The sequence below is a fragment of the Mastigoproctus giganteus genome, chromosome 8 (genome assembly GCF_048544385.1).
Source record: "Mastigoproctus giganteus isolate SK-2022 chromosome 8, ASM4854438v1, whole genome shotgun sequence".
In the NCBI taxonomy this organism is placed as follows: Eukaryota; Metazoa; Arthropoda; class Arachnida; order Uropygi; family Thelyphonidae; genus Mastigoproctus; species Mastigoproctus giganteus.
The window spans coordinates 1,302,344-1,446,522 of NC_143582.1; the positions used below are offsets into that span (position 1 = coordinate 1,302,344).

Here is a 144,179-nt window from a genome sequence, read left to right on the forward strand (position 1 = left end):
TCAGTAATGATATGCAGAAATTTGCTTTCAACCACAGAGGAACTGGTTACTCATTAAAATAAAATTCCAGGTTTTTCAAGAATCAAACAACCAGATTACTATATCAGGTATTAGCAATAAAATTTAACAGATTCAAAAATATTTAATTTAATTGAAAACCACAGTTTCTTGGATATAAACTTTTAATGAGAATAAAATTAAATCCAATATCACTGTTTATTGGGGTGTTCTTTGGTTAGAGGAATACAAAACGATAAACAGAACCTATACTGATTTGATACCTAAAAGGGAAAAAGCAAACAAAAGTGAGTAGCCCTTAATGGAAATGCAAAAAAAATGTGGAAAATAGCAAGTTAGATTCTAAAGACAAAATTCCCAGCCCAGAGGTTTTAAATTTCTTTATTTCCAAACCCTTCTAAATATCTAAATCTGCAGTAGCACCCATTTTCAGTTGCTATGTGATGCACCTTGGTTTCGGTCTTACATTCAGCACTAGAAATAACAAACAGTATAACAAAAAGTCGTTGTTTATGAAATATTACGATCATTGTTTATTGAACAGCCCTTGAACATAAACTGTAAGTACGATGGCATGTTTGTCTATAGGCGATTTCTTTCCTAGCCAATAAAATTAAGTTGTTTAATGTTAAAGCAAACATTAAACATTTAGTTGTACAGAATGGACTGGTCTTAATGTACTAGCTGAAAACAGTAAAACAAAAAAAAAGAAGTCTAAAAACTACAAGGAGTACTTCTTTTTTTTTTTTTTTTTTTTTTGAAAGGTGATAATCAGAGAGGGAAAAAAAACACTGCTATACATAGTTCTGAATTTTCGATATTCCTTAATTCGTATTAAAATGTCTCAAAAATGCTCATCCGAGTTTTTTTTTTTTTTTACTTCGTTATTTGTTTCCCTTACATTAAAAAAAAAGTAAATAAAAAACTTAATTTCTCTCATTAAAAATTTAAATGGTACCCCAAACACTGGAGTTCCATGTAACCAATATTCGACGCCTATGCCCCCAGGCCAACAAATATGGAACAATGTATAGCAGCCGTGGCAACTGTGACACAATTCTTGGAATTCGAAATAAATGTTTAATTTGAAAAAATTAAATCAAATAAAAAAAGCAATTTTGACGCCATGGTAAACAAAACATGGGACGTACTTTTTAAACATATAAAAAAAAATAAACTCACTTTAAGAATGTTACACTTGCAAAATCATAAATCCAGAAATAACAACATTCTTGATTAAAACATATCAAATTAAAAGTACTGTGCAGTATCCACGAGATGCTTTTACTACCTCTGCTGATGGAATATCACAATTATCCATTTTATCCCCTTCTGTGCCTTTCTGCACAGCTTCGACCATTTTCCTACATAGTACAGACAAGTGTGCTTGCCCCTACTGCCAATTCAGTCTGTAGTCATACTGAAATTTGTTAAGTATAAAATTAATCCCATTTATTTTCATTCATATCATCGATGTCTGTGCTATAATATTTAACTTTATAAAAACGACACTCTCAACTTAACAACTGAAATATTAAATTATTTTATAAACCTCACATTATAACACAAGCAGAAAATACGCGCGTAACTATTTACTTCGTAACTGTTTTATAATAAAAGTGAGATGAAAAGTGTTCCGTGACTAAAAAAAAGTTTGGGAAACGTTGCCCTAATCAGTTCCACATGCTGTGGATAAACTGAAATATTTTGAATGGGCTTGGCATAATTCCTTTCTTGAAATGGAGCCTTTTCTAAATTGATGAAGGCAAAGAAGATATCGTTATTCTTTGCTTTTCTCCACTAGCCCAGGAAAAAACAGCATTACGTTAATTCAAACGTTTAATATAGGCAGGCCAAAAGAAAGGGGGATTCGGTATATAAGCTAGGGAGCAGTGATGAATCATAACTAAACACTTGGGAAGAGAAACTTACCAAACAGCCGATCTGAAGTCGTTATATTCTCTTCTTGTATTCAAGGCTCAGTGATAACTTAGAAAGCTTTAAGCGCATATTTAAAGATTCACGTTTTACAATGTTAACGTTAGTTAATACTCTTTCCCGATAGCATATCGTACATTAGAAAAGGGGGGTTCGGCCTGAGGCTCCTTACGGCGCACTGAGAATAGAACAAAACTTTTAGGAGAACGCTCAAAAACCAATAAACGACGGGCGCACTCATATTTATGCTTTTTCTTGTGGCAATCAAAATAAAATCGGAATTTTCCTATTCGTCGGAAAAAGCTGTTGACTACCCTCTCTAGATAAGTAAAAGCATCTCCATCGTCCTGGGCGAGTTCCTTGAGAACTCGTCCAGGACGATGGACCTCTTATCGATGGACGAAAATCCCCGGCATTGTAAGCACCTGATTATAATGGACGAGCAGCGCTACCTGCCTTTACCGAGTTTGCGCAGTCTGTCTTCACTGCTAGACGGGTTAGGCACCCAAATACCCATTGAAGATCAAAGTAAGAAACTTCCTGGATATGTTAGTCCTCTCAGGAGAAGGGAAAAAAAAAAAAAAAAAAAAACCTCCTTCCTTCCTTCGTCACAGAAGTGACAGAACCCACACTAGCATGACTCAGCTGCTGCCTTTAGGCCTCCCTAGCCACTCTCCTTTGCGTGGTCTTTGCCTGCACTCCCCGTCAGGAAGGGGAGTTCATCCCTGGTGCCCTCCCTCCTCGCCACCCCTCTTTTTCACTCTGGTGGGGCATGAGCCTGCTCCACTGACTTGGGGTCATCTTCCCTATGGACCCCGTATCTCTATCTTTTCTCCCCAGTCTTCAGTCTCCCTCCCCTTCTCTAACTTACAACTAGCGTCCGAATCAACTCCAAATTGCTTGAGCCCTACACCCAAAAACTTAACAACATCAAATCGCCCAACTAGTACTCCTTTTGTATTGGCTGACCCCTATCTATAGAGTTTTTTTTTTTTTAGGTCCTTGCCACTGAAATCTCAGTAAATTAGGTGGCAGGACCTGCCAGAGTAAATAACTATAATAGTGGTGTACCTGGTCTGCCTCCACGGGGCGCAGTGGGGCAACGTTGAGTCCCATTAGCGTCCCAGCGGCTAAATGACCAGATGAACAACGGTACACGACACTACACAAATACAAAATCCATACACTTTTAAACCTCTGGCATTGACAGTGTTCTGTTTCACACCCACCATGTATAGCACGCGGAGATGGGGGAAACCCCTGGTGCCGTTTGACACTAAACACACTCTACACTCTAGATAAGATAACCACTCTGTCTAGACACGATAAGATCTGTCTAGACGTCACTTATCCAACGTTTCAAGGCGTTTCCCCTTCCTACGCATTTCTAGTATAGTCGTGTGTAGAAGAAGTAGAGTATTTCTCTCTGCTCCTTGACAGAACATCTGCTCGTGGCGTACGGGTAGTGGGCATAACTACTTCGAGTCTATAGAAACTGTTTAAGTTATTTACGGTTTTGATAATTCGGCATCCGGTTCATGTAGATGAAGAATAATTATTAAACTAATTATCTAATAACCTTCCATTGTTTTAGAGTTTTCATAACGTTAGAATAAACGAGAACAATTAAGTCTTTTAGAAAGTTCTAAATTAACTTCATAATTACTGATAAAATAAAAGGTTTTCGTAAGCGAACTCACAATTATTATATTTATGCGTTCAGAATAGCTAAGAGATCATGACGATAGAATAACCGCTTATAATTATACGTAATTATTGGATATAGCCGAAAAGTTTTTAAATTTTCAGCACTCACCTCATAGTAATCCGCTTAGTCGGTTGAACGTTTTACCACGTACATACTGGTTATGAGATTCTAATAACTTAAGGAAATTATAAATTTAAAAATTACTAAGTTATGGCTTTAAAACTTTTTCTAAGAAAGGAAAGTGCACCTTCCATTCTATGGTTATTTAAATTAAATAAAGTGAGATAAACGTTAATAGCCGCGCATGAGCGACTTACTTCACTAGCTATAGTAAGGAGCGGGCGAGTGTGTTATATATATAGGTTGGGTTCCCGAAATGCATTTCAGTGCACGTGGAAACAATGCGTGCTAAATTCCAATTGGGGGAGAAGTTGGTGGGAATCTTTTTGTTAAGTGATGTGTGGCGCTTAAACCACTCAATGACGAGGGTTCGTTTTGAAGGATTTTATAGCTGGAATTTAGTTTAACTTCTGTAATGGCTGAATCAATGAGTGGGTTATGATTATGAGATTGGACTTGATGTGTTAGTTCTGTGCTTGCTAAATTAGATTTGAAGCTATTAAAGCGGTAGTATGCGCGCGTGTTGGAAATTTTTGATGTCCCGAATTTTGCTGTTGTACTGCCTACGTCAGTGTTTCTCAAAGGGTGTGCCGCGTCACATTAGTGTGCCGCAAAATTTTCCAAGTGTGCCGCGAAATTTAGAAATTTCTTCTTCTATGACTACGTAGGTGTGCCGCGAAATTTTTATTCTTTGGAAAATGTGCCACGAGAGTAAAAAGATTGAGAAACACTGGCCTACGTAACATGCTTGGCAGTCTGATTGGCATATACGGTATAATGTTATTATGATCTTGAGTCCCATACTCGTGTGTTGTCTTGTATGCAGTGAATTTAGAACTTAATTTGTTAAGAGATGTGAATATTAATTTGATATCTGTATTCTTAAAAATCTGTTGAAGTCGTCTAGCATATTGTTGATGATATGGGAGGGCGATAAGGGGTTTATGTATCTTATTCTTATTCACGTGGTTATTAATTTGGCTTGGATTATTGGTGTTATTTGGTAATGGTTTCTTTTATTAGTTGTAATGGGTATTTTCTGTCGATGAATTTTTTAGTGAGGTATTTCAGTTCTACAGATAAGTCTGTTTGTATGTGGCTATATTTGATAGCATTGTATTTCTGATTGTATAGAACTGCTGTTTTGATGTATAGAGGGTGGTGTGATGTAAGAATTTTCCTGTATGTGTGTTCTTTCTGCATATTTTGGTGCCTAAAGATGTACCTATTTTGTAGGTAGCGAGGTTTAGAAAATTAATTTTATTATCGGTTTCTTGTCAGGGGCTCTCTCTTTGTCTTTGTCTTTCTCTCTTTCTGCGTTTATTCCCCTCGACTTATGGCCGTATTACGTTCTAAATGAGATGATCGTCGGGTTAGGACAAAATCCGTGCTCTCGGCTATTAAATGCTGTTTTAGCACTCGATCGCTGCAGCATCGAATTCGCGTTTTGTTTAAAAGATCAAGTAAGCACAGGATGTCAACTCGATCCCCCGCAATGACCCCCTCCTGGGTTCGAATTGGTTTGCACTGGTGTATTTGATTACCGGCAGAGAGAATGAGACATTGTGTAACACATAACAATATTTATTATCACAAAAGAAAACATGCATACAGATTTACACTCCATCTAGTGAGTTAGTGTAGAAGTTAAAATTATGTATATATATTGCTTCAAGATCTCTGTTTATAACAACGACGTTGTATTGGCAAAAAGACATCTTTACAACATACTGGATTGTGGTATCAATGGGACTATTTCTTCATTAGACTTATTGTTTGGTTCTAGATTTACAAGCTACGACATTCACAAAACAATTCGATTCACAAAACACTTCGACATAGAATGAGAAAGGTTGGAACACGAGAACCTTAGGCAAAGTGCTTTGGTGTTCATCACTTTAGACCATCTTACATCCGTTCTAATGTGAACAGGCTCGCTCCCTCCCGGTTCTAATTCCCGCAGCACCCTGCTTTAAGATTCTGTGTACCAACTACCCTGGGAGAAATTCCCATTTTATTATCAAATTAACAAAGTTTAAATATTTAGGAAGAAAGCATTGAAATGGTATCTGTTTGTGTTGTATTCTAGGCTTACATTCGCACAAATGAGATAAGGGCTTACCAGTTCAATCTCTTGCTTCAGGACAGATTGAGAGAGTCTTCCTACCCTCTGGTTGGAACCAGGGCGTGGACCTCTGAGCCATGCTTCCTTTGTCTTGATTTCTCCTCGGCCATTCTTAAGGCTGGAGCGATACACGATTGCAGAACCTTCCATTCACATCGTTTTGGACCCTGGACTTTCGACGGCGAGACGGTCCACTCTCCTGCCAGTCTCTCTGTTGGAAAAGCTACAAGGTCTCACCTTTCTTGGTGCCTCTCGTCTCTTATATACTAACATTATCTAATTTACGTCATGGTGATAGAATCATCGTGGAATGTCCATTTAAATAAATAAATAAATTCTTTATTATTGCTTATAAGTACAGAACATGTACTAGAAACAATAATAATACTCATCATGGCAACATGGCCAGGAGTTTTACATTATAAATGAGATTAATTGGCAAAAAATTTTACCGTTACATGGAAATTATTAGTTACACAAAATTAAACATGTAAAAATGAAATTATAATAATGAAAATATGAGGACTGAACGTCAAATGGAGGAAGTTATCCCAGTTCCACCGATGTAATCCACTCGAGGAGCATGTGACGGTATTTGTAGTCGGTAGCCATTTTTTGTAGGTCGACCCCAAGACGGAGTGCCTGAATTTTGGGGAGTGGCTGGGCAGGTAGGAACCCACTACACAGTTTCAACCGGTTGTGTTTGAGGATTAGTGTGGGCTCTGACCTCAAGGATGGCGTAGGATTGTGCCACTGACAGAAATCCCAGATGTTTGGGGCGTTTATCACTCCTGTGTACATTTTTACTGAGGTCATTAAACGCCGGCTGTCAATTAACCTCGGAAGCCTGGGTACATTTAGCTGCTCAGCCATGTCAGTTGTTCTCCGTTGAGGGGGTCGGCGATGCTTATTTGTGGCCCATTTCAGGGTCCAGTATTCACACGAGAACACCGGTTTTTGAAGTGAGGGCGACGCAGATGCCCAAATTTCAGCAGCGTATAAAATAGCCGGATAAACAGTGGCTTGAAGATATCTGGTAGTGGTTGCGACATCGTTGGAATAAAGTAAGTGTTGTTTCGCTCTCCAGCGTAGGGTGTTAAAACGCTTCCGGAGGTATTCTGTGTGAACATTAAAATTCACCTGTCATAAGGATCTCGGTGTCAAAATAGACACCGAGATCCTTATGGCAAGTAACTACTGGGATGGGAGTACCTAAAACTGAAGGTTGGATTATTGTTGGTTGCTGTTCAATGAGTAAATCATTATTGCAGATTTTGAAGGGTTAAGGTTTAATCCAAACATTTTCAAGTAAGTTGAAAGGGCGGTCAAGTTCTCTGTGATGGAAGACGTAATGGTCATTGGGTTTGCAGACAGTGGGATTAAGGTAAGGAACTTTATATCGTCGGCATATATTATAGCATCATCACGAGTACTCACGAAAGGAATCAGAATAGCTGAGAAGAGAAGGCCAGACAGGGCACCACCTTGTGGGACACCTGCATTGATTTTTCTTGTAAAGTGGGTCTTCTTCAAAGTGAGGTGGACACTTCTATTCTTCAATAAGGCGGTGAGGAAAGCTAGTAGATCTCCATTAATCCTGAAGAAGAATTGCAGAAGACTGAGAAGGGCTGTGACGACTAGACTGTCAAAAGCAGCTTCAATATCGGCGTACACTATAGCTAATTCAGATTTAATTTCGAAGGCTTGAAGAATTGATATCTGTGCGGCCATGAGGTTTGTTATGGTGGATCTATTTTCGACTGCGAAATGGAACTGTTTCGGCTTCTGTGGCATCAGCTGTTTGTTTAATGCTGGAAGAAGTACCTTTTCTAGAAGTTTGAGGAGGGTGGAAGAAGTTGAGATTGGTTTGAAATCTTTTAAGCTTGTTGGTGCTTTAACCTTAGGTAGTGGCCTCACAGAGTATTCATTCCATTGAGCAGGGAAAACTCGTGTGGAAAGAACTGAGTTGTAGATTGAGAGTAATGCATCTGGGATATAGGGGCTAAGGCATTTAATTATGAAATGAGGTATCTTATCACAGCCTGCAGTACTAGATGGACGCAGGGAGTTAATAGCATATATCAGTTGCTGTCTTGTGATGGATATTATGGAGAGGTCATCAGTAGAAGTAAATTGAGAGTTTTGGAGAGGGATTTCAGCAGAAGTGGAATTGGTTTTGAATCTTGAAATGTAGTCCATCCAGTTATCTAGATCAAGATTTGAATTAATGCAACTGTGTCTTGATGAGTATGGCGCTTTTCCTTTAGACAAGGTAGTATCGGTGTATCTCTTTATTGCTAATGCCTTGAGTCTGTTGAACATAGCTCTTACTCTGGAGTATAGGATTCGATCTTGGGTTGTGCCAGAGATTTTCCACTGCCGGTGAAGGAACTGCTTGGGACACCTGAACGTCCCCCCACGCTGTAGTAATAAAGCCCCTTCTAGTAACATCGTGGGCGTTAAAGTGGAGATGTTCTGGCTTCGTTGGCGAGAGGTCAACGACGGCGAACTAGGGCCATGGGGAAAAGCATTATTGGACCATACACTCACTCTCCTTTGAAAATAAGTTTCTCCTCCGTTATTGTATTAAAACATAGGTTTCGAATGAATACAGTTTTATAATCTTATCCCAAAGATTCCCGAGATATAATATTAACGATAAAATAGTTGATTTTGAGTAGACCGAAGAGTTTTAAAGAAGCGTCGTTTTTAATAAAGTTTAAAATATCCCAAGACACTGCATTAGCTATCTATCAGTGAATAGATTCCGCCTGATTACTGAGAGATCCCGAAACTCTCGGTCTAACATTCTACTTCCAGGGTAAATTTCAGTCTTTCACTTGTTGAATTAAACGTGTTCAGTAAAGTATCGATGGTGGTTCTGTTGCCTATTAAGAGGACGTCGTCCGCATATCTCATATATACTTTAATCCCTAGGAAAAAGGGTTTGAGTATTTTTCCTTCAATAGAAGCGAGGTAGATTTCGGATAAAGGGGCAGAGATACCGAGGCCCATGGGAAGGCCTAAAATTTGTTCGTAGATGTTATTTTGGAATTTAAATTGTTTGGCGTCAAGTAACAGTGACGTGAGTTCTAAAATGGCATTAATGTTTAAGTCGGTACGTTTTGTCAAAGTGTCGTCTTTAATTAATAGTTCTTTAAGAAATATTGTTCAAGGTTTAGGCCTAAATGGTTATCAAATGAACTAATGAGCAGAGGCGGATTACCCATTAAGGCACATGCCTAGGGGTCCCAAGCCAAGACATTTTCCTATAGTGTTGTAAAATAGATTAATGTTTTCAGTAAACATCATAAAAATCTTGATTAATTTAGGCGAAAATTTAAGCAAAAAATTCAAAAGAACAAAATTTCATTTATTTGCCACCTAACTTTTATTTATTTTTTATTATTATTTTGGGGAGGGGAGCGTCAAATATAATTTGCCTAGGGGTCCCAACTATTCTTAATCCGCCACTGTTAATGAGACTCCTAACAGAGAAGGAAAAATGCATGCGATGCATATAAATTATCAAGCGACTCGGAAGCCTATGGCAGATATAAGCTAGTCTGTAATCAGGTCACAAAGGAGGCGAAGGCAGATTACGAGAATCCTTGGCAAAAGATGCTAAGAAAAACAGCAAGGATTTCTTTACTTATATAAACTCTAAAAGGAAGGGATGAATCTGATTGGTCCACTTGACATCGATGGTTCGACTGTTGATGATCCTGCTCAGATAGCAAACAAACTGAATGAGTATTTTGCATCTACATTCCCACGTGAGGAATTACTAAGGTTTGAAAATGCAACAAGGTTACGAAATTGTAGCAGGGTGCTTAATGATTTTGTAATAACTGAGAGCAAAGTGGAGGAGAAATTGTTGAAGTTAAACTTAAGAAAAGCACCTGGGGCGGATGGGATCTATCCAGTTATATTAAAGGAAGACGCAAAGGAAATAAGAAAACCCTTAGCCATAATTATGAGAGCATCCTTGGACTCAGGAGAGGTCCCAGCGGACTGAAGATGTGCAAATGTGTCCCCAATTCACAAAGGTGGATCGAAGGGGAACACGAGTAATTACAGACCAGTTAGTTTAACTTCTGTTCCGGGTAAAATAATGGAGTCACTGGTTAAAGATGCATTGCAGGATCATCTAGACAAGACTGCAGCAATAATTCAGACAGAGCATGGGTTTGTTAAGGGAAAGTGTTGTCTGACAAATTTGATAGAATATTATGATGTGGTTACAAAGGAACTGGATGCAAAAAATAATTTTGATATCATATATTTGGATTTCAGGAAAGTTTTTGACACTGTTGCGCATGGAAGACTATTGTACAAATTGGAGCAGAATGGAATTAAGGGTAAGTTGCTACAATGGATAAAAGGATGGTTAAGTGGGAGAAACAGAGGGTGGTAATCAATTGTTGCTGCTCTTCGTGGACTAATGTTATTAGTGGAGTCCCACAGGGTTCGGTTTTGGGTCCACTGTCGTTTTGTATATTTATCAATGATATTGATGAACGTATATCAGGCTTCATGTCAAAGTCTGCAGATGATACAAAAGTTGGCAGGGTTGTTAATGACAGTAATGGCAGTGTGTTACTGCAACAGGATCTAGATAATTTGGGCAGATGGGCTAAGAAGTGGCAACTGAAGTTCAACCTTGACAAATGCAAAGTACTGCATATGGGTAGAAGTATCCCCAGAGAAACGTACCAACTGTGTGGTATTACACTTAAGGTGGTAGAAAATGAAAAAGATCTGGGAGTAATTGTGCAGTCAGATATGAAGTTTTCTGAGCAATGCAGCCAGGCTGCTAGGGCAGGTCATGGGGTTTTGTCAATGATATATAGGAATTTTGCTAGCAGGGAAAAGGAGGTGATTGTCCCTCTGTATAAGGCAATGGTCAGGCCACGCCTTGAGTACTGCGTACAGGTCTGGAGGCCTCATTTTAGGAAGGATGTAGATTTGCTTGAGCGTATACAGAGAAGAGCAACACGATTGGTGAGGGGAATGAAGGGATCCTCTTACCAAGAGAGGCTTAAGTTCTGCAAATTGCAGTGGCTGGAGACTAGGCACCTGCGCGGTGATCTGATTGAGGTTTATAAGGCCTTGAATGGGTTGAGCACGCTGAATTCTGATGGGATCCTTCCACTTGTTCAGATTACGAACCTAAATTGAAATTAAGAAAGGACAGATGTAGAATAGATGTGCGGAAATTTGCCTTTAGCCAGCGGGTGGTTAATTGCTGGAATAAACTTCCATCTGTCGTTGTGGAAGTTGATAGGTTGAATAAATTTAAGGAGGAACTGGACAGGCATTTGGAGGGAATGGAGTGATTTTTTTTTTTTTTTTTTTTTGGCTGATGCTGCATAAGCTCATACACTGCTTTCTTGCATCACATGCCACTACTACTACTGCTAATACTCTGTGATTCTAACTGCACACTAAGTATGCAAGCGCCCTCTATATATTTCATAATGTACGCCGAAAAAAATTATAATATAAATAAATAACATGAACTGATACTGGCAACCAGTTAGAATTCTTTTAAATCCATCACATTTTTTATTAAAAAAATAAATTGAATTAAGAAATATAAAGAAAGTAATAATCCACCACTCATATTAATGATCATATTCCTTTTTAGTATTTCATGATAAAAAGGGTAACATTTCTCTTTTCATAAGATCTTGCTTTTCAATCTGTTTTTCGACCTGCAGGATTTAACTACTCAAATAATGCAATGGTCTCCTTTTCTCTCAGCAGAATAAACCTACCACTACAACAAGTTGCCTTCGTATTTTTTTTTTAAACAGATTACCTACTGAAAACGTTAATTGTCTGTTTTTTAAAAGATGAGACCACTGTCACAGCCCACAAGCGGTCTGTCATAGTGGTCCCTTCTAGCTGGTCCTTTATTAGATAGTAAGTTGTCGCTAGTTGTAATTTATTACACCTGCAAATCACCTTAAAATACAGCTACAATTTTTTTATAGATTTAATTTGCTTCTTGAAGTGTCCAGTGCGTTTAAGGAAATCCAAATTTGCTTTATTCATTAATTTTGCATTCTGTTATAGTGCAGTAGTTGTAATACCCATAATTTGTTTCTTGCATAGAATGGCATTAAGAGTAAACAGTTTCTTAAACCTCTGATCGGAGCGTTGAAGTTTATTTTTGACACTAATTTGGGGCAATTGATAGTGCCCTTTAACAGCTTATTATATAGGAATAAATGGTCTTTATCTCTTTCCAAGCATTCAGGCGCAAATAATCACACGACTCTTCATATGAGATCTCATTATACTGTAATTGCATTATAAAAACAGAGTGGATTAGCATTAGCATTAGCATTAGTAGAGGCATATGATGCAAGAAAGCAAGCTTATTCAGCATCAGCCAAAAAAAAAAAAAAAAAAAACCCACTTCCACTTCACCCCTCTGTTCGTTCAAAATACCTGTCCAGCTGAGCCTTAAACTTATTTAGGCTATCAACCTCCACCACAAGGGATGGAAGTCTGTTCCACCAACCAACCACCCGCTGGCTAAAAGGCAAATTTCCGCACGTCTATCCTACATCTGTCTTTCCTCAATTTGAATTTATGCCCTCTCAGGTGATTACTCTGAGCAAGAGGAAGAATCCCATCAGCATTGAGCATGCTCAAACCATTCAAGGCTTTATACACCTCTATCAGATCACCTCGCCGGTGCCTAGTCTTCAAGCACTGTAATTTGCAAAACTTAAGCCTTTCTTCGTAAGAGCACCCCTTTGTTCCGTTCACTAATCTTGTTGCCCTTCTCTGTACTCGTTCCAGCAGCTCTACATCCTTCTTGAAATGAGGCCTCCAGACCTGTATACAGTACTCTAGATGTGGCCTGACCATTGCCTTTTACAAGGGAATAATCACCTCCTTATCCCTGCTGGAAAAATTCCTGTATATCATTGACAATACTCCATGAGCTACTCTTGCAGCCCGTCTCACTGCTCAGAGAACTTCATATCTGCCTGCACAACCACCCCCAAGTCCCTTTCATTCTCTACCACTGTCAGTGTAGTACCACAGAGTTGATACGTTGCTCTGGGGTTGCTGTTTCCCATGTGTAGTACTTTACATTTGTCAATGTTAAACTTCATTTGCCACCTCTCAGCCCATCTGTTCAATCTTTCCAGATCCTGTTGCAGCAGCATAGCATCAGTAGTGTCCTTAACAACCCTGCCAACCTTTGTATCATCTGCAAACTTGGACATTAGATAAAGAGTTTTTGTGGATTTTACTTACGATAGGTAAAACCGTTATTTCGTTCCATTTTTGTAGCCATTGTTTTTGGATATAGTGGTAGGGAATTCAAATTTTTTAATTGAGGTAGCTAGGTAGCTCTAACGCATAATTATACAGTAATACGCTTCACTGTTTCTATTTAATAGTTTCTATTCAAATACTATTGACATTTAATTTATTGATTTTATTAATTTAAACTACCATGCCCCAAACTAGAGCAGCAAAGCAACGGGCACAAAGTGGCAGGAGTGCTGTGACTCGGGGGAGAACTGAGGGGGGCAATTCTCCAACGAATCACAGCCTAAAAAAATGTGCAACTTGTGAAATGTTTGCCCAACTCTCTGGAACGGAACATGATATTGCCATGGGGGATGTCTTTGTGTGTGCGCGATGTAAGGAGTGTAAGGAAATCAGGCGACAACTCAGCGTTGTTATGGGCCTATATGAGAGTTTGAGGGACAGGGTGGATGCCCTCGAAAGATCTAAATTGAGGGGCCCATCAGGCTCTCAGCTGCCCACATCAACGCCAGAGCTTGCACTTGGTCATCACGCAACACAGCGGCAACCCCTAAGGCAGAATGCGCTGCTCCCTCAGGAACTAGTATTTGGTGCTGACTCTATTGTCAGGGAAACGGGGGAACATGCTTTGTAAAAAGGATAGGTGGAACAGGACCAGGGTATGTCTGCCAGGGGCAAAGGTTGATGACGTTGTAGAGCGGATATCATCTTTCAAGGGCACAAAAGGTGATATAGTTGTACACGTTGGCACTAATGATATTAAGAGTAGGAGACCGGCGGAATTACTCAACAAGTACAGGTCACTGTTGAAAAAAAGCCGTGAATTAGGGTTGAACTTGAAAGTGTCTGCAATTCTGCCCAGACACGATAGGAGGGAGTACATGATGAGAGCCTTGTCGATCAATTCGGCCCTGGAAAGATTGTGCAAGGCTCAAGGGGTAGAATTTTTTTCAGCCTGGACTGTACTTGTTAACAGGAGAGATTGCTTCTACAGGGATGGGATACACTTAAATAGAAAGGGTGCAAGAATATTTGCTGATGCTATCGAGGCAGTGTTAGGTGGGTCGAAAAACTGCTAGTTTGGGGGGATACAAAGACTAATAGTTTAACAGTAACCGCAGGCAGAGGGGAAGGTGATTCTTGCACAACTTCTATTAGAATAAGAAGCGACCTGGAGCGAGGGGTGTTGGGGGTTTCAGGGATGGATGGCAGTCATCATGGAATAGTTGGGTATATGGGATGTGTTAGGGTAACAAGGAATAGGCATAGGAGCATGTATGCTTGCATGTATACCAATGCTAGAAGTATAGTAAATAAATTTGATGAATTTGAAGTGTTGGTCAAGACATCAAAGACGGATATTGTTGGGATATCAGAGACAGGGTGTCACACAGATATAAGGAATGCCAAACTGGAATTTGGGGAGTACAATGTGTACAGAAAGGATAGACAGGATAGGCAGGGAGGAGGTGTTATGCTGTTAATTGAGAAAAACATAAAATCAAAAGAAGTGCACCCAGTTAATACAGATGAACAGTGCTCTGTTGAGTCAGTTTGGTGTGAGATAAGCACTGCGAAAGGAAAAATAAGAGTAGGAGTGTGTTATAGGCCTAATGACTTGAATGAGTACAATGAACAATTGTACCGAGAAATAGAGTGGGCCAGTAAATCAGAATGTCTTATAATGGGGGATTTTAACTTCCCAGATATTGACTGGAACTTGTGGTTCGTCACTCACACACAAGTCAGACTTTTGTGGATTTATTGGATGATTGTTTTCTGCAGCAGCATGTTCGAGAGGCAACCAAAGAGGAAATACTCTTGATCTGGTTATCAGCAGTGATCATTCGTGTATTAAGAATTTGCAGATAAAGGAACCACTAGGTGGCAGTGATCACAGTGTGCTGAAGTGGGATTTACTCAAAGAGGTAACTACCATTAGGGGTAAAGGGAAGGGTTTTTGCTTCCGTAAAGGGGTCTCAGACAGTTTTTAAATTCTGTACAGTGGGAGCAACTGACGACGTTACAAACAGTAAATTCTAAGTGGGAAGCATTCAAGGAATTAATCGTGGATGCTACTAGACTTTATATACCGATTAAGAAATATCGTTCAAGGTTTAGGCCTAAATGGTTATCTAATGAACTAATGAGACTCGTAACAGAGAAGAAAAATGCATGGGATGCATATAAATTATCAGGCGACGCAGAAGCCTGTGGCAGATATAAGCTAGTCTGTAATCAGGTCACAAAGGAGGTTCGGCAGGCCAAGGCAGATTACGAGAAATCTTTGGCAAAGGATGCTAAGAAAAACAGCAAGGATTTCTTTACTTATATAAACTCTAAAAGGAAGGGGATGAATCTGATTGGTCCACTTGACATCGATGGTTCGACTGTTGATGATCCTGCTCAGATAGCAAACAAACTGAATGAGTATTTTGCATCTACATTCACACGTGAGGAATTATTACAGTTTGAAAATGGAAGAAGGTTATCAAATTGTAGCAGTGTGCTTAATGATTTTGTAATAACTGAGAGCAAAGTGGAGGAGAAATTGTTGAAGATAAACATAAGAAAGGCACCTGGGGTGTATGGGATCTATCCAGTTATATTAAAGAAGGCGGGAAAGCAACTAAGCAAACCTTGAGCCATAATTATGAGAGCATCCTTGGACTCAGGGGAGGTTGCCATGGACTGGAGATATGCAAATGTATCCCCAATTCACAAAGGGAGATCGAAGGGTGACATGAGTAATTACAGACCAGTTAGTTTAACTTCTGTTCCGGGTAATATAATGGAGTGTCAAGTTAAAGATGCATTGCAGGATCATCTAGACAAGACTGCAGCAATAATTCAGACACAGCATGGGTTTGTTAAGGGAAACTCTTGTCTGACAAATTTGATAGAATATTATGATGTGGTTCCATAGGAATTTGACGCAAAAAATAATTTTGATATCATATATTTGGATTTCAGGAAAGCTTTTGACACTGTTTCCCATGGAAGACTATGGTACATATTGGAGAAGTGTGGTATTAAGGGTAAGTTGCTACATTGGATAAAAGGATGGTTAAGTGCGAGAAGACAGAGGGTGGTAATCAATGGGTGCTACTCTTCGTGGACTAATGTTATTAGTGGAGTCCCACAGGGTTCGGTGTTGGGTCCACTGTTGTTTTGTATATTTATCAATGATATTGATGAAGGTATATCGGGCTTAATGTCGAAGTTTGCAGATGACACAAAGGTTGGCAGGGTTGTTAATGACAGTAATGGCAGTGTGCTACTGCAACAGGATCTAGATAATTTGGGCAGATGGGCTAAGAAGTAGCAACCGAAGTTTAACCTTGACAAATGCACAGTACTGCGTATGGGTAGAAGTAACCCCAGAGAAACGTACCAACTGTGTGGTACTACACTTAAGGTGGTAGAAAATGAAAAAGACCTGGGAGTAATTGTGCAGTCAGATATGATGTTTTCTGAGCAATGCAGACAGGCCGCTAGAGCAGGTCATGGGGTTTTGTCAATGATATATAGGAATTTTGCTAGCAGGGAAAAGGAGGTGATTGTCCCTCTGTATAAGGCAATGGTCAGGCCACGCCTTGAGTACTGCGTACAGGTCTGGAGGCCTCATTTTAGGAAGGATGCAGATTTGCTTGAGCGTGTACAGAGAAGAGCAACACGATTGGTGAGGGGAATGAAGGGATTCTCTTACCAAGAGAGGCTTAAGTTCTGCAAATTGCAGTGGCTGGAAACTAGGCACCTGCGCGGTGATCTGATTGAGGTCTATAAGGCCTTGAATGGGTTGAGCACGCTGAATTCTGAAGGGATCCTTCCACTTGTTCAGATTACGAACCTACGGGGACATAAGTTCAAATTAAGAAAGGACAGATGTAGAATATATGTGCCGAAATTTTCCTTTAGAGAGCGGGTGGTTAATTGCTGGAACAAACTTCCATCTGTCGTTGTGGAAGTTGATAGGTTAAATAAATTTAAGGAGGAACTGGACAGGCATTTGGAGGGAATGGTGTGATTTTTTTTTTTTTTTTTTTTTTTTTTTTGGCTGATGCTGCATAAGCTCCTACACTTGCTTTCTTGCATCATGTGCCACTACTACTACTACTACTACTACTACTATTAAACTTGATATACCATCATCAATATCATTCATAAACACCCAAAACAACAACGGATCCAACACTGAACCTTGAGGAACTACACTAATAACATTAGTCCACGTTGAGCAGTGTCCATTGATTACCACTCTCTGTCTTCTGCCACTCAACCATCCCCTTATCCATAGCAGCAATTTGCCTCCAATGCCACACTGCTCCAATTTGTGCAGCAGTCTTCCATGTGCAACAGTATCAAAAGCCTTTCTAAGATCCAAATATATATTATCAAAGTTATTCCCTGCATCCAGTTCTTTTGTGACTACATCATAGTATCCAATCAAATTGGTCAGGCAAGACCTGCCCTTAACAAAACCATGCTGCGTCTGAGCTATAACTGAAGTCTTGTCTAGATGATCCTGCAGTGCTTCTTTAACCAGTGCCTCCATTAATTTACCCAGAACAGAAGTTAAACTAGCAGGTCTATAATTACTTGTGTCAGCCTTTGATCCTCCTTTGTGAATTGGGGTTACATTTGCACATCTCCAGTCTATGGGTACCTCCCCTGAGTCCAAACAAGCTCTCATAATTATGGCTAGGGGTTTGCATACTTCCTTTGCTGCCTCCTTTAATATAACTGGATAGATCCCATCCACCCCAGGTGCCTTTTTTATGTTTATCCTCAACAATCTTTCCTCCACTTTCCTCTCAGTTATTACAAAATCATCCAGCTCACTGCCAATGTTTACTTTACCTACATCATTTCCTTCCTGAATAACTCCTCATGCGTGAATGTAGATGCAAAATACTCGTTTAGATTGTTAGCCACCTGAGCAGGATCCTCAACTGTTGAACCATCAATATCCAGTGGACCAATCTGATTCATCCCTTTCCTTCTTGATTTTAAATATGTAAAGAACTCTTTTCTTTTTCTTTTTTGCCTCCTTTGCCAAGGATTTTTCGTAGTCTGCCTTTGCCTGCCTAATCTCCTTTGTGACTTGGTTACAGACCAACTTACATCTATCATAGGCTTCCATGTCACCCATTAATTTGTATGTATCCCGTGCATTTTTCTTCTCTGCCACATGTCTCATTAGTTCATCTGACAACCATTTAGGCCTAAACCTTGAACAATATTTCTTAGTTGGTATGTAAAGCCTAGTAGCTTCCAAGATTAGTTCCTTGAATGCTTCCCATTTTGAATTTGCTGTTGGTAACACTATCAGTTGGTCCCACTGTATAGAAATTAAATAGTTTCTCAGTCCGTCGTAGTCGCCTTTACGAAAGCAATACCCCTTCCCTTTACCCCTAATGGTAGTAACCTCTTTGAGTAAAACCCACTTCAGCACACTGTGATCACTGCCACCTAGTGGTTCACTTATCTGCAGGTTCTTAATGCATGAAGAATCACTGCTGATAATCAGATCAAGAGTATTGCTCCCTCTAGTTGCCTCCCGAACATGCTAATGTAGAAAACTGATGTAGTGTCTGCAATTCTGCCCAGACACGATAGGAGGGAGTATATGATGAGAGCCTTGTCGATCAATTCGGCCCTGGAAAGATTGTGCAAGGCTCAAGGGGTAGAATTGTTTTCAGCCTGGACTGTACTTGTTAACAGGAGAGATTGCTTCTACAGGGATGGGATACACTTAAATAGAAAGGGTGCAAGAATATTTGCTGATGCTATCGAGGCAGTGTTAGGTGGGTCGGAAAACTGCTAGCTTGGGGGGAGACAAAGACCAATAGATTGACAGTAGCCACTGGCAGAGGTGAAAGAGATTCTTGCATTGCTTCTATTAGAATGAGCAGAAGCCTGAAAAACAAGATGCATGGTATTTCAGAGACTGCTGGGAGCCATTGCGGTACAAGTAAACACATGGGTTGTGTTAGGGTAGCTAAGAATAGAAACAGGTGCAGGTATACTTGCGTGTACACCAATGATAGGAGTTTAGTAAATAAATTTGATGAATTTGAGGTATTGCTCAAAACATCGAAGGCAGATATTGTTAGGATATCAGAGACGTGGTGTCACACAGATATAAGGGATGCGGAACTGCAATTTGGGGAGTACAGAAAGGATAGACAGGATAGGAAGGGGGGGGGGGGGTTATGCTATTAGTTAAGAAACACATAAAAACCAAGGAAGTGAACCCAGTCGACATCGCTGGACAGTGCAGTGTTGAGTCAGTTTGGTGTGACATAAGCATTAGGAGATCAAAATTATAATGGGAGATTTTAATTTCCCAGATATTGACTGGAATTTGGGCGCTGGTTACTCACACACTAGCAGGGCTTTTGTGGATTTATTGGATGATTGTTTTCTACATCAGCATGTTCGGGAGGCAACTAGAGGGAACAATACTCTTGATTTGATTATCAGCAGTGATTCTTCATGCATTAAGAATCTGCAAATAAACGAACCACTAGGTGGCAGTGATCACAGTGTGCTGAAGTGGGATTTACTGAAAGAGGTAACTACCATTAGGGGTAAAGGGAAGGGTTATTGCTTCCGTAAAGGCGACTACGATGGACTGAGACAGTATTTAAATTCTATACAGTGGGACCAACTGATGATGTTACCAACAGCAAATTCAAAATGGGAAGCATTCAAAGAACTTATCTTGGAAGCTACTACGATTTACATACCAACTAAGAAATATTGTTCAAGGTTTAGGCCTAAGTGGATGTCAGATGAACTAATGAGGCATATGGCAGAGAAGAAAAATGCATGGGATACATACAAATTAACATGTGACACAGAAGCCTATGATAGATACAAGTTGATATGCAACCAAGTTACAAAGGAGGTTAGGCAGGCAAAGGCAGATTACGAGAAATCCTTGGCAAGGGATGCAAAGAAAAACAGCAAAGAGTTCTTTACTTATGTTAACTCTAGAAGGAAGGGGATGAATCAGATTGGTCCACTTGATATTGATGGGTCAACTGTTGATGATCCTGCTCAGGTAGCTAACAAACTAAATGAATATTTTGCATCGACATTCACACATGAGGAGTTATTCAGCAAGGGGAATGCCAGAGGTGTATTCAACTCTAGCAGTAAGCTACAGAATCTTGAAATAACTGGGAGTAAAGTGGAGGAGAAACTGTTGAAGATAAACACAAGAAAGGCACCCGGGGTGGATGAGATCTATCCAGTTATATTAAAGGAGGCAGCAAAGGAAGTAAGCAAACCCTTAGCCATAATTATGAGAGCTTCCTTGGACTCAGGGGAGGTACCCATAGACTGGAAATGTGCAAATGTGACCCCAATTCACAAAGGAGGATCAAAGGCTGACACAAGTAATTATGGACCTGTGAGCTTAACTTCTGTTCCAGGAAAATTAATGGAGGCACTGGTGAAAGAAGCACTGCGGGATCATTTAGACAAGACTTCAGTTATAGCTCAGACACAGAATGGTTTTGTTAAGGGGAAGTCTTGCCTGACCAGCTTGATTGGATATTATGATGCAGTCACAAAAGAACTGGATGCAGGGAATAACTTTGATATTATATACTTGGATCTTAGAAAGGCTTTTGATACTGTTGCACATGGAAGACTGCTACACAAATTGGAGCAGTGTGACATTGGAGGCAAATTGCTGCTATGGATAAAGGGGTAGTTGAGGGGGAGAAGACAGAGAGTGGTAATCAATGGACACTGCTCATCGTGGACTAATGTTATTAGTGGAGTCCCTCAGGGCTCAGTGTTGGGTCCATTATTGTTTTCTGTATTTATAAATGATATTGATGATGGTATATCAAGCCTAATGTCCAAGTTTGCAGATGATACAAAGGTTGGCAGGGTTGTCAAGGACACTACTGACACTATGCTGCTGCAACAGGATCTGGAAAGGTTGAGCAGATGGGCTGAGAGGTGGCAAATGAAGTTTAACATTGACAAATGTAAAGTACTACACATGGGAAACAGCAACCCCAGAGCAACGTATCAACTCTGTGGTACTACACTGACAGTGGTAGAGAATGAAAGGGACTTGGGGGTGGTTGTGCAGGCAGATATGAAGTTCTCTGAGCAGTGCAGACGGGCTGCAAGAGTAGCTCATGGAGTATTGTCAATGATATACAGGAATTTTTCCAGCAGGGATAAGGAGGTGATTATTCCATTGTATAAGGCAATGGTCAGGCCACACCTAGAGTACTGTATACAGGTCTGGAGGCCTCATTTCAAGAAGGATGTAGAGCTGCTGGAACGAGTACAGAGAAGGGCAACAAGATTAGTGAATGGAACAAAGGGGTGCTCTTACGAAGAAAGGCTTAAGTTTTGCAAATTACAGTGTCTGGAGACTAGGCACCAGCGGGGTGATCTGATAGAGGTGTATAAAGCCTTGAATGGTTTGAGCATGCTCAAAGCTAATGGGATTCTTCCTCTCGCTCAGAAGAATCACCTGAGAGGGCATAAATTCAAATTGAGGAAAGACAGATGTAGGATAGACGTGCGGAAATTTGCCTTTAGCCAGCGGGTGGTTGGTTGGTGGAACAGACTGCCATCCCTTGTGGTGGAGGTTGATAGCCTAAATAAGTTTAAGGCTCAGCTGGACAGGTATTTGGAACGAACAGAGGGGTGAAGTGGAAGTGGGTTTTTATTTATTTATTTTTTTGGCTGATGCTGCATAAGCTTGCTTTCTTGCATCAAATGCCTCTACTAATGCTAATGCTAATGCTAATCATCAGAAAATTACTAAAAGACTGTTGCATAATAAAGACAATCGAAATGAAAGGAAAGCAAAATGCTTTTGTGAATCTCATATTTATTATTAAAAAATAAAAAATTTTTACCTTTGTGAGATTTTTTCGCCCCGTGACAGGTACTATTATTAAGTGCATGGTAGTTGGTTGTGTCCGGTTACTATCATTATTGTTATTATTTTGTTTGGTCGAGAAACTTACTATCGTACAGATGTTCAGGATCGCAGTTTTCTGCAGGTCCTATGTAAGTGTTCTCTGGAAGGCCTATTGCTGCAGATTCTTATGGAGGCTCTTTTCCACCATGCCAGTGGTTGACGCAGTGATAGGAATGGTAATTACTTGTTCCATACGTCAAACATCTTTGACTTCCTCTCTTAGGTCTGAATACTTCTTTTTTTCGTATTTTTCAAGAAGTTGCTGGTGTTTGGCACCCCAATGTCTATCAGGTTTGTAGCCATTTTGTTCTTGTCATTATGGCACTGTCCCAGTATAGTCTGGGACTAGAGGTGTCTAGTACCATCCGAGGCTCATGCTTACAATACAGTACACTTTCTTTGATCAACTGGTATTTTTGTGCTGGCTTCTCATGTATTTTCCAGGCCACCTGGTAATATCTGTGAGTGAAATCCATCTGGGTGACCATCCTGCAATGATGTGCTGGGTTGTTTCTGGGGCCAGGTGGCATCGTCGACATGTGTCAACTGTTAATCCGGACCCCTTGGTGATGTATTTCTTGTAGTTCCTGGTGTAAGGTGTAAGGTGTAAGGTGTATTTAGTGTCAGACGGCACCAGGGGTTTCCCCCATCTCCGTGTTGCTTTCATTGTGGGTGTACCAGTTCACTGGGAAATGCCAGAGATTTAAAAGTGTGTGGGCTTTGTATCTGTGTGATGTCGTGTACCGTTGTTCATCTGGTCGTTTAGCCGCTGGACCCCTGCTGAGGCCCAACGTTGCCCCACCTTCGCCCCGTGGAGGCAGACCAGGAACCCAGTAGTTTTAGTTTCACTCTGGCAGGTCCTGCCACCTAATTTCCTGAGATTTCAGAGGCTAGGACCTAAAAAAAAAAAAAAAAAAAAAGCGCGCGCGCGCTCTTTTATATGCATGTATGTACAGACAGAGACATATATCCATCATCGTCGGTTTGATGATCGTTAGGTGAGGGGGATAATGCTTGCATAATAAAGGCCGAAAGAATGGGCGAACGGGAATTTTGACATAATTAAGTTTTTGTGTGTGGGACATTCACTAGCATAAAGATAGAGTGGGTGGGAGACTGAAGGCTGGGGGGGTTAAGGCAGAAATATGGGGATGATAGAGTAGGCAACCCCAGAAGTCAGTGAGGCATGCCCATGCCTCACCAGGAGAAAGTAGGGGGCGCCGGGGGGACCGTCCCACCACCGGCGCAGGGGAGGGGGTGGAAAGGCACCAGGCAAGGGAGCCCGGTGAGCTGAAGAACAGATGTTCTTTGGTTATAATGGTAGTGGGTTGTGGGCTGCGGCCATTTGGTTTCTCCTCGTCGTCCTCCTCGTGAACAGTGCCTGTGCATAATCCGAGAAGGCTTGATACTCCTCCTTCGTGTCTAGGAGGTGATGTTCTTGTCCCTGTGGTAAGTAGTGGATTCTGGTGATGAAAACACCACGTAGGTCTTCATAGAGCCTGCAGTCATACATTAGGTGCTGCCAGCTCTCCAGCCCCCCGCAAGTGCAAGTTGGATCAACCTGAATCCCAAGTAGAGACAGTTTGGCATTTATAGCTCCGTGTCCAGTTAAGAGGTACAGTCTGTCCTCGTATAGCACGATAGTTGCGTTCCTAGAAATCCTCGTGCAATGCAAAATCGTGCAATATAAACAACAGGCCCTATGGGAAAAGTGGGGTTAGGTGCCGACCACCCAAGATTGAACACACATTTGGAACCAAATCATTACCAAACACAATAAATAATCGGGTAATTTTAAAATACATAAGTATTTTATAACGATTAAAATACGTAATAAAAATAATATATTATATTATAATAAAGTATTTTTAGTATTTTTTAATACTAAAAAAGTATTTTTTACGAATAAAATACGTATTTTATTCGTAAAAAATTTATTATATTAAATAAAATAGTCGTAATAAAATACTTACGTATTTTATAATACGTAAGTATAAATTATAATACGTAAGTCGTAATAAAATACTGCTAATGCTTTTGCTTCTATCGTAAGCAAACTTGTTTTTTGTTTCATTTTCTATCCAAACAGATGACAGCCGTTCCATCTCTTCCTATTCTTTGTGTGTTAATCTAATGGATTTTAATTACACTTTGAGTTGTTCCCGCTATGAAAGTTGTTTTTATTTTCTCTGCATTCTTTGTAATTCTCGGCGTTTCCTCATTTAGGTCTGTAGCACGTGCAATATCACACGGTCTTTCATTTCGCTCAAAGCGTTTCACAATTTCATATTTTTTCTCTATTGACAGAAGCGGACTGGCCTTACGGGGGAAACCACGGTGGGCCGGAGGTCGGTGTGATTTTGGCCATAAACCGTAGTATGAGGCCACTACAAATTTTCCCGGGTAAGAATTTTTGACCCAGTCCGCCTCTGTTTATCGATAATTGCTTCTTTTTTTTTTCTCTCTGAATCTGCAGTGTCTTAGCCAGGACGCTTCCTTTTCACACCTTTTAAGTATTTTACTAATTTTTAGGGAATAAAGCACAATTACAAAACGAGGAGGCACGCTTGATACACATAAACAAAGCTGCGCGCGTGTAGCAACTGAATAAATAACACCGTAAAGGCCGAGATACACTATTAATTAACACCTCGCATTTTACTAAAGCACATTTCTGGAGGCTACTACCATAAAACAATAAAAACAATTTCCAGTTGCGTTTCTGCTAATGGAATCTGTTATAAACTGGTAGTAAACTCCATCTAATTGCATTTGCGATTATACCGACAGCTGGAATTGTGTTGGTTTTTACGTTATTATGGTGAAATGTGTTTTCCCTTCACTGATATAAAACACATAAATACATTTTCAGAATCTTCTTCGTTCCTATCGTGTTGCGTTCCGTTGGGGTGATTCCGCGTTCGACTGCCATTTCTTGTAAACACAAAGGCGAATCGTGTATAAGCGAATTCGGTTCGTGTTATATAAGATAACGTTCCCCTATTTATAAATCGTGTATGATCGAATTCGTGTAATGCAAACACGTGTTATACGAGGACCGACTGTACGTTGCTTGTAGACCTGGGGAGAACCAGTTGGGTGAGGTTGGGTAGTTTTGTTCAATATTGGGTAGAAATTTCTTTGTGATCTCTCCCTTTTGAGAGTTGCTCCACCTTTCCTGCCATGCCTGCTGCAGGTGAGTTTGTATCCTCTTCTTTTCCACATTTCTGTTGCTGGCTAGGTCAATAGTGAACCCCAGAAAAGTCTGTGGGGTGCCTTTGTCTAGGTAGTATAGTAGGCCGCGTTGTATGATTTCTAGGTCCAGCGGGAGAGTGCCTGCGAGCACTTGCAGGGCGTGGGTGCTCACCGTGCGGCAAGCGCGAGTGATGGTTAGGAGGATGGATCTGTGAATTTGGTCCGTGATACGTCTGTTTACTGCTGTTGTAGTTTTTTGAAACCATGCACCGGATGCGTAGGTGACGATCGGAGTGAAGATAGCTTTGTAGAACAGTTTGAGCACTCGCTTTTTCAAGCCCCATTCTTTACGCGTGACCCTGGCAACCATGGCTGCGTAGCGTCTTATTTTTTTACGGAGATATTTCAGATGGTCCTGAAATGACAGGTTTTGGTCCAATATCACGCCTAGGTATTTCAGTTGGTTAGAGAATTTGATTGTTTCCTGCCCAATTTTTATTTGCGGAGGCCGCCTAAGATCAAGGCGTCCCTTTAGTAGGATGGAGTTTGTTTTTGTGGAGGATATTTTGAGTTGATTTCGGTTTGCCCATTCTTGGAGAGTGGTCAGGGCCCGATTTGCGAGGACCTCTAACGCAGCTCTTGAGTTTGCCTGTATCGTAAGAATGAGGTCGTCCGCAAATGCCTGAGATTGTACTTCATTGAGATCGTTAAGAAAGGTGTCCAAGACAATATTCCACAGTAGTGGGCCAAGGACCGAACCTTGAGGGCAGCCCCGATGGACATGCCTGGAGAGTGTGCCATAGGGGGCGGTGACTTTGATGGTTCTGTTGCTTAGGTAACTTTTGATGGTGTTATAGAGGTTTTCCGGCATGTTGGCTTCGCGCAACCTCGCCAGGACGCTCGGCCACCAAAGTGAGTCGAACGCCCCAGCGAAGTCGACGGCTATCACTAGGAAGTACTTTGTATTACATCTGTTTACCTTGGTCAGGAGGTGAGTTAAGGCATCCACGGCGGAGGTTCCCCGTCTGAAGCCGAATTGGTTTGTTGAGGCCAGGCCTGCCTCATCATAGTAATGTTGGATCCGTGTGTAAAGTAGTCGTTCAAATAGCTTACTGATAACTGTCAAAAGTGCAATGGGCCGATAGGAGTCTGGAAGGTGTGGTGGCTTTGTTGGATTCTTTAGGATGAGTTTAACGTTTGCCATCTTCCAGGAATTCGGGAAGATACCTTCTCTGAGACAGAGGTTATATAGGTTTAGTAGTAAGTTCGGAGCGTACTCTACCGTTTTTTTGATAATTTCGGGTTCCAGAAGGTCCGGTCCAGGGCATCTATTTCCCTTTATTAGGTCTGCTGCATTGCTGATCTCTTCCATGGTGAAAGGGTGCTCTTTTGTTGCCGTTTGATGAGTCTCGTTGGCTTGGCAAACTCGGCTCTGTTCTGTTGTCATTGTTTGTATCTCTGGATGAAAGGCAGCGTCAAGGATATTGTTGATGGTGTGTTCCCAAGTGATAGTCAAGTTTCCTTCAGGTGTTTTAGTGGCTTCAACTACTTCCCCTCTGGGAAGTTTGTTGGTGACGATCTTGTATACAAGTCCCCAAGGGTCCTTGTTTCCAGTGGTGGAGACCAGGCGCTCCCAGGATTGGTTTTTGCTTTCTCTAATTTGTGCTGTATAGGCGTTTCTTGCCTCTTTGTAGCTCTGTCGTAGGGTTTCAATTTCCGCCATCGGCCAGGAGCGTCTGGCTCGCTGGAAGGCCTTTCTTCTTTCCTGTGCCTCCTTCCTGAGTCGCTGGAGGGTTTGATTCCACCAGGGCACTTTCCCTGGTGTTGGATTTTTCTTCCTGATGGCTGTGTCGCTGGCTTCTTTTATGATTTCAGTCGTTTTAATTTGGAGGATTCTTGGGTCCTCGATACGTTGGAGTTCTCTCTGTCGTTGTTGTATGCTATTCCGTAGGGTGGTCTGGAAGAGTTCCCAGTCTGCCTTTGCTATGGCATATCTATGGGCAGTTTGTCTGTTCACAGGTACTGTGGCCAGTGATTTGTTTAGACTGAACGTAATGGCGCGATGATCAGACGTTGTCCAAGCCTCACGGACGGTCCATTTGGAAATGTTGTTGGCAGCATTCCTCGTTGCCATGGTAACGAGTTCCTGGTGTCTGTGCATGTAGCACAGTGGTATTGTCATTGCCTCCCCCCCACACTGGGTGGAAAAGGCCAGGGTTTGAATCCTGTCGATAACGCCAGGAACTTTAATGGGCTTTTTTCACTCCGTGCCTGAGTTAGTCAGTCTCGGGCATAGATAGCAAGGTTTGTTTTATGTGAAAACAGATCGATTGATAATGAAATTTTCTTGTAATGGAAGTGACGCAAATGACATCACTTCCTATTAGGTGGCTGTTAGATTTTAAATGATGCAAATGACGTCACTTCTTAAATGGCACTAACGATGCTAACTCAGTCACTAACGTTGATTCGGTAGGATAAGTAGTTGACTCAGTACAGTAAGTTCATAATAAGATACGGTAATTATGTCACTTTTAAAGGCCGCTAACTCAGCCACTAACATTGATTTAGTAGAGTAAGCAGAGGTAGTAATATTATTCAAGAATAATAGCTTCAAAGCCACTGACAGATCTTTGTTCAGCATACAGATTACAATCTAATAATACATGTTTCCAATCTGCTTCAATCCCACAAATACAAAAACTGTCTGTTGCTATACCCAACTGAAACAGTTTTGCATTTAATGATCCATTACCTGTCAATATAAAAGAAGCCAAAAAAACAATCTAATTTTTTGTTTAAAGACAAAAACGCAAACATCTGGAAAAAAGTATTTGGTGACTAGACCAGCCGTTCCACCTACATTTTCATATACAGTATTAAATAATTCATTTAAAATTATTTTTGTCCAATTTTTACATTAACAGATATATTAGAAGTTTTCCCATAAAGCTAACTTCCCAACCCTTCTTTAAATGATACACCATCCCTCTATATATCACATCCAAATACAGGGGTAACACCCCAGCTATTATCTGAAGGACACTTGTTGAAACTGTCCTACACTTGACTGATTGCTAATAACATCACCCTCTGTATGGAATTTAATTTGTTTTTTTTTATTCTAACAATATTTGTCCTCCTATATCAAATACCAGCAGCATATGAAATAACTGGCAGGAAAACGGCTTTATAATACAATTCAAGGGGTTTCTTTTTTTTTTTTTAACCCCCATTCTGTTCTCATTGTGCTAATTATAGCAGCACTAAAAGTTTACTTTATTAGCTAAATTCTCTATGTTCTGTACAACTTAACGTTTAAAAACCATCAGCTTAGTTTGTTATTGTGGTAATCAACTTACGTAATGTAACCCATTGGGTAAAATCCTCTATTTTCTGATTCCTTGTCTCCAAGACCAATCTTGAAGACCCTGGAACAACAAATTACCAAATCATCGGCGTATGCTATAGAATGACAGTGTTCAAGACTCCGAGAGAGCCACTGATCTAATACAAGATTCCAAGACGCAGACCCCAGTACTGAGCCTTGGGGACATCCGTGGTATACCAATGTGTCATAAAGTAAATGGATGTGGCCTCACTGATATTTTCCTATTTGTAAAATAATTTCTTATTACTTTATATAATTGATACGAACAATTCAACGGTATTAACACACTCTTCCACCACAGCGAATCAAACGCCCCCTCAAAGTCTATGAACACTGCAATAAACACATTTATCAGTAGCAGTATCACAAAAATGAATTAAGTCATATATAGGGTCTTCGGCAGAGTTTCCATGTTTAAATCCATATTGATTAGTTTCAACTGCACAATTAACTTTTAATAATTCATTTAATCTTATGGCTAAAAGTCTCTCATATATCTTCCCTAAGTTGGCCAATAAAGATATCAGCCAGTATGCTCTAGGCTCCGGAGGATTCTTCCCTGGTTTCAGGATCATCTTTAAAATTGCAAACTTCCATATTTCTGGAAAAACTGAATTCTAAAAGGCTCTAATTTGTTTAACATATTTTGGGAACTCTGATTAACGAACTTCTTTACAGAGAAATTTCAGAATTGCCGAAACCTTGGAAATGAAACTACAGAGAAATTTTGTATTTAGCAATTTTTTTAAAATTCCCCTGGGTAATTGCATTTATAATAGTTTCAGTAGAACTGAATAAAATTTCCAAATAACAATGGATTACGAGAGACTTTATTGGGAATGCATTGTTCCCAATAAACCTCTGGCCTTCAGGTAATTGAGTCAATTAGTGCACGAATTAAGAGCCAAAAGGATTACCATTCCACAACTTAGTGTTACTCTTAAAATCTGACCAACTGCCTGTCCCACATACTCAGAAATCGCTGTGGTCATCTGATTGGTTTTATAAAATCAGATGCTCAACACGACTTCCATCGTGTTGAGCATCTGGTAATAATTTACCAGGTATATAACGATGAGCAAATAATTCATTTGAAATAAATACAGTACATGAAATTGCAGACATGTTAAAAGTTGCTTATCTAGATCTGTGTTTTATATATATATTTCAGTAGGGAAAGGAGGTGATTATTCCTTTGTATAAGGCAGCAGTCAGCCATGCCTTGAGTACTGTGTACAGGTCTGGAGGCCTCAATTTAGGAAGGATGTAGAGATGCTAGAACACGTACAGAGATGGGCAACAAGATTGGTGAGTGGAACGAAAGAGTAGTCTTACGAAGAATGGCTTAAGTTCTGCAAATTGGAGAATAGGCACCTTCATGGTGATCTGATTGAGGTGTACAAGGCCTTGAATGGGTTGAGCAGGCTCATTTCTGATGGAATTCTTCCACTTGCTGAAATTACGAACCTGAGGGGGCATAAATTCAAATTGAGGACAGTTATAGAATAGATGTGCAGAATTTGCCTTTAGCCCGTGGGTAGTTGATTGCTGGAACAAACTTCCATCTGTCATTGTGGAAGTTGATAGCTTAAATACTGGATAAACATTTAGAGGGAATGGATGTACGAATTTTTTTTTTGGTTGATGCTATACAGCTTGTTTTCTTGCATCACATACCTTGATTTCTACTACTACTAGTGCCTGTTTTAAAAAATTGGAAAAATATACCAATACTTATAAGCATGTTTTTCTAAAATTTGGGAAAACACTTCTAATTTAAAATTTATAAATCAGCAAAATAAAATTTTTGCTTTCACAACATTAGCAAGTTATAAAACAGCAATAGCTCCAAAAGGTTTGGTTTGGGTTTTATTGGCGCATCAGCAACTGAGGCTATAATGCGCCAAATACCGGTCATATGTAAAAAGGCTCCAAAAGGAGATCAATCTTTAAATTGCTGGCATAGTATTACCTCACTAGCATTTGAAAATATTCTTGCACTGCCTCTATTTAAGTGTACCTTGCCTTTGTAAATACAGGCTCCTGTTAACAAGCACAGACGACACTGAAAGAAATTCTTCCTCCAAGCAGTCTTGCACAATTCCTCCAGGGTTGAATTAATTAACAAGGCTCTCATCATGTACTCGTACTATCATACCTGTGCCGAATTTGACATTTTAAAAAATAATTCAGATCATGACTTTTTCTCAACACCACGTGTATTCATCAAGTCCTTGGATCTCCAACTCTAATATCATTAGTAATATGCACAACAATAGCACCTTTTTTTTCCTTTAAAATAGTTCTCTAGGTCATCATCATTCTACCTATTCTTTTCAAAAAATATATTTCCTACTGGATTAATTTTGAGATGAACCAGTTTTACCACATGGATAACACCTCTGTATTATACAGATAGTAAAAGTGGTTCCTTTCAAATTCATCCATATAATTTCCAAATTATATATTTCCCATCTGCCTGATGTCACTGACAAACCTGTTTTTACTCTCGCTAACCCTGACATAGCCCATGGATATTTGTTCTGTGAGGAATGCTAGCTGTCCTTTTAATCCATGGCACCCTGCCAGAGGTGGATTTACTGTGAAGCTAACAAAGTTTAAGCTTTAGGACACCTTCACTTGCACAGGCCGGTTCCAAGGCTGTGATGGGCCTTAGCAATATGTTCACGTTTTTGTGAAATTTGAAAGCATAAGATATTTTAAACTGTCAGTTAAGACTGCTGTTTCTTTCCACTTTGACTTTCCGTAATGTTGGAGTGGCATGGCCGCAGGCACTTTTGGGATTCGGCTAGCAGGGGATCTTAACCTTTTTTGCACCCTGGACCCCCTTTGGCAGTCTTGTGAAGCTTATGGAACCCTTGTCAGAATAATGTTTTTAAGTGCATAAAGTAAAATACATACAATTAATTACAAAGGAAACCAATTATAATTGAAATACATTTATCACAATATTAGAAAAACAATTTGGGACATAGTAATATATGTGCTTCTTTATTAACACATTAAATAACAAGACAATACATTTAAAATATAGGCAAGTTAAAGTTAAATTTTATTTTTTAAAGACAAGTGTGAAGGCTGTTGTTGCATAGCTTGAATAAGAACATTAAGCTGTGGGGTGGTCTTTGACAAGGCAAAGATGTCCAACTGGATATCCAGTCTATTTCATTTTTTTTGTTTTGGTGACAAGTATTGAAATCTCATGCAACCCAGCGGAGGGTCTAATAATTACCGTAATTTCAAAGTAGTGATGAGTGCAAAAGATATTTGGAGATATCTGCAACAACTGTAATGTGATTTCTATCGATGACAAAGTCACAGGTACTGCTAATACCATTGTGGTTTGTTGCCTACATTCATAATTGAAGGAAATGCTAAATACCAGTTAGAGGGTAGCGAAAATAAAGATGTAATTTTTTCCCATCCAATTTCTGGAATTTGTGATATTCACAAATTCCAGATTGCACACAGATTGCACATCTGTGTTAAAAGCAGTTTAGAAAGTATTCACTGACATTGGACTATTCTCACATATCGTGTGTCTCTTTGGAATTATATTTGTTCTTACCATCGTTTAATCCATTTTGCAAGTGATCAATGCTCCAGTAAAGATGCTGTAACATACTACTGAGCAATAAACAATTTTATCATGGTGTATAAAGTATAAGTTATTAGAAATAATTTTGATATGTACATTGTTTAAATGCATATTTTTTTTTAATATGCAGTGCACCTTTGCATCATTTATCAAGGTATTCACCTTCAAACAAACCTCTGCATAAAGAACAAAATAAAAAACAAAAAGAAAAACAGCCAAAGTTGATATCAGTCAAAACATTACAATTACTTTTTTTTTTTGCTAATAAATGCACTGTAAAAATCATAATTTTTAGAGTATTGTATCATCTGTTTCCTTTTCGTCCAATTATGGTAAAATTGCAACTGGAATTTAAGTATATAATGCAAATAACTAATACTAAAAGAAAAATTTTATTTAACAAACTGTTTTTAATAAGCAAATTTCATTTTTTTTAAAAATAGGTTATGAACATTTCTTCACAGGCACTGCAAAAGTGAGGGTGGTGTTTTATTGGTGCTGCCAACTTCATAAATGTTTTCAGATTGGCATCTAGCCAACAATGCTTAATTACAATAACAAAAATGCATTATTACCAATGCAAATGAAAAATCTCTAGCCTTGAGAGGTATTAAATTTTGATTACATAATTTTTTTTTTTTTTTTTAACTATTCTGATTTCACAGCACAGTTTACATAACATGCCAGTTCAACAAAGTTCTTGCATATAGACTTCTCAGCATCCAAATTAACTTGAAAATGCATACACAGCTAAACAAGTCCTAATTACAATAATTGGCCTCTTCTTTTTATGCCTCCCCACAAGGGAAGTTATGTCTTCAACTGTGCTAACTGCCTTTCAATTTCTTCATCAGTAGGAATTTTTGACCTTGAACTCTCTCCAAGTGCCCCTCCATGAACTGAAGGAGCTTCAGCCATCTAAAAAAAAAAGTTTTAATTTTATTCATCTTCCTTTAACAACACAAACAACCTATTATACAAATGCAACTATAGCAAACTATCTAAAATTAAAAAAAAAATTGCACAATTTTTGAAACATCCAGTGATCAACAAGTCTGTTGCAATGCAAATGCATTCATTTCAATTTCAGCAACTTCCTCTTCCACCTCCTCATGATTAGATGTGCCCCACTTAATATATTAAATTTCTCAATAAATAGTTTAATAGTCCTAGTCACATTTGTTAGCTTATTTTTTAATTTAGCTGGAGATTTTGTACAACACACCTTAATATTCGGAGAACTTTGTAAAGTGTGTTCAATGTCAAACGGCACCAGGGGTTCCCCCATCTACGCATAGTATACATTGTCATGTGAAATAGAACACTGTTGAGGCCAGAAATTTAAAAGTGTACGTATTTAGCTGTTTGATTCCTACTGAGGCTCAACACTGCCCACACTTAGTCCTGTGGAGGCAGACCAGATACCCAGTAGCTTTATTTTAGTTCACTCTGGCAGGCCCAGCCACCTAGTTTACTGAGATTTCAGTGGCTAGGACCTAAAAAAAAAAAAAGAACGCTAAAATTAGTAAGGCCAAAAAGTTTGTATACATGATTTAATTTGGACATGATTAGATTTTGAAGTGTGGGGAGTATGTTGGCATATAGGTAGAGTGGGGGAAGGCTGAAGAGGAGGTTGAAAGGCAGAAGTATGAGGACAATAGAGAAGATGACCACAGGTCAAGACAGTGGGGCAGTCCCATGCCTCACCAGGAGAAGAAATAGGGGTGATGGGGAGGGGGTACAGGAGCACCACTGTCCCCTGCCAGGGAAGGGGAGGAAAGTGTGCTGAGCTAGCACCTAGCACAGATCACTAATGAGGCAGATGGCAGCAGAGCTGCGCTGTTTGTGCAGGGCCTACTCATGGTTAGCGGTCACAGGGAGATTCCTGCCGACTTCAGTGTGGAGTCATAGCAGAGACATGGTCCCTATTCTGAGTTTAAGTCAATATTCAGTGTCCTATCAGTTGGTAGTCAATCTTGGGACAGGATCCCATTTGTGATTGGTTTTATGTTGCCAAGTAGTGGGTGAGGTCAGTTTCAGTAGCATTAACGCTGGCTGAGGAGTCAAGTCCAGGTCACAAGTCTTTCATGGGACAGGATCCCTTCCCTGTTGGTTGGTATTTATTCTTTAAGATTCCCTGTTCCTACCATTGTTCTTCTGTCCTAGTTGTTGTTTGGCTCCCTCATTGAGTGTCATTGAGATGTTTTTTGCGACTGCTGGTTCTGCTCTCAGAGCCTTTGGCCATGATTTAGTTGGTGTTACCTTACAGCATCTCCTGTGTTGTAGGCACTGACTTACTATTGTATTATTGTTGATTGGTGGTTTACGTTTGTTGTTTGTTATTTGGTTTTTAGGAGCATTAGCAACTAAGGCCATATTGCTCTGGGATATGCGGTGGTCATTCCCTGACCTTTCTGCATCCTCCGTATTTGGTGGTGATGGGCTCGAACCCCGGTCTAATCAAGAAGCGTATGCTACGCACTGCTGCTCCTTCCCACCTGACTTGTCAATCACTGTGTGTTGTAGTTAGTTAGTATTCTCCTTCTTGCAAAGCATCTTTGCGCAAAGTCTGTTAGGGCTCTGTATCCATCTTCATTATTGAGGAGGTGGTATTCCTGTCTTTTTGGGTTATATCTTACCCATGTAATTAGTGTGCACCTGAGGTCCTCATACTGAGGGCAGTTGTACATTATATGGTCCCAGCATTCGATTTCTTCACACAAGCAGTGTGGATTCTCCGTGAGGCTGAAATCCAGTAAATTTGCATTGAAAAGGCCATGGCATCATTCCCTCGCTCCTTGTATAATTCTCTATAGTAGCCTTCTGCTATTTGAATTATGCCTTCTCTGCTATTTATAAGTATATCATCACTATTCTTCAGTTGCAGTATCATTTGTCTTTCTGTATTACTGCTCATGGCTGCTGATTTAAGTCCTTTGTTTTCGCTTAATGCTTGTTCTACTTTTCTTGTGTTAAATCTTCTTATGTCCTCTCTGAGTCTCTTTCTAATAGCTTTGCATAACTCAGTATACTCAATTTTCTCCTTGTCAGTGTTTATCTTCTAGAAGTACCTAAACCATTTACAGATGACATTGTGGTCATAAGCCACGATCCCAAAGAATTAGAGGAAAATCTTAATCAGTTATGCACAGCTAGTAAGGATTTTGGACTAAAGATGAATATGGCTAAAACAAAAGTAATGATGAACAAGTATGCCATAGAAAGGGAAATAATGATTAAAGGAGCAGTAATTGAAAAGGTGGAGTCATATACTTATCTGGGACAAGTTATTAGCTGTAATAATGATAAATGGCTGTAAGTCAAGAGAAGAATAAATTTTGGATGGATAGCATTCAGGAAATATAGTCACATACTGAAGAGCAATATCCCAGTTTGTCTGAAACGTAAAATAATGAACCAATGTATACTCCCCACCATGACTTATGGAAGTGAAACTTGGGCACTCACCAAAAGAATGGAAGAGAAGCTGAGAACTACACTGCGAAGAATGGAACGAATTATATTGGGAATCAGACTGTTAGATAAGAAGAGAAAGACATGGATTAGGCAGCAAACTCAAGTAAAGGACATTCTTATCAAAACTAAAGAACTAAAATGGTCTTGGGCAGGACACATAGCTCGAAGACATGATGACAGATGGACTAAGAAAATAACAGAATGGTATTCAAGAGGAGCTAGAAGAAAACCTAGAAGACAAAGCAGAGATGGATAGATGAAATTCATGAGTTTGTAGGTAGTAAATGGATGGCCAGTGCTCAAAACAGAAGGAACTGGAAAGTTGCTGGAGAGGCCTTCATCCTGCAGTGGATTGAAAATGGCTGATGATGATGATGACACTTGGTCATTGTCAGAGAGTATCTGACTGAGTGAATCAGGCTGTCAAATGGCAAAAATCAGTAAAACATATACATCATTCATGTCTAAAATGGGGGCTAAAATATGTTAATAGTTAAAATGGCATCGTAGCCCTCACACAAAGAAGGGTCTCTGCTCTCAGCTGAAAAGAGTGCAAGATGACTATGTCCCGTGCAGAGGCAAGCAAGACCAACTTCCTCTAAGGTTCCTGCACAAACCAGACTGGCATGTTTGGATTACAGGCTTAATTTGTGGCCTGTCAGTGCCATGGCTGTTGCTGTTGGGAGTGTAATACATCTCTTATCACTTATCTGCAGTCCGTATAGGAGACTAGCAGGCTGTGATTGTGCTGATCTGGCCGCAGCATCAGCCAGATCATTTCCACTGATCACAATGTGGCTCATGAACCAGCAGAACTGAATGTCAAACGTAGATTCATAAAGAGAATATAAGCTTCTGTTGGACCCTGGATGGGACGCGATGTAGATTATATCCAAACTGATAAAACCCTAATATTGATGATCCTGCTCAGATAGCAAACAAACTGAATGAGTATTTTGCATCTACATTCACATGTGAGGAATTATTAAGGTTTGAAAATGACAGAAGGTTATCAAATTGTAGCAGGATACTTAATGATTTTGTAATAACTGAGAGCAAAGTGGAGGAGAAATTGTTGACGTTAAACATAAGAAAAGCACCTGGGGTGGATGGGATCTATCCAGTTATATTAAAAGAGGCAGCGAAGCAACTAAGCAAACCCTTAGCCATAATAATGAGAGCATCCTTGGACTCAGGGGAGGTTCCCACAGACTGGAGACGTGCAATGTATCCCCAATTCACAAAGGGGGATCGAAGGGTGACACAAGTAATTACAGACCAGTTTAACTTCTGTTCCGGGTAAAATAATGGAGTCATTGGTTAAAGATGCATTGCAGGATCATCTACACAAGACTGCAGCAATAATTCAGACAGCATGGGTTTGTTAAGGGAAAGTCTTGTCTGACAAATTTGATTGGTTATTAAGATGTGGTTAGCATTAGTAGAGGCATGTGATGCAAGAAAGCAAGCTTATTCAGCATCAGCCAAAAAAAAAAAAAAAACACACCACCCCCTTTTCACCCCTCCGTACGCTCGAAATACCTGTCCAGCTGAGCCTTAAATTTGTTTAGGCTATCAACTTCAACAACAAGTGATGGAAGTCTGTTCCACCAACCAACCACCCGCTGGCTAAAGGCAAATTTCCGCACATCTATCCGACATCTGTCTTTCCTCAATTTGAATTTATGCCCTCTCAGGTGATTATTCTGAGCAAGAGGAAGAATCCCATCGGCATTGAGCATGCTCAAGCCATTCAAGGCCTTATACACCTCTATCAGATCACCTCGCCAGTGCCTAGTCTCCAGACTCTGTAATTTGCAAAATTTAAGCCTTTCTTTGTAAGAGCAACCCTTTGTTCCATTCACTAATCTTGTTGCCCTTCTCTGTACTCTTTCCAGCAGCTCTACATCCTTCTTGAAATGAGGCCTCCAGACCTGTATACAGTACTCAAGGTGTGGCCTGACCATTGCCTTATACAAGGGAATAATCACCTCCTTATCCTTGCTAGAAAAATTTCTGTACATCAATGACAAGACACCATGAGCTACTCTTGCAGCTCGTCTGCACTGCTCGGAGAACTTCATATCTGCCTGCACAAATACCTCCAGGTCCTTTTCATTCTCTACCACTGTCAGTGTAGTACCGCAGATTTGATACTTTGCTCTGGGGTTACTGTTTCCCATATGTAGTACTTTACATTTGTAATGTTAAACTTCATTTGCCACCTCTCAGCCCATCTGCTCAACCTTTCCAGATCCTTTTGCAGCAGCATAGCATCAGTAGTGTCCTTAACAACCCTGCCAACCTTTGTATCATCTGCAAACTTGGACATTGAGCTTGATATACCATCATCAATATCATTTATAAATACAGAAAACAACAACGGGCCCAAGACTAAACCCTGAGGAACTCCACTAATAACATTAGTCCACGTTGAGCAGTGTCCATTGATTACCACTCTCTGTCTTCTGCCACTCAACCATCCCTTTATTCATAGCAGCAATTTGCCTCCAATGCCACACTGCTCCAATTTGTGCAGCAGTCTTCCATGTGCAACAGTATCAAAAGCCTTTCTAAGATCCAAGGATATAATATCGAAGTTATTCCCTGCATCCAGTTCTTTTGTGACTACATCATAGTATCCAATCAAATTGGTCAGGCAAGACCTGCCCTTAACAAAACCATGCTGTGTCTGAGCTATAACTGAATTCTTGTCTAGATGATCCTGCAGTGCTTCTTTAACCAGTGCCTCCATTAATTTTCCTGGAACAGTAGTTAAACTAACAGGTCTATAATTACTTGTGTCAGCCTTTGATCCTCCTTTGTGAATTGGGGTTACATTTGCACATCTCCAGTCTATGGGTACCTCCCCTGAGTCCAAAGAAGCTCTCATAATTATGGCTAGGGGTCTGCTTACTTCCTTTGCTGCCTCCTTTAATATAACTGGATAGATCCCATCCACCCAGGGTGCCTTTTTTATGTTTATCCTCAACAATTTCTCCTCCACTTTCCTCTCAGTTATTACAAAATCATCTAGCTCACTGCCAATGTTTACTTCACCTACGACATTCCCCTTCCTCAATAACTCCTCATGTGTGAATGTAGATGCAAAATACTCGTTTAGATTGTTAGCCACCTGAGCAGGATCCTCAACTGTTGAACCATCAATATCCAGTGGACCAATCTGATTCATCCCTTTCCTTCTTGAGTTTAAATAGGTAAAGAACTCTTTTCTGTTTTTCTTTGCATCCTTTTCCAAGGATTTCTCATAATCTGCCTTTGCCTGCCTAATCTCCTTTGTGACTTGGTTACAGACCAACTTGTATCTATCATAGGCTTCCATGTCGCCCATTAATTTGTATGTATCCCATGCATTTTTCTTCTCTGCCATATGTCTCATTAGTTCATCTGACAACCACTTAGGTTGTCAGATGAACAATATGTAAAGCCTGGTAGCTTCCAAGATAAGTTCCTTGAATGCTTCCCATTTTGAATTTGCTGTTGGTAACATCATCAGTTGGTCCCACTGTACAGAATTTAAGTACTGTCTCAGAACATCATAGTCGCCTTTACGAAAGCAAAAACCCTTCCCTTTACCTCTGATGGTAGTTACCTCCTTGAGTAAATCCCACTTCAGCACACTGTGATCACTGCCACCTAGTGGTTCCTTTATCTGCAGATTCTTAATGCATGAAGAATCACTACTGATAATCAGATCAAGAGTATTGTTCCCTCTAGTTGCCTCCCGAACATGCTGGTGTAGAAAACAATCATCCAATAAATCCACAAAAGCCTTGCTAGTGTGCGAGTGACCAACCCACAAATTCCAGTCATTATCTTGGAAATTAAAATCCCCCATTATAAGACTCTCTGATTTACTGGCCCACTATTTCCCTGTATAGTATCTTATTATACTCATCAGAGTCATTAGGCCTATAGCACACTCCTACTCTCAATTTTGATTTCCCTATGCTTATGTCACACCGAACTGACTCGACACTGCCCTATCCATCGATGCCAACTGGCTTCATTTCCTTGGATTTTATGCGTTTCTTAACTAATAGCATAATCTCTCCTCTCCTCCTGTCCTGTCTATCCTTTCTATACACATTGTATTCCCCAAATTCCAGTTCTGCATTCCTTATATCTGTCTGACACCACGTCTCTGATATCCCAACAATATCTGCCTTTGATGTTTTGAGCAATATCTCAAATTCATCAAATTTATTAACAAACTCCTAGCATTGGAACTGTATGCAAACTGGTTACAAAGGAACTGGATGCAAAAAATAATTTTGATATCATATATTTGGATTTTAGGAAAGCTTTTGACACTGTTGCACATGGAAGACTATTGTACAAATTGCAGCAGAATGGAATTAAGGGTAAGTTGCTACAATGGATAAAAGGATGGTTAAGTGGGAGAAGACAGAGGGTAGTAATCAATGGGTGCTGCTCTTCGTGGACTAATGTTATTAGTGGAGTCCCACAGGGTTCGGCGTTGGGTCCACTGTTGTTTTTTATATTTATCAATGATATTGATGAAGGTATATCAGGCTTAATGTCAAAGTTTGCAGATGATACAAAGTTTGGCAGGGTTGTTAATGACAGTAATGGTAGGGTGCTACTGCAGCAGATCTTGATAACTTGGGCAGATGGGCTAAGAAGTGGCAACTGAAGTTTAACCTACAAATGCAAGGTACTGCATATGGGTAGCAGTAACCCCAGAGAAATGTACCAACTGTGTGGTACTACACTTAAGGTGGTACAAAATGAAAAAGACCTAGGAGTAATTGTGCAGTCAGATATGAGTTTTCTGAGCAATGCAGACAGGCTGCCAGGGCAGGTCATGGGGTTTTGTCAATGATATATAGGAATTTTGCTAGCAAGGAAAAGGAGGTGATTGTCCCTCTGTATAAGGCAATGGTCAGGCCACGCCTTGAGTACTGTGTACGGGTCTGGAGGCCTCATTTTAGGAAGGATGTAGATTTGCTTGAATGTGTACAGAGAAGGGCAACAAGATTGGTGAGGGGAATGAAGGGATCCTCTTACCAAGAGAGGCTTAAGTTCTGCAAATCGCAGTGGCTGGAGACTAGGCACCTGTGCGGTGATCTGATTGAGGTGTATAAGGCCTTGAATGGGTTGAGCACGCTGAATTCTGATGGGATCCTTCCACTTGTTCAGATTACGAACCTAAGGGGACATAAATTCAAATGAAGAAAGGACACATGTAGAATAGATGTGCGGAAATTTGCCTTTAGCCAGCGGGTGGTTAATTGCTGGAAAAAACTTCCATCTGTCGTTGTGGAAGTTGATAGGTTAAATAAATTTAAGGAGGAACTGGACAGGCATTTGGAGGGAATGGTGTGATTTTTTTTTTTTTTTTTGGCTGATGCTGCATAAGCTCATACACTTGCTTTCTTGCATCACATGCCACTACTACTACTATATGCTTAAAGAATCTGTGTAAAGTATACCTCAATTATTTATTAATTTTAATGTGATCCAAAGCTAGCTCTACAGCATACAACTCTGCAGTGTATATACTGCACTCCTTAGGAATCTTCTCAGAAACTGTGCTAACTGGGAAGACAGTAAAAGATCCCACAGATAACTCTGATTAATTTCGTGTCATCAGTAAATACGGGCCAGGAAATCAGAGTAAGGAAGTTGATGAACAGTATAAAGTTATAGGTGGACAGATGGTGAAGTGCTGGCCTTTCCCTGATGTTAAGGAAGAAGTTGCATGGCAGAAAGTAGACATGCCAAGGTAAAAGGGATTGTTTTGGTGACCGGGCAATGTTGTCTACTGTGACATAAAGCTCTCTGACTAGCTTGTGGACATAAACACGAAAGGGACGGTTGGCAGTCTGATGGACGTTAAACATATTTTCCCATCGTGGCTCAAAAACAGATGTTCATGTAGGATTGTCTGCAGGAATTTCAGTTTAAAAGTACATTTTAATGAGAATTGTTTTTGTTGGAGGGACAGTGATGGTTTCACCTGCTTCAACATATAAACTCTGGAGAGGGGATGTTCAAAATGCTCCAGTAGCAATGCAGATGGTGAATTGGGTCTGGCCATCATGTATGCTATTTCTGGCAGATGCGTACACTTGCGACTCATAGTCTAGTTTAGGTCAGACTAGTGCACGATAGAGGTAGAGTAAAGTGTACTGGTCTGCTCCACAATAATTAGATGAGATAGCAGGAAGGAAGTTCAGTATGTGCACAGTTGACGGATATGTGGAAGGAATGTAAACTTACTATCGAATACGAGCCTGAAGAATTTTGTCTCAGGTGATACTGGAATGATTTTTTTCTCTGAGCTTGAGTCTGGTTTGTGGTGACGGTTCTGTTTGCAACAAAAGTGTATGCAGATGACTTTCTGAGGCAAGAACCTGAAACCATTAGCCATTGCCCAAGAATTGAGATGGTCAATGGCATGCTGCAATTGTCTTTTGATAACCTTCATATTGCATGACTGCAAAAAGATGCTGAAGTCACCAACGAACAGGGCACCGTTTACAGCTGGAGGAAGTTTTCAGTAATAAAATTTCCCTCGATAGCAAAAAATGTAACACTTAGAACTGACCCTTGGGGCTCCCTCCTCTTGGCAGAAAGATCAAGAGAAAATAGATCCCACAGGAACCTGGAATGAGTGATTTAGTAAAAAATTTTTAATAAAGAGGGATGAATGGCCCTAACACCAAGCACATATCTTTTAAAATTCCAAATTACCAAGCCATGTCATATGCTTTTTCCATATCAAAGAAAAGCAACACCGGGTGACTGCGTTTGAGGAAAGCATCTCAAATAGATCTTTCCAGTCTTATTAAATGGTCAAGTGTTGACCTGTTCCTTCAGAAGCCAAATTGTATTGTGGTCATTTGCTTCCAAATGTCACATGAGGCATTTGAAAGGGTGCTGACCAACCCTTCAAGGGCTTTGCACAAGGAGCTTGTCAGAGCAACTGGGTGATAATTATTCGCAAATTTTGGATCCTTTCCTCGCTTTGGAAAGGCAAGCACAATTGCCTTAAACCAGGAGTTCAGAAACTGGTCTTCTTCACTACAACAGAATCATCAAGAAAGATTCTGTTGTATACACACACACACAGCAGCCGATCCATAGATTCAGGTGAAAGATATTTAATCATCTCATAATGGATGTCATCTGGCCCAATGGCTCTTGCATGGGATAGAGATAGTGCCATTTTCATTTTGCATTCTTTGAAAGGCTGATTGTATATCCCCTCACAGTTATTTGAAGATAATGCTGCCCTTCAGTTTTTTGTTTGAGAGCCAGAAACTCAGCGAAGTAATTGGGCAGTTGGATATGAAGTTCTCTAAACAGTACACACAGGGTGCCAGGACAGCTCATGGGGTTTTGTCAATGATATATAAGAACTTCACCAGCAGGGATAAAGAGATGATTATCACATTGTATAAGGCAATGGTTAAGCCACATCTTGAACACTGCCTAGAGGTCTGGAGGTGTAATTTTAGGGAGGATGTAGATCTGCTGGTATGGATACAGAGAATGTTAATGAGATTAGCAATTGGAGCAAAAGGATCATCTTACCAAGAAAGGCTTCAGTTCTGGAAATTTCAGAGTCTGGATGTGTTCATGGCTTTGAATGGAATGAGATTGTTCAGGAATTCGTCCTCTTGCTCAAACTATACATGTGAGAAGGGCATAAATTCAAACTGAGGAAGGATGGTTGCAGGATAGATGTACGTAAGTTTGCCTTCAGCTAATGTTGTCACTTGTTGGAACAAACTTTTATCTGTTGTAATAGATGTGGGTAGTTTAGCATTAGTAGAGGCATATGATGCAAAAAAGCAAACTTATACAGCAGCAGCCAAAAAAAAAAAAAAAAAAAACCTTCCCATTTCACCCATCCATTCACTCCAAATGTTTGTCTAGTTCTGTCTTGAATTTATTTAAGCTGATAACATTAGTTCACGAAGGCAGTGTCCACTGATTACCACCCTCTGTCTTCTACTACTCACCCATCCCTTTATCCATAGCAGCAACTTACCCTTAATGCCAAACTGCTCAAAAGCAATAACCGTGTGGTACTAAAGTGATCAGGATGCAGGCATCCTGATCACTTTAGTACCACATGGTCTGGAGGCCTCCTTTTAAGAAGGATGTAGAGTTCTTAGAATGAGTACAGAGAAGGGCAACAAGATTGGCGAGGGGAACAAAGGAGTCCTCTTACCAAGAAAGGATTAAGTTCTGTAAAATGCATTTGGAGACTAGGCACCTGTGAAGTGATCTGACTGAGGTGATGAGGCTTTGAATGGGTTGAGCAGGCTCAATGCTGATGGGATTCTTCCTCTTGCTCAGATCACGAACCTGAGGCGGCATAAATTCAAATTGAGAAAACAGTTGTAGAATAGATGTGCAGAAATTTGTCTTTAGCCAGCATGTAGTTAATTGCTGGAACAAACTTACATCTGTCCTTATGGAAATTGATAGCTTAAATATATTCAAGGAAGAACTGGACGAAGTTTTAGAGAAAATGGATGTGTGAAATGGGATTTTTTTTTGCCTGATGTTGTATAAGCTTGCTTTTTTGCATCATATGCCTCTACTAATGCTCCAATTTGTACAGCATTCTTTTATGTGCAAACAGTATTAAAGCTTTCTTGAAATCCGAGTAAATGATATCTAAATTATTTTTTTCATTCGGTTCCTTTGTGACCACATTACAGTAAATGGATGGTCTCTACTTCTGGACTCTTACATTCATTGATATTGCTTCAGAGAGTGTGACAGACCTCAATCAGATTCCATCTAAGGTGCCTGGTTGCTGAGCTCTGTAGCCCATGAATTCACAAAGTTTTTCCTCATGTGGATGCCTGCCCTTTTGCAGATCACACAAAGCAGGTTGCTTATGTTTAAGCCTGAAGGTTTTTTTTTTTTTTTAGGTGCAACTCCATACTTGGTGACAGTATTTCAAGTACAGCCTTACACAGCGGAATTATAACCACCCTATCTCTAGAGCAAATGTACAATAAATCATTATTAGGACACCATAGACCTCCCTTGTCACCTATCTATACTATTCAGAGAATGTGTGACTGTATTATCACACTCAAATCCTTTTCTTCCTCTACTGTTTTTAACTCAACCCTACCAAGTGTCTAAATTATTTTGAGGTGCTTTTTGCAAATTGTAAGACCTTACACTTTGGCATTAAAACACAGCCCCTACTTTCCTGATCATCCTTAAAGCCTGTTCAAATCATCCTGAAGGAGTGCTGCTTAGCACTGTTCATTAACAACTCTCCCAATCTTTACATTTTCTGGAAATTTTGATATCACAACCTCTATCCCTTTGTTGATGTAATTTATGAAAAATCAGAAACAGTAGTCTCAGAACCAATCCTTATGGATCTCCACTTCTAATGTTAGACAAATGTGAAGGGTAACCGTTAATCACAACACTCTGTCTCCTGCCCAGCAGCCACCCTGCACTCCAACTTAGAATCTCACCTGAAAATCCAACATTTTCCAGCAACCTTTCATGTATGTGGGACTGAATTAAATACTTTGCTAAAATCCAAATAAGCAATGTCAAAATTATTTCCTACATACTTCTTAATACCAGATAAAATTCTGTTCTATGCAATTTATGCAGCCATGAATCCACAGAAGATGACCACTGCTCAGAAAATTGAATAAATTAACCCCAGCCTGTGTATTTAATAAGTCTTTAATGAAGAGAAACAATTGGGACCGGGAAATAAACAATAGAATAAGTAAAGCAGGAAGTATAAATAGAAACAGAGTAGAAACTCTGCATCGATCTTACACTGCATGCAAAATAAAAATATATATATATTTTACTGATAAGAGAATGTCTTTGGATATGTATCTGATCTACTAACAATAACAAATATTATCTACTGAGCACAAAAAATTGGGATGGTTGGTTAGCTTGGAATTTAATGGCACGGGCAATTGAGGGTATAGTGCACCAGTACCCAGGGTTTAAAAAGAAAATGGGATTATTACCTATTGATACTCCCAATACAAAGTGCTAAAAACTAGCCTTGAACAGAAAAAAAAAAAACTGCAATCATTTACACTGTGTGCAAAGGAAAAAATAAAAAAGGGCGCACACTATCACAAGTCTTTTGAACAAGGATATCATTATAAGCATTACACAACAGATGTGTATTTGATCTGTGAACAAAATTTCAGAGAAAATTCTACTCACAATCACAATGTGAACTTCCAAAATTGTATCAAATAGAAAACTTTTTATCAATCCTACATCAAAGTGAAAGAGTATGAAAGAGTGTGTGCTACTCGTAAGAAAATGTTTTTCAAAATCCAGTGTTACATCATCTTTCTTGATATGCACTTGAACTAATAACAAAATTGCAAAGAAAATTATCTACTGGCAGCTGCATTACAGATTGATAAAAACTGATGTCAAAATTAAAAAAAACTGCATGCTACTTGAACAAAAAATTATTTTTTATAAACTATATCATTACAGACATTTCTTGAAGGTATATCTGAAGTAATAGCAAAATTCAAAGAAAAATACCTATTGGTAATTGCATTATGAACTTCCAAAAACTGACATCAAACTGAAATAAAACAGAATAAATGTAACTCTAAAAAAGAAAAAACTATTGAAATAAAATATTTTAGCATTACAGGGAGAAGATTAAAAGGAAATTTTCATGATTGAAGGCACTTTTAAGTTTTCAAATTTTCAGTCTCGTCAACCTGGACACCTTGATATGCAACAACTGGTGCAAATGCACACATATTATGAAATCCATCCAGTTATTGACTAGATAGATATGAACGCACGAAATTCCAAATGAAATTAAGAACATCGAAGCTGCTACAGAGGACATATAATTTTTTTTAGGGTAAAATTTTGCAAAGTGAAAGCAAAATGTGGATAAAGTTTTAATAAACTTAAACTTGATAAAAGTTGGTAACACTTGAAATAATTATAGCTACATATTTGTGGATGACATTTTTACTACTCATTAGCAAAAGGCAATTATGTTTGTTGCACAGTGTATCTACTATATATGCACTTTTCATATTTTTGTAACCGACTTTTGCTGAACAAAGGAGAAAGAATCATTTAAACACACTATGCATACAGTTTTTATTCCTGCAGCCATACCAACTTTTAATGTATTTAATTTTATCAAAACATTTATCACATACTCACAAACTCAATATTCAAGTATAGTTACTATTATGCTACTTTTATGTGATTTGGCATTTTTGCCATCATCCTCTTGTCTCACTATTTCTTCATATTAATAACTGGCTTTCATAACCATTTAGTCTTCATGTTTATTTTTCTCATTTGCCATTATAAACTGCTATACACCTAATTCTGTTTTTACATGATAGATACGTTCCTGAAAAATACGTGTAAAAAAAATTCGTGTAAAAAAAGACATTGTATTTATGGAAGAAAAGAAGATTGGTTCCGGATCTAAAAAAAATCAGTAAAAATAATTAAAAAAAAAAACACATAAAAATATTCGTTTTAAGCTTATTATTTTATTTAAACAAAATACACATGTAATAATATGTAATTAAAATGTATTAAAATAAATTTGTATGCATATGAAATGAAAAAAAATTCTTCATGAACAAAAAAAATCTGTTTTACACATAAGATTTTATTCATTTTCACTTTCTGATAATAAACGGCGCATATGTTTGCGTACGACTGGAATATCACTGCCATCACTAGAAATGTTGTGGACATCGTCTTCTTCCTCTATTAATGAAATTCTTTCTGTGATCTCTTGAGCAAAATCAGCACAAGTCTCCTCTGGTGCTGATGTTTCACCGGTTTTACGAACGAATTCAGTTATTAATCGTTGTGTTCGTGTTTTGGTTAGGCCGTTATATAATTCTCTGTAAGAGGCTGTCAACAACTTCAGTTCACGTTGAAACTTCCCAGCGCGTTCCTCATTAGGGTCATTTTTGACAAAATGATTACCTAATTTTCTGGCCAGTTCCAGACCTTCTTTTATTAAATCTGCATTTAGAACAGGATCATTTTCTTCATTATCACTACGTTCTGTGGGATAAGGAGTCCCAAGGACAACCTCTAATATTTCATCTTCGCTTAGGGCTTTGTCGGTTAACAATTCATCAATATCTTCAAACGACAGATCATCGAATCCTTCTCCACCAATTTTGTGTGCCATTGTAATGATGTTGGGAAATTCGGTCGTATTAGGGATGATGGGATCTTTGCTTTTTACACATTGTGGCCAAACCGCTTTCCAACACGCATTTAAAGTTGCTGGTTTTAATTCAGTTAACGCTAATCCAACTTGATTGATACAATCCATAATTGAGAATTTCTTCCACACATCAATGATTATTAGTGTTTCATCATTCAGTTTGTCCAAAACGTGTTGGAATGTTCGTTTTACGTAGTATGTTTTAATTGTCGCAATTATACCTTGGTCTAGCGGTTGTATCAAAGATGTAGTATTAGGTGGCAGAAATAAAATTTGTACGTTTGGGTGTTCCAAGACAGGATGGCCGGGTGCATTGTCAAGAATCAGAAGAACTTTAAATTCGAGACCTTTCAAATTCATATAACGTCTAACTTCTGGGATAAAACATTTGTTGAACCATTCTGTAAAAATAGTAGTGGTCACCCAGGCCTTCTTGTTTGCCATCCAGTGAACAGGCAGTTTATTGATATCTACACCTTTCATTGAACGTGGGTTTAGGGCTCGATTTACCAGCAGTGGTTTCAACATACAATCTCCTGAAGCATTGGAGGAAAATAATAAGGTCACGCGATCCTTAGCTACCTTAAAACCACCAGCAGTTTTCTGCGATTTGGCTACATACGTTCTGTTGCATTCGTTTCCAGAAGAAACCAGTTTCATCTGCATTCCACACTTGATCAGGAGTGTATCCTCCATCTTCAATAATTTTTGCAAGTTCCTGCTGGAATACTTTAGCAGCCGATTCATCTGCAGATGCAGTTTCACCTTTAATTTTTATATTATGAAGAGCATTCCTTTTAAGAAACCCTGTCATCCAACCTGTACTCGCAGAAAATTCATACTTTCTGTTTAACTGAGATGAAATGCTTGGCTCCTTTTCTTTAATCTGTCTGTAAATTCTTAGTGCTGTTTGCTTGATGGCATTTCCATCTACTGGTACTCTTTTTTGTGACTGATCTTCTATCCATATTACCAGAGCCTTTTCCATTTTTTCCTTGACAATATCTCTTGTATATGATGATGAATTAACACTTACTTTTGTTCCAGAACATACCGACTTCCTAATTGCAGCTTCATTTTTCTTAATAGTTCTTACGGTAGCTTCATGTACACCAAAATGCTTTCCTAGAGACGTAGCCACTTGTCCAGTTGCAAGATGATCTAAAATTTGAATTTTAAGTTCCAAAGAAATCCAAAGAATTTTAAGTTCCAAAGGTTGTGGACAGGTCCCACCATTACCTGAGGCGTACCTGGCTGGAATCGCTAAATATAAAATGCTCGGACACCGCTTTGAACAGGAACAGTGGTTGTCAAGTTAACCCCATCACAGAGTCAGTAATTCTATCCATAGACAAACGCTGGCCACGTCACCACCATACGTCACAGCCACAAACATCAACAAACAATTAACCACGTGCCTCACGCACCATACTAGTAGGCAGTGCATCTCTATTCCAACTGCCATTCAAGTATTTTAATCCGATGAAGGCTGCCACCCAGCCGAAAGCTAATTTATTTATTTATTGTAGTCTTATTAATGCTCTGTGTAACAAAATAAAAATAAATTTTCGCATTATGAATCCAGAGCACGTAGGCCTGTTTTATTATGTCCAAAGAAATCGTTTTCCTTTTCATTTTGGTAATAGGCGAATTATTCGACATTATATAAGGGCTACCGAAAAATATCTCAGTTATAATTAATAAAAAAAGGTATAAAAAAATTTGTAAACTTACAATTTATTGACTATTGGCAAAATTAATAAATTTATATGTGCACAAATTTCACTAAAGATTCTTTCACGTTGAAATAGAGCTTACTACTACATGTCTTCCGAAGGTACAATGCACGAATACCGTAAATGTGCATCAAATTCAATAAAAACGTTGATGATTCATAGATACCTAGACGTACACATTGGTAAGCAAAAGTACGCGTTTCAAAACACACACACTAGCTGTTATCCAATCTATTGGTGCGTGTAATATAGAAATGATACTAATATGCCACAAATAAAAAAATTCTTACAATTTAGGCAAAAAAAAATTCATAGAAATCGTGGTAAATCAAAATGACTCGTGTAAAAAGAGAATGAAATATTTATTTTGAATTCGTGTTAAATCAAATTCGTGTAAAAAAAGTTCGTGCAAAAACAGAATTAGGTGTATTTTCTCTCTCATTATTTTTACATACCTTTCCTGAGATTTCAATACCAATTTCATCAAGGACTTTGGTAACAACAGCTTCTTGTTCCTCTTCATCACCAGATTCATCTAGCACTGAATTTAAGGTATCTTCAACTAAAAAAAAATACAGTGAAATGAAATTTTTATATCAAACATTAAAAATAAAACCAAAAATCCAAAATAAAAGTTACAAATTTATTCAATAAATAATTCAAAACTTGTGTAGGGTATTACATATGCTCAGAAACTGATGGAGAAATAAAGGAAAATTATTTGTCCAATGCAATGATTACTTCATATTGTCATTAAACTGTTATTAAGAGATCATTGTATTAATTCATTTCACATAACAATTTTATGAAACTGATGAAACACTAGTAACTCTTTCATGTAGTCTCCCTAAAAAAAATTCCAACAGGGTGAGTTGGAATTTTTTTAGGGAGTCTCTACAGAGTGAGTTTCTTCATTAAGTTTTGTAAAAATGAAACTTTGTACATAAAAATGTTTTTAAATATTAATTTGTTCTTATTTCAAAAAAATTACAAAATAATTCAATTACAAAAATCAAACAAGAATTTTTTTAAAAGAAAAAAATGTAAAAAAAATAAAATTGTCATTACCTTTTTTAAAAAATAATATTCTCCACAATTATTTATATATCACCTAATTTAATTTCATCAACTCGTGAATCTGAATTACGAGGAATTTCTTCAATATCAGCTTTTGTAAGCCAAAATAGGAACATCAGCTAGGTGCATTGTCATCTTCCGATTCCAAACCTATTTTTGTACTTGATCTATCAAAACTGCAAAGTATTAGCTTGAAACACAGATAAGAGATGGCAGCAATCCACTGGACAAATTTCAAAACAATCCATGATAAATGCACATTACACTAACTCCTCACTTTATGAACATTCAAAACCCCTTTCTTGTTAAATGCAACAATTTTTGATAAAACAAAAACACATCAAGGCATGCACATGTGGCCAACCTTGCCTATAGTGGTGCACTGAATTATTGTGCACACTACGGCCTCTCAAAGAAATGAAGGATAATGAGAATCTACAGAGTTGTGAAACTAGAAGTATAATACAGTTCTGCAGGTATAATAATAAACAGGTAAAAAATAAGATCAGTGTCACTGATTTTGTAACAGTGACATTTAACAGTATAAGAGAATTCATCAGTGAGAGTAATAATGCTCTCATTGATGAATTCTCTCATATCAACTAGATAGAATTTTGGTTTGATATGTTCACTTTTCATGACCTCCCCCCACTGCTTCTACTTTTCTATTCCTTCCATGCAGGACCATAAATTATGAATTCTTTTGAATGAGTTTAAAACTACTACATTTTACAACTTCTAACAGTTTACAACTACTATCATAATTCTTTTGATGGTCAACCTACAGCAAGCACAAGGACTGCATGCCTATATATACCATCCCTCGCAGGGTCAGTCTTTGTGCTGTATTGTTTGCTGAATATGTACTGTGTACAGCATTAGCCATTTTTGCGAGTTATCCAAAAATATTGTCCTCCATCATGACTTCCAAACATTCTTCAACATCACCATCTAGCACTACAGGTAAGAAGTCTAGTGGTGATCTTGATATGGAGCATCAAGACAGACTTGATATGTATACTATATATTTTCTTTTGTTTCCTATTACCATATGTACATTGTACACACTGCCTTAGGTCTCCATTCCTTAATTTTGGTAAGCAATGGCAAAACATAGTTTCGCACGTGGAAACTTTAAAATTTTATTCTTAATTCTGAAATATGGAGTATAATAAGATAAGAAAACATCATTAGAAACAACTGTCTTATTATCCAAAGAAAAATAATTTCCAGTAACCTGTAACAGTCAAAATTCAAAATTGCAAGTGGCTAAAAAAAGAAGGAAATCAAAATTCCATGTTAAGTTTCAACAGCAACAGTGTTCTTTGATGTATGTGGCATCATAAAAAAATTTTTATGGCTAAACTTTTCTGATTAAAAAATAATTAATGAAGGAGATTGAAAGTGAATATCATATCATATCATATTGGAGGAATGCTGAAATTCCCACCAATGTAATTATAACAGATATTTAAATATTAAGTTTTTTGTTTTTGGTGTGCAGAATACACCAGGATAACAGCTAATGGAAAATTCATTTTACTTTAACAAATTTGTTTAATGAATAACATTCAAGGGACACAATGTTTTGTAAAAGACTTATTAATGTATTTGAAATTACTTGAAATCACCCTTGAAAAAAATGTAATCTACATATGTACTCATTAAAATTAATTTTTATGAGTGTGTATATATATATACAAATATATATATATATACAAATATATATATATATATATATATATATATATACAGATATAATTTTTCGTGTAATTTAAGTATTTTTTTTATTTAAGGTTACACTATATTCCCATTTATAAAAAGAATATAAAGCAACCACCACAATACTAATACTTGCAACGTTTCAAGATTCCATAGAAACCCATTGTCACAGATGGAGAAAAATGGGAATATAACTGGTTTACTTAATAGAGAATCACAAATGAATGACTGTTCCCCAGGCCTGATGAAATGAAATTTCAGAATCTCCTTATATTCATAAGTTCTGTATCTATTTCAATTTAAAAAAATTTACTTAATAATGTGGTTTAGCATTTTTAACCTAGTTCATAATAAATAAGAGCCTACTTCTCTTTCCAGAAATTTATGAAATAATTTTAATAAATTGCTCCACATTAAAAATAATGTAATTCCTTATAAACATCATCATTAAGTCATCTGTCATTAAGAGCATATAAAAGTCTAGTGCCATCTTTCTGGGTTGTAACATACATGGTCACAAATGAATACGGAAGAAGACGCGCAAAACAAAATATGAGTTAAAGAAATGGTATTCAACTAAAAAAAAACAAAACATAATATCAAATGAAAAACATCAAGAAAATAAAATGTATTTATTATTAATAATATCTGTTCTATTTAATCTATATAATATTGGTGTAAACACACCATAGACAACTCTTAAATAAAAAATTACGTTAGTAGTGTGAAGGGCACAATTTTATCTGTATCTCATATTGTGCTTTTCCTTCACGAGTTGCCATGTATTGCACTACTTCAAATAAGTAACGTTTCACTAAAAGAGAAGATTATTGTTACTTATTCTCAGTGGGCATCACCACCCAGATAGCACCGTTTCAAGGCTTGTTGACCTTTCATTGGTGGGTGAGCAGGTACCCTAGTATTGCAGACATGACAATCCATGCCCACCCAACGATGAAAGGCCAACAAGCCTTGAAACAGTGCCATCTGGATGGTGGTGGTGCCCACTGAGAAAAGTAACAATATTTTTCTCTTTTAGTGAAGCATTACTTATTCGAGGTAGTGCAATACATGGCAACTCATTGTGAAGGAAGAGCACAATATGAGATACAGATAAAATTGTTGTTGTTGTTATTTGGTTTTTAGGAGCATTAGTAACTAAGGCCATATTGCTCCGGGGATATGCGGTGGTCATTCCCTGACCTTTCCGCACCCTCCATATTTGGTGGTCACAGGCTCGAACCCAGGTCTAATCAAGAAGCATGTGCTACGCACTGCTGCTCCTGTCCACCTGGCTACGGAGGCGCAGATAAAATTGTGCCCTTCACACTACTAACGTAGTTTTTTTTTTTAAGAGTTGTCTATGGTGTGTTTACACCAATATTATATAGATTATTATACTCTTAAAGATATGATGCCTTGTTGCACTTAATTTTACTTAAGTTCTATTTAATAAACCACAGGAATCAACTTACCCACTTCATCTGCCATGTTCATTTTAGTATTTTCTTTCTCAAATTCATGCATAGTCTTCATAATATCCTGTGGTTTCATTTCTTTATTTACAGCTGCCATTGTCTAAACAAAAAAAAAAAAAATTTCAAATAACAAAAGTAAAAAAAAAAAAAAAAAAAAATGAATTGACATACACTCAATCAGAGGATGAAATTATTTAACATATTTATTTTGTAATTTACCTTTGTTGTTGAAGCCATTGCACCTGCCAACTTAACATTAGAATGCACAGCCTGTAAAAGAAAAAACTGCTTTCAAACAATGATCACATACTGACAACTTCACCACAAAAGAATAATTGCAAATTTTCAAAATCAGTCTTTCCTAAATGACAAAAAATTAAGTGGAGGAGAAAATTAATATCTTAGAAAATTACAGTACTTGCCATTATGATGTGAGAGAGAGAAAGAAACTCAAGTAAAGGAAATCCATTCTAGTACCTTAATATCCTCTCATATTTACAAATTAGAACATAGAAAGAAATGTTTTTAAATATTAAACTAATATCTTCCGATACCACAAAAACAAGTCACATCAGCACTAGATAAGTAATAGCTCAAAATGTTATTGACTCTGCATCCTGATGCAGAGTCAAGCTCATTAGTTTTATCAATAATCTCTACAAATCACTATACCTCTGACTAATTATTAACTGTAGGATTGTTTGGAAGTCATGCAAATATGAGGTTAGGAGGGAGTACATGATGAGCATTGTCAATCTAAGCCCTGAAGAAACTGTGAAAGGCTTGCAGGAAAAAATTTTTCCCAGCACAGCTGTGCTTGTTAACACAACAGACTATATTTACAGTGATAAGAAGAGGGTGCATAAATATTTGGTATTAGCAAATTATGCAAGAAAGCAAGCTTATACAGTATCAGTAAAAAAAAAAAAAAACTTCCCCCACATCATATCTGTCCAACCGATCTAATAATTTGTCTAGTTCTTCCTTAAATGATCCTTTTTACAACATCAAATGGAACCGTCATTAACAATAAACTATTTGCTGGTTGAAAGCAGATTTCTGCATATCTATTCTGAAATCATCCTTCCTAAATTTAAATTTAGTTCACTTGTGTGTGTGTGTGCGCGTGCGCACGTGTATACATGCTCTCTTGGCAAGAAGAAGGATGCCATCAGTAATTAGCTTATTTGATCCATTCAAAGCCTTAAACACCTCAATCAGATCTCCTCACAGGAGCCTAGTTTCTAGACTACAATTTGTTGCAGAATTGAAGCCTTTCTTGGAAATAGAAGTGCTCTTTCTAAGAGTCTTTTATTTCCAAGAAAAGCCCTTATACTTTCCTCACTTTGCCCTTTCTGCACACATTGCAACAGATTTCAATATTCTTCCTAAAACGAGGCCTTCCAGACCTGTATGCAATATCAAGAGGTAGCCTTACTGTTGTCTCATATTTCCCACAGTGAATAATTACCTCCTTATCCCTGCTGGCAAAATTCCTGTATATCATTTGACAAACTCCATGAGCTTCCTAGCAGCCCATCTGCACTTTGATCCATTTGAATGCACAATTACCCCAGGTCTTTTTTCATTCTTTACTACAGCATAATACCACATATAGCAGTAGCTTGCATTTGTCAAAGTTCAACTGCCATGACCTTGTTGCAGTAGCATATATTAATTACCACCATTGGCCATTAATTACCCTGCTAGCCTTTGTATTCTCTGTAAACTGACATCAACTTGTTATGCCTTCATCAATATCATTGATAAATATTTCTGCATATCTATTCTGAGGTCAGCAATGAATCCTAGAGAACTCCACTAATAACGGTATTCCAAGAACAGCACTACCATTAATAACTGCTCTCTTCCAGTCAATATCCATTTATTCATAGCCGTAACTTGTTCCTAATGCCACATTTCTCCAATGTATAGCAGTCTGTCATGGGAACAACATCAAAAGCTTTACTGAGATCTATGTATAAGATTTCAAAATTTTTTTTTTTTTTTTTAGCAACCAGTTCCTTTGTGACTACATCAAAGTTAGTAGCTAATCAGAGTGGTCAAGCCAGCCAATCCGTCAGAAAAGATAACACCGTCATCTTTTCTGATGATTCGAAATTCAATCTGCATAGCTTGGATGGGAAGCGATATGTCAGAAGACAAAAATCGGAGCCATACCATCCTGACTGCATAACACTGACTGTAAAGTTCTCCACTGATCAGATGGTCTGGGGATGCATAACAAGCAAAGGGGTGGAGTGAATTAAGTTTATTAATGGAACGGTGAATGCAGAAACCTACACTGCTATCTTGGAGGAGTGCCCGAAACCCGTTAGGGTTCACCATACAGATGTCCAAAACTGCATTTTTCAACAGGACTCAGTACCTTGCCACACAGCAAAACTGTTAAGTTTTATGCTCTTTAGATTTAATGATGAGTTTGTCTTCTTGTCTCACAAGACTTAACACAAACACCAATGTTTTTCCTAATTTTTCTCCCTTAAGGTGCAGTCATACCTCAGAAATGCTGGCATTACAGTGTTGGACTGGCTCGGCAACAGTCCCCATTTGAAACCTATTGAAAATTGCTGGTACATAATGTCATCTAAAAATAAGCCAACAAATAAGATTCAGCTGCAGGAGAGCATTGTAAAGGTGTGGTACCACGAAATTGGGCAACCGTATATCCAGAAGTGGATTAACTCTATGCCAGATTGTTGTAAGGCTGTAATTGCAGCTCGAGGAGGAACAACAAAATATTGAGGACTCGTTTTTATAATTTATGGTACATAATACAGTGGATTCCGGTTATTTGGGCCACCGGTTAATCGGGGCAGAAACCAATCGAGAAAATAGAAACCTAACTTAAAAAACAGAAACCAATCGAGAAAATAGCCAGGATTTACTTCGCTTAATTGGGACAGCATGCTGTTTAATCGGGGCAGGAGACCGCAGCACTGGAGACTACCCTACGATTGCCTCCGACGGTACCACGTGGTTTGATTGAAATTCTGGAGGTCACAACCATAACACAGGGTGTCATCCAAACTTCTTTCTGGTGCATTTTACAGTAATTTTATTGTCTTCTTCATCATCATCATCTCTGCTAGATAATAATACATGATATAGAGACACAGCTTATTGCCGCTCCTGGAACAGAGAAGTTTTTTCTGATTTATTTTCTGTTTATTAGCTTAAATTGGCAAATTAACTTATTTTCTAGAGTAGCTGTATATTCCTAGTTACGATACATAGTTTAAAGTTTAACTTGGATAGAGATTTTGTAGGTATTACTTAGTACCAGTAAGGGTATCAAATCCACGTGTTACAAGTTGTTACGTGAAAATTAATCAGTAAAAATCTATTAATCTTGTCGAACATCATTGGCAATTAAATTGTACCTTTAACTATACATATAAGCACTTAGGTTACGGAACATAAATAATTAATACATAACTTGATACGGAAGTTATATAAAGGAATTTCGTAGATAACACTCGTTACTGAAAGTTGCAGCTCCATTGAACAAGAGGTTTTTTAACCATATTTAGCCGTTTATTAACCAATTGTTATATCAAATTATTTTCTATAAGTAGCTTATAGACCTAGTCAGGATCCTTAGTTTATTCTGAATTGAGACAGCGAGATTTGGAAGTTAATCAATACTTAAGTGTCCGTAGATTTGCCGTTCGTAAATTACCGCATTGTTACACGATACAAAATATCCCGAACTAGATAGCATAAGCTTAGTATAGCATAGTGCGTAATATAATATTGTCAGTTAATCAGTAAATCTATTAATCTTGTTAAACTTCATTGTCAATTAAATTGTACTTTTAACTATATACATATAACGACTTAGATTACAAACGTAACACAAATAATTAATACATAACTTGATACGGAAGTTATATAAAGGGAACTCATAGATAACACTCGATACTGAAAAATAAATATAGCGTTATAACTGTGTTGGAATACAAGTTTAGGGTTTTAATTTTGTACTGAAATTGAAATTTTATTGAAATTAAATCTAAATCATGACTCAGACCAGAGCAGCAAAGCAAAAGGCTCAAGCTAATGGGAGTGCTGTGGCTCAGGAGAGAACTGAGGGCGGGGCAGTTGCACTGCTTGCTTGATGTTTGTGAATCGGGTAAGGGACATGATACTGCCATGGGGGATGTCTTTGTGTGTGCACGATATAAGGAGTGTAAGGAAATCAGGCGACAACTCAGTGTTGTTATGGGCCTATATGAGAGCTTGAAGGACAGGATGGATGCCCTCGAAGGATATAAATTGAGGGGCCCATCAAGCTCTCAGCTGCCCACATCAACACCAGAGCTTGCACTTGGTCATCACGCAACACAGCGGCAACCCCCAAGGCAGAATGCGCTGGTCCCACAGGAACTAGTAGTTGTTGGTGACTCTATTGTCAGGGAAACGGGGAACATATTGGGTAAAAATGATAGGTGGAACAGGACCAGGGTATGTCTGCCAGGGGCAAAGGTTGATGACGTTGTAGAGCGGATATCATCTTTTAAGGGCACAAAAGGTGATATAGTTGTACACGTTGGCACTAATGATATTAAGAGTAGAAGACCGGTGAAATTACTTAACAAGTACAGGTCATTGTTGAAAAAAATCCATGAATTAGGGTTGAATTTGAAAGTGTCTGCAATTCTGCCCAGACACAATAGGAGGGAGTATATGATAAGAGCCTTGCCGATCAATTCAGCCCTGGAAAGATTGTGCAAGGCTCAAGGGGTAGAATTTTTGTCAGCCTTGTCTGTACTTGTCAACAGGAGAGACTGCTTCTACAGGGATGGGATATACTTAAATAGAAAGGGTGCAAGAATATTTGATGATGGTGTCGAGGCAGTGTTAGGTGGGTCGGAAAACTGCCAGTTTGGGGGGATAAGGACTAATAGATTAATAGTAGCCACTGGCAGAGGTAAAAGTGATTCTTGCACTGTTTCTATTGAAATGAGCAGCAGCCTGGAAAACAAGATGCAGGATATTTCAGAGACTGCTGGGAGTCATCGCGGAACAAGTAAACACATGGGTTGTGTTGGGGCAGCTAAGAATAAGAACAGATGCATGTATAATGTATACTTGCACATACAATGCTAGGAGATTGGTAAATAAATTTGATGAATTTGAGGTATTGCTCAAAACATCAAAGGTAGATATTGTTGGGATATCAGAGACGTGGTGTCACACAGATATAAGGAATGCAGAACTGGAATTTGGGGAAAACAATGTGTACAGAAAAGATAGAGAAGGGAGAAGGGGGTTATGCTATTAGTTAAGAAACACATAAAATCCAAGGAAGTGAAGCCAGTCGACATTGATGGACAGGGCAGTGTCCAGTCACTTTGGTGTGACATAAGCATAGGGAAATCAAAATTGAGAGTAGGAGTGTGCTATAGGCCTAATGACTCTGATGAGTATAATAAGATACTGTACAGTGAAATAGAGTGGGCCAGTAAATCAGACAGTCTTATAATGGGGAATTTTAATTTCCCAGATATTGACTGGAATTTGTGGGTTGGTCACTCACACACTAGTAAGGCTTTTGTGGATTTATTGGATGACTGTTTTCTACATCAGCATGTTCGGGAGGCAACTAGAGGGAACAATACTCTTGTTCTGATTATCAGTAGTGATTTCTCATGCATTAAGAATCTGCAGATAAAGGAACCACTAGGTGGCAGTGATCACAGTGTGCTGAAGTGGGATTTACTCAAGGAGGTAACTACCATCAGAGATAAAGGGAAGGGTTTTTGCTTTCGTAAAGGCAACTACGATGGTCTGAGACAGTATTTAAATTCTATTCAATGGGACCAACTGATAATGTTACCAACAGCAAATTCAAAATGGGAAGCATTCAAAGAACTTATCTTGGAAGCTACCAGGCTTTACATAGCAACTAAGAAATATTGTTCAAGGTTCAGGCCTAAATGGATGTCAGATGAACTAATGAGACATATGGCAGAGAAGAAAAATGCATGGGATACATACATACAAATTAATGGGTGACATGGAAGCCTATGATAGATATAAGCTGGTCTGTACCCAAGTCACAAAGGAGATTAGGCAGGCAAAGGCAGATTATGAGAAATCCTTGGCAAAGGATGCAAAGAAAAACAACAAGGAGTTCTTTACTTATGTAAACTCTAGAAGGAAGGGGATGAATCAGATTGGTCCACTTGATATCGATGGTTCAACTGTTCATGATCCTGCTCAGGTAGCTAACAAACTAAATGAATATTTTGCATCGACATTCACACATGAGGAGTTATTCAGGAAGGGGAATGCCATAGGTGAAGTAAACACTGACAGTGAGCTAGATGATTTTGTAATAACTGAGAGGAAAGCGGAGGAGAAATTGTTGAGGACAAACATAAAAAAGGCACCTGGGGTGGATGGGATCTATCCAGTTATATTAAAGGAGGCAGCAAAGGAAGTAAGCAAATCCTTGGCCATAATTATGAGAGCTTCTTTGGACTCAGGAGAGGTACCCATAGACTGGAGATGTGCAAATGCAACCCCAATTCACAAAGGAGGATCAAAGGCTGACACAAGTAATTATAGACCTGTTAGTTTAACTTCTGTTCCAGGAAAATGGAAAACACTGCAGGATCATCTAGACAAGAATTCAGTTATAGCTCAGACACAGCATGGTTTTGTTAAGGGAAGGTCTTGCCTGACCAATTTGATTGGATACTATGATGTAGTCACAAAGAACTGGATGCAGGGAATAACTTTGATATTATATATTTGGATCTTAGAAAGGCTTTTGATACTGTTGCACATGGAAGACTGCTGCAAAAATTGGAGCAGTGTGGCATTGGTGGCAAATTGCTGGTATCGATAAAGGGATGGTTGAGTGGCAGAAGACAGAGTGGTCAACTTGGACTAATGTTATTAGTGGAGTTCCACGGGGTTCAGTGTTGGATCCATTGTTGTTTTCTGTATTCATAAATGATATTGATGATGGTATATCAAGCTTAATGTCCAAGTTTGCAGACGATACAAAGGTTGGCAGGGTTGTTAAGGACACTACTGATGCTGTGCTGCTGCAAAAGGATCTGGAAAAGTTGAGCAGATGGGCTGAGAGGTGGCAAATGAAGTTTAACATTGACAAATGTGAAGTACTATATATGGGAAACAGTAATCCCAGAGCAGCATATCAACTCTGTGGTACTACACTGACAGTGGTTGAGAATGAAAAGGACCTGGGGGTATTTGTGCAGGCAGATATGAAGTTCTCTGAGCAGTGGAGACGAGCTGCAAGAGTAGCTCATTGTGTCTTTTCAATGATATACAGGAATTTTTCTAGCAAGGATAGGGAGATGATTATTCCCTTGTATAAGGCAATGGTCAGGCCACACCTTGAGTACTATACAGGTCTGGAGGCTTCATTTCAAGAAGGACTTAGAGCTGCTGGAACGAGTACAGAGAAGGGCAACAAGCTTAGTGAATGGAACAAAGGGTTGCTTTTACGAAGAAAGGCTCAAGTTTTGCAAATTACAGAGTCTGGAGACTAGGCACCGGCAAGGTTTTTTTTTTTTTTTTTTTGGTAGTTGTTGCCACATCGGCTTCTGTGGCCATAATGCACCTGCCAAGGCCTATGCGCCAACAACTACCAAAAAAAAAAAACGGCAAGGTGATCTGATAGAGGTGTATAAGACCTTGAATGGTTGAGCATGCTCAATGCCGATGGGATTCTTCCTCTTGCTCAGAATAATCACCTGAGAGGGCATAAATTCAAAATGAGGAAAGACAGATGTAGGATAGATGTGCAGAAATTTGCCTTTAGCCAACGGGTAGTTGGTTGGTGGAACAGACTTCCATCACTTGTTTTGGAAGTTGATCGCCTAAACAAATTTAAGGCTCAGCTGGACAGGTATTTTGAACAAACGGAGAGTGTGGTGTTTTTTTTTTTTTTTTTTTTGGCTGATGCTGAATAAGCAAGCTTATTCAGCATCATAAATATGGTAACTATGCATGCCATTTCTTCTAAAATAGAGAAGATGGAAAAAAGGAACCTGAAAGTAATTTTTTTTTTGCTAACTAAAGGAGGTGATATACTTTAATCATCTTGAGAAAGTTAGAAATGCTTGAGACATTTGTTTCATTGTTTAAAAGTGAGGTAAGTTTAGGATCTTTTGTTGTGGCTGAAGTGCAAAGATTCTGACATTCTCTTGTATATTTTGTGCATTCAACCAGAATGTGTTTCACTGAGAGGATTGTATTACAGTGATGAATTTGAGGGGGTATCTCTCCTCTTAAAAGATAACCATGAGTGATATTTGTGTGGCCTATTCACAGACAAGCCAATATTACCTCCTGATGTCGGACTGAACTAAAGCTGGAAGGCCATCACTCAAGGTTTGGCTTGATACTTCGAAGTTTATTATTAGGTTGATTTTCCCATGATAACTGCCATTGGCACATGCATTTTTCCTGGATTATTGGTCGATAGTCTTGATGAGGCACTTTCCACGTGTTTTCGGGTGTAGGTGAGCTAATCTGGCAGCATTGTCCGCTAGTTCATTTCCAGGAATTGCCATATGTCCTTGGACCCAGAAGTGTATGTTTTTCCCAAGTATGTAAAGAGCTGACTATTCTTTTCACGACTGGGTGGGTGATGTTCATGGTGTTTTTTAGTGCTTGAAGTGCACTTAAAGAATCTGTGAAAATTATGCTGTTGTTAATATCAGAAGACTCAATACGATTCAGTGCAACCTGAATTGCTGTTAGTTCGGCGGAAAATATGCTGAACTCACGTGATAACTGATAAGCTAATATAATGTTTGGAAAAACTGCGGCGATTCCAACGTGGACATCATTCTTTGATCCATCAGTATGTACTATGAAAAAGCTGGGAAACTGGTCCAATACTGCATGGTATAGTTGCAAGAAGTTTGCTCTATGCAATGTAGATTTATTCCATTCATGCAGATGTAAGTCACATGAGGGCGGAATGATATTCTAAGGAGCAAGAGAAGATGGGAGGCTATGTGCCACATTGTCTAAGGTTAAATTTAGTTCTTCTAAGAGGTGTTTTATTCTCATACTCAAAGGACGACTAGCACATTAGGGCAGTTTTGGTATAACCTGCTGTGCTGTGATGTGAAAAGTATCTGCCAGTTTGGGTGTTCTGGCATAGATCTAATTTTATAGGCATAATGTAGTATCAGTTGTTGTCGCCTGATCGAGAGAGGAGGTTCGTGTGCTTCAGCATATAAGCTATGTATTGGAGACATGCGATATGCTCCTAAAGCAACGTGTAGTCCACTATGATGGATAGGGTCAAGCCAGCGAAGGGCACTAGGTCTTGCTGAACTATATACTGGTGCTCCGTAGTCAAGTTTCGATCTTATTAATGCTCTATATAACTGTAATAAAGTAAGGCGATCAGCTCCCCAATTAGTTGCAGAGAGAACCTGGATGATATTTAGTTTTTGTTGACATGATGTTCTTAGTCTTTTGATATGCTCAACGAAAGTGAGTTTATGGTCTAAAGTGATTCCTAAGAACTGTATGCTGGGATGAACTGCTATTGGTTGGCGATTCAGTTGTAGCTTCGGATTGGGATGGAGTTTGCGTTGGCGGCAAAAATGGATGCATAATGTTTATTCCGGGCAAAGTTGAAATCCATTAGTCTGAGCCCACGAACAGATCTTAGTTATTGCCCCTTGCGACTGTCTCTCAATAGTATTCATGTTTTTCGCATGACACCAAATACTAAGGTCGTCTACAAACAGTGCTTTATCAATAGTGTTTGGAATTTGTCTGGCAATGGTGTTTAATGCAATTATAAAAAGTGAAGCACTGAGTACAGAGCCTTGAGGAACTCCTTCTTGTGAAAAAACTTGGGACAGTGAGGTTTTAAATCGAACCTGGAATGTACGCTTGCATAGGAAATTCTGTATGAAAATCGGAAGGTGAACCCCGAAGTCCATGGCGATGTAATTCACGGAGTATTCCACACTTCCACGTGGAATCATAGGCCTTACTGATATCAAAGCAGACTAACACATTCCAATCTGAGGAATGCATTCCGAATGGAATTCTCTAGTCTGACTAGTATATCTAGAGTAGATCTGTTTTGTCGAACTCCAAATTGTGCAGAATGTAGCAGATTGAAATTTTCAAGGTACCAGATCAGTCGGCAGTTCACCATCTTTTCGAGAATTTTGCAAATGCAACTGGTCAAGTCGATTGGTCTATAATGAGTGGGATTTTTAGGGTCTTTACCTGGTTTAGGGAAGGCAAGGACCATAGCATGATGCCATTGATTAGGGAATTTATCTTCCAGGAAGAGTCTATTGAATAGATGAAGAAGTGACTGTAATGATTCGGTACTTAGTTTCTGTATCATGGAATAATGAATATTATCTGGTCCAACAGCACTGCGTCTAGATGTTGACAAGGCTCTATGTAATTCATGGATGGTAAAAGGTAAGTTGTATTGTTCATCTCCTTTTGAAGAGAAGTTTAACTTTTGTTTTTCTAAACTTGTTTTTAATCTCCTGAAGGTCAGTGTATAACTTTCTATTGCTGATGTTTTTGCAAAGGTTTCACCTAGTATATTGGCAATTCCAGCAGGATCATTTACATTCTGCCCTCTCCATTCCATGATGGGTAGAGGTATCGTTTTATATTTGCCATTCATTTTTCTGATTGCTTTCCAAATTTTGTGTCGGTGCTGCTTGATTGATAGTCGAAGTGAAGCGGATCCAAGCAGCCTTTTTATTGAAGCGTCTAACATATCTCGCTCTTGCTCTAGCGCGCTTATATTGAATGAGATTGGTTGTAGTTGGACTCCGGCGAAAAGAATTCCAAGCTTTGCTTTGCTCTTTTTTAGCCACAAGGCATTCATCACTCCACCAGGTTTTTGGATGAATCGGTAAGTTTGATGAGGATTTCAGCACGGTTTGTTCTGCTGCATGTAATATCGTTTTTGTGACATAGTCAAATGCTTCATCAGTTGTGGAATTTTGGATTATTTCGGGATCAAGCTTAGTTAGTTTTTTATAGGACTGCCAATCTGCTTTATCAGTGAGCCAATGTGGAATTTTAGTAGGATGATGAGAGGGCTTATTAAGTAATTCAATTATTATGGGGAAATGATTGCTATGTAGTGGATCGTTGTTTATCGTCCACTTTAGAGTAGGATATAAGGTTGCTAAACAGATAGACAAGTCTATTGCAGTACTTGTTCCTGAAGGAAGGTGAACATATGTAGGTGAACCGTCATACGTCATAATGAAGGTGAACCGTCATTTAGAAGAAGGAGGTTGTTATTGTCTAGACACTGTTCAATTAGTTTTCCTCTTTGATCAATTTTGTTGTTACTCCATAGAGTGTGATGACCATTTAAGTCTCCCAGAATAAGGAAAGGTGTTGGGAGTTGAGCTATAAGATTGTTGAGATCATTTTGTTGGAAGGTATAGTTTGGTGGGATGTATAAGGAGCAGATTGTCATATGGATCAGCTACATGGACTGCTATTGCCTCGAGGGGGGAGCAAGACCTGTTTGGTAGGAATATGTGGGTTTGTTAAAATAGCTACACCACCACGTGCAATATTCTGATCGGTTCTGTCTTTTCTAATAATGTTATAACGAGACAGTTTTGGTGTATTTTGGGGTTTGAAATGAGTTTCTTGAAGGCAGAGACAAATTGGTGAGTATTTACAGGAAAGATTGTATAGGTCATCGATATTGGCACGGAATCCACGACAATTCCACTGTATTATTCTGTTCATTATTTATCTCTTATTAGACTTTCTGAGCGTTTTTGGGTTGCTGAGGTTTTCTGTTTTTCACTTTTGTTTTTATCTTTTTTTGGGAAGGAAGGCCTTTCGGTGTCCATGTCTTCTTCAACAAAAATTTGAAGGACAGGGTCATCTGCTGATTTTTCTTTAGTGTCCATTTGTTGTTGGTGACGATATGTTTTTCTTTGAGTCGTTGATCCAGAGTGTGGAGGTTTTCTTGTGGTGTGGTAGTTGGTGTATTGACTGCTTGGGTTTGAGTTGCACTGTACAAAGATTTTACGTAATTCGAGAAAGACTCTTCTGGGGGTACTGTTAGTTCAGTTTGCGATGCGGTTGATTGGAATTTTTTGGTGGCTTGGGCATACGTAGGTCTGTTTGCATGAGTTGGTGGTGAGATGATTCTTTTTGCTTCTTGGTAAGAAACATTATGCTCAGTTTTATATTTCTGGATAAGTTTCTCACTTTTCCAGCACTCACATGTTCTAGCATAAGTGGGATGATCTTTTTTGCAATTTGGACATACTGATTGAGGAGCATTACAGTTTTTGCAATCGTGTTCAACTGAACCATACTTTGCGCAAGTAGGGGTTCCCCAGCAAGCTGTCTGGGAATGTCCATACTTCTGACATCGGAAACACCGTAGGGGGTTTGGGACATATGGTCTGACATTACATACCAGATATCCGGCCTTAATAGATGATGGACAATTCGGTGTATTAAAGGTCAAGATCAGATTGCGGGTAGGGATCAGATTGCCATCTTTTCTGGTGGAAATTCTCTTGACATGAATAATTCCTTGTTCTTTCAGTTCTTCTAGCATTTCTTCTTCAGATACATCTAGTAAGTCCCAGTCTGAGATCACTCCTTTAGAGGTGTTCAGTGATCTGTGGGGCGTTACAGTTACTGGGAGTCCTGCAAAGAAATTAGTTTTCAGAAGTCGCTCATTGGCATTAGATGTCTCAATGAGAATATCTCCTGATCTGAGTCTTTTTACGGATTTCGGATATCCTGCTCTACTTTTCAATTCCTTTTGAACTCTAAATGGAGAAAGTTTGCCAACTGCATTCTCACCAGTTGAATGGATGATCAGATAGGTTGGAATTGGAAAGGTCTCTGGCTCAGTTTTTTGGCGCTTTGCAGTTCCTGCTGTGGAACTATCTTTCTTTTTTGATATCTGGGTTGTGTCTAGATAAGTCTGAGTTTGATTTACTCGTGATATGCTCTTTTTGGCCCCGGGAGATTGTCTTTTTCTCCCAGGTTACCAGCCCTGCCACGTGGAGGCAAGAGCGGTGCCACCTAGTGACCCAAGCGAAGAAAAGGGTTAGTATTAACTAAAAATAAAAGAGGGATTAAAGAAAGGTGGCTTTCCTTTCTAGGTTATAGTATTTGAATATATCTATTTAATTATAATATTCAGGAGTTATCGGACTTTCGAAACTCGGGAGAAACGTATTTACAGTTAAGCATACTAGATAATCACTCTGGAAAGGCGCTGTGGTCACTAATATCGCTTGGCACTCGGGGCCAAAGTGGAATGCAATGTGCTATCATCAGGAAAGCTATGGATAGGATTTCTGGTTTGTTTGTTTGTTTGTTATTTGGTTTTTAGGAGCATTAACAACTAAGGCCATATTGCTCCGGGATATGCGGTGGTCATTCCCTGACCTTTCCGCATCCTCCGTATTTGGTGGTGACGGGCTCGAACCCCGGTCTAATCAAGAAGCGTATGCTACGCACTGCTGCTCCTTCCCACCTGGCTACGGAGGTGCCAGGATTTCTGGTCAATACAAAGTCATTAACATACAAGAGGAAAAGAGTGGGGGAAAAGAATTGAACCTTGGGGGACACCAGCATTGGTGAGAAGTTAGAAGACAGAGAGCCATCTACCATCACCCTCAGTGAGCGGTCAGAGAGAAAACTGGATAACCAATTACAAAAAACAGTTGGCAAACCATAAGATGGAAGCTTATTTAGAAGACCTTTATGACAAATGCGATCAAAAGCCTTTGAGATGTCAAGAGCAACTGCTTATGTTTCGCCAAAATTTTCATTTGAATTTGTCCATAAATGGGTAACGTAAGCTGGAATATCACCAGTGGATCGACACTGACAGAATCCATACTGGCAATTTTTGATTAGATGGAAGGTTTCTAGATAGTTTAAGAGTTGGCAGTTAACTAATTTCTTCATTACTTTAGAAAGACTAGAAGTAATTGCAATGGGACGATAATTGAATGGGAGGATTTGTCATCCTTTTTTTAGGAACTGGCTGGATGTGAGCAAATTTCCAAGCAGAAGGAAAAACACCTTTGGAATAAGAAAGTGAAAATAGGTGGCAAAGAACAGGGATAAGTTCTGGAGTGCAGTTTTTTGAGAAGTCGGGAAATACCACCATCAGGACATGGAGCTTTCTTAGCATCAAAACTTGTCAAAATCCTTCTAACATCCTTTTGACAGAAGACCATAGGAAGCATTGAATGGAGTGTGCTGGGAATGGTAGGAGGTGTTTTACCAAGATCATTAATACATGAGTTGGAAGAAAAATGGGATTCTAGCAGGTCAGCTTTATCCTTGGCTGAAGTGGCAATAGAACCATATTGTTTTGACAGAAGTGAGAACAGAGATGGGTAAAATTTGCAGCCAATAGTTTTGGCAAGAGACCAGAATGCTTGGCTACCATTAGGGTAAGAAGCAAGTTTTCTACTCTTAGCCTGTTCAAAATTTAGTTTGGACTGATTAATAACTGCTTTACAATTGTTGGGAGCTTTGGTGTAGGCGGAAAATGAAAATGAAGAATTGGAAACAAGCCAATTACAATATGCAACATTCTTCTCTTGAACAGCCTTAGAACATTTATTATAAAATCTAGGTTTAGATAAAGGACAAGATTTTAAGGTGGAGCGTGGAATAAAGGATTCCATTAATACAAGAATAATTTCACTGATACGATCTGAGCAAACATTGACATTAGAAGTTTTGAAACAGTAATCAGACTAAGGAAAAGAAGAAAAGAAATCACACAGGTCATCCCAATTTTCTTTTTGTAGCGCCAAACAACACGGGGTTGGTATTAGCCATGAGATAAAGGCTCCATTGGAGAAGAGACGATCACCAAGTTGTGATGTGAAATTTTAATGGTGGTTTAATGGTGCACTAGCAACTAAGCTCATAATAAGCCAAGTCAAGATGAAAACACATTACAAATATATATATTTGGTAACTTCATAAATAGGTTACCATGTCAAAAGAAGGAAATATATATCAAAAACGAAAAAAAAAAAGGATAAATTCAAATATAAGCATATAAATTAATAGACTTTAAAAAGTAAAAAAAAAAAAAAAAAAACCCATCAGATACTTTGTCATCTAACATCTGGCTGTGTAAATGGTTAAAGATTAATAAAATCCGTAAAACAAATGTTGTACAATGGTAAAAAGTGTACAATCCATAAAATTATGAATAATGGTTAAATAGTTTCACAATTCTCACACACAGAGAATTGTGAAATTTACTGTGTTCACATAGATGGGGGTCAATCTGCCCACAGATGAAAGAGTGTGAGATTGTCAGATGACTGTGACCCGTGCAAAGCCGAGCAAGAACAACTTCCTCTCTTTGGATCCTGCATAGACTGGAGGATCAGGCAGGGACTTCAATTTGAAAGTGTATTGCAAGGACAACTGTTTATGTTGAAGAGAAAAAGATGACTCATTTGCTTCAATGTAGAGGCACTGGACAGGAGATGTATGAAATGTTCCAATGAAAGTGCAGATGGCATAGGAAGGGACTGAACCATCAAAGTGCACTATCTCTAGCAAAAACATAAACCTGGAAACCAAATAGAGTTTAGAATAGATAAAAGCCTAGTATGGAGAGAGTAGGGTACAGCAATCTGCAGCCTACAAAGTTTATGAAAGGGCACAAAAGATGTTAAGCCCTTTGGTGCATGTTGTTGTTTTTTTATTTTTTTTATTTTGGTAGTTGTTGGCGCATTGGCTTCTGTGGCCATAATGCACCTCCCAAGGTTTTTGCAGTACTTTGATCCAAGCCACGACCTTTGGGTTGCCAGGGTGCATGTTGTCCTTAGCTGAAAAATATGATGTAGAAATGTCAGCTTCTTGTCTAAAGTCCCACGAATTTGACTTTGGCTACCACTAAGATGCTGTTTTTCCCAAGCCTTCATTCTGAATCAGGATGAAGATTACATTTGCAAAAAAAGTGAACACAAACAGTCATCTGTGAAAACCTGAACCCATTAGCTAATAACCAATATGTAAGATGATCAACTGCTTTCTGCAGTTGCCTTTCAATGGTCCTCATATTACATGAATGAGAAAATATCGTAACATCACTGTAAAATATTGCTGTTGAACTCTAGGCATTTTCTATTCTCAGCATACTTATGGCTGCAACACACACCAAAGTGCCAGAGTACAAGAGCACTTAAATAAAATGACATCTCAATTATCATTAAGCTGTCATTTTATTTAAGCTATCAACTTCCACAACGACAGATGGAAGTTTGTTCCAGCAATCTATTTGCTGGCTAAGGGCATTTGCCAGATTTTTTTTTTTTGGCTAGGGGCTGCTTTACTCAATAAAAAAAAAATGAATGGCTAAAGGCAATTTCCGCACATCTATGCTACAACTGAATTGGATTAGAAATATAACTGAAGAAAATTACAATTTTCAAAATAATTTTTTACCATTAATAGTTACATTTTTAACTTATTAAATGGTTATATTTCTATAATGTTTAATATCAGAAGAATATTTAAAGTAATACGATTTTAAAACAAAGGGTTTTCTTATCCAGAAAAATAAATTTTAGCTAACCTTAAAAAAAAAAAAAAAATAAATAAATAAATAAATACCCTTGACTGTGCTCCAACAGAGTGAACTTTGGAAGATGCAGAGTATGTCCTTGCCTTCTGTTTCCTGACTTGCACTAACTGCTTGGCTAAGACAGTACAAAGCTGTAGCCAAAAATTCCGTGATTTAGCACAAGTAAGCATAATTCACTCCAAGTACATATGATAAATAATTAATATTTTAAACAAAATTAATTTAACTTTTCTAATAATATACAAAAACAGAAATAGTTGTACTATAATTAAAATCACTGATAAGATTGTGTTAAGTCTTAAGTTGCTTCCTATGTGACACACAAGGAGTAATAAACAGTTATATGCTGTCAAATTACAGAAAATGTTGAAATTCTAATTACATGTTTGGCTCTCTTATCATTTATTTATATACAAAGAACATTTTAAAAGCTTACAACAATATATTATAATAACCTTCCAGAGATGAGAGAGCATGGAACATCCTATCATAATCAGTACTCTTATATCAAAGTTCTTATATGGAAGTTCTGTTCAGAAGTGGACAGGTTACTGGCATCCAGTCTAAGATGATGTTGACTTTTTTTTTTACAACTTTCTTTTTTTTCCAAATGTGCAAGATAATACAAATTTGAACTTACATCATTAAAGGAAATGATATCAAAAGTGTTCAAATGTTTGCAGGCAATTTTTTCTAAAAGAGATGCTAAATGAAATTTATCACAGATCATTTGATCTGCCATCTTTTGTTATGATTCACAAACAAATGACAAACATCAGTGTTTGCCAGATGATGTTTAGAAGTACTGTCACTGTAGTAGTAATGGCAAATGATGTAAGAAAGCAAGCTTGTATAGCATCAGCCAAAAAAAAAAAAAAAAAACCTACACAGTTCACCCATCTACCCATCTGTAACCTCCAAGAACCTGTCTAGTTCTTTTTGAATTTATTCAACCCATCCACTTCCACAACAACAGATGGAAGCCTGTTCCAACAATCCATCACTCGCTGGCTGAAGGAAAACTTCCACACATCTATCCTGCAACCATCCTTCCTCAACATGAATTTATGCCCACACACTTGGTTAGTCTTAGTCTCAGCAAGTGGAAGAATGCCATTAATGTTCAGCTTACTCAATCCATTCAAGGCTTTAAACGCCTCAATCAGACCTCTCTACAGGTGCCTAGTCTCGAGATGCTGCAATTTTCAGAACTGAAGCCTTTCTAGGTATGAGCACCTTTTTTTTTCCATTCACCAGTCTGGTTGCCCTTATGTACAGCCCTCAGATGTACATCCTTCCTAAAGCGAGGTGTCCAGACCTGTATACAGTACTCAAGATATACAGTACCCTGTATACGGTACCTAACCATGGCCTTATACCAAAGGATAATCATCCCCTTATCCCTGCAAGCAAATTTCTACATATCATTGACAAAACCCCGTGAGCTGTCCTGGCAGTATGTCGGCACCGCTCAGAGAATTTACTGGCTTTTCATCAGCTGGCCAGTGGTCTCTATTAGCAAACTTATGCCAAATGAAACTTTCATTTAAACGTATAACTATTATCTGTACTATAACAGTACTATAGGACTGTCTTGGGGAAGGAGGCATTTCAGTAATTAAAATCAAATAAAATTTGTAATATTTACTGTGTTCAATTTTTGATCACAGAAATCATTCTACTCCCACTGAATGATCAAGGTCAAGTATTCAGCATTAAGGCTGGTGTTGGTTTCTGTCAGTAAACATATGCCAAAAAGTGTTAATAATTCTTAGGTGGTAGATGACTTTCATCAACTGGTGAAATACCACCACTTTGCTTATTGGAGGCTTGAAGTGGTGAAACCCATGTTTAGTCTCTAGAGCAAAGTTTCCGGCATTCCCCTCCCCCCATACTTCTCCTTCAACCCATGCACGGTACTAAGTACTATAGGTTTGGATACCTTTCGTGTTTGGGGTTTTCATAAAAAAAAAAAAAAAAAAAATGTATTTTGTTTAAGTGAATAGCCAGATGGTACATGGAAATAATATTTTCATTTAAACACGAAATGGCAGTAGCAAAAACAACAATAACAATTATTATGCATAACTTGAACTACAAGAAATGAAACAGAACACAATAAAGCATACAAATTTTTGTTTGATTTCAACTACTGCTTTGAAATATCCACCCACAATCATACTATAATTATAATACTATACTGTGGCAAACATACCCATTTGAGGGTTAAAGTACACATAACAGTTATATATAAAAGTTTTTATATATATATATATTTTTTTTTTGTTAGTTGTTGGCGCATCGGCTTCTGTGGCCATAATGCACCTCCCAAAGTTTTTGCATTTACTCTGATCCAAGACCGAGGCAGGATTCGAACCTGTGATCTTTGGGTTGCCAGGCAGGCACTTTACCCACCCGGCTATACATTTTTATACAGAAGTGTTTTATTTGCATATACCACTTGGCTGCTCAATTCATATAAGATACATTCACTGTTTTGCATATACAGTAAGACCCCCGTATCTGTGGGGGATACATTCCAAGACCTACCATGGATGGCTGAAACCGCAGATATAAGCGAACACCTGCTGACCTCATATATAACTTGATTTTGTACATATATACATATAATAAAGTTTAATTGATAAATTAAACACACAGTAAGACATTACCAACATTAAATACAGTAATGATAAAGTACAGCAGACTCATGATTTACTGGGATTGGATTAACCAGGATACTTAGACTCCAAATAAAAAATAAAAATAACTGGAAATCATAAAATTCAAATAATAACTAGAATAGGTATAAACAGATATTTTGCAAGTCGTAAATAAGTGACAATAACCGGCGTTATAAGTCATCATTGGGAGATTAGTGTACCTATTATCTTGCAACTCCCGCTGTCTTCACACGTACCACTCAAAACAAAAAAAAAAAAAAGAGACCAAATGTTTAGTTTGATTTAGTGCATTGCATCAATTTTGTTCCGTCTCACTGCAAAAGGATAAATTTTGTTTCCTTATTTGCAAGGGTGGTTCAATAAAGAATTGCCCTCACCTGCTTCCACATATCGCAGAGTCAGGATATTTTGTGTGTAGCATCATACATATCTCTGTACTAAAGGTGTAAAATTTCAGCCCTGTGTCTTAATTTGTTTTTCTCTTACAGAGAGAGCTGAACATGTGACAAAGTAGCGTCATGGACAAAGTTGAACCCAACATCTATTCTTGAAGAGGAAATCTAAAGAAATCCATGAGGAGATGACTGCTGTATATAAGGATGAAGTCCCATCCTATGGCATTGTGAAGCACTGGCATAGACATTACCGTATTTAATGTTCTTGCTGATGTGGTCGGACATCGGTAGAATCTGAGCACATTCCAGGTCATTCTCATTCAGCCATTGATGACAACATGATCAGAAAAGAGGAGTCGTTAATCATGGAATATCGCTAGATATCTCTGTGTGAATTGCCCCAGGAGTTGAAGATTAGTGTGGGCTCTGTTGAAACAGTCCACGACCAACTCCATTTACGGAAATTGAGTGCAAGACGATTTCCCCGATTATTTCCAGAAGGCTGATTGATGACACAAATCACAAGAGTTTTTAGCATTGTGCCAAAAAAATGAGGAAGACTTTTCTCTTGTCTAATCACTCAGGATGAAAGTTGGATACACCATTTCGACCCTGAAAGTAAAAAGCAGTCCATGGAATGGTGACATCATGGTTCTCCCACCCCCCCAAGAAGGCAAGGGTCCAAGTGTCAGCAGGAGAAAGTTCTTGCTGACAGTGCTTTGGGATGAGAAAGGTTAATAATGACTGATTACCTGCCGAAAGGTAGAACAATTACAGGTACCTATTATGCCAACTTACTCACAAAATTACAGGACAAAATCAAAACATGTAGGCATGGCATGCTGTCCAAAGGTATGAGAATGCTTCAGGACAATGCCCCACTTCACACTTCTGAAATTGCAACAACACTTGTGGATATGAAATACTGCCCCATCCAGCCTACTCACCCAATCTTGCACCGTCGGACTTCTTGTTTCCTTTCTTCGGGGGACGAACTATCTTTACACAACTGTATTCATTAATAAAGACCACCAACAAGCTCATGGACACTCTTTCAGAGCCAGTAAGCTTCAAAAGAGCTGTCCTATTGATGTCTCAAAATTTAAATGTATAGAAGATTCATATTTCAGGTGATACTATACTATATAAAAAGATATTAGAAACTTAGAAAGAATTATGGACTATTAGCATTAGTAGAAGCACGTGATGCAAGAAAGAAGCTTATACAGCATCAGCCAAAAAAAAAAAAAAAAAAAATTCCCATTTCATTGATCCAGTCATTCCAAATGTTTGTCTAGTTCTTTCTTGAATATATTTAAGCTATCAACTTCCACAACAACAGATGGAAGTTTGTTCCAGTAATCAGCTACCTGCTATCTAAAGGCAAACTTCTGCACATCTATTCTACAACTGTCTTTCCTCAGCTTGAATCTATGCCCCCTCAGGTTTGTAATCTGAGCAAGAGGAAGAATCCCATCAGCATTGAGCCTGCTCAATCCAACCAAGGCCTTATTCACCTCAATCAGATCGCCTTGCAGCTGCCTAGTCTCCAGGAGCTGCAATTTGCAGAACTTAAGCCTTTCTTCATAAAAGCACCCCTTTGTTCCCTTCATCAGTCCTGTTGCCCTTCTCTATACTCGTTCTAGCAAATCTACATCCTTCCTAAAATGAGACTTCCAGACCTGTACGCAGTACACAAGGAGTAGCCTGACCATCGCCTTATACAAGGATAAGGAGGATAATCACTTTATCCAAATTCCTCTATATCACTGACAAGACCTCGTGGCCTACCCTCGCAGCCTGTCTGCACTGCTCAGAAAACTTACTATCTGACTGCACAATTACCCCCAGGTCTCTTTCATTCTCCACTACCCTGAGTGTAACACCACATAGCTGGTACATTTCTCTGGGGTTACTGCTATCCATATGCAGTACTTTGCATTTGTCAATGTTAAACTTCAGTTGCCACTTCTCAGGCCATCTACCCAACTTTTCCAGATCCTGTTGCAGCAGCATACTATCATTACTGTTATTAACAATACTGCCAACCTTTGTATCAATGCAAACTTTGACATTAAACTTGATATACCTTCATCAATATCATTGATAAATATACAAAACAACATTGGTCCAACACTCAACCTTGAGCGACATCACTAATAACATTAGTCCACAAAGAGCAGTCCCATTGAGCACCACTCTCTGTCTTCTCCCGCTCAACCATTCCTTTATCCATAGCAGCAGTTTGCCTCCAATGCAACACTGCTCCAATTTGTGCAGTAGTCATTCATGTGCAACAGTATCAAAAGCTTTCCTGAAATCCAATTATATGATTTCAAAAGTCAGACAAGACTTCCCCTTGACAAACTCATGCTGTTGATTGTCATTTGGTTTTTAGGAGCATTAGCAACTAAGCCATATTGCACCGAGGATATGTGGTGGTCATTCCCTGACCTTTCCACATCCTCCATATTTGGTGGTCACGGGCTCGAACCCCGGTCTAATCAAGAAGCGTGTGCACGCACTGCTGCTCATGCTCACCTGAACAACAGAGGTGCCAACAAGCCCATGCCATGTCTGAATTATTACTGCTGTCTTGTCTAGATGATCCTGAAATGCTTCTTTAACCAGTAACTCCATTATTTTCCCTGGAACAGAAGTCAAACTAAAAGTTAACTGCAGCCATTATCAACCCACCGCAGGATGGAAGCCTCCTCAACAATTCACGCTAAGGGAAATGAAACATAATCTGCCACGCTGGTCCAGTGCGGGTTGGCAGATCGATCGTATTTAGCAGTCAGGGGCTTGAACCCCTGTGTACTCAAAGAGCGTGTGCTACTGCACTCCCGCCCCTGACCACTCGGCTAAGGAAACTAACAGGTCTATAATTACTCATGTCACCCTTTGATCCCCTTTTGTGAATCAGAGATACATTTGCATATCTCCAGTCTGTGGGGACTTCCCCCGAGTCTAAGGATGCTCTCATAATATAACTGGATAGATCCCATCCACCTCAGGTGCCTTTCTTATGTATAACTTAAACAATTTCTTCTCCATTTTGCTCTCAGATATTAGCATTAGTAGAAACATTTGATGCAAGAAAGCAAGCTTATGCAGCATCAGCCAAAAAAAAAAAAAAACCCACTTCCACTTCACCCCTCTGTTCGTTCCAAATACCTGTCCAGCTGAGCCTTAAACTTATTTAGGCTATCAACCTCCACCACAAGGGATGGAAGTCTGTTCCACCAACCAACCACCCGCTGGCTAAAGGCAAATTTCCTCACGTCTATCCTACATCTGTCTTTCCTCAATTTGAATTTATGCCCTCTCAGGTGATTTTTCTGAGCTAGAGGAAGAATCCCATCAGCATTGAGCATGCTTAAACCATTCAAGGCTTTATACACCTCTATCAGATCACCTCGCTGGTGCCTAGTCTCCAGACACTGTAATTTGCAAAACTTAAGCCTTTCTTCGTAAGAGCACCCCTTTGTTCCATTCACTAATCTTGTTGCCCTTCTCTGTACTCGTTCCAGCAGCTCTACATCCTTCTTGAAATGAGGCCTCCAGACCTGTATACAGTACTCTAGGTGTGGCCTGACCATTGCCTTATACAATGGAATAATCACCTCCTTATCCCTGCTGGAAAAATTCCTGTATATCATTGACAATACTCCATGAGCTACTCTTGCAGCCCGTCTGCACTGCTCAGAGAACTTCATATCTGCCTGCACAACCACCCCCAAGTCCCTTTCATTCTCTACCACTGTCAGTGTAGTACCACAGAGTTGATACGTTGCTCTGGGGTTGCTGTTTCCCATGTGTAGTACTTTACATTTGTCAATGTTAAACTTCATTTGCCACCTCTCAGCCCATCTGCTCAACCTTTCCAGATCCTGTTGCAGCAGCATAGTGTCAGTAGTGTCCTTGACAACCCTGCCAACCTTTGTATCATCTGCAAACTTGGACATTAAGCTTGATATACCATCATCAATATCATTTATAAATACAGAAAACAATAATGGACCCAACACTGAGCCCTGAGGGACTCCACTAATAACATTAGTCCACGATGAGCAGTGTCCATTGATTACCACTCTCTGTCTTCTCCCCCTCAACCACCCCTTTATCCATAGCAGCAATTTGCCTCCAATGTCACACTGCTCCAATTTGTGTAGCAGTCTTCCATGTGCAACAGTATCAAAAGCCTTTCTAAGATCCAAGTATATAATATCAAAGTTATTCCCTGCATCCAGTTCTTTTGTGACTGCATCATAATATCCAATCAAGTTGGTCAGGCAAGACTTCCCCTTAACAAAACCATGCTGTGTCTGGGCTATAACTGAAGTCTTGTCTAAATGATCCTGCAGTGCTTCTTTAACCAGTGCCTCCATTAATTTTCCTGGAACAGAAGTTAAGCTCACAGGTCTATAATTACTTGTGTCAGCCTTTGATCCTCCTTTGTGAATTGGGGTCACATTTGCACATTTCCAGTCTATGGGTACCTCCCCTGAGTCCAAGGAAGCTCTCATAATTATGGCTAAGGGTTTGCTTACTTCCTTTGCTGCCTCCTTTAATATAACCGGATAGATCCCATCCACCCCGGGTACCTTTCTTGTGTTTATCTTCAACAGTTTCTCCTCCACTTTACTAACAGTTATTTCAAGATTCTGTAGCTTACTGCTAGAGTTGAATACACCTCTGGCATTCCCCTTGCTGAATAACTCCTCATGTGTGAATGTCGATGCAAAATATTCATTTAGTTTGTTAGCTACCTGAGCAGGATCATCAACAGTTGACCCATCAATATCAAGTGGACCAATCTGATTCATCCCCTTCCTTCTAGAGTTAACATAAGTAAAGAACTCTTTGCTGTTTTTCTTTGCATCCCTTGCCAAGGATTTCTCGTAATCTGCCTTTGCCTGCCTAACCTCCTTTGTAACTTGGTTGCATATCAACTTGTATCTATCATAGGCTTCTGTGTCATGTGTTAATTTTTAAGTATCCCATGCATTTTTCTTCTCTGCCATATGCCTCATTAGTTCATCTGACATCCATTTTGGCCAAAACCTTGAACAATATTTCTTAGTTGGTATGTAAAGCCTAGTAGCTTCCAAGATAAGTTCTTTGAATGCTTCCCATTTTGAATTTGCTGTTGGTAACATCATCAGTTGGTCCCACTGTATAGAATTTAAATACTGTCTCAGTCCATCATAGTCGCCTTTACGAAAGCAATAACCCTTCCCTTTACCCCTAATGGTAGTTACCTCTTTGAGTAAATCCCACTTCAGCACACTGTGATCACTGCCACCTAGTGGTTCGTTTATCTGCAGATTCTTAATGCATGAAGAATCACTGCTGATAATCAAATCAAGAGTATTACTCCCTCTAGTTGCCTCCCGAACATGTTGATGTAGAAAACAATCATCTAATAAATCCACAAAAGCCCTGCTAGTGTGTGAGTAACAAGCCCCCAAATTCCAGTCAATATCTGGGAAATTAAAATCTTCCATTATAAGACTCTCTGATTTACTGGACCACTCTATTTCCCTGTACAGTTCCTTATTATACTCATCAGAGTCATTAGGCCTATAGCACACTCCTACTCTCAATTTTGATCTCCCAATGCTTATGTCACACCAAACTGACTCAACACTGCACTGTCCGGCGATGTCGACTGGCTTCACTTCCTTGGTTTTTATGTGTTTCTTAACTAATAGCATAACCCCTCCCCCCTTCCTATCCTGTCTATCCTTTCTGTAGACGTTGTACTCCCCAAATTGCAGTTCTGCATCCCTTATATCTGTGTGACACCACGTCTCTGATATCCCAACAATATCTGCCTTTCATGTTTTGAGCAATACCTCAAATTCATCAAATTTATTTACTAAACTCCTAGCATTGGTGTACACGCAAGTATACCGCACCTGTTTCTATTCTTAGCTACCCTAACACAACCCATGTGTTTACTTGTACCGCAATGGCTCCCAGCAGTCTCTGAAATACCATGCATCTTGTTTTCCAGGCTTCTGCTCATTCTAATAGAAGCAGTGCAAGAATCTCTTTCACCTCTGCCAGTGGCTACTGTCAATCTATTGGTCTTTGTCTCCCCCCAAGCTAGCAGTTTTCCGACCCACCTAACACTGCCTCGATAGCATCAGCAAATATTCTTGCACCCTTTCTATTTAAGTGTATCCCATCCCTGTAGAAGAAATCTCTCCTGTTAACAAGTACAGTCCAGGCTGAAAAAAATTCTACCCCTTGAGCCTTGCACAATCTTTCCAGGGCCGAATTGATCGACAAGGCTCTCATCATATACTCCCTCCTTTCGTGTCTGGGCAGAATTGCAGACACTTTCAAATTCAACCCTAATTCTAGGCTTTTGTTCAAAATTATATAAATTTGAATATATTACAAAATCATATAATTCCCTGTTAGAGTTTGATAAATATCTGGCCCTCTCCTCCTTGAATAACTTCTGATGTGTGAATGGAGATGCAAAATACTCATTTTGTTCGGCAGCTATCTAAGAATGACCATCTACAGTCAAAGCATTGATATCATCTGACTGTAGATGGTCATTCTGCAGATAAAAGAACCACTAGGTGGCAGTGATCCGAGTGTTCTCAAGTGGGATTCACTCAAAAAGGTAACTACCATCAAGGGTAAAGGGAAGGGTTTTTGCTTTCGTAAAGGTGACTACAGTGGTCTGAGACAGTATTTAAATTCTATATGGTGGAACCAACTGTTGATGTTACCAACAGCAAATTCAAAATGGGAAGCATTCAAAGAATTAATCTTGGAAGCTACTAGGCTTTTCATACCAACAAAGAAATATTCTTCAAGATTTAGGCCTAAATGGATGTCAGGTGAACTAATTAGACATGTTACAGAGAAGAAAAATGGGATACATATAAATTAATATGTGACACAGAAGCCTATGATAGATATAAGCTGGTCTGCAACCAAATTACAAAGGAGGTTAGGCAGGCGAAGGCAGATTACGAGAAATTTTTGGCAAAGGATGCAAAGAAAAACAACAAAGAGTTCTTTACTTATATAAATTCTAGAAGGAAGGTGATGAATCAGATTGGTCCACTTGATATCGATGGTTCAACTGTTGATGATTCTACTCAGGAAGCTAACAAACTAAATGAATATTTTGCATCGACATTCACACATGCTGTACAGTTATTCACAGAGGGGAATGCCAGAGGTCTATTCAACTCTGGCAGGAAGCAAGATAATCTTGTAATAACTGAGAGTAAAGTGGAGGAGAAATTGTTGAAGTTAAACATAAGAAAGGCACCTTGACTGGATGAAATATAACCAGTTATATTAAAGGAGGCGGCAAAGGAAGTAAGCAAACCCTTAGCCATAATTATGAGAGCTTCCCTGGACTCAGGGGAGGTACTCATGGACTGGAGATGTGCAAATGTGACCCCAATCCACAAAGATGGATCAAAGGGAGACAAAGGTAACAAACCTCTGTTAGTTTAACTTCTGTTCCAGGGAAATTAATGGAGGCACTGGTTAAAGAAACATTGCAGGATCATCTAGACAAGACTTCAGTTATAGCTCGGGAAAAAGCATAGGTTTGTTAAGGGGAAGTCTTGTCTGACTAATTTGATTGGATACTATGATGTAGTCATAAAGGAACTGAATGCAAAGAATAACTCTGATATCATATATTTGGATCTTAGAAAAGCCTTTGATACTGTTGCACATGGAAGAATGCTGCAAAAATTGGAGCAGTGTGACATTGGAGGCAAATTGCTGCTATGGATAAAGGGATGGTTGAGTTGTTGTTGTTGTTGTTGTTGTTGTTGTTCGGTTTAACGACACAAGGGCTACTAAGGCCAAATTGTGTCTCTTCAGCGTTAATTGACAAAAAGCATATTGTTAGAGAAATTACGTGATATGCTTCCATATAAACCAATATGTTTTAGATATAATAAAAGTTCTTCAATATTTGCTTCATTTCCTAAGATGCGAGATAAATCAGGTGATATATTCAATTTAGAGAGAGACTGAAAATTATTTGACCGGATGGTTGAATGTAAGGGACAATCAACCAGGAAATGATGGACTGTAAGTTGCGTCTGACAGGATGGGCACTGGGGTGGGTTTTCACCCAATAATAGAAAGAGATGAGTATGGCGAGTGTGTCCAATTCTGAGTCTTGCCAGTACCACTTCCTCTCGTCTGTTTCTTCGGAAGCCAGACAGCCACAGCTTTGGATCTTCTTTTATCTGGTAAAGTTTATTGTTAGGCTCACTTTTCCAGGTCTGTGACCATTTATTGTAGCAGGCTTTGCGTACGACAGACTTAAAATCAGAGAAAGGAACCTGAGGATGTTGTGAGAGAGCGGGTTGAGGATGTTTAGCAGCAAAGTCGGCACTTTCATTTCCCGGAATGCCTGAATGGCCAGGGATCCAGCAAAAACTAATTGACCGATTGGACACACTGCAAGCAAATAGCTGGGAATGAATCTGTTTCAATGTAGGGTGAGATGTGGAGGAATTCTTACTTATGGCAGAGACAGCACTAAGAAAATCTGTGTAAATTATGGCAGATGAGATAGAAAGCTCAATTACCTTACTAAGCGCCAACTTAATGGCATATAATTCAGCTGTGAAGACACTGCAAGCAAGCGGTAGTATGGCTGAAATTGTACATAAAGGAAAAACTGCCGCAGCACCTACCATACTCTCAGTTTTTGAACCATCGGTATAAATTTTACAGGCATGGTTGTCCGTAGCATGAGCTGAATGTAACTGTCTGATATTGCAGGAAGGTATATTTTTCCCCCACTGGAGGAAGTATGTATCTTGAGAGACAGACACATATGTCCAAGGAGCAACAGGTGTAGTTGTGTCTTGGAAGATTTCATTTAAATCGACGTTCCAAGTCTGAACAAGCTCTTTGATTCTGAGGGAGGCGGGTCTATTTTCTTTTGGCTTGCTCTCAAACAAGGCTTCCCAACGTGTATTATAGAGATATTCCCAACTTGGGTGCGATGGTAGACTCTAGATCTTAGCAGCGTAGTGAAGCAGTAGTGTTTTTCTACGCAGGTGTAATGGGGGATCATGAGCTTCAATATACAGACTTTGGATCGGAGAAGTCCTGAAAGCTCCCAGCGCAGTCCTCAGAGCACTATGATGGATCATATTTAGCCGTTTTAAAGTAGTGCTCCTGGCAGAGTCATACACTGGACAACCATAATCTAAAGTGAACGGATTAAACTTCTATAAAGATGCAGTAAAGTACACCGATCAGCTCCCCAAGACATAGATGAGACCGAACGAAGTATATTCAAATGCTTTAAGCAAGAAGTTCTCAAATAAGTGATGTGAGCTTGGAAATTTAGTTTGCGGTCTAATATTAATCCAAGAAATTTAACGGTATTAACGAGAGGGATTGGAGTATTGTTTATTTGTAATTCAGGTTCAGGATGGAGAGCTCGCTTCTTGCAAAAGTGAGTGACAGTGCATTTATTTTCTGACAGTCTGTAACCGTTCCGTGAAGTCCAGGATTCTATTTTGGTTATGGCAAGTTGTAGCTGCCGTTCAATGGTATTCATACTTTGAGATTGACAGGAAATGGTAAGATCATCTGCATACATATAAGTTTGAACAGTTTTTGGGATATCTCGGGTCATGCTGCTAACTCGGATTGAAAACAGTGTTGGACTGAGTATTGATCCCTGCGGGACTCCCTCTTCCTGAATGTGAGATGTAGAGAGGACGTTTTTGTATCGGACTTGAAAAGAGCGCAATTGCAGGAAATTCTCAATTATTTCTGGCAAATGACCCCTAAGCCCCAGATGGTAAAGGTCCATAATAATCCCATGCCGCCATGTAGTGTCAAATGCCTTTTCAAGATCTAAATTTACCATGACTAGATGTTGTTTCATGACAAAGGCATTTCGGATATGAGACTCTGCTTTAATGAGCACATCTAGGGTTGATCTATTTTTTCGAAAGCCATATTGGTGATCTGGAAGGAGATTCTCTGACTCCAGGATGTAAGTGAGCCTAGTATGAACCATTCTTTCGAAAAGTTTTCCCATGCAGCTTGTAAGAGATATTGGCCTGTAGTTTTCAACACAGGAAGGATTTTTCCCTGGTTTTGGTAAGGCGATAATGAACGAATGGCGCCATGAAGATGGATAGGCATTTTCAGAGTAGATCAGGTTGTAAAAAATTAATAGGGTTCTCAAGTCTTCTCCAAGTAAATGATTTAACATAATGTAATGAACTCCATCTGGACCTGCAGCACTATTGGAAGATCTATTTAATGATTCTTGAAGTTCTGTTAACGTAAACAGTTGGTTGTACGGGAATGAACGGCGCGTGGAGAAGTTAATTTTATACCGTTCTGCACCTGCTTTGATTTTCTGGAAGGTGGAGGCATAAGTGGCAGAAGCTGATATTTTTGCAAATGATTCTGCTAATGCATTTGCAACTTCTTCGGGAGTAGAAATGTCTTTCCCTCTCCAATGAAGTATCGGAGAGGGCGGCCGAGCAAATTTGCCATTTAGTGCCTGTATTCTTTTCCAGATCACTTGTGTGTCCGTGTCTTTGGTAATAGTGGAGGCAAAAGCAATCCATGAATCCCGTTTCGCTTTCCGCCTAACTTGTCTAGCTTTTGCTTTTAGTCTTTTAAAAGCAATTAGGTTAGTAGTGGTGGGATACTTGCGGAAATGATTCCAGGCTCGGTTTTTATCCTGTTTGGCAATTAAACAATCTGTATTCCACCAGTTATTTCTGTGTTTTCGATATGGTGTGGATTTTGGAATGGAGGCCTTAGCTGCAGTCAGAATCTGATTGGTTATGTAAGTGTTGACATCATCAATATGTTGACTTTGAACATAAAATCTGTCTAAGCGTATCTGGGCAGAATAGCCATCCCAGTTTGCCTTTTTAAACTGCCAAGTGGATCGTTGGTCAGGATTTGAAGTTACCCCCGTTTGTAGCGAGCAAATAATTGGAAAGTGATCACTGTTGAAGGGATCGGTTAATACCGACCATGTCATGATTGGAAATATGGATGGCGAACAAATTGACAAGTCTATTGCGGAAGCAGATCCGGTTGCTAAGTGGATGTAGGTAGGAGATCCAGAATTTAATAAATTAAGGTCATTATTATGCATGAATTCCTCCATCAATTTGCCTCTTATATCCATTGTGGCCGATCCCCACATTGGATGGTGTCCATTAAAGTCACCAAAAAGACAAATTGGAGTTGGCAGTTGTGCAATTAGGTTGTCAAGTTCTGAAAGCAGAAGTGGTGCAGATGGCGGAATATAAATAGAAACAATGGTAAATGACGTACCAGCTACAAGGCGAGCTGCCACAGCTTCTAGGGTAGTTCTCAATTGAATCGGCTTGGATGGTATGTTAGCGTGAACAAGAATAGCAACTCCTCCACGTGCAGGTGATACAGAGTTCCTATCTCGTCTGTAAATGGTATAACCTGAAAATTTTGGCAAAACTTGGGGTGACAAGAATGTTTCCTGTAAGCATACACCTATGGGATTAAATTGAGCTATTAAATCTTTTACGTCATCAGAATGAGTGCTTAGTCCTCTGCAATTCCATTGTATGATATTGTTCATTATTTAGGTTTACCTGAGGGTGATTCATCTGACTGTTTTCTGTACGTGGGACATTTTTTCCGGTCCTTTTTTGAGAATGTGGGGCGTCCAGTATCCATGGTGTCCTCTGCATGGAGTTCTAGAATAGGTTCCTCATTGTCTAGCAGTTCATCTACATCCATGCTTTTGGAGGGAGATTCCGTTTTTTTAGAGACTGATTCAGATTTTAATTGTTCTTTTCCAACTGGGGCTAATGGGGTATGAGTAGGAATGCTGATTGGAGTATTTGTGGCTTCGCTAGTTCTTTTTGGAGGATTATCTTTCTTTGAGGTTGAAAGCGTAGATTTGAGCCAGTTCGCCAGAGAGGTGTTAGGTGGAACTGATACATCTGTTTGAGCTGCAGTAGAAACGAAGTTCCGAGTGCGAGCTGCATAGGAGCGACTACTAGGCAGGGTCGACATAACTTGTCTACGTGCCTCAGGAAAGGTGACTTTATTTTCTATTTTGTACTTTTGAATTTTCTTTCCTGTAATCCATAGCTCACATGTTTTGGAAAAAGCTGGGTGGCTTTCTTTGCAGTTGGGACAAACAGGGGTTTTGACAGAGCAATCTGCTTGAGTATGATCTTTAGAGCCGCAGATGGGACATATGGCCTCACCTCTACATGCCTGCTGCGAATGCCCGTATTTCTGGCATTTGAAGCAGCGAACGGGATTCGGGATAAATGGTCTTATACGACAATTCAAATAGCCTGCTTTAATTGAGGATGGTAAGTCTGGCGTACTGAATGTTAAGATGATCGATCTCGTTGGAGTGAGATTTCCATCTTTTTTAGTCATAATCCGTTTCACATTTGTAACTTTTTGACTACTTAGTTCTTGAAGTAGCTCTTCTTCGGAGACTGTAATTAGGTCCCACTCACTGATTACACCCTTTGATGAATTTAAGGTTCTGTGTGGAGTAATTGATACTGTGAGCCCACAAAATGATGTTGTGTTTAAGAGCCGCTCAGAATGTTTAGCGGTGGCAGTTTCAATGAGGAGATCTCCGGACTGTAGTCTTTTCACCATTTTCGGTGATCCAGTAATTGATTCCAAATATTTTTGAATCAAGAACGGTGACAATTTTCCTACAGGTTGGGAGGATAAGGAATGAATGACCAAGAAATTTGGTAATTCATCATGGCATTCAGGTTCCCTTCTAAGCCTTTTGGGCTGGTTGGTGTCACGGTCGTTGTCAGGAATTTCTGACCTTGATGGCTCTAAAGGTGGATAATTTGTCGTATCCATGTTAGCTCCTTTTGGCCCTGGGGGTATATTTTTACCACCCAGATTACCGGCCCCGCCACGGGGAGGCAGGAGCAGTACCGCTTGTGGCCAAGCGTATAGGTTAGTACAATTAGTAAGACTAATCTAATTAAAGAAAAAGGTTCTTTCCTTCTTCTGGGCTCTCTTCTTAGTGCTTTTAAGAAAAAGGGCTACTTAACAAAAAAGTTTAATAATCAAGGGAGAAAACAAAAGAGAACCTAGTCGCTTAGAGAAAAACGCTTTTGAATCGCACGAGAATCGCTTGGCCACGGAAACGCTTGGCACCCGGGGCCGATGGTTGAGTGGGAGTAGACAGAGAGTGATAATCAATGGACACTGCTCATCGTGGACTAATGTTATTAGTGGAGTCCCTCAGGGTTCAGTGTTGGGTCCATTATTGTTTTCTATATTTATAAATGATATTGATGATGGTATATCAAGCTTAATGTCCAAGTTTGCAGATGATACAAAGGTTAGCAGGGTTGTTAAGGACACTACTAATGCTATACTGCTGCAACAGGATCTGGAAAGGTTGAGCAGTTGGGCTGAGAGGTGGAAAATGAAGTTTAACATTGACAAATGTAAAGTACTACATATGGGAAGCAGTAATCCCAGAGTAACATATCACTCTGTGGTACCACACTGACAGTGGTAGAGAATGAAAAGGACCTGGGGGTAATTGTGCAGGCAGATATGAAGTTTTCTGAGCAGTGCAGAAGGTCTGCAAGAGTAGTTCATGGTGTCTTGTCAATGATATACAGGAATTTTTCTAGCAGGGATAAGGAGGTGATTATCCCCTTGGGGTCAGGCCACACCTTGAGTACTGTATACAGGTCTGGAGACCTCATTTTAATAAGGATGTACAGCTGTTGGAACGAGTACAGAGAAGGGCAACAAGATTTCCACCTCTGCCTGCAGCTACTGTTACTCTATTAGTCTGTGAATCCCTCCGACCCACTTAACATTGCTTTGATAGCATCAGCAAATATTCTTGCACCCCTTCTATTTAAGTCCTTTTTTCTTTTTCCTTGTTAGTTGTTGGCGCATCAGCTTCTATGGCTATAATGCACCTCCCAAAGTTTCTGCATTTTACTGTGATCCAAGCCCGAGGCGGGAATCAAATTAGCGACCTTTGGGTTGCCAGGCAGGCACTTTACCTACCTGGCTAGCCCGGTCAGCTTCTATTTAAGTCTGTCCCATCCCTGCAGAAGCAATCTCTCCTGTTAATAAGCACAGACCACACTGCGAAAAATTCTACCCCATGAGCCCTGCACAATATCTCCAGGGCCAAATTGATTGACAAAGACTCTCATCATATACTCCCATCGTGTCTGGACAGGACTGCAGATACTTTCAAATTTAACCCTAACCCAGGGCTTTTTTTCAGCATTGGCCTGTACTTGCTTAGTAAATCTGCAGATTTTCTATACTTAACATCATTAGTGCCAACACATACAATGATATCACCTTTTGTGCCCTTAAAAGATGATATCTGCTCTGCAATGTCATCAACTTTTGCTCCTGGCAGACATACCATGGTCCTATTCCACCTATCCTTTTTGCACAATATATTTACCATTTCCCTGACAATAGAATCACCAACAATAACTAGCTCCTGTGGGATCAGTGCATTCTGCCCTGAAGATTGCCGCTGTGTTGCCTGGTGCATAAGAATGTACTTTGGCGTTGAGTTGGGCAGATGAAAACTTGATGGGCCCCATTTTAATTCCTTTGAGGGCATCCACCCAGCTCTTAAAGCTCTCATAGACACCCATCAGAATGCTGAGTTGGCACCTAATTTCTTCACATTCTCAGCATCTAGCATATTTGTCTCTTGAGTTTGTATGCTTCATTTCATTTTTTCAAAAATAGAACAGTAAAGCAAACAAATTTTATTTGATATTATTAATTTGGTAAAAATGTTCTGGAACAGTGTTCAAGAATAAAGATAGATCTGTATTAAAAGTTTTCTGAATTCTGATTTCTAAAAGTTTGCAAGTATATAAATGTCAGCATTTTGAAATGCATTTCTACGATGTTACATGTGTTATTTAATAAAGTATATGTAATTACTTATACATATAACCAGTGCTGTTTTTGTAAAAAAAATAAGTGCCCGTACTCATTCTTTGCTATCGAGAAAAATTGAAAATTAAAAGAATATGAAAAGTACTCTAATTCCCCCCCCCCCCAATATTGTTACTTTTGTAATTTTTTTTTTTTTAGAATGAGAAATTAAGTATATTAACACAGTTTATTAGGCATAAATTTATTATTCAAGTATATAAAAAATAAGTAAAATGTGAGTAAAATAAGTAAAAATAATTTCATAATAAAGTTTTTGTAGAATATTCCAAATTTTTATTAAGTTCTCATCCGACAACTATGCCGACTTCTTTTCTTCCTCTTTGTGTGTGTCGGTTGCTGAATGACATTTCTGAAGCAGCCACGAATCGACATATTTTGCTGGATCGCAGCAGGTCAGCGAATGGCCCACAATTTTAAGAAACAGTAGTGAAGAAACTGTTTTTGTCATCAACGAAGCGCTGGTTGGGCTGGCGATCAGATTTATTTCTGAAAATCCTCGTTCACATTCACTCGGTGAAATTGGTATCGTACTCAGAGCATTCATCAAATGCTTCAATTCTTCGGAAACCTTATCAATTAGGTATCCCCAAATCCACGAATTGCATTTAACTCTAATTGACAATTTTCTAACTTCATTTTTACCAAATGCCAACAATTCATGTTTGGAAGGTTTAATACCTTCGTTGTCCTCATTTTCCTTCTCTCGTCATCACTATTGTCACTAGTTCTTAAATTAAAAATTTTTTATTTCTTTTTTTTGAAACTGTCCAAAATATCGGTATCATTTGGATATTCAGGTAAAGTAAAATGTAAACAGAGATAGGGAAAATTTTCAGAAAATGTGGATAACGCACTTCTGCGAAATAACAGATGATTATTTATGGGGTAAAAGAAAATCCCTTTTCTTTTACCCCATAAATAAAATCCCTTTTCTTTTACCCCATAAATAAAAATCCCTTTTCTTTCACCCCATAAATAAAAATCCCTTTTCTTTCACCCCATAAATAAAAATCCCTTTTCTTTTACCCCATATTAAGCCTGTTCTAATTCTCGAACGGGGCACTTACAGTTGATTCACAGAGGTGTCCAACCTACGACTCGCAAGGAAAGTGAACTAAAATAGCATTTTAAATTTTATTATCAAAACTTTTTTCCCATTAAATGTTTTGTTCAGTAAATGTAATTGTGTATTGTATGTAATAAAATTTTTGAATATTTTCAATTTCACTTTTACATGCAATAAGATATCAAAAATGTAACACACTAAAGAAACTTTGAATTTTTTTTTTTAATATGGCCCCGGTACAGTCAGTCCTCGTATAACACGTGTTTATATTACATGAATTCGATCATACACGATTTATAAATAGGGGAATGATATCTTATATAACACGAACCGAATTCGCTTATGCACGATTCGCCTTTGTGTTTACAAGAAATGGTAGGCGAATGCGGAATCACCCCAACTGACACAATACAATAGGAATGAAGAGAAGATTCTGAAAATGTATTTAATGTTTTTAATATCAGTGAAGGGGAAACACATTTCACCATAATAATGTAAAAACCAATTCCAACTATCGGTATAATTGCAAATGCAATTAGATCGAGTTTACTACCAGTTTATAACAGATTCTACTAGCAGGAACGCAACTGGAAATTATTTTTATTGTTTTATGGTAGTAACTCCTAGAAATGTGCTTTAGTAAAATGTGAAGTGTTAATAGTGTATCTCTGCCTTTATGGTGTTGTTTATTCAGTTGCTACACATGCAGCTTTGTTTATGTGTATCAAGCGTGCCTCCTCATTTTGTAATTGTGCTTTATTCCCTAAAATAAAGTTAATAAAATTAAACCACAGTAAAAGTGAGTAAAATACTTAAAAGGTGTGAAAAGGAAGCATCCTGGTGAAGACACTGCTGATTCAGAGAGAAAAAGAAAAGCAATATCGATAAACAGAGGCGGACTGGGTCAAAAATTGTTACCCGGAAAAATTCATAGTGGCCTCATGCTATGGTTTATGGCCAAAATCACACTGGCCTCCGGCCCACCGGGGTTTGCCCGGTAAGGCTTTATGGCCAGTCCGCCTCTATCGATAGAGAAAAAATATGAAATTGTGAAACGCTTTGAGCGAAATGAAAGACCATGCTATATTGCACGTGCTACAGACCTAAATGAGGCAATGTCGAGAATTACAAAGAATGCAGAGAAAATAAAAACAACTTTTATAGTAGGAACAACTCAAAGAGTAATTAAAATCCATTAGATTAAGAACAAAGAATTGGAAGAGATGGAACGGCTGTCATTTGTTTGGATAGAAAATCAAACAAAATACAAGTATTTTATTCATAAAAAATACTTACGTATTTTTTATTATTTTATTACAATTATTTATCGTGTTTGGTAATGTTTTGGTTACCAATGTGTGTTCAATCTTGGGTGGTCGGCATCTAACCCTATTTTTCCCATAGGGCCTGTTGTTTATATTGCACGAGGGTTTCTAGGAACACAACTATCATGATATACAAGGACTGACTGTACTGGAAAAGTTGGGACACCACTGCAGTAGAAGGTGGGCCAGAGCCCATTGGGAATACCCCTTGATCTGCTGACTGTTGACCAGCGCAACTTCTCCATATGTGGGACAGGTGGTCAGATAGGTTTTAATTAGTATTGTATAACTTAGCGGTATTGTATAACTAACTTCCAAGGGGAATTCAAAATAATTAAACAGAGGTCCGACTGAGTAATTTAGAATTATGAAAATGGTTATACAGTTATGTAGAAAATATCTTAACAATAGACAGTAAAAAATGCAAATTTAGTTAAATCATTTTAAGCTTATTTGAATAGTAGGTAAACATGTTAAAAAATTTATGGAATATTATAAATTTCGAAGTGCATTGCATCAAAATGTCACACGTCACTGTTAATAAAGGTGCTAGTATGCCGTACCGTTGCGCACCATCACAAAAAAAGCACTGCATATAACTCTTAATAGCAAATTTACAGTAGGATTTGAAAACTTACTTGTTTATTTCCTTGTTTTGCAGCTTTTTTAATGTCCATTTCCTATAAAGATAAAATTATTATAATTTTTTATTTAAACCACAGTAATTAGTGGAACTGTGATGAAACTATTTTATTTAAACAGCACAAAACTAATTTTAAGTAAGTAAATTTCTTTTGGTTAGGTATTTGGTTGGTTTAAGGGTTTTATGGTTATCAACATCTAGAAAGCAAGCTTATGTAGTATCAGCCAAAATAAAAAAAAAAAAAAAACCTCGTTTCACCCATCCACTCACTCCAAATGTTTGTTTAGTTCTGCCTTCAATCTATTTAAACTATCAACCTCTACAATGACAGATGGAAGTTTGTTCTAACAGTCAACCATCTACTGGCTAAAGGCAAACTTCCCTCTCAGGTGATTCTGAGCAAGAGGAAGAATCCCAACAGCATTGAGCATGCTCAAACCATTCAAAGCTTTATACACCTCAATCAGATCACCTCGGGGTGCCAAGGGCTCCAGACAATTGATTTGCAAAACTTAAGCCTTTCTTCGTAAGAGCAACCCTTTGGTCCATTCACTAATCTTGTTGCCCTTCGTACTCATTCCAACAGCTCCACATCCTTCTTAAAATGAGGCCTCCAGACCTGTACACAGTAAAGGTGCGGCCTGACCATTGCCTTATACAAGGGGATAATCACCTCCTTATCACTGCTAGAAAAATTCCTGTATATCATTGACACCATGAGCTACCCTTGCAGACTGTCTGCACTGCTCAGAAAACTTCATATCTGCCTGCAAATTAACCCTCAGATCCTTTTCATTCTCTACCATACAGTCAGTGAATTACCACACAGTTATGTTACTCTGGGGTTACTGCTTGCCATATGTAGTACTTCACATCTGTCAATGTTAAAACTTCAGTTGCCACCTCTCAGCCCACCTGTGCAACCTTTTTAGATCCTGTACTGTCAGTGTCATTAACAACCCTGCCAACCTTCGTATAATCTGCAAACTTGGACATTAAGCTTGATATACCATCATCAATATCATTTATAAATACAGAAAACAATAATGTTTGTTTGCTTGTTATTTGGTTTTTAGGAGCATTAGCAACTAAGGCCATATTGCTCCGGGATATGCGGTGGTCATTCCCTGACCTTTCCGCATTCTCCGTATTTGGTGGTGACGGGCTCGAACCCCGGTCTAATCAAGAAGCGTGTGCTATGCACTGCTGCTCCTTCCCACCTGGCTACGGAGGCGCCAGAAAACAATAATGGATCCAAAACTGAACCCCGAGGGACCCCACTAATAACATTAGTCCACGATGAGCAGTTTCCATTGATTACCACTCTGTCTTCTCCCACTCAACCATCCCTTTATCTAGAGCAGCAATTTGCCTCCAATGCCGCACTGCTCCAATTTGTGCAGCAGTCCTCCATGTGCAACAGTATCAAAAGCCTTTCTAAGATCCAAAAATATAATATCCAAGTTATTCCCTGCATCCAGTTCTTTTGAAACTGCATCATAGTATCCAATCAAATTGTTCAGGCAAGACTTTCCCTTAACGAAAACATGCTGTGTCCGAGCTATGACTGAAGTCTTGTGTAGATGACCCTGAAGTGCTTTTTTAACCATGGCCTCAATTAATTTTCCTGGAACAGAAGTTAAACTCACAGGTCTATAATTACTCGTGTCAGCCTTTGATCCTTCTTTGTGAATTGGGGTCACATTTGCACATCCCCAGTCCATCGGTACCTCCCCTGAGTCCAAAGAAGCTCTCATAATTATGGCTAAGGGTTTGCTTACTTCCGTTGCTACCTACTTTAATATAACTGGATAGATTCCATCCACCCTGGGTGCCTTTCTTGTGTTTATCTTCAACAATTTCTCCTCCACTTTACTCTCAGTTATTACAAGATTATCTAGCTTACTGCCAGAGTTGAATACACCTCTGGCATTCCCCTCACTGATTAACTCCTCATGTATGAATGTCTATGAAAAATATTCATTTAGTTTGTTAGCTACCTGAGCAGGATCATCAACAGTTGAACCATCAATATCAAGTGGACCAATCTGATTCATTCCCTTCCTTCTAGACTTTACATAAGTAAAGAATTCTTTGCATCCTTTGGATCTTAGAACTACCAGAGTTGTTCTAAGATCCAAATATATGATATCAAAATTATTCTTTGCATCCCGTTCCTTTGTGACCACATCATAGTATCCAATCAAATTGGTCAGACAAGTCTTCCCCTTAACAAACCCATGCTGTGTCTGAGCTATAACTGAAGCCTTGTCTAGATGATCCTGCAATGCTTCTTTAACCAGTGTCTCCATTAATTTCCCAGGAACAAAGTTAAAATAACAGGTCTGTAATTACTTGTGTCAACCTTTGATCCTCCTTTGTGGATAGGGGTTACATTTGCATACCTCCAGTCCATGAGTACCTTCCCTGAGTCAAAGGAAGCTCTCATAATGCCAAACTCATTGGAGTGTTGGCATTCGAGGTGAGCGGAAGCGCTTTGTCAGGGCTCCTCAGTTAAGTGGATTGGATTACTTCCAATCCATAGTTGATTAGTGCTTTCAAATATTTGATTTATTTATATATTGTTGGATTATTTTGTTATAAATTTTTCTGTAACAGTTTGATTTTAATAATATTATAGATATAATTTTTTAAAGTTAATTTTCATTGACATTTAGCTAATTTTATAATGGTAGTTACGAGATCTGCCTTAAACACATCACAGGGTATCGTGACACACAAGGAAATAGCCGATGGCGATTTACAGGTGAGTCATGATTTAATCCGTTGCGGAACCTGTGGAATGTTTTCCAAGGTCGACCTAGTGACTAATCATAGCTCACCTGGGGATTCTTTTCTTTGTGATCGATGTAAGGAGTGCACCGCTCTTAAATTACAATTTGGTGCACTGATGGAACAATTTGAGTCCCTGAAAAAATGTGTGCTTATGCAAGCATCAGCCAAAAAAAAAAAAAAAAAAAAAAAACACTTCCATTTCACACTCCGTTCGTTCGAAATACCTGTCCAGCTGAGCCTTAAATTTATTTAGGTTATCAACTTCCACAACAAGGGATGGAAGTCTGTTCCACCAACCAACTACCAGCTGGCTAAAGGCAAATTTCCACACATCTATCCTACATCTGTCTTTCCTCAATCTCAATTTATGCCCTCTCAGGTGATTATTCTGAGCAAGAAGAAGAATCCCATCAGCATTGAGCATGCTAAAACCATTCAAGGCTTTATACACCTCTATCAGATCGCCGGTGCCTAGTCTCCAGAAACTGTAATTTGCAAAACTTAAGCCTTTCTTCGTAAGAGCAACCCTTTGGTCCATTCATTAATCTTGTTGCCCTTCTATCTACTCATTCCAGCAGCTCCTACATCCATCTTGAAATGAGGTCTCCAGACCTGTATACAGTACTCAAGGTGTGGCCTAACCATTGCCTTATACAAGGGAATAATCACCTCCGTATCCCTGTTAGAAAAATTCATGTATATCAGTGACAAGACACCATGAGCTACTCTTGCAGCCCATCTGCACTGCTCAGAGAACTTCATATTTGCCTGCACAATAACTCCCAGGTCCTTTTCATTGTCTACCACTGTCAGTGTAGTACCACAGAGTTGATACGTTGCTCTGGGGTTGCTGTTTCCCATATGTAGTACTTTACATTTGAAGCAGCATAGCGCAAGTAGTGTCCTTAACAACCCTGCCAACCTTTGTATCGTCTGCAAACTTGGACATTAATCTTGATATACCATCATCAATATCATTTATAAATACAGAAAACAATAATGGACCCAAAACTGAACCCTGAGGGACTCCACTAATAACATTAGTCCACGATGAGCAGTTTCCATTGATTACCACTCTCTGTCTTCTCCCACTCAACCATCCCTTTATCTATAGCAGCAATTTGCCTCCAATGCCACACTGCTCCAATTTGTGCAGCAGTGTGCAACAGTATCAAAAGCCTTTCTAAGATCCAAAAATATAATATCCAAGTTATTCCCTGCATCCAGTTCTTTCGAAACTGCATCATAGTATCCAATCAAATTGGTCAGACAAGACTTTCCCTTAACGAAAACATGCTGTGTCCGAGCTATGACTGAAGTCTTGTGTAGATGATCCTGAAGTGCTTCTTTAACCATGGCCTCCATTAATTTTCCTGGAACAGAAGTTAAACTCACAGGTCTATAATTACTTGTGTCAGCCTTTGATCCCCCTTTGTGAATTGGGGTCACATTTGCATATCTCCAGTCCATGGGTACCTCCCCTGAGTCCAAGGAAGCTCTCATAATTATTGCTAAGGGTTTGCTTACTTCCTTTGCTGCCTCCTTTAATATAACTGGATAGATTCCATCCACCCCGGGTGCTTTTCTTGTGTTTATCTTCAACAATTTCTCCTCCACTTTACTCTCAGTTATTACAAGATTATCTAGCTTACTACCAGAGTTGAATACACCTCTGGCATTCCCCTCGCTGATTAACTCCTGATGTGTGAATGTTGATGAAAAATATTCATTTAGTTCGTTAGCTACCTGAGCAGGATCATCAACAGTTGAACCATCAATATCAAGTGGACCAATCTGATTCATTCCCTTCCTTCTAGACTTTACATAAGTAAAGAACTCTTTGCTGTTTTTCTTTGCATCCTTTGCCAAATATTTCTCATAATCTGCCTTTGCCTGCCTAACCTCCTTTGTAACTTGGTTACAGATCAGCTTATATCTATCATAGGCTTCTGTGTCACATGTTAATTTATATGTATCCCATGCATTTTTCTTTTCTGCCATATGTCTCATTAGTTCATCTGACATCCATTTAGGCCTAAACATTGAACTCACTAACTTAGTTTTATTTCTTAGTTGGCATGTAAAGCCTAGTAACTTCCAACATAACTTCTTTGAATGCTTCCCATTTTGAATTTGCTGTTGGTAACATCATCAGTTGGTCCCACTGTATGGAATTTAAATATATCTCAGACCATCGTAGTTGCCTTTATGAAAGCAAAAACCCTTCCCTTTACCCCTGATGGTAGTTACCTCTTTGAGTAAATCCCACTTCAGCACACTGTGATCACTGCCACCTAGTGGTTCCTTTTTCTGCAGATTTTTAATGCATGAGGAATCACTACTGATAATCAAATCAAGAGTATTGCTCCCTCTAGTTGCCTCCCGAACATGCTGATTTAGAAAACAATCATCCAATAAATCCACAAAAGCCTTGCTAGTGTGTGAGTGACCAACCCACAAATTCCAGTCAATATCTGGGAAATTAAAATCCCCCATTATAAGACTCTCTGATTTACTGGCCCACTCTATTTCCCTGTACACTTTCTTATTATACTCATCAGAATCATTAGGCCTATAGCACACTCCTACTCTCAATTTTGATCTCCCAATGCTTATGTCACACCAAACTGACTCGACACTGCACTGTCCAGCGATGTCAACTGGCTTCACTTCCTTGGATTTTATGTTTCTTAACTAATAGCATAACCCCTCCTCCCTTCCTATCCTGTCTGTACACATTGCACTCCCCACGCAGTAGCTCCATCCTGTTGGAACCATACCTCCTGATTATCTTTGACTGCTGGGCATAAAAAATTTTCAAGCATTGTCCTATACAGGGCCCCGTTGATTCTTTCTGGCTGATCTTCCCCACTTCAAAGAAATAGGGGCCAATAACTCTTTCAGCCATAACACCGCACCAAACAGTGCATTTTTGGGGATGCAATTGATGCTGATGTAATTCCCTGGGATTCTCAGTATCCCAAAATCTTCAGTTTTTGTTTGTTGATGTACCCGTTTAAATGAAAATGGGCCTCATCACTCATTATCAAGTTGTTCAAAAAGTTATTGTTATCTCTGGCTAGGTGTTGAAATCGAATGGCATACTGCAGGCACTGCTGAGTATCTTGGGGTAGTAAAGCTTGGACCATTTGGATCTTGTATGGAAACATTTTTAAATCCAGTTTCAGAATCTTCTGAAGCAATGTTCTGGCGATGCCTAGTTGAGCAGAGTGACGACAGGTAAAGGCAGATGGATCGTCAAGGACACTCTGCCATACAGCTTCCACCACTGCATCAGCGCACATAGTGCACTTAGGACCTCTTCCTGGAAGACCACCGACTGATCCAGTTCTTTCAAACCGGGCAATTAGGTCCCGAATCATGCTATCGCTAGGATATACTCTTACTTTAAAATGTTGCTGGTATTTTCTCTGAGTTTCAATAATTGATCTTTCACTGGAATAGAAAAACTCCATGAGTTTTACTCGTTGCTGGACATCATACGTAGCCATTTTAATCTCCAAGGGATCCTCATAACCTGTAAAAAAAGAAAATAAAAAAGATTGAAAATGAACAAGTTATGACTTTTTCAAACCCTTCAGTCTTTCAGTGGCCACCCTGTACAAGGGGATAATCGCTTCCTTATCCTTGCTAGCAAAGTTCCTGGATGTCATTAACTAAAGCCATGGGCTGTACTGACAGCCTGTCTGCACTGCTAAAAGAATTTCATATCTGACTACACCATTACTCCAAGTATTTTTCGTTTTCCACTACTCTGAGTACAGTATACCACACAGTTGTACATTTTTCTAATTTTTGTCTTAATTTTTCTAGATCTTACGGAAGTAGCTTACATTGCTTACTATAACTTGATTACTACCACCCTGCTAACTTTTTTATCATCTTCAAACTTAAACAATAAACCTGATATACAGTGGTGCTTCGACTTCGATGACATTGACATCCAATATTCTCAAGAACTGATATACCTTCCATACAATCGTTTATTTTAAAGACCGATGATATTTGCTGGTACTGATGGCTTTCCAATATAGCTAGAACAATACATAGGTGAAAATTTTCAGATGCATGTCACACAGAACATCACTCGTACGATATTCTCAACCAATTAGCATCTTTTTTATTGTTAAACAACGTTATTGTTCAATGCGTGACGCTAGGAACATCATTCGTATGATTGTTTCAGAACTACGATGATCTGAAACTTAAAGCTCCGTCAACCAGTGGCAGTGCTGTACACTTTGAAGACTTTAAAGCCAACAGAGTCTGGTTTGAATGCTTCAAAAACAAGGGCGAATATCAAAAGTGTTGAAAGGCATGGGGAAGCATCCAGTGCTAATAAAAAAAACAGCTGAGACCTTTAAAATTGAATTCCAAGAGTTTGCAGGTTGACGAAACTAGCCTCTTCTGGAAATGAATTCCCAGGAGAAAGTACATCACTAAAGATGAGGCTAATTTACCTGGGCATAGTCTATGAAAGATAGGCTGACAATGTCTCTTGAGATTTTAAGCTGAAGCCTTTGCTTGTGTATCACTCTAAACATCCCCAGAGTATTTAAACAACAAAAGGTCGACAAAGGCATGCTAGGAGTGTTTTGGCGCAGTAACAAGAAGGACTGAGTTACAGAATATGCCTTCAATGAATGGGAGCTTGAAGTTTTCCATATTTCAGTGAAGAGTTATCTTGAGAAAAATAAGCTTCCTGTAAAGGATCTGCTCCTGCTGGATAATGTGCCAGGCCATGATCCCAACACTGTTCAATCTCTTGAGGCACAATTTGCCTTTGTTTGTGTAAAATTTTTGCCACCAAACACCACACCTCTTCTTCAAACAATGGACTAACAAATGATTGCAAACTTCAAGAAAATCTACACCACGAAAATGTTCGCAAGTTACTTTACAGTGACCTGTGGTGAAAATGCTGTCACCCTCAAAGGTTTTTGGAGGTCAAAGTTCAACATGCTGGATTGTGTGAGGCTGATTGTAAGTTCTTGGAATATTGCTTCCACCAGGTGCTTAAATTCAGCCTTGAAAAACATCTGGCCTTTAATTATCCATAACATTGACATATCTGAAGATGATGGTACTTTGACAAATGATATTGTTATTCTTGGTAAATCAATGGGTCTGAAGGTTGGCAAAGAGGATGTGGAGGACTTTACTGACACTCATGGGTGTGAGCTAACAACAGAGGAGCTGTGGTTGTCCAACAAAAATGTTGGACAACCACAAAGTGCCAGCTGAAGACTTGTCATTTCTTGTTGGGAGCATTTAAGAGAAGTGGTAAAAAACACCCCAACATTGAAAACACTGAACTCATGATGTGAAAAATGGAAGACGAAGTCATTTCTTACTTCAAGAAGTTAAAAAAATGTCATAAAAAACAGTCCACTTTGGACAGTTTCTTTGCCAGTAGTAACAAAAGACTGAAAAGACACCTGATGCTTGATATAGTCCCACCACTACTACGCAATCATTAAATTCATCAGCTCTGCACTTCAAGTTTAAGGTAAATGCTAATTTGTCTGTTTTTTATTTAAGATGTTTTCTGACTATTTATTAAATAATATTTATAAAACACTCATTTTTAATGTAAAAAGGAAGTATAACATGAGAAATACCTATTTTATGTGTTTTTGGGGAAATCAATGTATTATTGGTTTCAACTTACAATATTTTCAAACAAAATGGGTTTTGTGAAACAAATTACCATCGGATGTTGAGACCCCACTGTATCGTCATCAATATCATTAATAAATATAGAAAACAACAATGGGTACCACACTAAACTCTGGGGGACTCCATTAACAACATTAGTCTACAAAGAGGAGTAATAATAACCATTCTCCCACTCAACCATCCATTTATCCATATAGTAGTGATATGGCATGAACTCTGGGCACCACGTTGTTAACTAATGCAGTTCCATTTAACTAATGTTAGTTCCTTTAGACATGACCAGAGAAAGAAATTCAGGGGGAATAAAGTTACACTTGTTATTCTAAATGAAGTTTGTGACTGCTTCCCATTCATACAGATGTGTATGCATGAAACCAGATATGAAATTAATAATACTGGTGGCTCTTTTGACTTCACAAGGTCTCACATAGCAATGGTGTCAATTCTATTTCCAATATTCTTCCAGCAGGTGCTGTTTTATATCATGATGGTGCACAAATGTTCTTTAAGGTCCAGAAAGAGAAGTTTTTTCTTTAACTTTTGCTGTTTATTGACTTAAATTGGCATATTAATTTATTTTCTAGAGTAGCTTTATATTCCTAATTACGATACTTAGTTTAATTTTTAACTTCAATAGAGATTTTGTAAGTTATTACTTAGTATAGGTAAGGGTATCCAATCCACATGTTTTCCAAGTTTTGCAGCTCCAGCAAATGCAGGTTTTTTGCTATATTTAGCTGCTTTATTGACTTAACTGTTATATTAAATTATTTTCTGTAAGTGGCTTATAGACCTAGTCAAGATCCTTGATTTATTCTGAATTTAAATAGCGAGATTTTGGAAGTTAATTAATACTTAGTGTGCGTAGATTTACAAACTTGCAGTCATTGTTATACAATACAACGTACTAGATAGCGTTAGCTTAGTATAGTATAGTATATAGTATTATGGATTAATCAGTAAAATTTATTAATCTTGTTAAACTTCATTATCAATTGAACTGTACTTTTTTAACTAAATAACAACTTAGATTTTACAAGCGTAACATTATTAATTAATACATAAAACTTGATATGGAAGTTATATAATGAATTTCGGAAATAATAATCGATACCGAAAAAAAAAAAAAAAACATATATATATATATATATATACAGGGTGTTTCAGTTAAACGTTTCAGAACTTCTAAGAGGGGTAGGGTACATCCTGACAACTCGAAATCATATAGCAATGTGGGGTCGGAAATGCTTTCCTGAAGCGGTGTTGTACACAGAAGCACCATAAAGAAAAGAGACCGTAAGTGAGAAATCGTTTTAATAATACATGAAAAGAAGCAAAAGGTACATGGATTAAAGTAAGTGTTCGAAGTTTCTTCCACAACACCGCTTCAGGAAAGCAATTCCGACCCCACATTGCTATATGATTTCGAGTTGTCAGGATGTACCCTACCCCTCTTAGAAGTTCTGAAACGTTTAACTGAAACACCCTGTATATAGTGTTATAACTGTATTGGGATATAGGTTTAGGGTTATAATTTTGTACTGAAATTGAGTTTTATTGAAATTAAATCTAAATCATGACTCAGACCAGAGCAGCAAAGCAAAAGGCTCGATCCAATGGGAGTGATGTGGCTCAGGGGAGAACTGAGGGGGGGCAGTTGCCCTCTGAATCACAGCCTTTTAAAATGCACTGCTTGCTTGATGTTTGTGGAACAATCAGGTATGGGACATGATTTTGCCAAGGGGAATGTCTTTCTGTGTGTGCACGACGTAAGGAGTGTGAGGAAATCAGGCGACAATTCAGCGTTGTTATGGGCATATATGAGAGTTTGAAGGACAGGGTGGATGCCCTCAAAGGATTTGAATTGAGGGGGCCCATCAAGCTCTCAGCTGCCCACATCAATGCCAGAGCTTGCACTTGAACACCACAGAACACAGCAGCAACCCCCAAGACAGAATGCGCTGGTCCCACAGGAACTAGTACAGTCGATTCCGGTTATTTGGGACACATCGGGACTAGTGCAATTTGGCCCGATTAAGCGGCTGCCCCAATTATCCGAAGTTTCACGTAAATAGTTAAAAATACAATTTACCCCCCCTTTACAATTAGTTCACTGTACAATCAAATCACGTTACGACGAACTCAAAATAGTAAAGTACCGTTCGCTATACGATGTGCAGTAAGCGCCAGTCATTATGATCACGTTTGTGAATTGAATTTTAATTCTATTAAACAGCGATTCTAATTAGCGAAAATAGGAGGAATATTATCCACAGGCTATAAAAGTAAAGATATATTAAGCACAAATTTACCCTTTATTACCTTACCAATTAAAAAATTAAATGATACGTGAAATTCGGAAGAATATACGTGATAATCGGAATAATTAATACGTACTGTAATATGTACATACTAATTAAACTAGTTGACATTTCTGTTCACTGACATTTGTTGGTGGGGGCTGAAATTTAAAACAGTAAAAAGATAAGCAATCAATAACAAAGAAGAGGGCACACACAAATTGCAAGTAACACAACACGCGCAAGTGAGAACGGAGTAACAAATTAGGAAGCTTTAAAAATAGGAATGAAGAGAAGATTCTGAAAATTATTTTTTTTATATGACTGAAGATTCCATGGAAGTGTAAACACATTTTACCATAATAACCCACAGAATTCCAGCTGCCGGTATTATCGCAAATTCAATAAGATCGAGTTTACTGTCCGTTTATGCTAGAATGCATAAACGGACAGTAAACAGGTGACTGCTAATTGTTTTTATTGTTTTATGGTTGTGACCTCCAAAAATCCGACCGAACTGCGTGGTACGGTCGGAGACAATCGTAGGGTAATCTCCAGTGCTGAGGTCTCCTGCCCCGATTAAACGGCATTTTGTCCCAATTAAGCGAAGTAAACCCTGGCTATTTTCTCGATTGGTTTTTGTTTTTTAAGATTTGCCCCAAATAAACGGCTGCCCCGATTAACCGGTGGCCCAAATAACCGGAATCCACTGTAGTTGTCAGCGACTCTATTGTCAGGGAAACGGACAACATATTGTGTAAAAAGGATATGTGGAACAGGACCAGGGTATGTCTGCAGGGGCAAAGGTTGATGACATTGAAGAGCAGATATAATTTTTTAAGAGCACAAAAGGTGATATTGTTGTACACGTTGGCACTAATGATATTAAGAGTAGGAGACCAGCAGAATTACTAAACAAGTACAGGTCACCGTTGAAAAAAGAGCCGTGAATTAGGATTGAATTTGAAAGTGTCTACAATTCTGTTGAGATATGATAGGAGGGAGTATATGATGAGAGCCTTGTCAATCAATTTGGCCCAGGAGAGAGACTGTGCAAGGCTCAAGGGGTAGAATTTTTTTCAGCCTGGTCTGAGCTTCTTAACAGGAGAGACTACTTCTACAGGGAGGGGATACACTTAAATAGAAAGGGTGCAAGAATATTTTCTGATACTATCAAGGAAGTGTTAGGTGGGTTGGAAAACTGCTAGATTTGGGGGGGGATACATGGACAAATAGATTAACAGTAGCCTTTGGCAGAGGTGAAAGTGATTCTTGCACTGCTTCTATTGGAATGAACAGCAACCTGGAAAACAAGATGCAGGGGATTTCAGACACTGCCGGGAGTCATTGTGGTAGAAGTAAACACGTGGGTTGTGTTAGGGTAGCTAAGAATAGAAACAGGTGTATGTATACTTGCGTGTACACAAATGCTAGGAGTTTAGTAAATAAATTTGATGAATTTGAGGTGTTGGTCAAAACATCAAAGGCTGATATTGTTGGGATATCAGAGACGTGGTGTCACACAAATATAAGGAATGTAGAACTGGAATTTGGGGAATACGTGTACAGAAAGGATAGACAGAATAGGAAGGGAGGAGGGATTATGCTATTAGCGAGGAAACACAAAATCCAAGGAGGTACATCCAGTGGACATTGCTGGACAGTGCAGTGTCAAGTCAGTTTGGTGTGACACTGTAAGCACTGGGAAATCAAAATTGAGAGTACAGAGTGTGTTATAGGCCTAATGACTCTGATGAGTATAATAAAAAATTGTACAGGGAAATTGAGTGGGCCAGTAAATCAGAGATTCTTATAATAGGGGATTTTAATTTCCTGGATATTGACTGGAATTTGTGGGTTGGTCATTCACGCAGTAGCAAGGTTTTTGTGATTTATTGTTTTCTACATCAGCATGTTCGGGAGGCAACTAGAGGGAGTAATACTCTTGATCTCATTATCAGTAGTGATTCTTCGTGTATTAAGAATCTGCAGATAAAGGAACCATTAGGTGGCAGTGATCAACAGTGTGCTGAAGTGGGATTTACTCAAACAGGTCATCAAGAGTAAAGGGAAGGGTTTTTGCTTTTGTAAAGGCGACTATGGAGGTCTGAGACAGTATTTAAATTCTATACGGTGGGACCAACTGATGGTGTTACCAACAGCAAACTCAAAATGGGAAGCATTCAAAGAATTAATCTTGGAAGCTACTAGACTTTACATACCAACTAAGAAATATTGTTCAAGTTTTAGGCCTAAATGGATGTCAGATGAACTAATGAGACATGTGACAGAGAAGAAAAATGCATGAGATACATATAAATTAATGGGTGACATGAAAGCCTATGATAGATATAAGCAGGTCTGTAACCAAGTCACAAAGGAGGTTAGGCAAGCAAAGGCAGATTATGAGAAATCTTTGGCAAAAGATGCAAAGAAAAACAGCAGAAAATATGTAAACTCCCGAAGGAAGGTGATGAATCAGATTGGTCCACTGGATATTGATGGTTCAACTTTTGATGATCCTGCTCATGTGGCTAACAAACTAAATGAGTATTTTGCATCTATATTCACACATGAGGAGTTATTCAGGAAGGGGAATGCCAGAAGTGAACTAAACTCTGGCAGTGAGCTGGATTATTCTGTAATAACTGAGAGGAAAGCAGAGGAGAAATTGTTGAAGATAAACTGGGGTGGATTGGATCTATCCAGTTATATTAAAGGAGGCAGCAAAGGAAGTAAGCAAACCCTTAGCCATAATTATGAGAGCTTCCTTGGACTCAGGGGAGGTACCCATAGACTGGAAATGTGCAAATGTGACCCCAATTCACAAAGGAGGATCACAGGCTGATGCAAGTAATTATAGCCCTGTTAGTTTAACTTCTGTTCCAGGGAAATTAATGGAGGCACTAGTTAAAGAAGTGCTGCATGATCGTCTAGACAAGACTTCAGTTATAGCTCGGACACAGCATGGGTTTGTTAAGGGGAAGTCTTGTCTGACCAATTTGATTGGATACTATGATGTGGTCACAAAGCAACTGGATTCAGAGAATAACTTTGATATCATATATTTGTCTCTTAGAAAGGCTTTTGATACTGTTGCACATGGAAGAATGCTGCACAAATTGGAGCAGTACGGCATTGGAGGCAAATTGCTGCTATGGATAAAGGGATGGTTGAGTGGGAGAAGACAGAGAGTGGTAATCAATGGACACTGCTCTTCGTGGACTAATGTTATTAGTGAAGTTCCTCAGGGTTCAGTGCTGGGTCCATTGTTGTTTTCTGTATTTATAAATGATATGATCATATATCAGGCTTAATGTCGAAGTTTGCAGACAATACAAAGGTTGGCAGGGATGTTAATGACACTAATGGCAGTATGCTGCTGCAACAGGATCTAGAAAAGTTGGGCAAATGGGCTGAGAGGTGGCAAATGAAGTTTAACATTGACGAATGTAAAGGATTACACATGAAAAAGCAGTAACCTCAGGGTAATGTATCAACTCTGTGGTACTACACTGATTGGTTTGGTTTTTAATGGTGCATTGGTAGGGTACTAAACTGATAGTGGTAGAGAATGAAAACGACCTGGGGGTAATTGTGCAGGCAGATATGCAGTTTTCTGAGCAGTGAAGACGTTCGGCAAGAGTAGCTCATGGTGTCTTGTCAATGATATACAGGAATTTTTCTAGCAGGGATAAGGAGATGATTATCCCCTTGTATAAGGCAATGGTCAGGCCACACCTTGAGTACTGTATACAGGTCTGGAGGCCTCATTTTAAGAAGGATGTACAGCTGTTGGAATGAGTACAGAGAAGAGCAACAAGATTAGTGAATGGAACAAAGGGTTGCTCTTATGAAGAAAGGCTTAAGTTTTGCAGATTAGTGTTTGGAAACTAGGCACCTGCGAGGTGATCTGATCGAGGTGTATAAAGCCTTGAATGGTTTGAGCATGCTCAATGCTGATGGGATTCTTCCTTTTTCTCAAAATAATCACCCAAGAGGGCATAAGTTCAAATTGAGGAAAGACAGTTGTAGGAAAAATGTGCAGAAGTTTGCCTTTAGCCAGCAGGTAATTGATTGGTGGAACAGACTTCAATCTTTTGTCAAGGAATTTGATACCCTAAATAAATTAAGGCTGAGCTGGACAGGTATTTGGAATGAATGGATGGGTGAAACCGGAGCTTTTTTTTTTTTTTTTTTTTTGCCTGTTGCTGCATAAGCATGCTTTCTTGCATCATGTGCCTCTACTAATGTTAATGCTAATGTACTGTATAGTTAAAATGTTAACCCAATTCAGTACTGCATGATCTATGAGATAATAAATAATGTGGGAACATCCTGTTCAATAGTTCAATGTGTAATTGAATTTAGCAAGCAATCTAAATTAATATTTAGCAATATAATATAAAATCACATAAAGATATTACTGATTAAAAACTTATATTAAATGTGTGCTGAAATACTTTACTGTGGAAAACAAACCAGTTGTTTTTCTAATCTTTCTAGGTCTCTTCTGTCCCTTTCAATATCTCTCTGGACTTTTCTCAAGTCTCTTGTTTGCTGCTTCATTTGTTCTATAAGAAAAACTGGACATTTTAGTATTGCCATTAACAAATCTTATACATATATTCACTAAGATTATTTAAAAGCAATATAAACATATACATATCACAAATTTAAATAAATACACCGACTGTTTTGATTAAAATAGTTTAATACTATAAAAATATAAAATATAATAAAATGTACCAAGCGATAGAGTAGATACTGTAAAATAATATTTACAAAACTGATTTACTATAAAATAAAATAAAATAAAATTTATTACGAAAATGTTAAAATACAATAAAATACGAAAATTAAAAGCGATAAAACAATGATTGGTTCTGGGACTGTAAGTGGTTGGAGAGTTTGTGGATTGGCTCGTCCGAAAACAGTACCATGAATAGGGATAGGGGCAGTTGTGGGATTCAAATAATTTAACAACCGGTTCGCTGCCCTAATGACCGTTCTAAGTATAAAAAAACTATATACCGAAAGGTAGTTTATTATTTCATGCAGTTAATACTTAAATAAGAACAATAAAAGAGGTCCACAAAAGTAGATTATGTTATAAGAAAGAGTTTTAAAATATTAATGAAAAAATATTAAATAATACCTGACAAAAAACAATAAAACTGTTATTTAAGATATTTCCATATTGCTTCTTGATTGGCGTCCTCGCTTGTCGTCCTTTCTTCGCTTTTATCCGAGCATCATCAGCTGAGTGATTTATCCTTAACCACTGTAGGAGTAGGATCCCATTCCTTTAGAGGTAGGCTGATTAGACTAATAGTCATTGTGTTTGATATATTAGAAACAGTTAGGCGACTTCTCTTCTCTGAACATATTATGTTCATCTTTGAAAAACCCCTTTCCACTTCTGCTGAACTTACAGCAATTGTTCTGACAATATTTTTAGCTCTTTGAACACTTTCAGGAATTGCATAATTCTGGGAATTTTTTAAAACGTTTTCCGAGAAATCTCGATAATCATTAATATCAATTTGGTAATTAAAAATGTCATTAAATACGAGCAATTGTTCTTCAGCTGCTTTCCATGCAACTATTACTTCTTCAATATTCCAGTAATTTGGCTCCAAAAAATTGAGAAATTGTAATTTATTCCTATCTTGAAATTGGCTACAACTTGCTTTTTTTCGTATGGACCCTTTTCCTTTCCAAGCATTTGAAATGCTTTAATAGATCTTATGAGTTTTTCAGCCTTTATTATGTCTATATTTCTTGCTTGCAGTGCATTTGAAAGAAGAGAAATTTCGTTTAAAATATTAATCATCAATGCCAAATCAGTTATAAAATATATATTTTCAAGACGGGCAGCCATACCTAAGTACTTTTTATTTGAATAAAAATAGTGATGTAGAGCTGGATAAGCGTGCCACACAGCTAGGGTTGACCTTAAACTACAGACAGCCCATCTTGGTCCCAAAACTCTACCAATCTTTATAATTTCAATTCCAAATTGTTCGGATATTTTGGAAAGTTCAATTTGGTTCTTATTGGATTGATGAAAAATAGTATATATCTTATCAAGAAATATTTTAAAATGATTTACTTGCTTTGTTTCCTTTATCGAATCCTCTAAAACAAGATGGAGGCGATGATTTAAACAGTGCCATATTATTATGTTTGGAAACTCTTTTGAAATCCTAGTGCTCACTCCAGATTTTCTCCCAAGCATAACGCTGGCACCATCGGAGCAAAATCCTATTAATTTTTTTTCTAGGTAGTTCTTAGTAAGCCCAACATTCTTTAAACTTTCCATAACTGAAGAACATATTGTCTCTGCATCTTGTTTTTCCAATTCAACTAGTTCAACGAAAATTGTTGGTGATGTAACTGAATCCAAGGCCAATTCTAATACAACAAATTCTGATTTTGATTTCTTATTGAAAAAAATCTGTCAAACTCTGTTGCCTTTTCATCCTTTTAAGGGCTACTGCAAAAAATTTTAAAAATGTTTTATTTTAATATATTATAGAGCAGGTTCGGATATGTGCCAATATATTTGAATATTTTTACTGGTTCTGTCCACGTGTGGTCATATCGTAAACTTTTATAAACAAAGCACTATGCTTATACCATTGATAAACATCAGTCAGAACATACATTTTCTTCATTTTATCGATACTAAACGAAAATTTCTTGCTGAATTAATAAATGGCATAGAATACAGGTGCCCACCTTAGAGAGAACCCTGATCACAAGTGCCATTTTAACAACCGGTTCGCCGAACTCAACAAAAAATTAGGTATCGGTTCTGCCGAACCAGCTGAATCCCACCACTGGATAGGGGTGTTTGGCTCCACCCTATCTTGGAAACTGTAGTCCTTTCAAGAGATGAGCGCTTCTCGTTTCCACATTCTTGGGCCGGTTCTGGTGCATGTGAAAGTAATACTGAACATGCCACATGTGCCGTGAACCTGATACTAAAGGATCTGTTGCCCAAGTATTGTTGTTGAGAAAGGAGGCAGATGCCCCCGAAAGCTACAATCATTGTTTTATTGCTTTTAATTTTCGTATTGTATTGTATTTTAACATTTTTATTTTATTTTATAGTAAATCAGTTTTGTAAATATTATTTTACAGTACCTACTCTATCGCTTGGTACATTTTATTATATTTATATTTTATATTTTTACAGTATTAAACTATTTTAATCAAAACGGTTGGTGTATTTATTTAAATTTGTGATATGAGCTATTCTCCCAACCTCAGAGGCCTTTTTGAGGATGTAAACATACAATGTTTGGAAAGTCCCATTACCCTCCCTCACCTCCATAAAATAAAATAAATATAAATGAAAGAAAAAGTCACTAACAAGAGTTACTCATACACAATGAGTGTGCCATTGTGCATTGCCATTTTTATAAATAAAATGATGTGCCTCCACACCCCTATACATAAAATGTATAGGAGCATGGAGGTCCCCAACTGCTATATGTGAAATGTATAGGAGCTGGGGACCAAAAATATTATAATAACTTTATTATTATTGGTTTCTCTCATCTATTATCATTTGATATTTTGTAATTACTGAAATCATTACTGAATTTAGCAAATCATAATTAAATAATTTTCAAATCATTAAAAAAAGATACTTTTAATTTGTAGTTAATTTAATTTACCTTTTGCTTTTAACCATTTTGCAGTTTATTTTTGCTGTACAGTGTACTAATATTTGCAGGTAATTATTGCCTTCCTTCATTCAGCTGCTTATAATATAATCAAACAATACAATCATCTGCTTCTTCCCATATTTATCTCTTATTACATAACATCATTTGTTACAAAATAAAGTAATACATAAAACCAGGTTATACCATCACAATACAAGGAGTTTACAGATGATTAAAAAAAAAAAATTGAATATATAAAATATCTTCTATATAAGATGTCATTATTCCAAAATGTTATGTCAATATTTAAATCATTGATAATTGTATTCTGACATTAAGGAAAGCTTCCACCTTCTTAAACCTAGAAAAAGGAGATGATATAGATAATGATTCATTTTGCAAAGATTCTCCAATGTAAAAGAGAAAAGTTCATTAAACTGGTGTATTTTTCTATGAGCATTCTGATGGTCTTCAGAACTGTTGTGCTGAACAAATTTCTGAAGGTTTGTCGTATCAGTAATACAAATATTTGCCAAAATCTCGGTTGTCAATACTAGTAGAAGTTGGTAAAAGCTACTAGTCTTTTATACCAAATAAAAAATACAAGTCATGGCTTAGACCTAACTGGATATTGGATGAACTAATGAGACTCATGGCTGAAAAGAAAGGTGCATATATAAAAGCCTAAAATAAATTTAGAATAGTCTGCAATCAAGTCACAAATGAGGTTAACCACGCTTGGGCAAATTATGAGAATTGTTAGGCAAAGGATGCAAAGAAAAACAGCAAAGGCTTCTTTACTTATGTAAACAAGACTTGGGAGTAATTGTGCAGTCAGATATGAAGTTCTCTGAGCAGTGCAGACAGGCTGCCAGGACAGTTCTTGAGGTTTTGTCATTTTATGCTTAGATTTATAAACTTGGATTATTTTATAAACAGCCCTTCAATAAACTTCAGTTAAATATCTCCACAGTGGGTACCCCTTTCCCCATAACACCACCAGGTGGGAGAATGTAAAAGTGTATTTTTGTGTAATATGCAGAGAAATGGTGCACATGACATCAGAGTTGTGGAGACAAGAACAAACATCTACAGAAAATTAATACTGATTACTCAGAGGAGGAGCAGCCAAAAAAAAAAAACTTTTGGGAGAACAAACAGGCAGCTTTCAAAGTTCCTTCTTATCCAGTTTTGCAGACAATTCAGCCATTTTTTTATTAATTATGATGTTAGTTAAATGTAATATTTAACAGTGAAATTGGAGAACACACCTTTGAAAGAATGCATTGTGAATTACAGTTGAAGGGAAAATCAGACTGAAGAGCATTAAAGATTTTTTCGACAGGGGAACCTAAACACCTAATGGGTTAATCCTTCCAGGGTGTTTGGTGTAAATGGGCTATTCGAGAGAACAGGGCACAAGTGCGGAATGACATTAAAATATAAAGTACACTACAGCGGTGTCAACTGCATTTCATTTCCTTTTACCAAATTAGCAAACAATATGCGCACTGCTCGGCATAGATTAGTATGAATTTCGCTGGTTTCAAATCCAATTCGGCTGTACTACCGTACTATTGGTTGGTTTCAGTGTTCACTGATTTTACTGATTAATGTATATATATATATTTAACCCCAGGGGCTCACATCTGGTGAGTATGGGCTTGGCAAGCCCAGGGTACTGAGCTGGATATCATCATTCTTCTCTTTCTTGGTGATTCCTTTCTACTTTTCTTTCTGGGGTTGTTTGGCATAAATGGGTTATTCTGAGAGAACAGGGCACAAGTAGGGAATGCCATTAATTAACTACAGCAGTTGAGGTGTATAGGCTGATGGGATTCTTCCTCTAGCTCAGAAAAATCACCTGAGAGGACATAAATTCAAATTGAGGAAAGACAGATGTAGGATAGACGTGCGGAAATTTGCCTTTAGCCAGCGGGTGGTTGGTTGGTGGAACAGACTTCCATCCCTTGTGGTGGAGGTTGATAGCCTAAATAAGTTTAAGGCTCAGCTGGACAGGTATTTTGAACGAACAGAGGGGTGAAGTGGAAGTGGGTTTTTTTTTTTTTTTGGCTGATGCTGCATAAGCTTGCTTTCTTGCATCAGATGCCTCTACTAATGCTAATGCTAGGCCTTGAACAGGTTGAGCAAGCTCAATGCTGTTGGGATTCTTCCCCTTGCTCAGATTAAGAACCTGAGGGGGCACAGATTCAAACTGAGGAAAGATAGTTGTAAAACAGATGTGCAGAAATTTGCCTTTAGCCAACAGGTAGTTGACTGCTGGAACAGACTTCCATCTCTTGTTGTGGAAATTGATAGCTTTAATAAAGTTAAGGCTCAGCTGGACAAGCATTTGGAGTGAATAGATGAGTGAGATGAGGTTTTTTTTTTTTTTGCACTGCCATTAGATGTGGAACCATTAGCACTGCCTCTGCCAGTACTAATGGTTCTGACTCACACACACACACACACACACTCACTCACTCTCTCTCTCTCTAGGTAACTCAGGAAATTTTTTTTTGGCTGATGCAGCATAAACCTCGGGCTTCCTTGCATCATATGGATAATAATAATATTATTATTATATTGTAATTACCACGTACATTTTATAAGGGTGAGGTTAGTTGGGATACGTATGTATAAAATACCTATACTGTTAACACAATATTTGGTTCGCTTAATTATGCGGCAGAAATTTTTGACAAATAAAGAGCTTAAAATTTCGAAATATGTCGGTTTGTATTATGCTGGGATTTCGACTAATGCCTTAATCCAAAATATTTAATGCTGTTAATAATTAACCTCACCTGCAGGCGTTGGCTTTCTCGAAAACAAATTCATTTTAGATTTTCAATTGTACAAATATATAAATTAGAAAAAAATATTTTTATTCTTAATAATATATATATATAAATGTATATTATATATTAACTACGCAACACATCAAAATTATTCAGCCAACCAGAGCAATCCCAGTGAGGTAGTGTATATAAGTTAGCTGATTCACCAACAAGCTCACTGGACGTCATACTTTCATGTGACTACCCCAGCGACACCTACCGCGACAAACAACTGCACTGCAACATTATGAGTCATTCAGTCGTATTTTGTAAACCAATGGGACGTCAATGCTGTGTCTACTCAAATGTCAAAGTTTAAACTGATAGAAGATAAAGGACGATTTTCAAAACTATAAATCAAAATAGAATTTACTGGATGAAATATCTTTATTTACATATCACTATTACATTTAACTATACAGCTAGAATAAGGGTTGTACATTCTTACCAACATCGAAGTATAAATGTATACCGCATACATTTAGACTTAGGACATCTTTCTTTACTATTATTTCTAACAATTTAGTATTTACAAATTGCAGTTTAAATTTGAGAGAACACTTTGCTAACTACAAAACTAAATAAAATCAGGCAGTTAATTCTTATTGGAGAATTTTCTCCGGTACAAACTTTTAAACATAAAACAAATAAATTTTCAGGATGACCAGACAGTCAGGTGAGTTCACAGGATAGAGAAAATGCAAGAAACAGCTGCATATTTAACAATCATATAGGCTGAATTTGCTTCTTTATTTAATCTTTAAACTTCGTACTTCTTTACTTAATAACTTTTAATATTATTTCAGTATCCTCCATAGCCAAGTGGTCAGTAGTGGGAGTGCAGTAGCACATACTCTTTGAGTAGACCGGGATTCAAGCCCCTGACTGCTAAATACGGTCGATCTGCCAACCCTCACAGGACCATTGTGACTGATTATGGCCCATTTCCCTCAGCATGAATTGTTAAGGATGCTTCCAATTCTTCAGTGGGTTGATAATGACTGCAGTTTTTATTGCTATTTATTGGCATTATGAGTCTACTCGCTTCCTAATAAGGAACATCTATCTCTGCCTTGTGTCGTCTTTTGCTTTTTCTTGTTTCACCGCTAGCATACCCTTCAGTGTGCAGGATGACAGTGTAGGACCTTAACAGTTGACACAATTCGGTTTGGTGGCTGTATAATAGGTTTTGCTTTCGTGGTCTTTTACACCACAATGAGCAAAGGCAAGCAGTCCACGGAAAGCCACCTGAAATGCCCATGTTTCTAGCATTTTGGGGAGTCTGCTGACGAGGCTACTAGAGACGGTCGTGTTCCAAGCCGCTAAGAGGATTTTTCTTATTTATTGATTTGAAATTATTATTTTTCTAAAAGTTTTGATTTAAATTTAGTAGTATAACATTATTTTGTGATTTTCTGATTAACTTGGTGTATTTATTCTTTACTCGGCCTTGTAATTGCATAAAAGTATCGGTAAAGGTTTCCACGTGTTTCAACTCCGCTAGCGTTCGTAATTTTTCCCGCCATTGTGATACGATAGTTGTATGCCGTATTGATAGCGTTAGTTGAACTTCGTTAGCAGTTAAATTGTACGTTTAAATAAATACATATAACGACTTAGATTACAAACGTAATATAATTAATTATATTTAACATAATTAATAACATAACATAATTAATTATAATTAATTAATAAATTAATAGAATCATGACTCAGACCAGAGCAGCAAAGCAAAAGGCTCAAGCTAATGGAAGCGCTGTGGCTCAGAGCAGAACTGAGGGGGGCAGTTGTCCTCTGACTCACAGCCTTATAAAATGCACTGTTTGCTTGATGTTTGCAGAGCAATCGGGTACGGGACATGATACTGCCAAGGGGGATGTCTTTGTGTGTGCGCGATGCAAGGAGTGTATCGATATCAGGCAACAACTCGGCGTTCTTGTGGGCCTATATGAGAGCTTGAAGGACAGGGTGGATGCCCTCGAAGGAACTAAACTGAGGGGCCCATCAAGCTCTCAGCTGCCCACATCAACGCCAGAGCTTGCACTTGGACATCACGTGACACAGAGACAACCCCCAAGGCAGAATGCGCTGGTCCCGAAGGAACTAGTAGTTGTTGGTGACTCGATTGTCAGGGAAACGGGGAACATGCTTTGTAAAAAAGATAGGTGGAACAGGACCAGGGTATGTCTGCCAGGGGCAAAGGTTGATGACGTTGTAGAGCGAATATCATCTTTTAAGGGCACAAAAGGTGATATAGTTGTACACGTTGGCACTAATAATATTAAGAGTAGGAGACCGGCAGAATTACTTAACAAGTACAGGTCACTGTTGAACAAAAGCCGAGAATTAGGGTTGAATTTGAAAGTGTCTGCAATTCTGCCCAGACACGATAGGAGGGAGTATATGATGAGAGCCCTGTCGATCAATTCGGCCCTGGAAAGATTGTGCAAGGCTCAAGGGGTAGAATTTTTTTCAGCCTGGACTGTACTTGTTAACAGGAGAGATTGCTTCTACAGGGATGGGATACACTTAAATAGAAAGGGTGCAAGAATATTTGCTGATGCTATCGAGGCAGTGTTAGGTGGGTCGGAAAACTGCTAGCTTGGGGGGAGACAAAGACCAATAGATTGACAGTAGCCACTGGCAGAGGTGAAAGAGATTCTTGCACTGCTTCTATTAGAATGAGTAGAAGCCTGAAAAACAAGATGCATGGTATTTCAGAGACTGCTGGGAGCCATTGCGGTACAAATAAACACATGGGTTGTGTTAGGGTAGCTAAGAATAGAAACAGGTGCAGGTATACTTGCGTGTACACCAATGCTAGGAGTTTAGTAAATAAAATTGATGAATTTGAGGTATTGCTCAAAACATCAAAGGCAGATATTGTTGGGATATCAGAGACGTGGTGTCACACAGATATAAGGGATGCAGAACTGCAATTTGGGGAGTACAACGTCTACAGAAAGGATAGACAGGATAGGAAGGGGGGAGGGGTTATGCTATTAGTTAAGAAACACATAAAAACCAAGGAAGTGAAGCCAGTCGACATCGCTGGACAGTGCAGTGTTGAGTCAGTTTGGTGTGACATAAGCATTGGGAGATCAAAATTGAGAGTAGGAGTGTTCTATAGGCCTAATGACTGTGATGAGTATAATAAGGAACTGTACAGGGAAATAGAGTGGGCCAGTAAATCAGAGAGTCTTATAATGGGAGATTTTAATTTCCCAGATATTGACTGGAATTTGGGGGCTGGTTACTCACACACTAGCAGGGCTTTTGTGGATTTATTGGATGATTGTTTTCTACATCAGCATGTTCAGGAAGCAACTAGAGGGAGTAATACTCTTGATTTGATTATCAGCAGTGATTCTTCATGCATTAAGAATCTGCAGATAAATGAACCACTAGGTGGCAGTGATCACAGTGTGCTGAAGTGGGATTTACTCAAAGAGGTAACTACCATTAGGGGTAAAGGGAAGGGTTATTGCTTCCGTAAAGGCGACTACGATGGACTGAGACAGTATTTAAATTCTATACAGTGGGACCAACTGATGATGTTACCAACAGCAAATTCAAAATGGGAAGCATTCAAAGAACATATCTTGGAAGCTACTAGGCTTTACATACCAACTAAGAAATATTGTTCAAGGTTTAGGCCAAAATGGATGTCAGATGAACTAATGAGGCATATGGCAGAGAAGAAAAATGCATGGGATACTTACAAATTAACACATGACACAGAAGCCTATGATAGATACAAGTTGATATGCAACCAAGTTACAAAGGAGGTTAGGCAGGCGAAGGCGGATTACGAGAAATCCTTGGCAAGGGATGCAAAGAAAAACAGCAAAGAGTTCTTTACTTATGTTAACTCTAGAAGGAAGGGGATGAATCAGATTGGTCCACTTGATATTGATGGGTCAACTGTTGATGATCCTGCTCAGGTAGCTAACAAACTAAATGAATATTTTGCATCGACATTCACACATGAGGAGTTATTCAGCAAGGGGAATGCCAGAGGTGTATTCAACTCTAGCAGTAAGCTAGAGAATCTTGAAATAACTGGGAGTAAAGTGGAGGAGAAACTGTTGAAGATAAACACAAGAAAGGCACCCGGGGTGGATGGGATCTATCCAGTTATATTAAAGGAGGCAGCAAAGGAAGTAAGCAAACCCTTAGCCATAATTATGAGAGCTTCCTTGGACTCAGGGGAGGTACCCATAGACTGGAAATGTGCAAATGTGACCCCAATTCACAAAGGAGGATCAAAGGCTGACACAAGTAACTATAGACCTGTGAGCTTAACTTCTGTTCCAGGAAAATTAATGGAGGCACTGGTTAAAGAAGCACTGCAGGATCATTTAGACAAGACTTCAGTTATAGCTCAGACACAGCATGGTTTTGTTAAGGGGAAGTCTTGCCTGACCAACTTGATTGGATACTATGATGCAGTCACAAAAGAACTGGATGCAGGGAATAACTTTGATATTATATACTTGGATCTTAGAAAGGCTTTTGATACTGTTGCACATGGAAGACTGCTACACAAATTGGAGCAGTGTGACATTGGAGGCAAATTGCTGCTATGGATAAAGGGGTGGATGAGTGGGAGAAGACAGAGAGTGGTAATAAATGGACACTGCTCATCATGGACTAATGTTATTAGTGGAGTCCCTCAGGGCTCAGTGTTGGGTCCATTATTGTTTTCTGTATTTATAAATGATATTGATGATGGTATATCAAGCTTAATGTCCAAGTTTGCAGATGATACAAAGGTTGGCAGGGTTGTCAAGGACACTACTGACACTACACTGCTGCAACAGGATCTGGAAAGGTTGAGCAGATGGGCTGAGAGGTGGCAAATGAAGTTTAACATTGACAAATGTAAAGTACTACACATGGGAAACAGCAACCCCAGGGCAACGTATCAACTCTGTGGTACTACACTGACAGTGGTAGAGAATGAAAGGGACTTGGGGGTGATTGTGCAGGCAGATATGAAGTTCTCTGAGCAGTGCAGACGGGCTGCAAGAGTAGCTCATGGAGTATTGTCAATGATATACAGGAATTTTTCCAGCAGGGATAAGGAGGTGATTATTCCATTGTATAAGGCAATGGTCAGGCCACACCTAGAGTACTGTATACAGGTCTGGAGGCCTCATTTCAAGAAGGATGTAGAGCTGCTGGAACGAGTACAGAGAAGGGCAACAAGATTAGTGAATGGAACAAAGGGGTGCTCTTACGAGGAAAGGCTTAAGTTTTGCAAATTACAGTGTCTGGAGACTAGGCACCAGCGAGGTGATCTGATAGAGGTGTGTAAAGCCTTGAATGGTTTAAGCATGCTCAATGCTGATGGGATTCTTCCTCTAGCTCAGAAAAATCACCTGAGAGGGCATAAATTCAAATTGAGGAAAGACAGATGTAGGATAGACGTGCGGAAATTTGCCTTTAGCCAGCGGGTGGTCGGTTGGTGGAACAGACTGCCATCCCTTGTGGTGGAGGTTGATAGCCTAAATAAGTTTAAGGCTCAGCTGGACAGGTATTTTGAACGAACAGAGGGGTGAAGTGGAAGTGGTTTTTTTTTTTTTTTTTTTTTTGGCTGATGCTGCATAAGCTTGCTTTCTTGCATCAAATGCCTCTACTAATGCTAATGCTAATGCTAATTTGAAGCATCGTGGTGGGTTTGGGATGTATGGAATACGATTTATGTACCCGGCGTTTATCAAGTTCTGTGATGTTGGAGAATTGAATGTAAGGATGATTGGTACTAATTTTCCACCCCTGTGTGCAGAAATTCTTTTAACAGCTATCGCTCTCCGTGGCTTTAGGCCAGAGCAGACTTCCTCCTCAGCGACCTTAATGAGCCCCACTCTGAGATGATACCTCTTGATGAATTTAATTTTCCTGCGGTGCCACAGTAATTGGTATTCCACTGATTGATATTGCTCGGGTCTGCGCGGGTAGCACAGTGGTATCGTCACCGTCCTCCCCACACCGGGTGGAAAAGGCCTGGGTTCGAATCCCGTCGATGACGCGAGGAACTTTAATGGGCTTTTTTCACTCCGTGGCTGAGTTAGTTGGTCTCTGGCGTAGATCGCAAGGTTTTTCTCACCAGTAACTGGGGTTTTTTCGTCCAGCAAAACAGGCAAATCAACCATAGAACATACGCAATTTACAGACACAAATACGGGTTAATGTATTTAATTACGGGTAACCCTAAAATAATAATAATTTGATATTGCTCGGATTAGCTGCTCACAGCGCCTGTCGTTTTTGGTTTCGATTAAGAGATTCCTAGGACGAAGCCTCTTAATTGATTTCGGGGCATGTGCCACTGACACGAGTGACAGTTGCAGGCGAAATTACTAGCCGATTGATCCCGGTAGAGCCATCCAGGACCACCCATCTTGTCAAAGCAGGGGCTAAAGTGATGTGTTGAAGCTGGGCACCTTCAACCACCACGATCCCCTTCCCGAGTTTTCACAGGTCGCGGCGGACGGCAAACACCCGCGATTCCAATGACGTTAGCCTGGAACCTGTAGGCATTGGATCCCTGTACTACTAAACAGGTGCCCACGTCGGTGGAATTAGGCAATGTCAGGCCACATCTTAAGTACTGCATACAGGTCTGGAGGCCTCATTTTAGGAAGGATGTAGAGCTGCTAGAACGAGTACAGAGAAGGGCAACAAGATTGATGAAAGGAGCAAAGGGGTGCTCATACCAAGAAAGGCTCCAGTTTTGCAAATTGCAGCGTCTGGAAATTAGGCAGAGACTAGGCTTTGTATTCTGAGCAAGAGGAAGAATCCCATCAGTATTGAGCTTACTCAATCCCTTCAAAGCCTTATACACCTTAATCAGACTACACAAATGAGTCGGCACAAATTCAAATTGAGGAAGGATGGTTGCAGAAGAAATGTGCGGTTTTCCTTTAGCCAGTGGTGGTGGATGATTGCTGGAGTAAACTTCTGTTTGTTGGTGTGGAAGTGGAGAGCTTGAATAAATCCAGGAAAGATCTATCTAGACAATCTGCTGGAGAGAATACATAGATGAAATGGGAAGGGTTTTTTTTTTTTTTTTGGTTGATGTGTATAAGTTTGCTTTGATGCATCATTTGGAAAATGCATCATCATTTTCCACAGCCAAGCCTAAGGTCGGTACCAGCACTTGTGGCTCACCACAACAGGCTTGTACTCACCGAAAGATTTCTGCCCAAGCAGATGCTCGCTGCCCTCAACCGTGTGGACGCCGACATCGACACCATAATAAGTAAAAAGAAGGACAGACACAACTTTATCAAAGCTCTTGAAACCTGAATCACTGCCAAGTTGTATTCGTTTTTCTTTATTTGTGTTCAGCTCCTTGTTTTTATGATGTATTTGTATTTCTTTTTGCATTTGTAATCTGTATTTTGTAGCCTTTTGTATGTGTTCGCTATATTTTGTAGCCATTTGAATTTGTACTTATGTTATCTATATGTGAACCCCTGGCGCTCGTCGCCGTGATGGGATATTGTGCTGTAATTCTACTTCACAATAAAGATTTATTTATTTATTTATTTATTTACCACTACTAATGATAATACTATTTTAATCCTAAATAAAGCGCCTGAAGCGAATGAACTTCATCGATTATATTTAATATAATTGGAATTTATATTAAAGGAATTTTATGGAATTTATTCAGTTATATTTAAGGAGATAACAAAAGAGGTAAAACAAATCTTTAGCTATAATTATCACAGCATTCTTGGATTCAATTGACTGTAAATGTACAAACGCATCCCAATTCACAAGGTTGACTGATCAACCGGTGAAGTGAGTAATTACAAACTTGTTATCTTTTAACTTCTGTTCCAGTGAAAACGATGGAGACACGTTTAAACCTAAGAATGCAGGAACATCTAGACAGAAATGCACGAATGTTGCACTTATAGCTAGATTTTTAAGGGGTGGTCTCATCGGCTCAATTTAATAGGACAATAATAAATAAAGGAACTGGATGCAAAATCAATTGCCGTCATATTATTATTAAATTTAATAGTGGTAAATGAAGCAAGAAAGTAAGCTTATACAGCATTAGTAAAAAAATTCCAATATTACCTGACCATTTCCTGTCTACAACAATATTTTTAGTTCTTCCTTGAACTAAACATACTGTTAGAGGGGATCTCCTACAGCACTAATGGAAGTTGTTTCAACGATCAGCAACACCCCCCCCTCCCCTGCCGAAGGCAAATTTCTCATCTATTCTGAAACCCCTCCTTCCTCAATTTAAATTTATCTCCCTTGATGTGTGTGTAGTGTAAACAACAGGAAGGATTCTACCGGCATTGAGCTTGCTCAGTCAGGTCAAAGCCTTAAAAACACCTCAATCAGATCTCCACGTAGGGGACCCCAAATGCTGTAATTCACAGAACTGAAACCTTCCCTGCTAACTGCACCCTTTTGTTCCCCTCACTCATCCCTTTTCTTTTCTCTGCACCAGTTCGAATATATCCACATCTTTTCAAAATTAAGCATCGAAACCTGCATGTAGTACTCAAGATTTTTGATACTGTTGTACATAAAATACTGCTGTAGAAATAGAGCAGTGTGGCGTTAAAGGCTAGTTACTGCTATGGATAAAGGGATAGATGAGTGGGAGAAGCCAGAGGGTTGTTATCAATGGGCATTGTTCTTCATGGACTATTGTTATCAGAAGAGTCCCCGAGGGTCCAGTGCTGTGCCCAATGCTGTTTCCGATATTTATTGATGATATTAATGGAAGGCGTGTCTGGCTTTATGATACGAAGGTTTTCAGGGTGATTAGTGGCAGTAATCAAGGTATGCTACTGCAACAAGATCCCGAAAAATTAGGCAGATGGGCTGAGAAATGATAATTGAAGTTTGACATTGAAAAACGTTTCGGAATAGTAGTAATTCCCGAAACATAGAATACTGTGAGGATATTACGAAAAAGTCCTGGAGGCAGTCACGCATCACGTTCTCTGAGCAATGCAAGCAGGCTGCAAGGACAGCTCATGGGGAAATTAATTTTGTCAATGAAGTACAGTTCTTCTGCAGCGAGATAAATGAGACGATTATCCCGTTGTATAAAGAAATAGTTAAGCCACTTCCTTACTAATGGTGTGGAAGCACCATTTCAGAAAGGATGTGAATCTGTTTGAACAGGTGCAGGGAAAAGCAACAATATTATCGAGGGGAACAAAATGGTGCTCTTACTTACAGTGTTTTGGGACCCTTAGGCTTTGAAAGAATTAAGCTAAATGTTGATTGATTCTCATATTTGCACTCACAAGAGGGCATACATTGAAATGGAAGAAAGCCAAACCGGCCGGCCTCCAGCTAGCCTTCTTCGATAGAAGTTGATTGCTGGAATAAACTTTCATCTGTTGGTGCGAATGTCGGTTGTTTGAATAAATTCGAGGAAGGAGTAGACAAACCCATAGAGGGGATGGGAATGATGGTATATGAGTTTGCTTCCGTGTATCATTTGCTAATGCTTAAGATAATATGATGCTTTCATGAATTTTATCAATAATCTTCAGGCCACGAATATTCGGACTGTGATGAGTAACATTCCAGGTTGTGCTGCAATTTATGGACATTTTCTGAACTGCTGTGAGAAACCAGGAGCCCTGATTGTTGCATTGAAGTTTCGAGAATTGGATCAACTTCTTAAATAATATTTTTCTGTGATTTCGCTTGTTTGCTGCTTTAGTTGCTCTTTCCTGTCTCGTGCTTGTGCAAATGGTCCAGTATAACTAAATGAATGAATGTAGGTTGGTAATTCACTATAGAAAAAAAGGCAAATGTTTGAGAGAACTTGAAATTGTTTTCTTTGATCAAGGGATAACGAACTCGGGAAACCCCTCCCCTCCTTTCTGACGCCATGTTCTTTCCATTTGGGGGCTGGGCATGGGATTGCTAACACTGATTCAGCTGTGGGATTTTCAATGAACAAATAGCCTTATATTGGCCCACCCATATAGAGCGCTTGGACTCTATGTATCCTCAATACATAGGGTCCAATACATAATGTCCTCAATACATAGTGGGCTTTTCAAACCCACTCCTACCTCCGTCCGAAACTTTTCACTTGGTGGACCCTACCGCCCCTAATATTTTCACTGCTCTTAACAGTCCCCCCCCCTCGTTGAGATAGAGTTTCCTCTAAAGGGTGCCACCTCTATCCCCTTATCTTCTGAGTTCCTCGTTGAAGTTTTTATATCATCCACCTCCCTTACCTATACCCCATCACTTAAGTCATCTTCCCTACGCTCCTCTCCAACAAAAACTTCTGATTTTTTTTATGGGCCCTTTCTGGAAATCTCAGTAGATAGGGTTCTCCCGGCCCGAGAACCTGATCCTACTAAATGGGCTGGCTTCCTGCGCCTGGCACGGTAACTAAAATAAATAAATTTCTGTTTATACTCTGAGACAACCGCGCGGCCAGAGGAGTTCACCAGATTGAAAGAATATAAGAATTCGCGCCGTATTCAGCAGTTACTGGCTTGAATCTCGACTCAAAACGCTTATGTACTTATATACCCTTGTGCCTCATCATTTGACCGCTGGTGTTCCACGGGCACCTAAGCTTGGCTAAGAGGCCAGATGAACAACATAACCCTACACTACATTATACAAACCTTCGCTGATGACCTTGCTCTTGTAATACACTCTGACACAAAAGATGGTTGTTGTTATTATTGTTATTTGGTTTTTTTAGGAGCATTATTAACTAAGGCCATATTGCTCCGGGGATATGCGGTGGTCATTTCCTGACCCTTCCGTATCATCCGTATTTGGTGGTCACGGGTTCGAACCCCGGTCTAATCAAGAAGCGTGTGCTACGCACTGCTGCTTCTGCCCACCTGGCTAGGGAGGCGCCTACAAAAGATGGATTAGAAGTGAAAGCAAATCGAGCTCTCGGACGGCTACAGAATTCGGCTTCACTGCACCAACTATCTATCTCGGGTGAAAAAACGAAGTCCATCCTGTTAAAAGTGAAACTTCAAATCCGCAGACCCCAGTCATGATGATAAACAACATACCAATCAGATTATATACTGAAGTTAAATACCTAGGTCGCCACATAGATGCAAACCTCACCTTTCATCCTCACCTGAAGTACCTTGCCATTAAAATAAGAAAATATGCAGCCATGATCAGAAGAATAAGCCGGGCTGACTGGGGTCTTACGCCTGTTCCAAATTTGAGCGGAACAGGCGTAAACTCGATTCAATTCAGCGATTTTGATTTCTGTCTGTCGACCCTCCAAGTCATCGCAGGATTCATGCCCCTCTACCTGGAAGTACTGAAAAGAGGCCTCTACCAGCGCCACAAGAAAGGTATTCCCACCCAACTATTGAATCTACATCTGGACCTCACAAAAAACGGCAAGAAAAAACGGCTGTAGCAAGAAAAAACGGCTGTAGCCAGCCAGCTGTAGCGTGTATGGCAAGAGTCCTGGAATGCGACAAATAAAGGAGAAATAACCAAGCAGTTCTTCCCCACAATCGCCTTACCTATCTCAAGCCTTCTCCCTGGTATTCACCTGGACTGGAGGCAACCTTTCTGCTTACTGGGCACGGCCCATTCCAGCAAAATTTTACAGTGCTCGGTGTCGAAAACAATCCTTACTGCCGCTGTGGAAATGAGGAGTCCTGGGTCCTTGTCATGTAAGAGGGCCCCTCATATGATGATCACCGCCTACGACTCTTCACCGAGATACAATCGAACCCCTGCCAACAACAGTACATCCTCATGAACGATGAAATATCTTATGCAGCCTTCACACGATTTGCACAGGCAGTTATTAACACCAGACGGGTTTGTCACACCCATGACAGGCCTGACAGGAACATTCCACCACCATCGAAAACCCCAACAGTGGTAGAATAAACGCATTACCCGCACTTACTCTAATTCCTAGTGTGCAGAAAATTATAGCAACCAAGCTATCATGCAAACCCCACTCTGGGGTAGGATTATGCTGGTACCCTGTTGTGGGTGCGGGATCTATGCTGCTGGCACTCTGCTAAGTGCGGAATATCCCTTCAGAGCGCAAGGCAAATCGTGCTCATACGGGGGGGGAAACACCTGTCCCTGTGACTTTAATTCCCTATACCCTCTCCCCCACTTCGCCTTAAATCACCGGGTGGGCCTTCACCTTGGTCCATCTCTGTTCCTTACCCTACATTCTGACCCACTCTACTCTTGCTCTAATTCCTAGTGTGCTCTCTTCAACAAAATGTTTTTTTTTTTTTACTTGGTCTCTGTCAGGAAGTTCAGGCGAGCCTGGCAGAGACCAGCCAGAGTATAATGGACAGCCTGGCTCACCTCCCGGTAGTGGTGGGGGGGGCACGTAGAATCCTACTAGGGGCCCTGCGGGCAAGCAGCCAGAGACACAACAGAACAAAACACAGTACTTCATAAAGCAGACGTTTTACACTTTTTTCTGGCCTTTGCAGTTGTTCTGCATTCCATCACAGAGTACATACGACGCAGATGTGGGAAACCACCGGTGGCACCTGACCCAAAATACTATGCCACTTTATACAAACCATATCAGGAACCGCCAGGTGGCCGCCAGTACGTGTTGACAGTAAATTGTGCTCCCTAAAGTGATTTAAATTTAGTGATTAATCTAGTTTGTTACCTGATCTGATGGATCATCGTGTAGCGGACGTCAAAATCGTTTCAACCTCACGGGTTATGGAGGTACCGAACTTATAGCAGATAAGTAACTTTTAATTTTATTTGTAAATGAACGATCTTCTTAAAGCGAAGCGAACTGCTGCCATTGTCTGACCGGCTGAAGATCACTGCTGGAAAACAACGGGTTGACATATTTGTAAAGCTAATTGCATCGGTCATGCTGCTTTTACTGCTTTCTGTCTAAGCCTTGGTCGCACTATACTGCCTTCGGAAATAGTTGCCCACCCGCGACCACCTGTTTCTACCCCATTTCATTGCGGCGGTGCTTGTCCACTTAAACGCTATTATTCTCCATCAGACTCCACCAACTTGCACTTAGACTGCAGAATTAACAACTGACCGTCCCAGTCCAATAATTCCCTTTCCCAGCAGGGACTTGAGTTTAAAGACTGTTCTAAAAGGGAGAAACCAGCAGCTTGCGCAAACTGCAAACGGTCTAAAATACCCTACCTGCACTCCGTCAGGGATGCAAACTGCCCTGTATATATAAAATTTAAGGGAATATACCAAGAGAGAACCAATTATCGATAGACGGTCCACCCAACCACCAACACAGAAGAAGCTGAATTTCTTGCAGATTAATGCACAGAATGCCAGAGCGGTGGTTGAACAAATTAAATTAAAAACAGAGGAAGAAAATATTGACATAATTATGCTCCAGGAGCCTTATGCCTACAAGGGTAAGGTCACAGGTTATCCAACTTCATACAAAATCATTCAAGGAACTATAGATGCACCACGGGCCGCAATCCTAGTCAGTAACACTGAAATCTCTGTAACTAAAGTAGCTCCACTTTGTACATCCCTTAGTGCCTGTGCTCAAGTTCTTACTGCCATGGGAACTTTACATCTGCTCTCACTCTATTGCAGATCTGATGAAGACATCTCAATTGCGATCAGCATAATACAAACAGCACTTGACCTTCTCCCAGGGGGTAAGCTACTCATAGCCATGGACGCGAATTGTCGCTCCCCCATAGTCAAACACCTGATCGTACGGTCACTTGAAATGGGGAGGAACTTGAAAACTTCATCCTTGCCTCCAGACTACAAGTACTCAACCAGCCTGGAAATCTCCCCACATACAGTAGCACCCTCTGGGAAAGTACCATCAACATCACCCTGACCACGCCGACTATTTCTGGAAAGTTCAGCAAGTGGAAGGTTAATGAAACATGGACCACTTCTGACCACAGATCGCTCACCGATTCTCTTGGCCGCTCTGTGAATCGCGTTCCGCCAAATAACAAGGGACGTAGTGCGATTCTGCACAAAGAAAGCTGACTGGCTACGTTTTCAAGCCGAACTTGTAAAAAAACTTCATGAAGATTCTTAGCTACTGAATCACATTACCTCTGAGGACTGTGCAGTTTCTTCTCCAAGACAATCAAAGAAGCCTGTGCTATGGCAATCCCCAAGAGAAGGCCCTTCAAAAACACAGTTCCTTGGTGGAATGCTGAACTACAAGATATGAGGAAGAGAGTCCACCAAGCTCGTAAAACTTTTCAGAGAGCCCTTGCTCACCTCCCACCCTTGGAGGTCGAAGCCGCAAAGCACAGTTACCGATTCTTAAGGAACAGTTACACTACCATCATTAGACGCTGCAAAAAAACCTCATAGCAGAATTTGGTCTCGATCACAGGAAATGATAACTCCTGGGGAGTTGTCTATCGTATCGTTGTGAACAAACTCCCTAGAGGTGAAATCCTCAGTACAACTGTAAAGCCTGATGGTTCTTCCACCTTCACTTCCCAAGTGAAGGTGGAAGAAGCATCAGTCCTCTGCCCACAACATGCTAAATGCCCTCTTTCCAACAGATGATGCACAGCTAACTGAAGAGCAACTACAGATTGTTACCGCTAACGATTCTTACACAATACTGTAGAACCTTTTACAAATGACGATCTAAAAGCTGCACTGGACAAAACTAAAGAAAATAAAACTCATGGCAATGACCTCCTCGAGGTGAATGTTATCAAGAAATTTGCAACCTACTTCCCTAACACCATGCTCGCCACTTTCAACAGATGCCTAATGGAAGGCTACTTTCCTGCTATTTGGAAGGAGACATGCATTAAACTCATCTTGAAGAACCCAGATAAACCACATGAATAGCCAAAATCTTACAGGCCAATTGCTCCCTTGCCAGTCCTGGGCAAACTTCTGGAAAGGCTTCTACTTAGCAGGTTGTCAAAATGCTATTCTAAAGAAAAACTAATTTCTCCACTTCAGTACGATTTCAAAGCTGGTTGCAGCACCGAAGACGCTCTTATTAAATTAATATCTACTGCTTCAAGCACTCAAGTCAAGTATGCGCTAGCCATCACAGTTGACTTTGCTGGAGCATTTGATCGGCTGTGGTGGCCAAGTATTCTTAGAATACTCCGACAAGCTGAAGGTCGTCAAGTTGAGTAGGTCGACTACTCAACCTTTATAGCTGTGTCAAGGAGTACCTGAGACACTGCACTGTCCATGTTAGTACCAGGTACAAATCTGTCACTAGCCAGGTCTCCCGAGCCTGTCCCCATCGTCATGGACGAGTTCCTTCGGATGGATTTGGGGATGACTCAACCCCTTGCGGTTGCTGACGATTTGGTTTTGGTGGTGCATGGTGACACAAGAGCTGATCTAGAGGAGCGCGCAAATTGCGCACTAACTAAGCTCCAGGATTGGGCAACCATTCACCGACTAAAGATCTCGGGAGAGAAAACAAATTCTATATTGCTCAAGGGAACACTTCAAATACGAAGACCACCGGTTTTCAAAATTGACAACACCTCCATAAGATTATACCCAGAAATCAAGTATTTAGGAATCGTCTTAGATATGAAGTTAAATTTCCATCCTCACTTGAAATATATGTCACAGAAAATTTAAAAAAATACTCGGCCATGACCAACTGTATAAGCTGTGCAGACTGGGGCCTTAAGCGCTAGGCTCTGGCCCCTCATCTATAATGCCATATTTGTCCCAAAGGCTTGCTATGGAGCCTCAGTATGGTGTACTAGGGCCTCCCTCGACCGAAATCGCCGTAAACTAGACTCCATACAGCGTTCTATGCTCCTTGCCGTAACAAGGGCGTGCCATACAGTAAGCACCCCATCTCTACAGGTGTTAGCTGGATGTATACCCCTACACCTAGAGGTAATAAGAAGAGGATTGTATCAACGGTTGAAGTAGAAAACAGCAGGCATCACTCTTAACCTTGATGACAACCCCAAACAGGAAAGGAAGAGAATCTCTGAAATTATGTACAGGACCTGGCAAGAGACATGGGACACCAACAACAAAGGATTGATAACCAAAAAGTTCATTCCCTCTGTGAACCTCATCAGTCCAAAGCCCCCTCCCTGGTACTCACCAGGCCTCCATACTACATTTCTGTTGACCCTTTAAAGCGAAGCTAACATTCCTAGGTATAGAAGATGATCCACTGTGTCACTGCGGGGCGGAAGTAACGTGAGATCACGTAATGTACGACTGCCATGAATATGACCCGTTCCGGCTAAGATTTGCCACTAAAATCCAAGATAATCGCCAGCATTGTGAGCACCTGATTATAATTGATGAGCAGCGCTACGCCGCATTTAATGAATTTACGCAGTCCTCCTTCCTTCCTTCCTTCGTCCCATTAGTGATAAGACCCATCAGCACAGCTCAGCTGCTGCCATTAGGCCTCCCTAGCCACGCTCCCTTGTGTGGTCCTTTGCCTCCACTCCCTGGTAGGAGGGGGAGATTACCCCTGGTGTCCTTCCCCCTCACTACCCCTCTTTTTCACTCTGGTGGGGCATGGTCCTGCTCCACTGACCTGGGGTCATCTTCTCTATGGACCTCGCATCTCTATCTTTTCTCCCTAGTATTCAGTCTCCCTCCCCTTCTCTAACTTACAACTAGTGTCTGAATCAACTCCAAACTGCTTGAGCCCTACACCCAAAAACTTAACAACAACAAATCGCCCAACTAGTACTCCCTTTGTTTTGGCTGACTCCTATCTATAGTGTTTTTTTTTTTTTTTTTAGGTCCTAGCCACTGAAATCTCAGGAAATTAGGTGGCAGGAACTGCCAGAGTAAATAACTATAATAGTAGTCTACCTGGTCTGCCTCCATGGGGCGGAGTGGGGGAACATTGGGTCCCATTAGGGGCCCAGCGGCTAAATGGCCAGATGAACAACGGTACACAACATTACACATCTCAAGATCCATATACTTTTAAACCTCTGGCATTGACGGTGTTCTGTTTCACACCCACAATATATAGTACGCTATGGGGGAACCCCTGGTGCCGTTTGACACTAAACACACTTTACATTCTACTCTACTCCAATAATTCCCATATCTTCACTATGAGTGACACAGATATCGAATTATTGACTGGCAGCAGTCTGACTATCCTATCCGCTCAAGAAATGAAGCCCCGGCTACGAATGAAGAGACAAGCAAATCTTCGAAATTAAAACTAAAGACGAGGGGTAGAAGAAAATCCGTGACAGACTCGCAACCAGCAAAGGAAAATCCAGACGATGGAGAAAACGAATCGACAAGTGATTTCGCCACGAGGATAATAATACCAGAGCTTCTCCCCTTATTCAGAGTCCCCTACTATCAGGAACCCCTGTGGACCAAGTTATTGCTATCAGAGGGACACTTGATGAATATTTAGGCAAGAAATCCAACAGAGTCACTGCTGCTATCCGCACTGACATTCTCACCATTTTCAGCAAAATGGAGACGGTAATCCTAAATCTCCATATTGAACATGAAAGACTACAAGCCAAACTGGAAGTTCTTTCGCAGGAAGGGGGAAATAAAATGCAATATGCCCCCCCCCCCCCCCCCCAACATTTGCAGAATCGTTGAGGAACGGCGCGCCTGTTGCGTCTAATAAACCTGTCATTTCCCAAACCAAGAGGACAACACGAAAACCAGAATCGCACCTCGTTTTGATTAGGTTAGTTTATGTTAGGTTAGGATGTGTAGTGCGAACCCGTCAAAGTGAACCTGATAACTAATTTAGCAAATGAAGACTGTAAGGACTAGGAGTATTCAGACGACCAGGCATCTAGGCATGGTGATAGAAACAGACGCCAGGGAGGAGGCACAAACTATTGTTAACAATGCCAATATGACTAATTTTGGACTAAGGGCAGAAGTACCCAAGAAAAAGGGCCTTCAATCATAGTGTTTGACAGAAATCATGGCATCACCCCTGAAGAACTTGCAGAAGAAATTTACAGTAAAAACCTCAGCCTGCACCTGCATGAAAACGCAGATGAAGACGACGTCACTACAAAATACAAGACTAAATCAAAAACTCACTCTAATTAAACGGGGTAATCCATCTCTTTACAAGAGGGTGGCAAATCTTAGGAAGGCAGAGGTGTACTTTCATTGGTTGGGGAAGCCACATTGTTAAAGAACATATTCGTGCTCCACACTTCGTATACACGTGCAACCAGCGAGAGTCGATGTGTGACCACTGTGCCCAAAAAGGGCATGGATACAGGGGCTGCCCAGCAAAAGATCAACTACACTAAACTGTGCCTACTGTAAGGCGGCCAAGGCACCCCACCAGCACTCAATCAGGGATGGAAACTGTCCAGTATACCTAAAAGCTAAAAAGTCTGTACTAAATGGGAATCAACTATGAATAGAGCCCCTTTAACCAATAACTACAAAAAACTAAAAATTGTCCAACAAAATGCGCAGAGAGCTTTGGGTGCAGCCGACCAGCTAAAAGTAAAAAAGAGGAAAATCAAATAGATGTGGTCCTACTTCAAGAACCCTATGTCTGCTCGGGAGTGGTTACAGGGTATCCTGCATCGTACAAAACAGTTTACTGCACAACAGAGAACCCTTGGGCTGCAATAATAGTCAGAAATCTGGATATCACCGCCACCAACATACCACTATGTTCTACAAACAGTGCCTGCGCACAAATTATAACTCCCCTGGGCCCGCTCTTCTTGTTGTCCTTATATTCCCATCCTTCAGAAGATCTTGCCCCAGCAATCTCAACTTTTCAAACGATCCTCCAACTTCTTTCAGGAGGGCGGCTGCTGCTAGCCATGGACGCAAACTGCCGACCTGTGCTTTGGCACAAGTTGCACACCTGACAGGTCTGCCCAAAGGAATGGTGCAAGACTCGAAGATTTCTTCCTCACAACAGGACTTCAAGTTATAAACCACCCTGACCATCGCCACACCTACAGCGGCCCCTCAGGGAGAGCAACATTGACGTTACATCGGCGACTCCAGATATTGCTGGCATGCTCGCAAGAGGGACCTTTCAAGAATCCTGGACTTCGTCGGACCACATAGCGATATCATTCTCCCTGGTTCGCTCTGTGGAACGTACCCCTCCAGTCCCCAGAGATGTGATATGTTATAACATCAAGAAGGCTGACTGGCAGCGCTTTCGGACTCAACTGTCAACGAGACTCTGTGAAGATATTTCACTCCCTGAAACACTAACTCCTGATGACTGTGTGAAAAGCATTACCGCTACTATCAGAAACGCCTGCGACCTTTCCATCCCACGCAGAAGGCCCTACAGGTATGCTGTCCCTTGGTGGAACCATCAGCTACGCGACCTAAGAAGAAGGGTCCACCAAGCCAGGAAAATGTTCCAGTGGGCAAGGGCGACGACGCCCCACCCCCCAAGAGATTATGGCAGCCAGGGAAGCTTACCGCACAGTCAGGAATGAATATACTAAAGAAATCTACAAAAGCAAAAAGCAGTCGTGGCAAACTTGTCTACCTTCGAGAATGAAAACCCCTGGGGCATCGTTTTCAGAATTGTAACTACTAAATTACCGCGTGGTGACGTACTTGACACAACACTGAAAATAGATGGTACTTCCACCTATACCTGGGAGGACACTATTAATAACAATCTTGATTCCATCTACCCTGTTGAAGAGGTACGCTTGACGCAACAGCAACAAGAAATTATCAACCAGAATTTAGAATACCACACAGCTACGGTGGAGTCCCCGTTCACGGGTTTTGAGATGAACCTAGGAATTAACAAGATGAAAGATGGAAAAACATCGGGTGCAGACCTGTTGGAGGTGGAAGTTCTCAAAAAAATTCTCTGAGGCCTACCCAACTATACTTCTAAGCCTACTAAAGAGGTGCCTGGCAGAGGGCACCTTTCCAGCATTATAGAAGACTGCAACCTTAAAATTAATTCTCAAAAAGCCAGACAAGTCACCACAGAACCCAGCCTCATATCGCCCAATTGCCTTACTCTCCGTGATGGCCAAACTATTGGAGCGTCTACTCTTGTTTAGACTTTCTGCCTGCTACGAGGAACACCAACTCTGCTCAGATAAACAATCTGTGAAGTTTATAGGCAGCAGTTTTTTATCATCTGGGGGTGTTTCACGTGATAGGTGGCATTGGATCATTGATCGAAGTGTATGGAACTATGGCTTTAAAACAGGCTGCAGCATTGAAGACTCTATCAACAATCTAATCACCTAAGCAACGTGCTCAGCCTTCAAGTACTCTCTTGCTATATTGGTGGACTTTGCTGGAACTTTCGACCGCATGTGGTGGCCCAGCGTACTTCGGAGGTTTCGGTAATCAAATGTTTATACAAACGTATATAACAGTTTGAAGTCTTATCTAACCAACAGAAAAGTACGAGTTACTAACAAATAACAGACAGTTGCCAGATTCATCCACAGGGGCTGTCCGCAGTGCTCTGTGCTTGGCCCGTTCCTCTGGTCTTGGACGAGTTCCTGGGCTTGGACCTTGGGGGGGCTGAGCCCTTGGCCTTTGCGGATGACCTTGTCCTGTTGGTGTGTGCGGACACTAGGTCGTCCTTGGAAATTATTGCAAATGCGGCGCTTGTGAAGCTCCAGAACTGGGCAGCCTTGCACAACCTTACCATCTCGGCAGAAAAAACAAAATCCATTCTCCTCAAGGGCAGACTACAAATTAGAAGACCACCTACGATGAAATTAAACTTCACTCCCATCCGACTGTACACAGAGGTTAAATACTTAGATATTTACATTGACTCGTATCTTACTTACCATAACCACCTGAAGTATCTACCCACTAAAATCCGGAAGTATGCCGCTATGATCAGGAGGGTGAGCATAGCCGACTGGGGCCTGACGCACAAAGCTCTGACCCTCGTATACAAAGCAGTATATGTCCCGATAGTTGCTATGGTGCCTCCACCTGGTACAGACCAGCTACACTAGCAAAAAACAAACAGAAGCTGGATACAATTCAAAGGTTCATGCTGCTATCAATCAGTAGGGCGTGCCGCACTGTTAGCACCCCCCTGCCTTGCAAGATCTAACAGGTTGTCAGCCACTCTACCTAGAAGTAGTCAGCCGAGGCCTATATAATATATAGTAAATCTCCAGCTGGATCTTGCATATGACCCCAAGATAGAGAAGAGAAGAATCACCCAACACCTACAAACTATATGGCAACAGAGCTGGGAAACCATGCAGAAAGGAGATATCACGAGGCGATTCCTCCCAACTATAAACCAAACTCACCCAGAACCCCCTTCTTGGTTCTCACCTGGTCTGAACATGACATTAATCATCACTGGACAAGGCCCCTTCCGTCAGAAATTCACAGCTATGGGGATTGAAAGAGGCCCGCGGTGCCATTGTGGAGAAGAAGAGTCCTGGGGACATCTCATGTATGAGTGTCTTGCCTATGACAACAATAGAGTCAAATTTATTACCGCAATTCAAAGGAATCCACGTAATCAGGGGTTAACGCTGTTGCTTGATGAAAACACGTACAAGGCACTGACCGTGTATGCGCAGGAAATCTTCGCACTGAGGCGAGCCAAGATTGCTGAAATGAGGACAACTTTGGATTATGCTGAATCAGATAGGACAGAGGACAGTGCCCTGACAACTTGCGAATCCTTTAAGAGTAGGAACACCATTCTAGTGCGGGATTTCTGGCAGTCATAGAGTGTGGGGTATTGCTGCAAACCCCTTGTAGGGTAGAATCAGGTGGCACCATTCTGGTGCGGGATTGCTGGCACTCTGAAGCACTCCTGGGTGCAGGACTTAGAGTCCAACCCACAAGGGTTAGATACTTCTGGCAACCTCTGAGTGCGGGATACGGAGTCCACTGGCCTTTGGTGATTCTCCCACTCCCGACCCCTATTTTCGCCTCATAAAGAGTGGACTCCTCCTCCTCAACTTTCAGTCCGCCCACCTTTCCCCTCTTTCTGTCCCTTAGAACCTGTGCCCCCATTCTATGTTTTTTTTTTTTTTTTAAACTTGGCCTCTGTCAGGAAGCTCAGGCAACCCTGGAAAAGGCCAGTCAGAGTATAATGGGCAGCCTGGCTCACCTCTCAGTGGTGGTGGCGGACAACGTGGGGTCCCGCTAGGGGCTCTGAGACCAAGTAGCCAGAGACAGAACAACCAAACATAACACTAGTCAGACAGAAACTAGACATTACCTTCAGGATTTAAACCGCTTCTCTATGAGAACCACGAACTGGACCAAATTTAAGCAAGTCTTGCAACAAGAATTTTCAGATGATAAAATTGCACAATTGAACAGTTTATCTGCAGTAGAATATGCTTACTTTGTGCAAAACACTCTTTACAGAGCTTTGACTGAATCCACTAAAAGGAAAGTTAGGAGACCTGGCTCCACCCCATGGTGGAATCCCCAGTTATCTGTTTTGAGAAGACGGGTTATAGATGCAAGGAAGAATTTCCAGAGGCACAGATACTTAACAGAAACAGACGTTAGGCGACTAAAAGAAATCTATTGTCAATTACGTAAGGAATATTTCGAAGCTATTGCGGAAGCCAAAAGATCCTCATGGCAGAAACTAGTGTCCCAGACAGGAAATTCTGACCCATGGGGATTAATATACAAAATTTGTCGTGACAAACTTGCAACTCCTGAGATATATAGTTCTGTTTACTCTAACGGAAGTCTGACTACTGATTGGCTCTCCACGGTTGAAGCTATTATAGAGAGACTTTTCCCTGATGATCACCCAGAGCAAGACACAACCGAACAAGCTCACATAAGGTTCGTTAACGGATCTTACAAGGGATCAAATGACACAGAACTATTTAGTCTAGATGAACTTGCACTTGCAATTTCTAAAATCAATCAGTCAAAATGTCCTGGAATGGACTTAGTTGAAAATGTGGCAATCAAAAGATTTCACCAATATTTTCCACATATATTGTTGAATGTTTTCAACAAATGTCTATTAGAGGGGACTTTTCCAAATTTTTGGAAGATTGCATTAGTAAAGATGCTCAGAAAGCCTGGAAAATTGGCAACGGATCCCAAGGCATATCGCCCAATATCCCTTCTAGGAAATCTTGGAAAGCTTTATGAGAGATTATTAGCGCCTAGGATGCAGAAGGTTTTGGCTGCAAGTAATATGAGTTCTAATTCACAATTCGGCTTTAAAAAAGGCTCCTCCACTGAAGATGCCATCAGAAATTTGGTGAATCTATGCAAAACTACAGACAAAAAATACATGATGGTTGTTTTTATCGACTTTGAGGGCGCTTTCGATACACTCTGGTGGGAGAGCGCCCTCAGGTCACTTCGAGAGGCAGAATGTGATGATTTACTATATCAAGTTATGAGATCTTATTTTTCAAATAGGCAGATAAAAGTCATCTCACAACACTTGGTATTTTCAAAATTCATTTCCAGAGGATGCCCACAAGGCTCGGTCCTTGGGCCTCTCGTCTGGAATTCTGTTTTAGACCAGTGGTTACTAAAAGAAAGTCAAATTTGCAATAAAATAGCATTTGCCGACGATTTAGCGCTGTGCATACCAGGCAGGTCAAGACTTATGCTAGAAACACATGGGAAAGAAATCCTGGATGATTTGCTGGAATGGTCTAGAATAAACAAATTAAAAATTTCTCAGACGAAAACTAAAATGATGATCTTCAACAATAAACTGGATTATAACAGACCTCCTAAACTCCATATTAACAATGTCCAAATTCCTTATGTTTCTCAAAATAAATATCTTGGTCTCATAATTGATGATAAATTTTCTTTTATCCCCCACGTAAAGAACTTAGCTGAAAAGATTAACAAGTTTACTGCCAATGTGATTAGGCTCTCAAGAGCTGAATGGGGTATAAAGCACAAAACTTTGGCATTATATTATAAGGCTATATTTTTGCCAATTGTAGTATATGCGGCTGCCATATGGTTTCCTAGGGTTACTCACGTCACAGTGAAGGCCAAACTCTTATCATTGCAGAGAAAGATGATATTGGGAACACACAGATGCTGCAGAACGACATCAACCAATGCTTTACAAGTGATCTCAGGTTGTATTCTGATTGACCTTTATGTGGCATACCGAGGCATGATTTCTAACTTAAAGAAAGGTTTGGCAACTCAAATCCTCGACATTGCAAGTAATCCGGCCACGGACATTCGGAAGGAAAAAATTAATCTTTGGACAAAATTCACTGAGAAGTGGAAATACATATGGCAATCCAGTGAAACAGGACTCACTACCAGGGAGTTCATTGAAGATGCAACATTTGCTGTAAATAAGAAAGTTATGGGATGGTTTTATCCTTCTATGACAACGTCGTATTTAATTACTGGACATGGCTCACTACGGGATAAATTGTGTAAATTTGGACTCGAACCTGACCCTTTGTGTTTTTGTGGGGCTGTAGAAGATTGGAGGCATGTTCTGCTTTACTGCCCGGCTTATGACGACTTCAGACAAGAACTATTTAACAGCACTCAACCTATTAGGACTGACAACCTCGATATTTTGATTCAAGATGCCAAGAACTTTGCAGCATTCCAATCCTTTTCTGACAAGGTGTTTAAAAGAAGACGCACCTTGTTTACTAATTCTAGAAGTGGACAGTAGAGTGATGTGTTCATGAACTTATATTTCTACCTTACTAGGTCAAACAGCTGTTAACTTAGAAACTAACTGTTGTGTTCTTAAATTAGAAGCAACATTCAATGTATATAATGGTATTAACTATACATATTTTTATTTTATTTTATTATTACTATTATTTATTTATTATTTTTTTATTTATTATTATTTTTTATTATTTTATTTTATTTTTTTTTCCCTCGGGTTGGGCAGCCTGAGTGCTTCTGTCCTTTGGTATTGCACTCCTTCCACTGGACGACAAATTGGTGCAGCAGCACTAGATAATAGAAGCAGGCACAACTACTCATGCTTAGAAATGGGCAGTGGTTGACAGGGTGTTGATCGCTGTAGAGTGTAGACAGTTACACTCTCTCTCTCTCTCTCTCTCTCTCTCTCTCTCTCTCTCTCTCTCTCTCTCTCTCTCTCTCTCTCAACACAGATTTTGCAAGGTGGAGTTCGACTAAACGTCTAGGTGCCACCCAAAACAAGTACATCCGCATACATACACACATAGTATATCTTTTATTGTTTTATTGCTTGCAAGTGAAGCTGTATAATTAATTTTTTTTTTTTTTTTTTTTTTAACGCAGAATGCGACGATTGTAAATAGACATTACAGTTTTCCCGTCGATGGCGCGAGGAACTTTGATGGGCTTTTTCACTCTGTGGCTGAGTTAGTCGGTCTCAGGCGTAGACAGCAAAAAGACAAATCCACCACAGAACAGAAGCACACGCTTGGACCACCTCGGACCATCGGGTCATCACCTACAAAGTAACAAGAACGCTGCCAAGAATAACAGCAAATATACAAACACCCCACAGATACGCAGTTGCCATGGCAGATTTGCCCCGATACAAAGAGCTACTAACTACAGCGGTTAACAACAAACCTCCGTTCCTGGATCCACAGAATAATCCGAACGAACTGCAGAAGGCAACTACTGAATTGATGATAGACATCAGCAACCAAACTATCAGGAAGAAACACCCCCGGCTGGGCGCAGTCCCCTGGTGGACCCGGGACATTGCCATGCTCCGGCGACAAATGAACAAGAGTAGAAAGGACTTCCAGAGGGCCCGAAGAACATGGCCAGCAAATGAGGTTGAAGCCCTGAGGCAAAGATATAGACAAATAAGAAACCGGTACACTGACGCCATAAAGACAAGTAAAAGAAGCTCTTGGGAGTCCTTGGTCTCCACAGCAGGGAACAATGACCCCTGGGGCATTGTTTACAAGGTAACGACCAATAGACTGCCTAGGGGGGGGGGTGATTGCTACCACTAGGACTCGGCAGGGAGATCTCACCACAACCTGGGAGCAGTCGATGAATAACATACTCGACACGATATATCAAAAACCAGATATGCTAACTATGCCAGCTCAGCAACAGATATGCGACAGAAACGATAACTACAGAAACCAAGCGATTGAGCCCCCCTTCACCCTGGATGAACTTAGCGTGGCCGCTAGTAGGGTCAGAAATAGAAAATGCCCGGGCCTCGATCTTATTGAGCCTGAAATACTCAAGAAAACCGCGGAATACCAGCCGCACCTACTCCTCACACTATACAATAGATGCTTGGAAACAGGACATTTCCCAACTGCATGGAAAACAGCAAATTTAAAACTAATACTGAAGAATCCTACCAAAAATCCAGAATTCCCGGATTCATATTACTCCATGTGAGAGTTATAAAACACTATGAAGCGGCAGGCCTACATGCCAGAAATCAGTATGGCTTCAGAACAGGATCCTCAACTGTGGACGCACTGGGAAACTTGCTAAGGATATTCCAGGATTGTAGACGAAAGTATCTGCTGCTCGTCTCTGTTGACTTTGCTGGGGCGTTTGATTCACTTTGGCGGCCAAGCGTCCTGACAAGGTTGAGGGAGGCTGAAGTGCCTCTTAACCTCTACAAAGTAATTGGAAGCTATTTAACGCAAAGAAGAGTGGAAATCAACGTACACTATCAAAAAATAACAAGAGAGGTGCACAGAGGATGTCCTCAGGGGTCGGTGCTCGGGCCGCTCCTGTGGACAATGGTCATCGATGAATTCCTGACGACGGACCTGGGTTCTGTGGCAGCACACGCCTTCGCAGACGACTTGACATTGACGGTAGAGGCGGACTCCAGGGCCCAATTGGAGACGCTGGTAAATCAGGCACTGCAGCGGCTGCAGCAATGGGCATCAAAGAACCAGTTGAAAATATCGTCAGACAAGACCTCATCGATCCTCCTAAAGGGGACTCTACAACTACGACGACCCCCGCAAATTAAAATCAACAGTGCAACAATCAAATTTGTGAGCCAACTGAAGTATCTGGGCGTTATCCTAGATAAAAACCTGACGTTCCAGCCGCATCTGAAATACATAAGAAGAAAAATCAGAGGATACTGTGGACTGGTAACTAGAATCACAAGAAAAGATTGGGGACTCAAGAAAAAAACACTGATGCTTTACTATAAAACAACCTTCCTGCCAAGGTTGTTTGTGGTATCCAAAAACGACACTGGTAGTTAACAAAAGAACACCAGAAATGACCCAAAGGACCATACTGCTATCAACAACGTGCGCTTGCAGCACGGTAAGTACCCCAGCATTGCAGGTACTTGCTGGAGCGCTCCCTCTGGACCTGGAGACAGTTCGGGCCGGGCTACTGTTTTTGCTGGCCAGGGGTGTGGTCGCTACCCACCAAGGATACACAACTGACCTGGCGGGCAACCTAAAATACGAAAAAATTAGGCTACAGACCCACCTCCTAGATCTTTGGCAGAGAAGGTGGACAGAGACTACAAAAGGCGAAGTAACAAAAAGATTTCTGCCAGACCTCCGGAAAATATACCCAAAGCAGGTACTTCCCAGGGTACCATATGACAACACTATTAACCGGACACGGACCCTACAAGGAGAAGCTGTTTGGCCTCGGACCCAAACTGTATATGTGGGAAAGTGAAAGCTGGAGCCACATAGTCTATGATTGTCAACACTATCATAGACTATGTGATAGTCTATGATAGTAAACTATCACATAGTCTACTATGTGATAGTCTACCTCAGAGGGCTGAAGACCTCAGAGGGCTGCTAATAACAAGATTGGGATACTTCCCAAAAGGACTGGAGCACCACTTCTTGGACACTGAGGAAGAATATAGGGCATTCTCCCAGTATGCGCAAGACCTATTCACCAGGAGAAAAACACTAATAGCTATCTACAGCAACGTACACAGAGATTGAAAAAAATCGCCACCAAATGTGACAGAAAACTGAAACCCTGCAGAGGACCAGCACTTGGACAGGAAGAGTGCTGATCACACGGAAAAGAAAAGCAAGGACGGGGCTCGCCCCATGTGTGACAAAGCAGAACAGAACGCAGCACAGCTGCAAACAGCCTGATGGTGATCTGAAGAGGACACCCTAGCCCTCTTCACCTATTATTCCCACTTGCTTGGGGGGAGGGGACGTTTTTTGTTCCCTCTCCTCCACCCCCAAACTTCTACTCTGGTGGGGCATGGGCATTCCCCACTGAAAATTGGCCCCATATTTCTGTCTTTTCCCCCCCCCAATCTCCAGTCTTCCTCCCCTCTCTACCTTCATCATAGCGAAAGCCCCACACGTCAAAAACTTAATAACTCGGCCTAGCAAACCAAAGCGATATTACCCCTACGATAGCGAAGATTTTTCACTTATTCATATTTTTTCTTTATTTATATATATATATATATTTTTTTTTATTTATTTATTTTATTTTATTTATTTTTATTTATTTATTTTTATTATTATTATTATATATATTTTTATTATTATTATTATATATTTTTTTTTATTTATTTATTTTTATTTTTTTTATTTATTTATTTATTTATTTATTATTTATTTTTTTTTTAAGGGCCTAGCCGCCGAAATCCCAGGAAATTAAGCGGCAGGACCTGCCAGAGTGAATTTACAGCTACTGGGTTCCTGGTCTGCCTCCACGGGGCATAAGTGGGACAACGTTGGGCCTCAATAGGGGTCCAACGGCTAAATGACCATACGAACAACGGTACAGAACACAACACATGAACAACTCCCACACACTTTTAAATCTCTGGCATTTCCCAGTGAACTGGTTCACCACAATGAAAGCAACGCGGAGATGGGGGAAACCCCTGGTGCCGTAAAACAATAACACACACTTACACACTTACACTTACAGAACATAAGCAATTAACAGACATGAGACACAGCACTGCAGATGAAAATAATTATTCGGGTGGCCTAAATATAATAGTAGAGATTACAGTTTTTCTGGCTTTTTCAGAGATTCTGTACTTCTTCCCAAAGTACCATGGTGCAGATGTGGGAAACCACCAATGGCGCCTTTCACAAAACACTATGCCACTGTACAAACCATATCTCACTCTCACTATTTGGTACTTATAGGGTTTTGTATTCTACACAAGAGAATTGAATCTTGTGTTGAAATTGAATTCTGTGTTGAATTCTGTATTCAACACAAGAGAATCGCAGAGTTGTGGGGAAACCACCGAGGCCGCTTGACACTAAACACTATGTACTACGTACTATGCTTGTAGTTGCTCCATCTTTTACATCGACGCGTATCTGACCTCTTTAGAAGATTTCCGTTCTATTTCCATTTTAAAAGATTTTCCCATTAGGGAGTTCCCGGGATTTAAGCTCATACACTCACACTACACGGTGTCTGTAAATTGCATGCCTTCCATTGTCAGTTTGAGATTTTCATGGACGAACTTTCTTGGAGGAAAATGCCCTGGTATCTTCGCCATAGAGCGACTAAACATATTGTGCAAAAGTGCTTAATTCACAGCATTCGAATCCACACATCTCGCACGCGATTTGAAGGGCGATGAAGGCCATGACCACTTTGAAATCCACCTAAGATTTGCTTTATGACCTGCTGCCGTTTCATTTCGGAAAGAACCCATTGCTGTTTTTCAGTTTTTGAAGTCATTTTCAGCCAAGCATCCTTGCAATTTTTGGGCCAAAATATTTCGCATGTAATAGTAAGGAAAAAAAAAAAAAAAGTAGATAAGAAAACACAAATTATATGCTTCTCTTCTCACACAGGTAGGTATCCAGTTGACTTTTGAATTTATTCAAATTGTCAGCCTCAGCTACTTGAAAGAGCATTTCTTCGAGCTATCAACGACTCGCCTGGCTAAAACAAAACTTCCTACAATCTAATCTAAACCTCAAATCCTCTAATTTGAATTTATGGCTCCTCCTCCTTCTGCAATTCTTGATAACAGTGAGAATTCCACCTTCGTTCATTTTACTAATCCCTCTCAGAGCCTTATCAACCTCACACAGGTCACCTCTGAGGTGCCTGGTTGCTAAGCCCACATAATCAGAGCCTTTCCTCATAAGATTGTCCTTCTGCCGATCCAATCATTCGAGTAGCCCGTCTACGGACCCTATCAAGAAGCTCGATGTCTTTTTTTCAGATGCCGTCTCCACACCTGAACAGAGTATCCCAAATATCGTCTTACAAAATAAGAGGATTATGGCCTCCCTATCTCCACATGAGCAGAAAACTCACTATCACTATCATTATGGGGGACTTCAATGCAAGCTTGGAAACCGAGAAAACAGCGCAGAAAGGTGAACTACAGGAAATTTTGGAATTGGTGAAAGAAATGAAAGAGGTGAAAGACTTGAGGAATTTGCAGAATCTCATGGATTGTCAGTAATGAACACTTTTTTCAAGAAAAGGGTGAACAGAAAGTGGAAGAGTCCAAATGGATTAACAACTAATGAAATCGACTTCATCACTAACAGAAGATATATTGTGAATGATGTTACCATCCTGAATAATGTAAATGTTGGAAGTGATCACAGAATGGTAAGATGTACACTTGATATAGATGTAAGAAAAGAAAGGACAAAAACTGACTCAAGTAAATAATACAAAGGTCTTTGAGATAACAGAAGAGGAGAAAAAGCAGTATTTACTGGAACTTAAGAACAAGTTTGAGCTGCTGCAGACTGCTCAGGACCAAGATATCGATGAGGAATATTACAACTTTCTGAAAGTGATAAAGCCCAAGAAACCTATAGGGAAACAGAAATCCAAAGAAGAAAAAATTAGTCAAGAAACACTTGTCATGATGAACCGAAGACGACAAATGAAAAGCAAGAAAAACACTGACAGGGAGAAAATTGAGTATACTGAGTTATGCAAAGCCATTAGAAAGAGACTCAGAGAGGACATAAGAAGATTTAACACAAGAAAAGTAGAACAAGCATTAAGGGAAAACAAAGGATTGAAATCAGCAGCCATGAGCAGTAATACAGAAAGACAAATGATACTGAAACTGAAGAATAGCGATGGTGTACTTATAAGAAGCAGAGAAGGCATAATT

At 39.5% G+C, this 144,179-nt stretch overlaps 1 protein-coding gene across 1 annotated transcript; it reads right to left on the reverse strand.

Moving 5' to 3' along the window:
• Positions 1 to 32,826: 32,826 nt before the first annotated feature.
• CHMP2B (Charged multivesicular body protein 2b) lies at positions 32,827 to 113,228 on the reverse strand. The gene is made up of 8 exons (XM_090378874.1): positions 113,147 to 113,228; positions 107,143 to 107,234; positions 91,860 to 91,901; positions 70,790 to 70,891; positions 54,344 to 54,394; positions 54,122 to 54,224; positions 50,303 to 50,409; positions 32,827 to 33,296 (listed from the first exon to the last, which is right to left on the reverse strand). The coding sequence occupies exons 1-8, from the start codon at positions 113,178 to 113,180 to the stop codon at positions 33,189 to 33,191; spliced, it is 639 nt and encodes a 212-aa protein (XP_090235000.1). The 5' UTR covers positions 113,181 to 113,228; the 3' UTR covers positions 32,827 to 33,188.
• Positions 113,229 to 144,179: the final 30,951 nt, after the last annotated feature.

Coding starts and splice junctions, on each gene's coding strand:
- CHMP2B (XM_090378874.1), bottom strand. CDS start 113,180: ATGAATTTGTTTTCGAGAAAGCCAACGCCTGCAG. Junction 70,892..91,859: donor CAAAACAAGGAAATAAACAA/GTAAGTTTTCAA, acceptor TTTTGGCTACAG/CTTTGTACTGTCTTAGCCAA. Junction 50,410..54,121: donor GAACATGGCAGATGAAGTGG/GTAAGTTGATTC, acceptor ATTTTTTTTTAG/TTGAAGATACCTTAAATTCA.